Here is a 131,502-nt window from a genome sequence, read left to right as displayed (position 1 = left end):
GTGTCAAACACCGTCCATTCAACGGCGGAGACGGGCTGGGAGAGGGGAAAAGAATAGAAGCCTTTGACGTTCGGGGATCAGTCAGACTCTAGAATCCAAATTAACCGTTGGTTTGGAATCTCCAGCGGCAGCCCCGCGCGTTCCGCAGTGAGGGCTCGTGGACAGGTCCGCGCGCCTCCTCCTCCTCCTCTCCTGTCCTCCTCCTCCTCGCGCCGCTCGCGGATTTCTTGAAGACTGAAGGGGGGATTCCGTCACAAATAACATCAAAACGCACACGCACACACATATATATTTATATATATATATATTAATATAATATATCCACACTCGCACAATGTCTCTCTCTCTCCCCCTTTTCTCACCCTGCTTCTCCCTCACGCGCTCTCCGAACGAGCACCGCACTCCAAAGCAAACAACACCCTAAACAATTCGGAACAAGTTCAAACGGGTCGAGTTATTTTTGTAGCGTTCTACGCTGCACGACAGAGGTGACGCTCCGGCAGCCCACCGAGCGCCCGGGCGGAGTGAAATAATAAGGAAATATTCTCCGGCAGTCTCTTTACCCCGCAGCCCGCCCGCCCACGCCTCGCTGGCTGAAGGTACTTACACATCAGCCTAGTTAATTAAACATATGGGCAACGGAGCTGGATGAGAGAATGATGGCGTGGTGAAGGGGAGAGAGAGGGGGAGGGTGGGGGTGGGGGGGGGCGACTTGGGTGACTTCATCTTCCCATTATAAAATATCAAAAAGATATGTGGCGAGTCAAGAGGGCGCGCGCTTGGGACATTTCGCCATGTCTAGCCCCTTCAAAAAAAAAAAGCGACTCCAACTTCACTGTTCGTTAAAACTGATATGTCTCCTCATTGTCTGTCTCTCTCAGGGTTTTTCTCTCTCTGCGCGTCGCTTGTCCTCTCGTCCCTTCTCCCAAAAAGGAAGTCGCAAGAAAAGGTAAGGCGCACACCAGTCGTCGTTTATGGCCTTACCTGGTGCCGCTTATAGCCAAAAGAAACCGCGTGCGCGCGTTTGTGCAGCGTCTCTTTCTCCGCCTGTGTGCGTCTGTGTGTGTGTGTGTGTGTGTGTGTGTGTGTGTATGCGTGTAGTGCTGTGACGATTGTCTCGGCGTCAAGCAAGTCACCGCGTAGCGCCTCCGCTCCTCGGAGCATCCACTGCGCACAGATAACACATTTCAATATCCGCTGAAGTGTTCTAACTCAATCTAGTGGTCCCCGTCCCCGAATTGAAAATACCGCTTCCTTCACAATTACTGCACCGAAAACGTTTATTGCTGATGATGTGTCATGTCCTCTCATCAGCGCCAGGGTTTGTAAAAGGCTACGGGTAAGATAAGGGAAAAATAGAGCCAACGCTGAATTACACAGCCTCAATTAAACATAATTAGCAGATCAAAACTGCAGCACAGGGGGGTCCTCGGGGAGCGCTGTCAACCCCCCGCCCCCTCCCCATCTCCCTCCATGCCTCTCTCTGCATCTCCCTCTGAGTGTTCCCATGAAGTCCCATTGCAGACAGATGGTGCATGGGGTCATGTAAGCAGGCCGGGGAATCTACCAGGGCTGACTGTAATAAGCTGAGTTACACTTTGAGGCCAAACACAGTGCAGCGTATAAGCAGACCGGAGGGCTTATTATTAAGGAACACTTCACTTCCCTCCTCTTCCTCCTCCACCTCCTCCTCCTCCTCTATCCCTAGAATAAAAATCTCCACCTGTTGAGGTCCTCTATCCTCCTCCGTCAGAGCCTGAGCCTCCAAGGCTTGGAATAAAAGAAACAGACGATTGCGTAACGTGGACATAAAAGAGAGGGAGACAGACCACACAAGGAGTGGATGGTGGTCTACTTCTCTTGTGAGGAAAGATTCCTGGGGTTCCAAATGAAAGAGCACTGCCTTTCTTTCATACCATCCCATCCACGACCACCTCCTCCTCCTATTCACCAATTAGAGGCGTCTTGCTGGGACGGGCCGGACCCATGCAGAACACCCCCCTGGGAACTGTAGAAAATGTTGCGCAATGCCATTAACAGTTACATTTTCGTCTGTTAACCAACAATTAGTTTCGATAGAGTATGGCTAAGCTCGTCTTATTCTATATTTAAACATTTAGCTGTTTCCAAGGAAATAAAATCATACATTCCTCCGGGCCACCATAAATAAGCTTTTACAAGCAGTCCGTCCTATTAAATATAATCTCATTCAAGGTTATGCATGCCTGCAGACCTCCCTATAGTAATTTCCGGGACATGACCCTTTACAGGATTCTGGTGGCGCATAAACTTGAGGATCTGTCTCTCTCTCTCTCTCCTTTAGTACACATTCATCCGCTGCACACCAGCACAACACTTGGACAATAGTGAGTCAGCTCTGCTCTGTTTGTAGACAGTTGTGTGTGTTGGAAATTATCTCAACATGTGTCCCCATTATTAATCTCTTGGCTCGGTCGTCGTGCACCTTTCATGGGCCAAACGACACATTGAACAGAAGTTACCCAGGCATGTCGTGATGCAGAGACGATGCCGGACACACTCAAGCTCAGGTTCAAATCTGGCTCCCCGCGTCCGAACAGCTCAGTGAGCCATATAACCGTATCTCTTCATTTCTACTGAATGTTTTTAATTTCACAAGGTGTGTGATTATGAAGTATTTGAAAAACAAATTAGACCCATTATCAAAGTGTGGCGCGTCAACAATGTGCTAAGTATTTTTGTTATTACTCTGTATAATTACTGAAGACAAAAGCTCATTCCACTAATGTTGTTTGGCTAATAGTGAAAGCCCAGTACTCCAATATTTCGAATGAATCAGAGGAAAGGAAAAAGAAGTCCAATTAAAGCAGCTCCAACTATGAAACCAGCAGGCAGGCTCCCAAACAAACTGATAAATAAATAATTAACAAATTAATGAATAAATAAATAAATAAATAGAAGGGAAGAGAAAACTATTACACAAGGCCTCTGACAAAAATGATGTGGGCAATTTTTGTATCCATGGTAACTGACTTTTTCAAGAGTGTCACCACTTTTGTTTTGGCAGAGGCGCAACCCAGATACATGTGGTGTTTTTTTGTTTTTTTTGCACGAGTTCTCCCGGACTATACACAGGGTCCCCCCATTCATAAACACCTGTAGCCACGCTTACTGCCGCGGGATGGCCGGCCCCGCTCATTCCCAGGCTGACGGTGCAGCGGCCCCGCCGATCAACACCGACAGCACACGCAGCCCCGCTGCAGCCGGCTCTCACTGCTGATGCAACCAACATGGAGATCTTTTCAAAGCACACACACCGCTAATTAGCCGCACAGCCAACAGAAGCAGCACAGTCCACAAAAGCCTGTAACTGTCGACTTTACTTAAAAATCTTCTTCGTAAGAGGCGCATTGTTTCCATGACAACAAGGCCTGATGGCACACTTTTTTTTACGGTTGTATTTTTACTATCAATTTGTATGTGTTTTTAAGAACAGCATTGTGGGTTTTATGCTTTTTGTTACATTTTGAGCCAGTTAACACAAAGTCTCTAATCCCGATTGCCCGTACCAGCACACACTTGGGCTTATCCGACAATCATCCGTCAATTTGATTGACAGGCAAACACAATAGAAATCCACAAGAATGATTCACTGTAATGTTTCTATGCAACTGGAAGTAAGCTGGTTGGTGAAGAAAGTAAGTGGGCTGATGATAAACCCACAAGATAGATTTCTGTCTTTTATACAATGATCTTGACTCTTGGTTTTTTTTTTTTTTTTTCTCCGACTGAGGCACTGCCACAGCGAAGACATTGCATTGTAGCTACAGTACATGGCTTTATATAGACTCAGGAAATGAATCACTCCGTCAATAAATGGCATCAAAATAAACAGAAATGTATTCAAGGCTCTCTATCTGAAACAGAGCGGTGTGATAGCTGGCATTTACCAAGTTATACATGTTCCTTCTATCTAGTCTGTCTTTTTACTTTGTCTCCCTCCCTCTATTGCACTCTCCACCTTCTCTCACTCTCGCCCACAGAGAGTGGGTGACCTGGAATGAGCTCTCCTACAGACGGCACTGCTTCCTACAGCCAGATAGGGGCAGTATGTAGTGCTTCGATCTCAGGCGAGCTTTAGTCTACGTGTCTATACCTTAACGATATCATCACCCCGGTCAAATGTACAGGCACCTTTTTAAAAAAACATTCATCTCAAAAATTGATAGGGGATTACTTCCTATCACAGTGAAAAGTTCACGAGTGCAGCCGCCAAATCAATTTGCACGGAGTGATGCACTGCTGTGTCTTTTTCACTTGGCCACACCAGCAATTATCCTGAGCTTGAAAAGGTCAGTCAATATTTTAATAATTAATTGCGGGAAAGGATTTCAAAAGTTTTGAATCTTTAGTGAGACCTCTCTTTGGGAAAATAGTCCGTCCTCATTTTAACAACAAAAAACATAACCCTTTTTGGTTGAAATAGGTGAACTAAATATGCATAAATGGGAGAATCTCAAAAAAAATTTGGCTACAACATTCTGATTTTTTTTATAAATTAAGTGTACTTTTAGGTCATCCGCACAGGCAAGCTCAGAGATTTGAATAATTCATATTTTCAGTAACTTTAGGGTCGAATAAAATATATATTACAAGAACTGGACTTAGTTAACTTGACATTCCAAATGTATGCATGCAACATGTCTATCTTTACAAAGGGCTCAGCTTGAGGTGGTTATCATATAATAAATGAGAATAGCATGTAAAGACAAGACATAATTTGAAAGTTCGGGACATATGCTTGTTTGCTTTTTGAAGCTACAGCCAGCGGCTGAGAGTAAAAGTGGACTGAAAAAGTGGAAACAGCTAAAAAGAAGCCTCCGAGCACTTCTGAAGCAAATATATATATATATATAAATATATATATATATAAAAAAACACTGTTTCTTTCAATGAAGATAACATTAAATTAATCAGAAATACACTCTATACATTGTTAATGTGGTTAATGACTATTCTAGGTGGAAACGTCTGGTTTTTAATGAAATATCTACATAGGTGTATAGAGGCCCATTTCCAGCAACTATCACTCCAGTGTTCTAATGGTACATTGTGTTTGCTAATCGCCTTAGAAGACTAATTGATTAGAAAACCCTTGTGCAAATATGTTAGCACAGCTGAAAACAGTTATAAGCTATAAAACTGGCCTTCCTTTGAGCTAGTTGAGTATCTGGAGCATCACATTTGTGGGTTCGATTATACTCTCAACATGGCCAGAAAAAGAGAACTTTCATGTGAAACTCGCCAGTCTATTCTTGTTCTTAGAAATGAAGGCTATTCCGTGCGAGAAATTGCGAAGAAACTGAAAATTGACACAAAATGATCTGGGTGACCCCAAACTTTTGAACGGTAGTGTACATATATACATATATATGTATATATATATACATATATATATATATATATATATATATATATATACATATATATATACATATATATATTACAAAAATCAAAGTGTAAAAACTCACTTGTTGTTGTGTTTCGGGGTATTATGTACCCGACTATTTCTTCCTGACTTGGTGACTCTGTGATGTTGCCAGGCAACCAACCAGTGGAGACTCAAAGTAGTTACCGCACCTGGCCAGAAGGGTGAGAGGATGAACAGGTGAAGAACATAGTCTGGCGCATAACTCCCTGTAAAACCAAAAAAATTGATAAAAATAAACAAGTTATAACTAAGTACATTTTACAAAGGTACTGTACTTAAGTCAAGTTTTGAGATACTTTTAACTTACTCGTGTATTTCCATAAAATGCTGCTTTCTAATTCAACTCAGAGGAAAATATTGTGATTTTTATTCTATTATCATTCATTTGACAACATTTGCAGATACTTTGCAGATGTTTTTAAATATAAAGATAATAAATTATGATATATTAACCAATCATATATCAATAAATAAAATTAGCTCCACCTCCGGCCATTCTGCATAATGAGCACTTTTACTATTGGTACTTTAAGTATAATTTGATGATAATACTTTTCTAATTTTACTTAATTAATCTTCTTATCTTATTTTCGATGCAGGACTGGAAATGGTATCGATCCCCTCGTCTAACCCTCGGCACAAAATCGGGTAAGCATCGCATCCAAATGGTCAAACTATTCCATTGACACTAAAGAACTAACCTCCAGGTTTCATGATGTCTTATCTCCAACTTGGGTACCACAACAGTCATATGGAGGTCACAGACCTTCAGGCCTGGGGATTGCACACAGAGAAGCAGACGCCGGCTCCTCGATATGACCCACCTTGAGTAGCAACCTGCAACACACACACACACAAAATATGCAAAAATGATATCATCCAGTTGATGTGGGGAAGTACACATTTAGACATTGTCTGTTAATTTGCACTTAAAGCACCAGGGCACACTGGTACCCAATATGACAGCTCGGAAATCCACAGTGCTACAGTGCTTTTCTGTATTGAGGGTGTTAAATTATTGGGGTGCTCAGAGGTTACAGTATGTTGGGTACTTTGGGCTCTGTGGCTACAGTGTTGGTGCAATAGTCCTTTTCAGTGTTGGAGGCTGTAGCCAAATCAAACTAATTGGCCCAGTCCACAGAACAATTTAAAATAGCTCATCTTGAGGCTGTAACTCTTTCTGGCCTTTCTATTATCAGCATAGCCAGAGGCTGCATTAAATATCTTACTGGCAATAAACAAAAACCTGACTGAGATTGACGCATTTCTTATTTTCAGATGAGATCTCACAGCATGACCTCTAACTACAAGATTTACTGGAACGTTTAAAGGATTGTCAGAACATATTAGCTGCTTAGGTTGTAAAAACTGGGAGCTGGGATGTCTGTTTTTCAGTGTCGATGAGGCTGTTTGTCGACATAGCGCACAGGATCAACACCAGAGAGATGCTCGATGGAAGTGGGATTGAAAATGTGAACCTGATTATGACATGCCAATGATGAATTTTTAGGTCTCCCCTTGAGCTTCTAAAAGCCACAAGTACACTTGTGTCCCTTGTTTTTCCATTAACATGAACTAATCGAAAACTGAAAAAAACAAAAAGTACTGATTTCAATCAGTGGAGTAGCTTAAACATTTAGTGTTGTTGATTAAACATAGATTAGACCAGAATGGACTTTATCTGGGGATAATGCCCGATTATGGGGGTGAATCCAATAATCAGACAATAGCACGATGTCCCACCTTGGCTATCGGCCAACTGCTGATTGAGTCTTTCTCCTGGTGGTAGGGTAGGGAAGGCTGTGGTTTTAGATGCTGGCATCAGCATATTGGGTTAATAAAGAGCACAATGATCCGTTATTGACTCCTCTGTGGGTAAGAAAAGAACAAGAGGGACTAGCCTCTTGTATGAAATATTAGACGGAGCAAATATTGAAAGAATAAAAATAAAGAATGGAGAATTAAGTAGACTATGAACTTGAGGCAAAGGGATGGATTGTACATTCAGTTAACTCTGAAATACTCTGAAAATACTGTCATTGTGTGCCACGGTACACATAAATTGATTAAGCAATTCATTGACGAATCAACATGCATTTAAAAATCAACTAGTTTCCTTTAATTTATCAGTTTAAACCTATGCTAATAATGAATCAATGATTTGACAATCAAAACAATAAACTGTTAAATTTACACTAAAATAAATAACGTAATAAAATAATAAATACTGTAACGTAGGTGGTTTTTATCTGGAGACAGAATCTATGATAGAAATATGTTTCCATGAGTAGATAACTATGAGTGTGTTGATGCATGTGTGTCTGCATGAATACATGAATACAGATAATTCTGTGTGTGGATCAATCTGTAGATGTTGGGAAGATACACATCTGTATTTTATGTTTATTAGTATTTTCTTGCCTATAGCTGGTGGGGGGTTGGGGTAAGTGGAGATTGTGATGTGAAGGCTCAGAGAAATGATCTACAGTTGTGTTTAATAAAGTATGAAGTGATGTTGTCCTTCAACATATGCTTGTGTGGCATATTCAAGTTAACTGTTACATGAATATATTCATTCTAAAACATTATACAGAAATAATAGATAAAAATGATAATAAAAGAAAATAAATGTAAATGTAAAAAACATAATAATGCCACAATGCAGAAATGTATATTTGTTACACATGACAAACTATCAATTGAAGTGTGTATTCATCAAGTCAGTGTAGATATATTTATTAAAAAATAAAAAGAAATTGGCCAATATATATGTTCTTGATTATATATAATAATCATATATTTTGTTCGATTATTTTATCTATTGACTTGCTCATTATTATCTGAATGAATTATCAATGATTTGTCAACTAATTTCTTAGTGAATGAATTCAATGATTGATTCTCTGAAATGGGCCCTCATACTGAACGTGTTGGTGTGCATCTGTTCGTGTGCTAGTATGTCTTAGCCTGAGACTATGTTTGGTCATTTTATAATCTCATGCAGTCTGGTTTTTGGGACATTTTTCTCCTGAATGGCAAACTCTGCAAGGATATTGTCCATCTGCTGCATCTCCTCAAGGACCACCGATGGAGAGAGTTGGGTGGCTGCATCATGCTGTGTTATACGCAGACTGACAGAAAAACACACAGTGTAAGGGGACACTGTAGCATTTTCTTTGCACATATGGTCCGGTCAATGTGATCAGTAAAGGCCACATAAACATGGTTACACAGGGACTATTTGTCGTTAATGGAAAGCAGCATCTTTGCCACCTGCTGTGTAATCTTCTGTGACACTTTGTACTCCGATGCCCACTGGCCAATATTATCCTCGTTACACCACACTCGGGAGAACAGCACAAACAGGCTATTATAGACTGTCACATTGTTAGTGTCATTCTCGCTCCAATATCTTATGAAACACTGACAAAAAGTGTAGTGATTTGACTGGTTATGATGGATAACAGTGGAGAATGAAAACTAAAGATACTGTTTGTATGAAAAAATGTGTGGTGCAATTGTTTATGTGGAGTTGTGAACTATACTGACGTGCTGTGACTTCAATCGCATCCTTGTTCCCTCATTCACTAATCCTTATATAATAGACACTCAATAGTTTACTCACCTGTGAGCAGTTAATTGAGATTGAAGCAACTGAATGCAGTGTAAATACTAAAATAATGATTTAACTATCGCAAGTTTTGTTTGAGCGAAATCTATAGTAAAAGCAATGGCGAAAAATAGCATATTTTAATGTCATCCATCCATTATCCGTAACCGCTTATCCTTTCCAGGTTCGGGGGGGCATGTTACATAAAGAGACAGACAACCATTCACGCTCACATCCACACCTACGGGTAATTTAGAGTCATCAGTTAACCTAAGCTGCATGTCTTTGGACGGTGGGAGGAAGCAGGAAAATCCGTAGGGAACCCATGCTGACACGGGGACAAGGCAGCCAGGGAATCGAACCCGGGCTGACTAATTCTAAGTCAAAAAGCTTCACATTTTCTTGCTGGAGGACCCCACAAACCCATTATCTCCTAGTGTCTTCGGAATGATTGCTGCTACCGGCCAATACACAAGCCAACATGTGGATAAAGGCAGTACTGGCATTTATTTTTTTTCCACTTCAAGCACTGATAAGAAGCCAATTTTCTGCCCCAGTTTGCTCACAAGATTAACAATATGGAATTTAAATGTAAATTTCTCATCAAGCCAGATGCCAAGATATTTATACTTCATAACTCTCTCAATATTAGATCCACTCACAGCTGTTTTATGCCGATTGTTGTAATCTAACGTGATCTCATCCCTACTCATATTTGTCCACTTGGACAGAAGTCCTTTTTAAATGGTATCTTGTCGCGATTAGGGTCTAGGCAACACAACCACTTGTTAATGGTGAGAAAAAAGTTCACTGTTTCGAACGAAACCTCATCTGACTCAGTGACAAAGCTCCACGTGTCAGTCGGAGCTGATTTTCTTGTACCTCCGTTGCGCTGAGACTCCAATGGGTTTACATCAGAGTTAACTGAAAACCCGGTGAGTTTTACACAGACTCTAAAGGGAGCCTTGTGCGTCGGTATCAAGACGCCGAGGCCCACTGCTCAAGCGTTGTTATTTGACACTTTGTTAGTGGGACCAAGCTGTGTGATCTCTGGCTCTGGAAAACAGCATGAATTTTGTCATGTTTCTGTTAAGTATAAATGAAGTCTAATAAGTGCATCTTGTAGAGCATTAAAGGAGAGTTGTACAGAGTCAGCAATACACAATTGTGTAATCAGCATAAAGATGGCCTTGACAGTCACTCAATGAAGAAAGATTATATCATTATTATAAATGGTAAAAGAACAGGACCCAAAATTGACCAATGCGGAACACCTTTTGTTACTAGCAAGAACCCAGACTGGACACTCCCTGACTTCCTACTGTCTCTCCAACAAATACTTCTGAAACCAGTTACAAGCATTACCATCTTAGCTAACAGTACATAATTGTCTCAGAAGCAAAAAATGATCAACTGTATCAAATGCTTTTGACAAGTCTATGAAAAGGGCAGCACGATGGGCCTCGTTCTTTTATATGTCCGTAGGAAATGTACTTACTTTGGAATTATGTTGGAGGTCTATCATGGAGAGAGTGATGAAGATGCATAGCCCTTAAAGAAAAGAAGAGGAAAAACTACAGAAGAAATGTGACAATAGTGTACGAGGTGGAAGGCAGAAAAGACACACTTCGCCAAAGTGTTTCCATGGGAGTGACAATGATATTAAAAAAAGAGGCTTGGGCTGCAAGGCAGTGAATATTGTGTCCCCTGAGATACAGACTGTGGCTCAGGTAAAAAAAAAAAAGTTTGATACTTGGTCATGTGATAAAAATAATAACAGACTAGAAGAAAAATAAGGAAACAGGTGGAGGAGGAGGACGAGGACCAACTGATTCGTCAGCCCGAGATGAGAGACTTGCTGCAATTATCGGACAAACATCCATAAGTGGAGTATGTCCAACAAATGAGGTTGAGTGATGATATTCAGCAAGGACTTTCACCCAAAGGTGATTTATTTCATAATTGCATTAGGGCTATACGGCATAGTTTAAAGCTTCATTTAATGTAATGTATTAACTGCTGCTGTCTAGCAGCAATCTAACAACCACCATAAATTGCATTTGTATAACCACAATGACATCAAATGGTGTGATGGCCTCATAAAGTATGATGACAGACATTGAAAGCTATTCAAACACTTTAATAGGAGCTTCAAAATATATAATATATTTTAATTGTGACAATAATTGATGAGGATTAATGGGTGTCAATTTCATAGTTATTGAATACCTTTTGCCAATGCATTAGTGAACTAACATGTTTAAAATGCGTTATAATATGAGATGCATTTCGTGAAAAGGTGTGTGTTTGCATTAAGACAGCCGGCCGAGCCTTCATCATTTATGCATAATCGTGGTCTACAGTGGCAGTTCTGAATTTGTTTGCATAATAATGTTTTCTTCATTATCTATAAAAGAAACTACAATATTTGTAACTAAAGAATTTGCTAAAAATAGTCCTGTGATTAGTTATAAATCCAGATTGGTGCAGAGATAATAAGGAATGATCTGAGTTAGTTATTTGCCAGAGATTCCAGTATTTTCACTGAACAAAAAAAAATGTTTGAGGGCACTTTTATCTCCACCTGAACTATCATGAGACATCATCCAGGCACTGGGAACTATTACTGTTAAAGCAGAAATATATATGCTATTTATTGTACAATAAATGGAGCGGCTAGCCTGGGAAAGAAAAGGGGTCCAGTTCACCCTCTCCAGTGGTTTTCCTGGAATCAATGCCTCAAAAACAACACTAGGCAAGAAAAGCTGGAAGGTAAACTGAGGAATGTGGCACATGGAGTAATCGTCAACATCAGCAAGAAGTGAATATGTCTTTTTCAAATTCTCAACATCAAACAGGTGGCCAGCTGCAACAAAATGCTCATCAAAGGCCAAATAAACCTTGTCTTGCTCAGATACTAAACATTCTTCAAATGTAACATGAGTGGGTAGACAGACAGTGTCTGAGTTTTTTTTTAGTAAATAGAATAACAGCTAGAAATTAAATCTAGATTAAAAAAAACTAGAGCATCTGGCGATGGTATCACACAAGCAGTGATGCCAAATTGGGCCAGGGGGCATAAAAATGGCTCCTTCCCCACTTCCTACCCCCGTACTTCCGGCACCGTTGCTCGGACCACACCCAGAGTCGGCCTTCCCTTTGATCTAAACTACACACCTGTAAAGTTGTGTGACTGCATCTTGCACAGTTGTGACGCTATCGCGGTGAAAAAGAATCTGTTCACAGATTTTTAGAGATTGGCAACATCTTGTAAAAGTACTCAAAACAGCTTCTGTGGGGGTTCCCTCTACAGTTGGTGTCCCCAGCACCACATATTCCATTATGACACACACAAAGAATCTGTTGCGACTGACAATCAGATTTGGCCGTCCTCACAGAGTATGTGCAATTAGTCCCAAATTGTCTAAAATTGAGCCAATGAGATGGATCCCGAGAGCTCTCGTCCGAGCTAGGCTTTGTTTCTTTCCATAAAAAGATCTGATAGTTCAGATGAAACACCAAGGTTTGATCTGTCTCTTCTTATGTTTTCCTATGAGGTTCATGCTTGTTAACTTGGATGAAGGTCTTTATTAAATGTTCCAAAGATAATTCTACACCCAGGACTTCAGAAGTGTAATGAATATCACAGTGAAGAAGGTCATACAAAAAAAGTCAAAGTTATATAAAGGCAGAGCAGATGTTAAATCTTTAACAGAGAAATGCTGTCACTGGGGTCCTGCTCTCACTGCTGGTAAACACTCCCGTTAAACATGCTGATATACACACAAAATATACACAGCGATTCAGTCATTAGTCTGGTTGGATTCACACATGAAACAGCAACATGTGCAGAACTGTGTGTTTGTGAGTGCGTGACCAAGTGAATGTGTCACACCTAAATGAGGTGTACTCACTCCAGCTGTGTCTTGACTTTATCCCTGACTTTCTGCAGCTGCTCCTGGCTACACAACTACTGTAATCCTTTACTCTTCCCACAGAGGGGAGGGGAAGAGACAGAGAAAATGTGTGAAAGTCTAAACTGCTTTCACAAAATGTTAGTGCTAATCAATCATGCGCCAAATTCAGTGTGCTACATGTAAAATGTGATGAAGAAATACATGTGATGGCTCCCTCTTCTCTGCATCCTGATTGCTGTTGCCTGTACATTTCTGCCTCCGGCAACAACACTCAGAGGCGTAGGTGGACTGACCATCATGAGTGGCCAACTGGGACCTAAAGGCCAGCATTGAGTCTTCCCATAAAGACGAGAGAGACAGAGAGAGTGAAAGAGAGAGAGAGAGAGAGTGGGATGTGGGGGGTGTAGAGTGCACCATTGGTCCATGGTTCTCCCCTTCAAACTATTGTTTAGTTGCTGTAAATAGAAAAGTATATATGACTAATGAATATGATACAACAGCCAACTGAGGAATCAAAGTCAGTCTGTAAAAAACAGAGAAAAAGGGCCATTTCAAAAAGACAATAAAAACTGCCACTAACCAATGTATTTAATAGTCTGCAACAGGTGATCTACTTCATCCGATTAATAATTCACTTTATCGATAATCCTTTTTCGCAACAGACATTTTTGACAAAACTAGCAGCTGTAAAAACACAGGTGTTACTCATAAAATTAACGATGGGTAAGTTCTATTCAAGTGTCTGATTAAGTCATTACGTGCACAATACCGGGACCCAGAAACTGGAGCAGCTCAATGGAATTCAGCCATCGTTCATTTCATTATCGACACCTGTTGTGACGTGCCGAAATCTCGTCCATGAAAAGAAACTATGCATGATGTCATCAAATTCATAATCCGTTAAATCTTTAAGTCTTTTGGACTAACATCACATTCAGCTACATTGAGCTATATTTCCTCAGTTTACACCAAAACGTATCCCAATTTTTGTGTGGACCATGAGACTTTCCAGTCTTTGACCACAACTGTTTTTTGGATTTTTGGCTGCCTGCCTGGTCCCTTGGTTCTGTTTGCCTCCACTGAGTCCCTACCTGTTTCCGACCTGTATCCTGCCTTTTGACTGCTAAAATTCTTCTTTTCTTTTACTCGTCCTACCTACAGATTCTGCTTCTGGGTCTCACGGCAGAATTGAAACACTGTTACCTAAATTCTAAGGCTGCAAAATTTGCCCTAAATAGCGAGAGTAATGAGGTTTAGTCTAGGAATGTACAGTGTATTGATTTTCATCCATCCTCTGCTATTATTTTAGACACTGCCATGATTCCTCTTCCACCCTGTCTACCAGTTGCCCTCAGTGTGTTCCAGCCTTTTCCAGTCACCTGGTCCTCCACCTGTCTGCATTCTCTCCCCTCATTACCTCATCATCCCCAGACTACACACAGACTGCGACACTACATACAGTATTTCTAGTAATTTTCCAGATTGGCTATTGCAGCCTTGTTTCCTTATCTACCTGCTTGTCTGCAAGTGACTCTGTCCACAGATTTGGACAATTGGCTGCCAGCCTAGTCCCTTCTGGTCTTGTTTGCCTCCCCTGACTGCCTATCCGTTGCTGACCTAAATATCCTGCATTTTGACTATAGCCTGCTTTTTGCAGAACTACTCCTACCTGCTGATCTTGCCTCTGGGTCTTAATCCAGATTTGTTAAAGTGATAACCTAAATTCCGAGGCTCCAAAATTAGGATGTTTAGGGACACTGCATGCCAGCGGGAGTTTATCTATGTTCCCTCAGCCCTATGATCCCTCAGATTAGTACCTCCATCGCCAATGAGGTCAGGTTTTGGCCCCTGTCTGTTAGCCCCTGTCTCAAACAGTTATAGACAGATTTTACAAGGCCAAGGCCAAGGCCGAGGATGATAGAGCATAGGGCTTAGGAAACATAGGGTCTAATTTGGATGGGGAAAGAATCATAGGTGCTGAAGGAACATAGGGCTGAGGGAACAAAGGGCAGAAGGAACAAAGGGCTAAAGGAACATAGGGCTAAAGGAGGGCTGAGGGAACATAGGGCCTAATTTGGATGAGGAAAAAATGATAAATGCTGAGAGATCGTAAGGCTGGGGAAACAAAGGGCCTAATTTAGATGGGGAAAAAATCCTAGGTGCTGAGGAAACATAAGGTTGAAGGATAGGTTCTGAGGGAACATAGGGCTGACACCCTTGCCAACAATAGCGAGAGTATTCTGGTTTAGTCTAAGAATATTCCGCTGAGATTTTAGACACTGCCCCCACCTTTTCCAGTCACCTGATCTCAACCTGTCAGATAACCTGAATTTCATTACCCCATCAGCCCCCCATATACACTACCTGCCCATGCAGTAATTCTATTCATTTGCCAGATTGTCTGCTGCAGCCTTGCTTTCCTGTATCTACCTTCTGCCTATTGTAGTGACTTGAACCCAGCAAGTTTTTGGACTTTTGGCTGCCTGCCTGATACCTTCTGGTCTTGTTTGCCTCCGCTGACTGCCTACCTGTTGCTGACCCATATCTTTCTATCTGACTAGTAAAGCCTGCTTTTGTACTACCACTCCTACCTGCTGATCTTGCTTCTGGGTCTCACTCCAGAATTGTTACAGCGATAGCCTGAATTTTGAGGCTCCAAAACGCAGGGGCAGAGAGCACGGAAACCATGCCAACAACGGCAAGAGTAATGTGGTCCAGTTTAGTCTAATGTACTGTTATATGCGATTTTCATCCATCCGTCTGCCCATTTACTGCTTTACTGGGTTCAGGTTGTGGTGACAGTAAGCAAAGTGACCCAGTCAGCTGTCTCCTCAGTCATACACCACAAAATCAATTTGGGTGAAGGGTTCAGTTTGTTTGAGGTATTTTTCCAACCACAATTGTTTGGGCTACCTACGTCTTGTATTTGCAGCTTCTACACAGTGAAGCAGGAGCTTATAAAGAGCACTGGAGGAGAGTATTATATCCTTCTTGTTTTACTGCAGGCTGTTAAGTTTAAATACAAAATAATCCAAACTCAACGAAATGTTAAATTTCACATTAAAATTCATCACCCGTTAAAATGCTACGTTTATTTAAAGCAGTCTGTTTAAATCTATTCAATAGAAAATGCAATTTCTTTGTAGACCATACGGGAGTACTTTGTTTCAATGTTTCCACAGTGTGAATGGCGGAGTATTGGGGTTACTGCAGGTCTGTTTAAGTCCACCGTTCTGAATATAAATGTACAGAAATTGCGAGCTCGCAAAGCATCAGTATGCAGCGAGCGAGAGAAAGCAATTTGATGAATTGCAGCTGTATATCCTCCACATGTCATGTATAATGTGAATAAATGTCTCAAATTGCAGCACAATTAGTCACAAAAAGCAGGTCTGGCAAGTCTGAGGCCACAGGTGTGCCCCCTGCTGCTGCGTCTTTGTGTCTAAATAGGAAAATATCAACTATGAGTGGACTACCCACTTTCCTCTATTTACAAAATGATCTTCAATTGTAACTTGGCTTCATCTAATAGGCTTACGAGATGCATCAGCTTTCAAATAAATTCTATTTCTGTAATTGAGTGCCAACACAGGTGTTATCTCTGTTCCACAGCACCATCTCAACATTAAAGCATGATCTCAGAACCAAGTGGTTGCTGATGATCAAATAATCACCTGCTGTGCAGAAAACAACATGATAATTCCATCTCCGTTGCCCCTTTGCTCTCATACACTCGAGAGTGGAGTAGATCTAAAGCAGCACTAAGCGAACTACTCAGACTGTTGTGTTTTCAAAACACCCTTGAGGAACAGAGATGTTAAATTCTGTAAGCTGTATCATTATGTGTAACAGTCATTTAAAGAAATGCTTTCACAGCTTGGTGGATTTAATGAAATACAACAGATGTTGTACAAATAAAAGCTTCTGAAAACTGTAGAGAATACAAATATTGTCCCTTCAAGTTACTTGCATTTTATCTGTAAATTATAACCAATCAATCAAATATCATAGAATAACATTAATATTAAAGCTTCTGAACATCCCCTACACCTGCTGTACTCTCTGAATATACTGTAGGTTACTGATGCTCAATGACTTCCCTGGTGTGACATTAAAGCCCTATAAAGTTTGCATAAATTTAAAAAAATGGTATTTTGTATCAGCTGATTGTGGTCCTGGTTGTACATTGTAGCTTGTTATTTTTTAAACTGAAAATCTGCTGCATTTGGTGATTATACCCACCATTTATTTTGTATTGTTGTTGTAGCTTTTTCATCTTTACAATTTAGACACGGACAGGAGAAACAATGACAGAGATCGGAATACTGGGATCGAGCCAACAACATGATGGTTATGTGCCTAAATACTTGCAATGTCTCTTAGAATTCCTCCATATAATCGTATTGTGATAAAACTCTTTTGGCTTACAGTCACAATCTAATTAAATGGTGTCAGATGAATTATACCGACAGTTGTCACAGGAGGTTGTTCATTATTTGTACTACAGAAATTAGTTTTTTAAATTGTGAATAGTGTAACCATTTTAATCATAGTGGTGAGCATACATTTTCGATTTGTTATGTGATTTTAGATATTTGAGAGAATATTGTAATAATAAACTAAATGCTGTGACAATTTATCTCTTTTGTCAAATTGAACTGCCTCCCATTAAATGAATACCCACTTTGTTTAACATGATCGTAGCTTCATACTTACGTATTGTTTATGCTCATTACCACATGTTTATAAGGCTGTTTAGTATGTTTTGTGCAGGTATGTCATATATGCAACACCTGGAAATCCAAACCAGACTTCATTCAACATACTTTTATGTTTTGTATATGAAAGGTGACTACTTCACGCTTACTGTTTTATATATGGTAGAGTAGCACTCTGTGTGTACTGTACTGTATGTTCATGACATGTATGTTATTTACTAAATGTATAGTTCATGTGTATGACACAAAACTATTATTGAAGAGTAAAAAATATAGTTTTCCATGGGTCCACACATGGCGATAATGTTTAATTTTTTCCTTTCGTCATGCATGTGATAAACGTAGGTTTTGCTGTCTTTTGTTCATGTTTGGGTTAATGTCCTGCGTTCACTACAGCAGTTTGAAGCTTTGACATTCTCTGATACAAATATTTTACATTTTTGTCCTGCAAGGCTCCTAAAATGCTCTATGCAAGTAAATACGATCTGCTGCTTTATATTCCTTAGACATTCCATCTGATCCACAGACGCAGCTTCTTATCGTATTTAAGGCTATTTGTCATTGTCAACTAACCCATACCGTCTCTCCCCCTCACACACAGACAAACAAACAAACAAACAAACACACGCCCTTACTATATCCATCTTGGACTCTCGTGGGCGTGAGAGTGGATGTGGTGACTGCGGAATCTGCAGGTTGGGTCCATGCACCATTGCTGAGGGGTTCGGTTGGACTGTGGGTAAAAGACAGATGCACAAAAATAAATTTTTTTGTGACTGACAGAAATGCATCACTGCAGTTTGGAGTGCAACAGCACAGGTGTGTCTCTGAACTGGAAGGGTTTGAAAATGTGTCTCAAGGACACTTCAGCAGCAGCAGGGATTTTTTTAAACTGATGGACACACAGCGGGGCTCTCGCTAGTCCAGCAGCCACGCTATCCTCCACTATATCCGGCCTATCCAGGTGGAGCCTGTTAAGTGGATGTGGATGGATATACCCTGCTGCTTTTCTGTCTTTGCAACACTATCTATCTATCTATCTATCTATCTAAGCCTTTTGAATTGTCTCTCCCTCGCTTCTTCAACACACAGAGAAAGACACACATGAGCAGGTCTCTCTGTCCCAGAGGGAGCTTTCCCTCTGACCTGCTGCAGAGACCGGGTGTCTCGGAGCAGCTGTTTCAGCTCCAGACTCCTTCAGGAGGAAAAAATAATGTTGGTGCTCTGCTCACCGATCTGTTGCCTGCCATCCGACCAACGGTGCCTGGTAGTGGGAAAGCTCGCTACTGCATCCATTCCAAACTCGGCAGCAGTAAGCCTGAGCTACTTTTTTACAAGCTAAATGCGTTTTACATTTGAACTCTTCATTCCAATCATATCACCAACATTTCGTTTCTCAAATATTTCTTTACTCAAATAACAATGCAGGTGTAGCTCGACACCTATTGCAACATTTTTCTTGAGGAAACATCACCACCTTCCTGAGACAAGGCTTTGTTTTGATGCACCCCCCCCCCCCCAAAAAAAAAGTAGCTTGTTCCTGCAGGATAAAGCCATTGCTTTCCTTGAATGATTCACAGGGCCTAGAGCTGGACAAGGGGCCCTGGAACATGCCACGCATTACAGATATTTAATGTTTCAGTGCCCAAAGCAAGCTGTTGTCAGGGGGGGACACAATTTCTATCAGCAACTCCTGTTCGCAACACTGTCGTCAAAAAATCCAAATAAATCAGGTAAGGCTTGCTTCCAGAGAGCTTGGCTTCTACCCTGTAGCTCGGTACAATAATTACAGAACCACGGAGAAAGAAGAAGAATGATGGCCTCAGCTGTCATTAATCTCATCCAGTGGTTCTCCATTTTTGGCTTGTCACTCCTTTAAAATTAAATCATGCCTAAGTGCTGCCCCTTGTCACTGGTAGTTCAGCCATTAAAGACAGATTATTTAATTTAAATATTTTTCAGAGTGAATAACTAAAAGTATCCGGTAATTTACATGAGAAAAAACAACAACATGTAAAAGCTTAAGGAGAGTCCTGAGTTTCTGAGCATAAACATGTTGTTTTTTATCTGCTTTCCTTTCCTGTTTATCTTCTCAGAACCCTTTACAGGGATTCTTGACCACCAGACTAGGAAACACTAATTCAGTCGAATTTATGGTGTGACTAAAAGAGAGAGCTTGGGTTATTTGATTGCACATTGGTAGCTGTATTTTCAAGCAGCTGTTTAAGTAGCATAATTGATTATGATGCTGTCAGTCGACAAAAAAATAAAAAGCAGTGACCTGGTTTTGGTTAGAAAACAAGCTGGCAGGTTGGAGAGCTGCCTGCACTGACCAAGACTTTGGCTGCCAGCTGCAGAATGTCAACAGTATATTAAGTGTGTTCACCATAAACATTGCAAATATGTCTATTGGTTGAAGTCAATGTAAATCACTGTTTCAGGCACAGCGCTAAAAATAGCTCAAACGTTGCCAAAGGCTTGTTTTCAAAAAAAAAAAAAACAGCGAGGTCTTGCATCGTGGCTCTCCACAGTTGGTTCAATATCAAAGCCAAAACCTGTTTTGATACCGACAGCCTGCCGGTCATGTGGGGGAGACGGCAAGGTCGTTTAGGTTATATGGAGTGACTGAGATGCAGCAGTTTGTGGCTCTCTGCTGCTTGTTTGTTGGCGGGCGGGTCCATCTGGCGGGCAACAGAAGAATTGTCCACGTGGAGACGACATGTTCTTGTTGTAGCTCGCACCTTCTACCGTAATGAGCCGTTCATGCCTTGAGCCGTCATGACACACTTCCCCCAACGAGAGGGACATGTTAAAAGTCCACAACCCTTATTATTATACACTAATTTACGCCAAACTTCCGGACAACAGTTGGAGGAAACGCCATCTATGTTCAACTTAAGGCTAAATGCTATACTAACATTAGTGTTTTACATTCACCCACCTTGTTGATTTAACTGAACACCAGTGTGCATCACCGTGTATGCCCGACACAGCCCACCCGCGGTGCTCATCAGTTCTCAGCGGAGTGTGTGGAACTCAAGCCCCCGGCCGGTCACCGAAGAATAGCGGTCGTTAAATATTCATCCTCGGTTCCCGGTGGCACACTTCTCCTCTCCACTGACCGACCCCTGCTGCTCTGAGCCCCGTCAGAGTAGCAGCAGAGGTAAGGAGGAACCGTGTGTATGGTTAAAATATAAACGGGACTTGTTGCAATTTTCAGTTTTTGATATTTGTTTTTTTATTTCTTCCCTTTTTACATTTAAGATGATGGGGAAACGCGACTACGGAGCTCCAGTGAGGGTGTTCCGGAGGAGAGGTAGGTTTTTCAGTACACTCACTCCAACTCCCTCCCCCCCTTGCTCCTTTTGCCTGCACACTTTGGTTTACTTCTCTCCTGCAAGATAAATGGTTATCCTGGAGTTAGACTACCTAATGTGTCTCATTTTCACTCATTATAAGACTATATTAAATCATGGAAAAACAATGCACAAAGCTTAGGTAATTGCTTTGTGTTGTGCAAGCCTTACACTCGCTGCAGGCCTGTAAACTTACCTGAACCAACTAACTGCAAACTATTGGAGGTGCTGCAGGTGTAATGCTGGTCCACTAGATAGCAGCAGATTGCTTCATGTGTGTGTGTGTGTGTGTGTGTGTGTGTGTGTGTGTGTGTGTGTGTGTGTGTGTGTGTGTGTGTGTGTGTGTGTGTGTGTGTAAAGTGACAAAGATGGTCTACTGCTCCCCTCAGGACCTGAATGCTTTTGATGAGCCTCATCAAGTCCACTTCTGTCATAAGTCTGCTTTCCTCTCCTGGGCATGTATCCTAGTTTCTCTGTGTTGTCTCTTCTCTACAAATTCTATCAAAAGATGGAGGACCACCTGCCAGCAGCGATTGCTTTGGGAAGATGGAGACTGGCTGCTACTCAGGGCTTTTCACGTTTGATAGGGTCTTTTCATTATGCTTCAAAGGCAGATGTACGGTTAGAGACAAACCGTATAGGAAATCCAGGAAAAAAAATGCTCTTTCATTACGCACTCTGTCTTTTTATGCACATGTGCACCCACTCAAAGACATAACTCTGCTTAAACGCACTGTGCGCACATGCACGCACATACACAACATGTGCTTTTTGCTGCTTGGTATGATCAGATAGACTTACACACCAGGACCAAAAGATCAGGATCTGGCAACCCAACACCTATACCCTGTAACAGGACAGATCTGGCAATCCGACCCCTTCCCCCTGGAAGAGGAATAATTTGGTTGATGGCACTAATAATCACAGCCTTGTTACTGATCCTCCACTGGCTGTGTGTGTGTGTGTGTGTGTGTGTGTGTGTGTGTGTGTGTGTGTGTGTGTGTGTATGTTTGAGAGTCATTCCTCTGTTATTGATACCCAGAGCGAAGACGTCATATACTGTATCTACAATACAAGTGGGTGTTTCTCCTGCCTCTGCTTTTTCTCCTGCTGTTACGTATGTGGAAGTACTGTAGGTTGGTGGCTGCCTACATTTCTCAAATTGATGCTATTTAAACATGTGAATGTTTCTTAGAATGATGCGTCACTTATCTTCGCTCATACACACACACACACACACACACACACACACACCTGACAGTATATGTTACTCTGGAAAAAGAGGAGGAGTTGATTTAATGTCAGATAGCATAAAGGTTGTGTTTATATGACTTCTTTTTTGCATAAGCATAAATGCAACGCATCAATAAAGAAATTACAGGTTGTTAATAGTTGGATAATAGCAGATTTGATGACATCTTACTGCATTCAGTCTTATTTTCTGCAGCCCATGTCTGTCTCTCTTTCTCTCTTTCTCTCTCTCTACCTTTTGTATTATTTATGCCCCGCCCCCTCAGCCGCCCAGAGCTCTCAAGTTTCGCCTGTAGAGCCAGATGACAAATTAAGACTCCTTCTACGACTCGCCACAAGGAACTCCTCAGTTGCACTCAAACACGTACACAAATACGCACATGCAAACGCACACACATACACACAAACAGGCAACCCATCTGCCCTTCTCTCTTTCTTCCTCACACACAAACACACACACACACAGACATACACACACACACACACACACACACACACACATACTCGCACACACATACTCGCACACACACTAGCTGTCACACACTCTGAGGAGGGCAGTGTGAACAGAGTGCTGTGCTGAGTGAGGGAACGTGTTGTAGTGAGCAACAGAGGACGGACTAGGTCAAAGGAAGAAGCTGAGTTTGACCTAAAGACTCTGTCCCAGAGTTTTTTTGCTTCTGTTCTTTTTTTTTTAATCGCTAAAGACGACACCTACTGCAAGAACGCAACAAATTTGAAGACTGCAGAGATTCTGGCGACCAGCACACTTGCTCTTCTGTACTGTTTGTCATTGAATGTGGAGGTGACTATAATGGAAAGCTGTCCTGGTGAATGAGTGTGGTGATGCTGCCACAAGACTGTGTCTTTTACTGCAACTCTACAAGACAAAGACTTGACCATAGAGAGAGAGTAGAGCTTGAGCTGGAGTGACAGATGCATGTTTTGTTTGTGTGGTTTTAATGTCTATATCCAATTTAACAGAAAGCAGAGTTAAAGGGTCATACTGTGTGTATATTTCTAAACCACTGAAAATCACCTTTGTAATGCCTGAATTATACTTCTGCAGCTGTGCACCTTTGCATTCTGTGCGGCCTGGTGTGTGCACCTCTTGTGAGTGCCAGGCATATACTGTAGAGTGCTCCGGCGTATTAAGAGTGGCATTTGATTTTTATTTGTACCTGCCTTTTTCCAAATCCTTTGTTGGGCTGTGTATGATTTGTTTGATAGACGTGATTCAATAGTTCCATAATAGTTTGGCCCAAGACAACTGCATGACTGGAAAGAAATTATGGAGTTGGGTGGTGAGGAGGAGCTGCTGTGCATCAAATTGATAAGGTTGTTGTCGTATTCCACCTGCTTGCTCTGATGTCCAATTAATACTTATGCAAACCATCCATGTGGCTCTGCGGAAGCTCTTTGCAAGCTTTTCCACAGAGGTATAAATTAGACATTAGAGTTAGTAGTGAGGTAACACTACATAATACAGTTAATGCGATTCATACATAAGCAGATTTAGATTTAGATTCAGACATAGATTTCAAGAATGTGTTTAGAGTTGAAACCCATTGAACACTTTGATTGCAAACCCTATATTAGAGCTGAACATTTATGGGTAGAGATTGCAATCTCTTGATAGTGGTCGTCAAACTCTATGCAAGAGTCAGAGCTCTCTCAGACTAGAGATTTCAGGGTAGTGTGCACAAATAACAAGATAAAGCTTAGAGAGATTGTAGTGAAGGAACTCTGAGCAGGTGTTGGGGATTCAGAGCAGGGTTTAATCAAGAGTTTGGGATCCCTAGGCAGTTTGAAACACCACTGAAGTATATACAACAGTTTGTGGTGCTAAGATATAAGCACTGACTTAATAATGTATCATTTTAACACCGTTCCTGAATGGGGAGGTGATATAAAGACCAAAGTTTACTTAACTACTTGGTTTCATTGTGTCAATGCTAGAGTTTGTGTTTACATGTCTATGTATGTAGTTTGTGTTTACATGTCTTTACGTGTCTATGTGTGTGTATGTGAGAAAGATCACTGACATTTAGCTCTACGTCTGGACAGGAGCCTTCATGGGGACCAGATTTAGGCAGTGTGGAACTGCTTTGGCCAGGTGGACCGGTCCTCAATCAGAACCTGCATATAGTGCTTGCGCAAAGTCAACTAGGCATATCTAAACCAAGGAATATTTTAAAGGTCAGGCTCCTATTTTCTTAACACATCATCATTTCTTTATTTTAAATCTAGAATACAGTGTTGCCTTCTGTACAGTGTGCAGGTAATAATTGTGTTTGTGTGTTTGAAGGTTTACAGCATCCTAAAGAGAGGGCATGGTGTGCTCCTAGCCACTTGTGAAAATGCCCAAGAAAGACCCCAAGAAGGATGCAAAGAAGGGTGGAAAACCTGAACCAGAGAAGAAGAAAGAGGAGGAAACGAAAGGGAAGGATGACAAAAAGGGAGGGAAAGACAACAAGAAACCTAGCAAAGATGATAAGAAAGGTGGAAAGGATGATAAGAAGGGGGGCAAGAAGGGAAAGGAGGAGCCACCCAAGGGGAAAGATGATGGAAAGAAAGGAAAAGACAAAGGAAAAAGTAAGAAAGTGGAGTCCGAGGATGAGGAGCTCCTGAGTGATGAAGAAGAGGACGAAGAGTTCAGTGAAGATGAGTATGATGAAGAGGAAGACTCAGAGGATGACAGGAGAGGGAAGGGGCGAGGAGGCAAGGGGGGCAAGGGGGGCAAGGGGGCCAAGGGAAAGAAAGGGGGAAAGTCTAGACGTGGGGATTCAGAAGAGGATGACGAGGAGGATGAGGATGAAGAAGAGGATGACTACGAAGAAGAGGATTCCGGCAAAAAGAAATCGAAGGATGGCCGCCACCATAAAGGTGGGAAATCAGATGCTGATGCAAAGAAGAAGAAAGGCACGAAGAAAGAAGAAGCTCCACAGCTTCCGAAAAAGGAAATCCCAAAGAAAGGTCTGAAGAACATGTCCAGGATGTTCATGAAGTTTTCTGGCTTCAAGAAACGCAGGAACAGCAGGAAGAAGCTGAAAAGTACATCACGTTTGTTCCTGGGGTTGGGGAAGAGAAAAACCCGCATCGCTAAGAAGAAACGTCGTAAGTCCATGCTGAAGAATACCTCTCGATTCATGATGAGGTTTAAGGCCAGCAAAAAAAGGAAAAAGGAGAAGGATGACAAAGCGAAGGAAAACAATGGGAAGAAGCCAACTTATATGCTGCTTCGTCTGGGAGGGAATGATTCAAATCAGAAGAAGGGGGGCTTCTTCAAAAACTTATTTGGGAAAAAGAATGGTGAAGGGCCTCCTGACGACTTCAAGAACAGTAGTGTGTTGCTGGGTAAGGTTGCAGGAGCAACCAACTGGCTGACCAAACGCTTCCTGTCCACTAAAATGCGAGGAAATGCAGGACGCCATGGACAAAGCCGATATGCCAGCTCAGAAGGTCATCTTCATGGTTACCAAAACAATGGTTACGAGCATGAGGAGGAGGCTTATGAATATGACCGTCGACATTCAGTCCGCCAGAAAGGTTATGGAGGCTATGATGATGGTTATAATGGTTATGGAGACGAGGCAACTGCAGCATATGGAAGTCAGGGTGACTTTGGTTACTTTGACAACGGAGCAGGGGTGGCAGACTATCAAGACCTGGGTTACTATGAGGAAGAAGGACTCTATAATCCAAATGCAGAATATTATGAAGGTGGTCTTTATGATGATGGCATGGGGGACTACTATGACCCTTATGCTTCCGCTCAAGGCTACTATAATATACAGGAAGGTAATTATCATGGTAACCAGCAACAACAGGCAATGGCAATGTATGGTGACGAGGGTGTGGACTACTATGCACTAATGGGTGAGGACCGTGTGTATGGTGGAGATGTAGATGGTTTCCTTGACCCTCAAGCTCAGGGTTATTACGATGAAAATGGTCAAGGATTTTACTACGGGGATGGGCAGGCAGGTTACTATGAGGACCCTTATGCAGCAACTATGGGAATACAAGGGGGATTTCCACCAGACTATCAACTCAGTTATAATGATGCGGGCATACCCTACCAAGACTTCAGCTCCCAGCAGGCAATGGGGCTCCCACTAGGGGGCCAGCAGTTCTCTGGCTTTCGAGGGCAAGGGATGGATCAGGTACAGGGCCTGTATGGGGACCAGTATGCAGACCAGTATGATCAATATGGGGATGATACTGGTGGAGTTCAGGGAGGAGAGATGACATTTAGAGTTCCTAGGCCTCAAGTGCGCCTGTTTGGGAAAGAGCGTCTAGATGTGCCCCTGCACCCTCCACCTACTTTGCCACCTGACCCAGAATTTGAAGACATGTCAGAAATCCAGTATGAAGACCAGTATCCTCTGGCACCAGGTCAGCTTGGTGACATGATGTCAATACAGCAGCAAATGGGAATGTCACCACAACAACAGATGATGATGATGTCTCCGCAAGAACAAATGATGTTTTCTCAACAACAAACCATGTTGTCCCCTCAAGACCAAATGATGATGCCCCCACAGATAATGTCACCACAGCAACAGATGATGTCCCACCAGCAGCAGATGATGTCCCCACAGCAACAGATGATGTCACCACAGCAGCAGATGATGTTACAACAAGAACAAAGTATGTCCGCCCAAATGATGCCATCACAGACTCTGATGCCACAGCAACAAATGATGTTACCACAGCAACAGATGATGCCCCAGCAAATGATGTCACCACATCAGCAGATGATTCCACAACAAATGATGTCACCACAAGAGCAGATGATGTTGCCACAGCAACAAATGATGTCTCCGCAAATGATTTCACCACAGGTAATTCTAGCTCTGTTGTGTCATTGATTTTGTGCAACCATACTCTTTAACGCAACCTTGTCGACTTTCAACCTGATTTCTGTATATAATCTGGGATGACCATGTGAAAACGCAATCCTACTTTAGAGGGAGAGCCAAAGCATATCTAACAACTTAGATAATGTTCCACAATTGTTTGCTTTAGGAAGTGAAATCTAAAAATATAGCACAAGACAATGAGTGAAAGTAATACTGGAATGAATAAAAAAACACATTTCTATGATATATTAAAGTAGGAATATTTGTGACTAGCCAACAGCCAATGAAACAATGAACATCTCGATTACATTCTTGTCATGAGCAGCAAATATTAGGCTTGCTCTTTTTCCTAACAGCTTAATTACGACAAGTGACATATTATTCCATGTCTTGTCATGAAAAATGGTTTAAGAAACACAGTAGTAGTCTAACTCTTGTTTGCACTCGATATTTCTATTGATTTATTTTTGACACAAACACCACTGACATTTGCTTGTGAGTCTCAGATTGCTTTCTCAGGCCAGTACCTTGGGAGTGTGGTTGTGTGCCAAAAGGGTGCTTGAAACTTTTGGTTGGTACCTATTTCAGTTATACTGGTTTTTGCATGAACTGACAATTAGGAATATCCAGATCAAGTTATTTTGCCCCTGATCCCGATCGGATACTTATATTTTCCTTGATAATACGGCTGCACAGTTCAGACTTCAAGTAGGCCACATTTTAGATATTAAAATCAATCCCATGTATATGCAGGAATAACTCTACATTGCATAAAGAAAAAAAACCCTGCCTCTCAACTGTTCCTTAATGTTTTTTTTAATTCTATTCTTTTACAAAACAACAAAGTATTAAATAAAAAAAAACACTCAATATTTCTGGCCTTGTTTTGTCAGGAATTTCTCTGTACCTTCATAAGTGACCTTCAGTCTTTCTTGCACATGCGTTCTTGATATGTGGTCCACAAAATAATTTCATTGTAGAGCAGATGTGCCAGTTTACATAACTTATTTTCAAAAAGATGGGCGGTTGTATTTAAGTTGTTATACCGTACATTTTCACGACAATGTTAATACTATATTCAGCACTGCTACCCCATTTTCACAAAATGTATGCTCTCTTAGCATTTTTGGTTCTCAATTTAATTGTACACATCATTTTTGTTGTGTTTTTATGACAGCAGATGATGACAGACCCAATGATGATGTCACAGCAACAGGGTTATGGCTCAGTGATCCCTACTCCAACTGCCATGATTATTAAGCAAGCAAATATGTCCCCCGGTCCTGCGCGGCGCCTGCAACTCTCTCCGACTCCATCCCGCCGCTCTGTCATTATGCCCTCCGCACTGATGCAGCGCCATCCTTCTGCCATGGCCTCCCCAGTACCCTCCCCTATGCTTCCACAGAGACGCAGCCCCTCCCCACAACCATCCATAAGGAGTGGGTTCATAAATGCCCAAAGACCTCCCTCTGTTATGTCGAGACAAATCTCAACTCCTACTTCCCCCATGGCCTCACACCACACCCGTCATAGAATGCAACCTCAGAGATCACCATCCCCTATGGCTCGAGGACCCTCCCCCCCTCACTCTCCCCGTACCTCCATGATCCGGCGAAGTCCTCCACCCTCACCAAGAGCATCAATGAGACGGCGTTCTCCACCTTCCTCACCCCGTGCTTCCATGAGGAGGCGAAGTCCTCCAGCCTCACCCACTCCAGCCCGCAGCCCATATGGGGGGAGGAAGATGCATGGTCCACCCTCCCCTTCCTTCTCCCCTGGTCATGCATCTCCCCCTCACTCTCCACAGCTCAGTAGAAGACCATCTCCCTCTCCCTCCCTATCTCGTCGCAGTTTGTCCCCTGCAGGACCGCGGCCCGCCCCATCATCTCCTACCCTGTCTCGTCGGTCAACTCGCCTGATCAGGGACCCCACACCATTGGTCCGGCCCAGGATGGGGGGAAATGTTCCTTTAGGTACCGTCAGACCTTCACCTATGGGTCTCCGAGGGCGCCCAATGCCCCCACCCACCCAGAATGTGCGTCCATTCCGTGCTTCCTCCATACGAAGCAATAGGTCTTCTGTTCTCACTGTGGACTCCTCCTTCTCCTCCCCTTTTCACTCCCCTCACATGGTACACCGGGCTCCCCAAAGGAGGAGAGAATCTGTTCGATTTCCTCCTCGCCCTATGGCTCGAGGACATCCTCTCAGGGCCCAGCAGTCTATAAGAAGGATGCCTCCTGCCTCTCCACAGCCCTCCCTTAAACACATGCCACAGCCTGCATCCCCACGCTTCTCTCCTCGACTTTCTCGTCAGTCCTCCCCCCTTCTGCCCCCTCGATCTGCCCATCCACCCACTTATGCACCAGAAATGTATGTGTCTGACCCATATGTTGATCCTTATACTGAGCCATCGTATCAGTTTCTTGCCCCCTCTTCTCCCATATTATCTGGTGCTTTGCAGAACCAGGCTATCAGACAAGCGTCTTTCGCTTCCCCCTTCGGCCCAGAGCCAGCCCAGATGGTAGACATGGGTGGGATGGTTACAGAATATGTAGAACCTTATGCTCCCTTATCCCCTACGCTGTCTGGTGCAATGCAAAACCAGGTAATTCGGGATGCGTCCTTTGTTTCCTCACTGCAGACACCAATGTCCCCTTATGAGCAGCCTATGGCCCCTTCATCTGCTATGCTGTCTCATGCTCTGCAGAATCAAGCTATACTGGATGCATCTTATGTTTCACCTTTACAAAGGCCAATGTCCCTTTATGAACAGCCTATGCCCCCTTCTTCTCCAATGCTGTCTGGAGCTTTGCAAAACCAGGCAGTGAGAGAAGCCTCCTATGTGTCTCCACTTCAAAGGCCTCAGTCCCCATATGCCTCATCTATACCTTCCACTCCAATGCTGTCTGGAGCCATGAGACATGGTCAGGCACTAAGAGGTATGGCTTCTTATCAGACTCCACAGATCCGTTCACCATATGGACCAACTCTTGTTACTCCATATGATTACATCACTGAGCCTGGCCCATCACCACTTCTTCATGATGCCCTACAGAACCGTTCTCATTTGCAGAATGTCTCATCTTTAAGATCCCCTATGATGCAACGCCGTAACCCTTATGCACCAGCTGGGCCTCAGCTCCATAATGCTCTTCAACAGAACCCAAACTTACGCCAAGCATCTTATCGGACACCTGTGCAACTTAGACGGTCCCCATATGGACCCCCACCTCCCTCTTCACCAATGTTAGGAAGTGCCCTGCAAAACCAACAGTTAATGCAGGCATCGTACCGGCTGCCAGATGGAACCTTGGTGTCACCGTATGCGGCTTCACCTTCCTCCCCGTTGCTCGGCAATGCCTTGCAAAACCAACAAGTCCGTGGAGCCTCGTACACCTTGGCCGATGGATCAGTTATCAGGGTAGGTATAGGAGGAACATGTCAAAATGACTATACAACCTACCATGTATGTTTGTCTACACTTGGAGTAACAACAATTGATTTATTACAGTTTTACTCTCCTGCATTACTCTCCCCTTCCACCCACACAGGACCCACGTATCCCCCAGAAGCCCATGTCTCCTAACCTTTCAAGAGCACTTCAGAACCAGAATGTCAGGACGGCTACATATACTCTCCCCGATGGCACCATTATAGACCCGAGACAGCAAGTAATGTTGTGTTCCTTTCTTTTCCCTCCCTAATATTGTTAACCATGTATCAGTTAAAGCTGATGAATATTTTTCTTTCTCTGCTATGTCTGCTCACTCAGCAACCCATTTCCCCAAACCTGGCTAAAGCACTAAGCAACCCAGCTTTGCGCGAAGCCTCCTATACTCTCCCCGATGGTACCATTGTGATTGACTCCAAGAAACCGAAGTCTCCGAACCTTTCAGCAGCACTTCAGAACCCTTACCTGAAAATTGCATCTTACACCTTGCCCGATGGTACAATCATCATTGATCCACGGAAACCTGTCTCTCCAAACCTCTCCGGTGCCCTTCAAAACTCTGCTCTGCGGAACACTTCCTTCACACTACCGGAAGGGGTCCATGACCCCAACAGACCCATTTCACCCAACCTGGCTAAGGTTAGCTATGGTTTCAGACTCTTTGGTTTTGTATGTTTTCTCTTCACACTACCTGGCACTTTGTGTGTGTGTGTTGATCTGTTAGCCTTTCCTCCCTTCTCATTTATAGTGGGACTTGAAATAGTTCCCACAAATCTTTGTAGACCTTGTTTTGGTAATAGTAATTGGTCGTCAAATATACTAAGCTGCTGCTTTTTGATTAATGGAATTGCACTTGTTTAACATTAGGCCCTCAGTAACCCAGCCTTGAAAGGAGCTGCATACACCCTCCCAGATGGAACTATTATAGTGGACCCGAGGAAACCAAAGAGCCCCAACCTGGCTGCCGCCCTGCAGAATCCTTATCTTAAGGGTGTGTCCTTAACCCTGCCTGATGGAACCATCATCATTGACCCACGAAAACCAGTTGGCCCGAACCTGTCTAGAGTGCGTACCTGTTAAATGTCACTTAATATAACTTTGCTGCAGCACCTGTTTATTTTATTGTCTCTTTTTTCACTAACCCAGGGAAAATCAAACATAGCATTCTAACGTTACAGACTTTAGAATTATTCAGGGAATTGTGATTATAACCTTGAATAACTAGCTCTCTCTCTCTTGCTCTGTAGGCTCTTATGAATGATAACCTTCGTAGTGCATCATACCAGCTCCCTGATGGCTCCCTGGTTATCCCTGGCCAGAAGCCCTCCACTCCCAACCTTTCAGCCGCGCTGAGGCAAAACCAGGCACTTCGGTCTGCAGGTCTCTATCATCTCACAGATAACTCTGTACTGTCAGCCTCACCCAAACCCAAAACTCCCAATCTTGCCTCTGCGCTGCGGAATGACGAACTCCGTGATGTCAAATACAGGTAGGGAGCTACACTAAAAATAGAAACTAATGATCAGATAGGCTTGTACAAGTGTGGGACAGTATTACCTGTTGAGAAATTGAGCCTCAAGCTCGGCATTAACATTTTACCAATTGAGAATTAAATATTAGCACACTAAACTAAACACTAAAAGTTTTTGAATTCTTGTTGCTGCATCTGAAGAACCGTGAGGATTAATACGACTGATGATGTATTTCATTTTTCTTGTTAAGTCATTCTGTTCTCTCATCACTGTTCTCTCTTTGGCTCCCTACCTCCCTCAACCGCAGCTTCCTCAGTCTCTCGTTCGCTCCTGCTCTTGGGGCTTCACACTTTATCTCTTTATCATGCTCTTTTTTTTATAAAAAATGAGATGGAACAACAACGTTTAATGTGGTTTTAATATTAGTAAACATCAAGAAATATACTCATTCTTCATCCTAATATCAGTACAAGAGTTTTAACAGTCCTTGTTTTATGAATGAAGCAGTACACAAGTGGTACACAAGTTCAAGAGGAGTTTCTCTTTTTACCAATCAGTGACATTCGGCTTTATAAAGTCTCTGAATCATCATAAAGTACTGTACCCAGAGCAGGGACTTCTTTTACACCTTTAACTATGTACAGGAACAAAATGTAGTCCCTGATTCCTCCGGTCGAAAAATGTATTTACTTCCTGACTTCCTCAAAAGGTTCTTGGTTTCCTTGGAAAGTTCCTGTGGTGGAAGCGCCCCGTGTGTAGAAATGTATTCATTTATATCACAGTTACAAAATTACACAAAGCAGTTTAAAAGTTTCATTATTGTCAATGCTGTACAACCTTGTGTTACATGTTCTTAATTAAAGTGATTCATTCCTTCTTCCACAGGCTGCCTGATGGCTCTTTTCTCACACGCCAGTTCCACATCCCGAGACTGTCTGAAGCCGTCCAAAACCAGCAGCTTCGCTATGCCTCATACAGGGTGCCAACAGGCCTGCAGGGTGAGGATAATCGCTATGCTGTGGTTCCACCCTATGGGCCAAGCTCAGGACATTGGGCCAGAAATGCCCGAGATGGAGGGCAAGGAGGGGAAGATGTTTGGGCAGCTGAGAGGGTTTTACCACATGGGACGGTCCAGAATCTGTCAAAGTGGTCCATGTACAGAGAAGACGGGGTATTAGAGGGATATTCGCCCTCACCTCGACTGGTGGACGGACAGATCCAGGACACAAACTGGACTCCTGACAGAGAGAGAGTACCTGGTCAAAGCTGGTATGACAAGGTAGCTAACTTTATGATTTTTTTTAATGAAAGTTGATTTCATTGTTAGTGAAACGTTGACATTATTCTAGCAATAACTGTGAAGCAGACAGCATAGAAGCTGGATGGCCCACAAAATCATTACAAAACAGAATATTAGATTTTCTGCATATTTAATATAATTTCTGCATCGACTGATCACAATATCCCTCAGGCTTTGACAAAGTTGCATGCCAGTGTTGGACTAATTGCATACCATTCTGTGTGTGTGTGTGTGTGTCTAGATCTACTCCATCCTAAGCATGCCCACAACAGGCCACAGGGCGAAAAGCTGGGCGGAGGGAATGGAGGACATGACACAGCTGCCGTAAGCAGAATCCAGTTTTAACACAAACAGCCTCACAATCATTCCTGTCACACACTTACAAGCATTTTGTTGCTCCAGCAAAGAGCAGCACAGCTCATTTCAATGCATGTCATTTCAGTTTCTTCTAGCAACTATTCACAGCGCGTGTATTTGTGTGCCTGTAGGCTTTGAAAATCCTTGAAAACTTTTTGAGTTCAGAAATAAATCCCTAGCATTGAGTATTTTATTAACATGCAGCACCCAAAAACATCCCTTCACATCCGGAGGACTCCCCTGCACGAGATAGCTGTATCATTAAAACAGCAGTTTGAGAGAAATTATTCCACAATTATGTCCTGCCAAGAAGAAACTCTCTCTGATTTTGACGTCTTAAATGTCATTGAAAGTAATTAATATTGGATGACAAGCGAGTGTGGGCATCCTGCCGCAGTGTGACAATATGTGCTCTGTACGTGTGTTTCAGTGAGCTGAATGAGACCACAGTCCTGATGAACCTGAAGAAGCGCTTCGACCAGGAACTTGCATATGTATGCTTAATTTCTAATATGCAAATTATATAACTAATATCATCAAATGTCATGGACGTCGCCTACTACATCCACTCATCCGCTCTCCTTCATGTCCTTTTCTGTCTCTCTTTTTCCTTCCACACAGACCTACATAGGCAGCATCCTCGTATCTGTGAATCCCTACAAGTTGCTCAACATTTATGGCACAGACATGGTGCTTCAATACGAAGGTCGTGGCCTGAGTGAAAACCCTCCGTAAGATCCGGGAGTGTGTGTGTGTGTGTGTGCGTGTGTGTGTGTGTGTGTTAGACCTGGGAAATTAGCATATGTTTGCAGTCTGATTAGTCTGTTTTTGTGTTGTTTAGCAGGAAACCTTAATATGTGTTTGCACACAACAAATAAGGGATTTATTTTGTATTTTTTAGAATACTTTCCAATAAGACTTATTTCAATATTTTCCATATACCACATCTACCCATGATTGCCTATCACTCTGTGTATTTTAAAACATATCTAGGTCCAACATTTTCTCTTTAATTAACACATTTAGCTCTCTGAGGGCTTTTCTTGTTTTGAACTAAATACACCAACAAAACTCTCCTTTAACTGTGACCTTTGAGTCTGTGAGTCCCTGTGTGTGATTGTATACTACATCTGTCTACATGTCTTAAGCTGTGCTCTGAGATGCAGTATGACGGTAAATAGAGGTGTAAATGCCAGCACTCTCAGGTGTTACCAAGAGGCTCATATTACACTGCTGTTGGTTGGTTGCCAAGGGAGAGTTTGGTTATAGAGTTCACTACCACTTCACATCTCACACACACACACACACACACACACACACACACACACACACGCACAAACACAGCCACGCACATACATATTTTTCATAAAAAAATGTTTTGTTGTGTTGCAGTCATCTTTTTGCCATTGCTAGTCTCTCATATACCACCATGATGGATGCCAAAAAGGACCAGTGTATTGTGATCAGGTATGAAAAGCTGTCAGGGTTTTTGTATTTTGAATTTGCGCTTCATTTCAACCAGCAACACTTGGATAAATCATTAAAACTTGAAGCTGTCTTATAAACAGTGAAATGCGATATGCTCAGGTTGAATTGCTTCGACAACGCACATTGTCTGACTAGTTTTATCACTGTGTTCACAATGTGTAAGTTCCTCTTTATAGAGGCTCATGTTAACAGTTTTTGCTATTACAGCGGAGAAAGTGGGTCAGGAAAGACTGAAGCTACGAAACTGATCCTGCGATACTTGACAGCCATACATCACAAATGCAACGTCACACAACAGGTAGATATACACAGTATATATCAGGACATGCATGCTAACAGGTACACTCCATACTGTGGTCATTTAAGCTAACACTGTTATCATTCTGTCTTATCCATCTGTCCTTCTCCCATCAGATAGAGGTAAAGTATCCCTCTGCTTGTTTTTGCTCTAATGACAACCGCCATCCCTCATGAAGGTATCAATGGTAACATGTCTGTCTGTGGTGATTGGTCAGATCCTTGAGGCCACGCCCCTTTTGGAGTCTTTTGGGAATGCCAAAACAGTGCGCAATGACAACTCTTCACGCTTTGGCAAATACACACAGATCTACATGGAGGAGTGAGTACTTATACATTTTACCAACGTGATCATGAGAAGAAGAAATGTCAGCGACTGTTTCAAGATTTAAGAAAAGTAGATAATATATAAACAAGGAATTTGATCATATGCTGTATAGAAATACACATTAAAACCAAATCAAGCGTGGTCATCATTAGTACAGCAGGCAGCATCGGATTTTCACCTTTTTTAATCGCACGAAACAAGACTACAATTACAATTAGTTACTGTATGTCATGGCTCAGAATTAAACAATATTTACATTAATATCTGATCTGATATTTGTCTACAACAAGAGTGCAGATTGGCTGTAGCTTCTCCGGGATAAACACGAGCGCTTGTAAAGCTAAAAAGCAGGTCACACATGTCACACACACACACACAGTTGACTTAGTGGAGACCATGCTAACAGGTTGCAGTGACACAGTTAGAGGAGTAGTTGATCTTCTGCTAGACCAGAAAAGATCCGAGGATATTACACATGCATGACCTGTTACTGTGTGTGTGTGTGTATGTGTGTGTGTATGTGTGTCATTTACAAGGGGTGTAATCAGCGGTGCCATAACGTCTCAGTACCTGTTGGAGAAGTCCCGCATCGTCTTTCAGGTGAAAAACACAGACATGGACTCAAACACACACACACACACACACACTCAGCAGGTCAGCTGGAGTCTTCTTACCAATGAGTCATTGTGAGAAAGAGGAGATTGTAGAGGAAGACAGGAAGAGAGGTGTCAAACATGTTCCCCTCCATCTTTACACAGCCCAGTCTGTTCATCAGTCATCCATCCATTTGTCTTTTCTTCAGCATTGTTTCCAATTCAGTAAATCCACCACCACAAATACGTAGAGCTTTTCTCAGTGTGTATGCAAACAAATCCACATGATAGTTGATTCACGTATGTTGTGTGTCTGTGTGTGTGTGGGTGTGTGTGTGTGTGTTTGTGTTTGTGTGTTTTCATCCACAGGCCAAATCGGAGAGGAACTATCACATCTTCTATGAGATGTTGGCAGGTCTTCCTCCTCATGAGAAGCGCTCACTGTATCTGCAGGAAGCTGAGACTTACTACTATCTGAATCAGGTGCTCAGAAAAAAATTAAACACACAGATATAGGGAGTGGTCACTGTAATCAATTTCACAGTCACATTAACAAATGAGATGTCAATTTTCTGAAATTGTCACATTTATTTTACAAAGTGATTAATGGCACAAACATAAAACTCATTGCGGTACCCAAATACAGAGTAAAGAACCTTTTACAGTCTGGAGTCTTTGTATCTGAGATATTTTGAGTAATGAATGTAATTTGCTGATTTCTGTCCAAAGTGCATACGTAACTCGTTACTCTGTGTACCTTCAAGTTGTTATTTTTTAATTATATTTTGACCCCTCAGACAAAGCAACGTCTTCTTGTGACCTCTTCGTCGTGTTGCATGTGTCTCTGAGTTGTGAGTAGTTTAACCATAGAGGGATTTTACCTTCTCAGATTGTTCCGTTTGAGTAATTTTCTGAGGCCCAATGATCTTAAACTATGCAACATTTCACAAACGATGAAATAATGTAAAATAGTGATAAGAATAGATGTAATGTTGTTGCATGTCTCTAGTAATGATTCCCTCAGAGTGAATTGTAATAACTTTGGTGAGCTTCTTGCAGCAAAGTAAAAAAAATAGAATTTTTCCAATACTTTGGTTTTTGACCAAATACTGTACATTCCTAAAAGGCCTCAGCTGTATTTTGTGTTAAGTGATAGTTAGCAAATGTGCTAACACGCTAATCTGTGAAGTTGAACATGCTAAACATCTGCACTTTATAACCATTCTTGTTATGAGTAGGATATAGTTATCAGAACGATAAGAACATTCAGGCTCCCTCGTGTGGCTCAAAGGTCCCTGTTCCTGCACAACTTGTTGCCATCATTGAGCCGGTTTGCTTTGTACCACTTCATGAGATGTGATGAAACACAATGCAACACGTTGCTCATGCCAAAGGATCCTTGACTAATTACGTCGTTATTGGTGGTGGTTACTACCAGCACATGTGGCTCTTTTTTTTGAGTAGTGTAACACCAGACTGAAAAGTAACATTTCACTGCCCTCTGTGGCTGAAAGTGTGTTCAGAAGCGTGCACTATTGCACCAGTTACCACGGCCAGCCGTGATGTCGCAGCGTACTAACACACCCTGGATAATACTTCTACATCACTGCATCAAGGTGAGAAGTTGAATCCCCAGAGGTCTGCGAAAACAAGACTTTCGGCTGCTGATAAGTTTCCTCTTAATTAGAGCAGTGATTAAACAGGCTGAGGCTAAGTATGTCGTTGTTGATAACAAGTGTGTTCGTTTGTGTGATGTGTGTGCATGAGTGCAGGGAGGAGATTGTACCATAGAGGGAAAGGACGACGGGGAGGACTTCAGGCGTCTGCTGAGTGCCATGGACATCCTGTGTTTCACCCCAGAGGAGCAAACTAGCATCTACAGACTGCTGTCCTCTGTCCTTCATCTGGGGAACGTCTACTTCCAGCCACACCAGGTCGCTCTGCCACACACACACACACACACACACACACACACAGGCTTTAAATGCATTTAATTTCACAGCTGAATGATAATGATGATGTTGATAGATGACGGTGATAATGATTGTGTATGCCTCCGTACTTGTGGGCGTGCGTCCCTGCAGGCTGAGGGTCAGGAGGTCGCATCGGTGGTGAGCGCGCAGGAGATCAGGGTGGTCGCTGAGCTGCTGCAGGTCTCACCTGACGGCCTGCAGAAGTCTGTCACCTTCAAACTGACAGTGAGCAGAACGCTAGACTGTGGATTTAGGCAATTATATTATAACAATTAGAGAGGTGTTGTCAGATAACAGATGTGTTTGCTCCCTCAGGATACAGTAAGGGAGAAGATCTTCACTCCGCTCACAGTGGAGAGTGCTGTGGATGCCAGGTGAGTGATTCTGAATATAGTATCTGTTAAATTAAACACAACCTACTTCTGCATGGAGTGACCTGAAAAAAAAAGCGTATCTGACAGTCTTATGTGAGGCTTTTTAATGTCCTCATTTAAACAAAAAAAAAAACATACCAGGAGACTACTGAGAGGGAATGAGGCGCCTTTGATATTCTCTTCCAATCTTTGGTAGAGGCATGCGAGGACAAAGGACGTCAGGGCTGGGGGAGAGATTTTTCAGATGTCCTCTGTTTCCATAGGAACCGGGTTTTCTGTTTCCATAGAAACCTTATTGTGTGTTTTTCATAGAGATGCCATTGCCAAGATCCTCTACTCGCTGCTGTTTAGTTGGCTGACAGAGCGCATCAACGGACGGGTCTACCCTCGCAACGAAGCCCTCTCCGTCTCCATATTGGACATCTATGGATTCGAGGTCAAGCTGAAAAATGAGTCTCGCTCTATAATGTCACAGCGCTGATGCGTCTGAGTTGACCCGTGTTGACTCAACTCCCCCGCTCCCCCATTGTCTCCTCTCTTTACCCTCCAGGAGCTACAGGTGAACAGTTTTGAGCAGCTGTGCATCAACTACGCCAATGAAACTTTGCAGTTCTTCTTTAACAGGGTCATCTTCCAGGAGGAGCAGGTCAGGGAAACTACAAGTCCATATTTCCATACATATATTTCGTATTCTCCCAGTGAGGATGGATTTGCAAATGTGCGTTTCAAAAGACATCTTGTTTAGTCTGAATGTGGTTGAAAAGTATGAAAGAAAAGTTTAAAAGACATCTCGGTATAATCATGAGGTCCTAGCTGCACATTGCAATATAGGCATTCAGTGTGTTCACATGCATTTTAGTCATTGAGTTACAGTCCGCCTTCTACAGTAACCTGATTTCTTAAACTCTATGTTTACAAGAAAGCAAGAGGTAAGGGAAGAGAGACACCTGATTTCACAGGATAGATGTCTCCTGGGGAAAGCCATTTCTTGGCCATATATTCACGTTATCACGTTTTAAAAGGAAAGATAGTTAAAAGTAACGATGCATCAGTGCATTCAAAACCAATTTTATTGAAACTATGAGAAAAGTAGCCTGCAGTGGTGTCAGGTAGTTACGACGGGCCCAGTGCACTTTAGTTACTAGTAATAAAGCACGCACACACACACACACACACACACACACACACATACACACACACACACATACACACACACACCATCGTCTCAACTCGTCACAGGATCAAATAGAGACTTGACATTGGACAACATCATATCATACATATAACTCATCATTGCATATATGTACATGACAAAAATAAGAAAATATTCAAATAAAACAAGAAAATATTCATTCAGGCCTTGTCCACACGTACACAGGTATTTTTGTAAAAGTAGTTTTTTCATGCATTTTGGGCTTTTGTCCGCACCATATTGGCATTTTAGGTCACTGAAAAAAGAGCTTGTGTAAAACTTTGGTCGGAGTGAACATTTTCAGAGTGTGCACCGTTATTTCCATTGAGAGGCGTCACCAAAGATGAGGCAGAAATACATCTATTAATGGCGGATGTGGTCAAATAACCACTATATGCCTGTATGAACAGGATTTTATTTTGAAAAAGAAGAAGGAGAAAAACGCAGTTTACAAAACACCTGTGTACGTGTGCTGTAGGCCTTAATTGAAACGTTTTTTCATAGTTTACTTTTAGTTTCTATAGTTTCTGTAGAATAAACATATTATTTTTAGGAAAAGGAAAAACATGATGTGGCTGGGTTTGCCTTTTTGAGGGCAAATATACAAAATGACACCACTTGTGTGTTGATCATATTTGAACACAAGCAAATACCAATCTGAATCACTCGCTATAACCCGGCCTCTGCCCGATGAATTGTTAGTGGGCCTGTCCACTCTATGTGCTCCCCAAGGGATATATATATATATATATATATATATATATATATATATATATCAGTGTATTGTAAGATGTCTTAAATAATATTGGGAATAGGGAAGAAATCTGATTACTGACCAACTGCATGTGCAGTTACTAAAGTTCATGTAAATCTGATTTCTAACTTTCTTTAGTAACTTTGTTTGCTGCGTCCCTATACAGTAAACTTTGTGATTATGATGCAGTTAAAAACTTCTCAATCAAATTTAGTATTGTTTTAACCAAAATGTCGATATCTTTTGGCCTGCAAAACACCAAATGAATGCTTACTAGTTTAATAAATATACACCTAAAGCCATAAATCTAGATCTGAACCTAACACCTCTTTTGTTTTTAGTAAAAAACTGTTCATGAAGAGCTCAAACATTATTGTACAAACAGCCTTGTTTGTAACGTGACTCACCTCAGAAAAGCTTTCATAAACCCACAAGGTCACTAACTCTCACAAACTATAGTGGACACAGCAAAACTTCAGCTGAAGATAAAAGAGGAAACAGTTAGAAGAGTTTGATACTCACCAACCTGATGAACTCTTGTGCTTGTGTAGGAGGAGTACATGCGGGAGCAGATCAAGTGGCAGCAGCAGCCCTTCAGCCACAACCAGGCCTGCCTCGACCTCATCGCTGCTAAGCCTCATGGGATACTGCGCATACTGGACGACCAGTGCGCTTTCCCTCAGGTACATCCACGCTTGTCGAACTAAACTCATTTCCAAAGTTATTGGAAATCATTTCTACTGAAAATGAAGTTAGATTAGATCTCAACAAACTTTTAAAACCTTACATTATTTCGGTGTACTGTGAAAAAGAGCTGACGTGATTCAAATATTTCAGACCTCGGTTTTTGAAAAGAAAATTGAGTTAAAAAGAAAACACCTCACTTTGGATTTCTCACAAACCAGGAGTCTGAGTCTATCGTAGCCGGTTCAGATCAATAAAAAAACGATCCCACATGCTCGTCTAATTGCCTACCTGCTGTTATCATTGTTCCCGGGGCTCGTAATGTGAGAAACGGACTCTCGAGATAAACTTATTATGAAACGTCTCTGATGCTCAGAGTGAAATATGAACACGCTGCTACACGAGTAACTGACCGAGGCAATCCGCTGAACACGCGCAGGCGGCATTGTGTTGGTGCTGTAGACGTTTAGTTTCCATGGCTCAACAACCGTTAAACCGTCTACAATCATCGCTAGGCAACGGACCACACCTTCCTTCAGAAGTGCCACTATCACCATGGAAACAACCCGCTGTATGCCAGGCCAAAGATGCCACTGCCAGAGTTCACCCTGAAACACTTTGCTGGGAACGTCTCGTACCAGGTACACTTCTTTATTTATGTCCTTCTTTCTTCATCTAATTGTCTTTTCTTTTTTCAAAAACTGTCTTTTTCTCAGTTGTTTCACCAAAGAATACTAAAAACAATCATCTGCACAGAGGACCAAGTAGCATATACATTTACTCTACTGTCTTATGTAATTGTAGGATTTGTGGTGGTATGAGGTGCTTATATCCATAGTCAGTTGAAGAAACAGACAGGTGTAGCAGCACCGCAGCAAAGCAATGTGTTGCTGTAGAAACATATTTTAGCCACCGAAAAGAAAGGCCCACTTTAAAAAAATCAATATCACTTTAATGTACGTTATATCTAGAACATTTTCACAGCTTTACGATGTCGTCAGAGAGCCCATTCCGATGGGACACTGAAACAGTTATCTATGCTGCCTTCAAAGCCACCAGACTCCTTTGAAATAAAAAAATATTGGGAGTAGCTGGTTTACTGCTGCCTCAATTGTTTAGTTTGTGTTATTGTGTGACAATAAAGAGTAAGTTCAGATTTACCGAACTCAAAGGAGCCTTGTGGCTTTTTATTCTCCACCTCGGCTTTATGTGCACAGGGCTGTTAAATGTTCATTTGTCTGTTGTTGAATCGGACATCACAAGGTCCTGGTGTGAATTTGGTTCTCATGTTTTACTGTTGATTTGTGGTGCAGGTGCACAAATTCTTGGATAAGAACTTCGACATGGTCCGCCAGGATGTTTTAGACCTCTTCATCCAGAGCAAGAACAGAGTGAGATATTCAAACACACTTTTACAGTATTCTCCAGTCTTTGCCACAAGTCATCTTTAATCACATCTTTAATATCATGAGTGTTACTCATCATCCTGTGTTGTGGTGGTCCGGCACAATATTATTTGTACTTTTCTCTTAAGAAATATCCAACAACCTCTTTAGTAATTATTGTTTTGTGTTGGGAATACATTTTTAGTTTACATTAAGTTGAATTAGTGCTAAATACTTTTCTCATCTCCTGTTTGAAATTCATTTCATATTCAAACATAGCTACTACAAATTCTACCCACCTATTACATGACATGATACTCAGGATTGACTGTTCAGGCTTTGGTTTACCTCTGTCTTCTGCATTGTGTGTGTGTGTGTGTGTGTGTGTGTGTGTGTGTGTGTGTTTACAGATGGTATCCAGCCTCTTTTTAAGGCATTCAGAGTCTGCGTCTAACGTGCGGCGCAGCAGCGCGGCTCGCCGTCATCAGGCCAACACGGTCAGCGCAAAGTTCCAGAGCAGCCTGCAGGAGCTTCTGGAGAAGATGGAAAGGTTTGAGTAAAACAATTAACCTTCAGGACAAACCTCTGACACACCTTCATAACATCAGGGGAACAAAGTGTATTGTGTTAGAAAGCGCTCCCTATTTGCCACTGATTAGTGCTGTAATTGCCTTCCTTCGACTCATTTACGTGTCCAAATGTTAAGTGTAAAATGTATCTGGTGCCCTCACACATTCCCACATTAACTGTACGCTTTGCTCCTAAGAAGACAGAGGGACATTGCAGGCAGTGGCGTCGGTAGGATTCTGTTTCATAGTACACACAAGAACCGCCCGCTTACAGGCCGCCTTTCACGTCCTTCAAGCTTAAATACGCAGTCCTCTTAGCGTGCAAGAGAGAGAGAGACATTGATTCATGTTTTTTTGTGTTACAAATACAACGTATTTCCAAGACCAAGAGCCAACATGCCTGGAAAACAACACCAGCCAAGCTAAATAATAGGCGACTGTGTTGTCAGAAGCACCTTCAGGCCCTGGGGCTAACCATGTTTTGAAAGCCTTTCCCTCCCTTCACAATACGCCACGGCAACTTTAATTCAGCACCCCCCGTCATTGGACAGCGACAAATACTAAACGGAGTGCCCTCTTCATCACTAAGCACAATATGAAACTCATCATCATGAGACAAAACGTAGAACTGTACCTAAAGTCTGACGCTTCATTCATTTGAATAGATTTTTTATTTTTATTTCGATCTTTTTTAGCGCTACATTATATATATATTATATTATATTTTACATTATAAACATTTAAGTATACAATCATTTTTATATATATATATATATTTATATACATTTATAGGCACACACACATTAATATCTAAATAAACATTCGACATTGACATGTCTATTTATTGTGTTATTAATTCTAAAAGTCAAACCTTATTGAAAAAAGATGTATGTAATCATTTTCCAAAATTCACAATGTCTTTATCTAACAACATTTCACTGCTGGGGCCTCGGAACTGTCGGCGTTAAGCCCAAAAGCAACAGACTCTCTCATTATGCAGCATCATAATAACAGTTCGGCGGTTACAACAAAATGCGTACGGGATTACGGCTGCAGGCGCCACTGATTGCACCCGTCAGACACTGCGAGGTACTGCAGGATGTATAGAGTGTGTATGATGTGGGAAGTAGTGAAAGAGAGAGTGACACGTACTTAAGGCCTTGTACCTAAATAGACAATGAGGACTGAAAAATGTAGACTGGAGTGATTAGAATTCTGGCATCGTATAAGCCTCAGTGCGTGTCCGTGTTTGTAGGAGCCGTCTATCTCGGGAAGATGAATTTTATTTGCCTGATTTGAGCTTAGTCACGTCTCTTATAGATGGAAAAAAACCGAGGCCTCAGGGGATCTGTTAATATGTAGCTTCAACTGTAAAACCATGCCATGCTCCACCGATTTCCCTACTTAGTTGCTTTTCCTCTCAGTTGGAAAAGTTGGAAAGCGCTGGACTAATGTATGAAGCCTTTCTCAAATCATACATTCATTTATCCATCCGTTCGTTCTCATCTATCTGTGACAGGTGTAACCCTTATTTTGTGCGATGCATCAAGCCAAACCATCATAAGGTATATTTGCAAGTTGGATGCAGGTTTGCAGTGTTTTGCATTTGTATTGATCTGTAACATACAGCTCATGTGTATTCATGTGTATGTGTATGTACGTGCGTAGGAGCCAGGAGTGTTTGACATGGAGCTGATCAACACTCAGCTGCATTACTCTGGCATCATGGAGACCATCCTCATCAGGAAGGAGGGTTATCCAATCAGAATGCACTTTCACCGCTTCCTAACAAGGTCGGTTACTTCCCAATCTTTACATTGAGGAGAAACGTGCACTCTAATTGAACCATGTAAGCTTAAATACCGTACAGACAGTCTTCCTTTCCTAAAAATAATATTTTCTGCTCCTGCTACCGCTCACAACCTTTCAAATAATTGACAAGATTGCTTGAATTATTGCCTTTTTATGGTGTGGGTGAAATTCACACACCAATTTCTTCTTGCTGAAACATCCATCTGGCACCTGCCGGCTCCTGCAGTAGGAGAGCAATTGATCTCATCGCACCTCTGACATCTGGCTGCAGTTTGAGAGTCCAGCATTCGCAGTCAATTAGTTTCACACCAAAACTACAAATACCTAAAGGGTAACTTACGTTTTGTGCCCAATTGACACATTTTTTGAAATTGGTGCGGTATTGAGCGAGAACGCTGGTGACGGCAGCCATTATTAGGCCTGCAGTGATTACATTTTGGAGTCCGTTTAGTGTTTAGCCTTCTGCAACGTTTTCCCTCAACACTGGACCATTTTCAAAAATTGTTGTCGCTATTAGTCACTTAGACATGAAAACATAGGAAAGTAATATCGGATTTATCATTTAACTACCACAACTCAAAATCCCTAACAGCCTCACACTTGGTAGATTCTCAGTCTATAATGAGTTTCACTTTCACACAGTCAGTTACAGTAAAACACATGTTGCAACTTTGGATTTCACTGATTCTCGTTCACATTTACTCCAGAATTCCTATTGGATTGTAATTTTGAATGTGTGGGAACGCACAGGTACAAAGCCCTGCTCTGCCTGAAGGATCCTCCACCTGCAGACGGAGAAAACTGTGTCATCATGCTCCACAAGCTCGGTCCGGTCAAGAACGGCTCATATCAGCTGGGAGTCAGTAAGGTGAGCTCTCTCCGTAACATACACATGAGGTCAAATTAATCATACATAAGAAATAAATACTGTGATACTAAGATTTGTGTGTGTGTGTGTTAGATTTTCCTGAAAGAGGAGCTGTATCAGTTGTTGGAGGGGAAGCGCGACCGCTTGCTGAACATCGCCGCCATGACACTGCAGAGATACACCCGAGCATGTTTTGTCCAAAAGAATTTTTCCAAGATGCGGCAGTGTATGATCAGGTTCGAAACTCGCTGCAGAGGCTACCTGGCCAGGTAATGTTCCCCTGAAGTCAACGTCAACTTACATTTAAAACTAAAGGGATGGCCCCCTCATATTGTACATACAGGCCGCACAGATCGGTGAGCTGCTCCACTAAAGCAGGATTTTTACTATCAGGTTGTTTTTTTCTATTATCATTGCACACTTACAAACTGGGAATTATTCTGTTTTACCCATTAAATGTAGAAAATAGAGGAAAAAAAACCTATTTTTAAATCATCCTTGGTTCCAGAGCTCAGGTTGAAAGCCACAAGTGTCATTAGTCTCTTTCTGCAAGTTGACCCTTTAAAACTTAAGCTTTCTTTAATAGGCAGCGCCATGTCGTGCTTGAGTCTGGGGTTTCAGTCTTCAGCTTGGCAATTTAGACTATAGTGTTTGGTTTCAGAAAGGCAAAGCTTATCACAGACAACCTGCTTATTTGTGTCCTTCAGCTGAGCAGACAGGGTTAGAGGACTCAGGGCTTGCTCGTCCATCCAAGGTGATAGATTTCTCACTCACTGCCTGTCTGACAATTTCTTTGAATGGGTAAAAATGCACCGAATCGCTTAAAGAGGACACTAAAATTGCAATAAACGCAAGGTCAGACATTTAGAGTCTGTAATGATACTTCAGAGATCGCTGGTCACGCTTTGATGAAACACATCATGCATGTAAACTAAACTATAAGTGGCATTAATACAAAGTTGCTTCACAAATGGTGCCGTCTGTTGTAATTGAAGTGATTGATGTTATAGTAGAAGACGTCTTTATCTGGCTCTGTATGAATAATTCATCTTCCGTTGTTAACGCTTTTCCTGAACAGAAAGCAGTTCGCTCTGAGGAGGAAGTACCTCATCAGGCTCCGCTCCGTCGTGCTGCTCATCGTCAACCGCCAGCGTTACATGAGGGTATGCACACTGCGGCTGTGTCCATTGCAGTATTTGTGTCTGGAAAATGAAGTAAAAAAAAAAAAAAATGAACAAATGTGTGAAGTGTGATGCTGTTGTCTTTCTGTCAGGCAGTGGTGGAGCCTGCAAGGAAGGCAGAGGAGGTGAGTGAGGGGGTGAAATGAGGTGAACGTGTCCGAGATGGAGCAGACGCACACTTTGAGAAAGAGATGAAGACGTAGCGTCAGTGTGTAATATATATATGTTGAATGTGTGTGTTTGCAATGTGTGTAGGATCGCATCAACAGAGAGGTGGTGAATGTGACAACGCTGCTTATCCCTGCTGAGCTGGCAGTTCTGCTGCAGGCGGCCTCAGGTGCATACACACACACACACACACACACACACACACACACACACACACACATTAGTTTCATGCATGTCTGCGTGCATAATGTAAGCACTTATGCATGCAGCAGAAGCGTGCTGTTTTATGTCAGCCTTTCCACCGTGCGTGACCCAAAGTGTCCTCTTGCAGCATTTTCAATGCCGGGTACTTTACCAAGGAAGGAGAAAGCCTCCTGGAGCTCTTTAGAAAACGTTAGTGTACTTACAGGTCCTGTAAGCAACAGCCTTCACAACGACACATTGATTGATTGACCCGTGTACAGACAAATCAGTGTTGAATTCAACATTGTTTTTGTTTTTATATTGTGTAAAGTAATAAGTCGGACAGAAGATGATAAATATCTATGTAAGCGCTGATAATAAGTATAATATTATGAGTTTTATTTATATATATGTATATGAACACTGATCTACAATCGGTTGGTGTCAAGAATTTATCTATTTATTCAGTTTGCAGTTGGGTTAAATAATATTTAACTCCATCTTTCTGTGGTGACATACGGCCTGCTGTGTGTGTGTGTGTGTGTGTGTGTGTGTGTGTGTGTGTGTGTGTGTGTGTGTGTGTGTGTGTGCAGGTGGTGAAGAGCTGCATTCTGACTGCTTGGCGGTGGTCCAGGCTCCAAAGGTTCAGGTTGATCCCCAGCTGACCCTGCCCCTGGATATCAACAACTACCTCATGACACACTACATCCGGGCCATATTTAGGGTAAACACACACACTTACACACACACACACACACATAAAATACTCACACATCTACATGTGAATAAAACATAAATTGACCTTCGTAAACTTGATTGGACCGTGTTGATGCAGAGCTCCATCCATGTAACTATGTTTACAGTCACTGTGTATATTCAATTGTAAGCACTGTGTGTGTTTGTTTCTGTGTGTGTGTGTGTGTGTGTGTGTGTGTGTGTGTGTGTGTTTGTGTGTTTGTTTCTGTGTATGTGTGTGTGTTGTAGGAGCCAATGTTTGGGATGCTGACAGCCCCGCTGGAGAGTTCACTGATTCGAATGGATGAGGAGCTAAAGCAAGGAGCTCTGAACGTTTTCATTCTGGTACATGTTGCATTCACATGCTACTGGGAAACTCCAGCATCCAGGACTTTTGAGTCAGCTGCTCGTCAGCGTTATGTCAGGAAATCAAACAGACAAATAAACATGTCCTGTAGCTTAAACTCAGCATTCTAGAAAAAGGATTAGTCATTTGGGACAGTCTGTCTTTATACCAACATGTAACAAACTTCTACTAAAACTAGCTGTGCAGAAGTATTTTCTTACCATTTAAAACTTTTTTTACCACCATTTTCTATTAGTCTAAAACTCTTAGAAACTTTGGTAGAATAATTTTGGAAAGCCTTCGTGTGAAATGTACAAATCGTAACCTTGTGTACAGTTCATACCGTTTATACAAACACATACAAAAGTCAATGATTCCGACTATTCTCTCTGTTAGATATATCCATATATTTTAAACAGCAAGGGCCTCTGGGAAAGCTTTGTCACCTTTGTATGTTTCGTTTGACTTGTAAGGTTACAGTGTGTGTTGTAAATGCCCTTGCTTTTGATAGATACTAAGATTCATGGGTGACCCAAACTTGAATGGGGCTCAGGAGAATCTGTTTGGGAACTACATCATCCAGAGAGGACTTGCCAATCCCAGCCTCCGAGATGAGATCATGGCTCAGGTAGCCAATCAGGTGAGGCCCATCTCGTTCTACCACTCGGTGGGGTAGAAATAAGAGCCCCAAATAAGACAGAATCTTTCACAATTGTTGCACATTGTCACTTCACTGTCTCCTGTCCTCCATCAGGTGTGGAGGAATCCTAACATGTTGAATTCAGAGCGTGGTTGGCTCCTTCTGTCCTCCTGTCTCTCTGCCTTCCTGCCCTCTCAAAGGCTGGCCAAGTACTTGCTGAAGTAGGAAACACAGTCAAACAGTGAAATATGTTTACTGTACAAAGAAATGGCTATGCGATAATTATGCAGTATATTTATTACCTGCTTTTCTGTGCACGCCTGTGATCTTTGTACGTGATTTCAGTGCCTGTTTGCCAGTTTTCATCTCTCTTTGTGCTCGTCGTTGTTGTTGTTGTAGGTTTGTGTCTGACTACGGGCCGGAGGGCTACGACTGTGTGTGTCAGCACCGTCTGCTTCAAGCTCTGCAGCGGCTGAACGTCGGGCCAGAGTATGTCCGGACGTACCCGCCCTGTCTACTAGAGTGGACCGCCAATCGCAAGAGAGCTCACACCGTTCTGCACATACACTGTTTAGATGGTGAGAACACGCTCGCAACACGTGTAGCCACGTGGGGATTTTAACTGATTTCATATTCAGATCTAGTTGCAACATTTTGGATGGAGGAGATCTCTTTATGCATTTGCAGTGAAGTGCCCTTGACCACCATCTGCATCCCCATTAAAAAAAAAAGGTTAAACAGAATTGTAAATGTGTTGCTCACTCTGAAACCCAATGCTTGTGTGTAACTTCCTGCTCTCCTGCAACAGAGAGAGAACTGTGCTTTATTTGAATATGATTTTTCATTGCATTTGTCTAAAGAAATGTTTTTTTCTTTAATTAAATCACGCTTAAATATGCAGATAACATTATAAACAGACCAACAATACACGTCAATGTCAAAGTAATGTGTATTGTGAATCTATTGATTTGAACTCCGTCTTGTTCACCCAACCTCACCTTTCTGTTTTATTTCTTTTATTTTTCTCACATGAGCTCAGTCAGGGTGTGCACTATCCAGCACGGAAGAGTTATCTGTCTCTCATTTCCTCCTCTCATCCAGCTAATCTGTCCTCTGGCCTTTTGGCAAGCCTACTGAGGATTAGACGACACCTGATAGCCACTCTGGTTCTCTGGCTTTCTTTGTGTCTGTTTGTTGATGCGGGTGTCTGTGTAAATCTTCATAGGCAGAAATGGGAGACTGCTACCAACTTTGTTTAAATGATACTGTAGAGGAACTATTTCATAACCTGATTGAAACGGCTCTTAATGGGATAGTTCTGCCTGCTGTAGATTGCGGTCGTCACGCCCCCCCAGGTTGGCGAAAACAGACAGAAGTACGAGCACGAGAGCAAAACAATGTACTGCTGTGGATGGGGTGCAGCAGCAAAACCCATTTAAGCCACCTAACAGAAGGCCCGCCTAAAACAATCAATATCAGTTTAAGTGTACGCTATATTTAGAGCGTTCTCACAGCTTTACCTTGTTGTCAGACACCCCTTTCCTACGGGGAACTGAAGCTGTAATCTAAGCTTTCTTCAAAGCCACAAGACTCCTTTGATAAAAAACAGCAATTATACCTTTCCGATACAGGAGTTGCTGGGCTACTGCTGCCTTGATCAGTTAGTTTGTTTGTGTCATTGTGTGGCTTTGGTGTTTTTAAGCGTTCGTCAAAGTCACAAAATATCACAAACAAACTAACCGATCAAGGCAGCGGCAGAACGGCAACTTCCGTGTTCTGCAAGGTGAAATTGCTGTTTGGAGTCCAGTGGCTTTGAAGAAAGCGTAGATGGATATAACAGCTTGTTCTATTCAGTTCCCCTTCGGAAAGGGCCGTCTGACAGCAAGGTAAAAGCAGTGAAAATATTCTAAATACTGCATATACTTAAATGGATGTTGACTTTTTTACGTGTCTAAAATACGTTTTGCTGCTGCCCTCGTCCACAGCAGTACATTTATTTGCTCCTGTGCTTTTTACTCTTGTCTGTTTCTCCAAACTGTGGCAGAGCCGACCACCATCTACTGAGGTAATACTCTTACTATGGATAAGTCCCTCGTACGACCCCGCTTCTAAACATCCAAACTATCCCTTCAATGAATCATAAGATGAGAAAAATCAAAAGTGGTGTGTTTTCTTGAGTCACTGCTGTATATTAAAGACTATTTGTCTCTCTAAAGCGTTGTCTTTTCTCCTCCAGGTGTATCCTTCTTGTGTCCTCTACACTCCTGGACAACAGGAGAAGAAATGGCCAAAGACATCTTACAACACAGGTATCGTCTTACTGTAAAACATAGGCACTAAATGTATAGATTTGATTACATAGAAAAGTGAAAAATAGGAAACTAAAGGTAATGTTTAGATGGAGAATGTTTTTGTGAATTATTGTGTGTAGGGGCATGGTGGATGGTCGTCGAGGCTGGTCGGTGCTGCTGAAGGAGCCGGCTCAGTGGGTGGAGCTGGAGGGCTCAGACTACGTTCTGGACTTGATGTCGGACCTGGAGCTTCCTGCGGACTTCCCCAAACACAGCAGCTACTTCATCATCTCTGCACAGGAACCAACCAGAGTGCGGCCCAATGCCAGCATGTGAGACACACATTTACTGAATGCGTAGCTGTGCTGTACTTTTAAGTACAATTGTTGTACTTCGTCCATTTTATGTTACTTTATAAATAGGGATTTATTCAACTTTTTACTCAACTACATTTATATGACGGCTGTAGCTACTACTTACTTTTTTGATGAAGATGTTACATTAGAAACACATGATACGCTTATAAAAAACATAACAAATCACCTTAGTAAGGAGATTTGTTATGTTTATGTTTACCAAAAGATGAGATGTTAGCAGCTCCTCCAAGGAGACGTTTCCCTTCTAAACTTCTCAGTTGGTTTTATGTGAAAAAAACGTTTGAATCCCAAAGAGGGAAGATTATCCAGTATTTCACAAAAAGCAAAACAAGAAAATAAATGAATACAAATTGTTGTTGCAGAACTTTGAATTTCTTCTTTCCTATAATCTTGAGACTCTTTCGATGGGAAGTGACCACTGGACTAAACTACCTATCTTTATATAAAGTAGTTCAAACTATCTCCACCTCAACCAGCCACAAGTTAAATGTTACTTATATATTAATATGAACCATCTAATAATTTAATATATTTAATAATTCATCAGACAAAGGAGCCAAGTGCTTTTATTTTTGATACTTTATTTACATTTTGAAGATCATATTTATGAATTTTATTTAATTAAAGTTTTGAGTATTTCTTCCACCTCTGTTAGGTTTAAGTACTGATGAAGAGGTTGTAATAATGTGTTGTTCTTGTTTTATAGAAGCCTGTTGGGTGGTGGGTTTGACATGAAGGATGATTTCATGTCTTCATTCTTACCTGGCTCTGATGGACAAGGTAACCATTGAACCATTATGAGCACCAACACACATTGATTTTGATTACAGTAGACGTTAAAGTGCTTTCGTCTCGGCCTCGCAGACTTGGAGCCTCAGAGAGGGATGGATCGTTATCTCGACAGCCTGTTTGACCCTGTACTGTCTGAGGGACCTGGAGTAAGTTACCTTAACTCACGCTGTCACACATCCTCTGGCAACTGTTTACAGTTTGTCTGTATTGTCTGTTTCTACTGATCAGGCCCAGATTTTATATAATAAGAAATGTGTCTTGTAATAGTTTGCAGCCATTATTTTTAATAAGGTGCTTTGTCTGTAATCCAGAGTCAGTCTCAATGTTCATTTCCAGGCACCAGTGCAGTAAATTACGTAGTAAAAGTGTCCCTGGTCATGTGTTTTTTAGTAGTACAGACAAAAACACTGGTTGCACATGTAAACACAAGCAGTATAAACTATATGACTTCTCTTTAATGCTGTGGGTTCCTCATTAGATTAATACACCTGTCAGCTCCTTTATGATTCACTACCCACAAATGTCACTCGTCAGCCCTGTTATTAAAACTACAGTTACATCGAGTTAAATCCGTATGTGTTCGGTCGGTAATGGTGCAGTGGATGCTGGCTATGTTGGATCTATCAGTCTTCAGCTGGGACGTGGCGAATGTTAGCCGCGCTATCGGATGTGGCTGACAGGAATTAGCATGTATCAGATGTGTTCTACAGACCTCTCCCGCCCAGCCACCTATTACGTTACCCAGTTACCGTAACTGTCACAGCGACTAGATCGCCACGGTGGTTTCCCACCCAGGCAACGCTGGGATCTGCTTACGAGGAACTGACACTCTGGCAAATGAAGGTCTTACTATTTAATGAGACATGGCCCACGAAGCGCACACACTCCTGTGGATTTATGGGTCAGCGGCTGATTCCTGATGGAAGCAGCTGCTCACATAAGAGGGGGAATCCTCTGATACGACGGTCAAAAAGTGCTGTGATTGCACAAGCATCTCTCTGTTGTATGCTTTTTAGCACTCCCATTGATATCCACACTGACAAATGCAGCGGTTAAAGGAATATCTATCTTTTAGTATCAATCACTTCACCTGTTGGCTTAAAAGGCATCTGTGAAAGGTTTGTAGATTGCTCATTTACAGACGACAGCTGGTCAATGGGAAACCAGAGTCACTGTAAAAATATATGCATATATATAATGCTCTACTTCCATGATGTGTTACCGCCTCCTCATAGGCCCAAACCTCCACTGAACATAGTGTTTTTTAGTGATTTGTAAGTGAAGTCCTTTGGAGCATTCTGAACACACAGATCAGCTGTAGAGAAGTGATTTGGCCTAAAGGGACAACTATACACCTGTCATAAGTAGGGCTGGGTGTCATATGACAATACTTTTTTGAATATCTTCCATTCAGGGTTGAAAACAACCCTGAATGGAATATTCACTCTTATCAGCCATCATATACGTCAATGCTGATATATCAGTCAATATACTCATTTATCGGTTTGATACCAGCCCCGTTCAGAGTATTTGATACTCGTTTTTGGTTCAGTTCTAAAGTTTGTCCGTCTGTCCTCACAGGAAGTGGAATCAGCCGCAGGACTGTCCAGCAGGATGAAGGGGGCTGGGGGAGTCGGAGGGGGGTGGCAACAGCAAGGGCAGTCAACCGGGCCCCCACCTCCACCTGGGGGTCAGTCAAAAACACAGGCTCGGTCCAAAATCACTCCCTTCTTCACTCGTTGACCATTTCCTTTTTCATAGAATGCTGCAGGGATGGAGTCATTTGGACAGATTCCTAGTCGCATATACTGTCACACACTGGAAGAACCTCAATATCTCAATGAATCATAAGCATGTGTAATAAAGCAAACAGACTTCAGATCTGAAATTTGCTGTGTGTTTGTGTGTCCACAGCTGTGAGAGTCCTTCCCGTGGGAGGCGTGATGTCACCTCCTGTTGGTGCCGTGGCACCTGTAACACCTGGTTCGTATCAAGTGTGAAGAGAAATATGAGAAAAAAAAGAAGAAAGAAAAACACCTCATCAAATAAAATTGTCATCGCTCCTTCCTGTTTGCTGTGTTTTCTCCTCCTCTCTCCTCCAGATGCCCAGCAGGCTGTTTTGGCGCAGCAGCAGCAGGCGATCGTGAACCAGCAGGCCGTCATCATGGTAAACCCTCCGTCTGGATCCGCGTCTGTTTATTTGTTCCAGTGCTCTTTCTTTGGAAGTAACGCGTCATCGTCTTGTTTCTCAGGCCCAGCAGATGACCATGCAGGCCATGGCCATCATCAGCAGCCCAATGACGAGCCCCCCCACCTCCCCGATCATGAGCCCTCCCATGAGCCCCCGGCTCCACCACCCTCCCAGCCCGTACGCCCCCGACAGCCCCTACGCTGTCATGCCCCCGAGTCCGTACGCCAACATCCCACCCAGCCCCTACGCCAACTTCACTCCCACTCCCTACGCTGCAGCAGACATCCCACCCAGGCACCCCTATCCTCCCCCTGCTCGACCGGAACAAACTCCATCGCAGCTTCAAGCTCAGCCTCCCGCGGAGCCCCGGACTCAGCCCGCAGCTCGGCCTCACCCTCAGTCGAGCTACACCAAAACTAACAAAACTGAGCCAGCGCAGCCTCAAGCGAACGCTGCTGCACGGGTCAGTAACTCTGAGACTTGTGAGGTAACAGTCCAAAGTGACATATTACGTTGCATAATCAGTACTTTTTTAAATTCATGAAAGATGTTATAGTTGTTGTAATCTCAAACAACAACAAGGAACGCTTCCTCAGGAAAAATTGCAATCCACAAAAATGAGATGCAGTTTCATTTTATGAAATGAGTGAGTGGTTTGTTTGCAGTAAGATTAAGAACTGTGTAGTCAGGATGATGAGCAAAAGCATACCTACAACCTTTATTCAATCATTGAGATCAAGATCTATTTTGCCAGAAAGACCTGAGGAAAGAAAAAGAAACAAAACCAGACAAAACAACTGCACTAACAGCATCAGTGACAATCACGTCACTGAATGAGAGTTTAGGTTTAATATTAAATTTGATTTCATATTTTTCAGTCACACTATTATTCTAGTTTTGAACATTAGAGTGCAGTTCAAAGCAACATCAAATTAATTTGTCCACACAGGAACATTTAAAACAACACAACAACCTGATTCACAAAGCATGTTGAAAAAAATAAAAAAACAACTATGTCGAATTGCAGATTACACATTTCTACTATCTGTAGCAAAGGAAATGTGCTGCAATCAAACAGTCCAGTATAATGTTCCTTTTTTGATGTCTGCAAAGCCTTGATGCAAACTCTCTGTCCTCTCTGTGTGGCTTGTTCAGGTTCAGTCAGGTAAGGACAGCGTCCCTCGGAGGAAGGCTCCGGGCGTCCCCATAAACAAGGACACACCAGTCAGAAAGTTTGGTAAGAGAGAGAGAGAACATGAGAGAGAGAGAGAGAACATGAGAGAGAGAGAACATGAGAGAGAGAGAGAGAGAGAACATGAGAGAGAGAGAGAACATGAGAGAGAGAGCAACAGAGAGAGAGAGTCCCTTCAGCCCCTTTAACTAAAAGTCATCTTTAAGAGAGCTTTAGACAAGCGAGCAGCTCTTATCAGCTTGAAGTGTTCATTCATTTTTTTTTTGTTGTGTGTGTGTGTGTGTGTGTGTGTGTGTGTGTGTGTGTGTGCGTGTCTGTGTGTTTGCTTGCTTTAGCCCCAGTGGTGACGTCTCCTCCGCCCCCTGCTGGAGAGGTGGTGAAGTACTCGGGTCGGACTTCAGATTACATCGTCCCCAGCCAAGATATACAAGGCATCTGAATTTAAACTCTTAGAAAATGTTGATGCTGCAGGTTTATACAGCAAAACTGAATCATAGATGATCATGTAGTCAATACATTTCTTTATTTCTTGGTTGGTATTTGTATTTGAAACCATGACAGATATATGTAAAGAGTAATCTACGCAATTCTCACATGGTTTGTATTGTTTTTTTAAAGACATCATCAAAAGGTACAACTCTCCACCTCCACCGGGAGACCTGCTGCTCCGTGAGAAGAGGTGAGGTCTCATAAACACACACAAACACGCATTTTAGCTTGTAAATACAGGACAGCAGTTAATGCTATTTCCAGTCACATACTGTAAAGCCCAGGCCACAACAAACTACCAACAGATAGCTGGCCTGGATGTTATTGCTTGCAGTAAGCACACAGCACCAGAGTGATTGTATTCACACGCAATAAGCACAAACACACAGATATAACAGTGCGCTGCATTTGTTCTTGAAAAATCCTGCAAACTGTATTTAGGAGACTAGAGGGGAAGTTTAGGACGAAGCAAACCCCTCGTGATGAAGCTTTACAGATCCTCAAACCGCAGATGGACAACCCTCCTGCTCCACAGGTACACACACACACACACACTTATACACACACACACACAAAAGTGCAAGAATACACAGAACGCAAGCAGAGAGATAAACGCTTGTAATGAGTCATGCAGGGTAAAGTTTTTGTGTTTGTTCAGCCTAAACGTCCTGCTGTCCCACCACCATCTGCGTCTGCAATGAAGGAGGCGGGATTTAAACCCACCAAGAGCCCAAAGACAAAAGCTCCTGATCGTCCTCTCCCTTTACCTCCTCGAGGTACTCACATTCACTCAAAGTTTACACTCATCCACATATTCTAATGCATCACTTTACAGAGATGATGGTATCTCATGGCGCTTCATTAAACCTCAGTGTGTTACCTCAGTATTTTCTACCTCATGAGACATTGGGGCTGCCAAAATTGGCCAGAAATTACGCTTGAATATTCCTTTTAAAAAACACATGTTTGAACTGTTGGAATATTCATTTTTTTCTCTCTCTGCGGCTGAGTTCTCTGCCATCATTACGGTTGTACATTTTATTTAAATGCAATGAAAGTGATGTTTGACTCCCATCATGCATTGCATTCAGTGCGGCCCATGCTTGTGCTGCTTTTTCATTTCCCAATTGAATAATTCAAATATATATTCAAATTTAGAATATGTATTGACAGCCCTATGAAACATTTTCAAAGCAATTTTTGTTTTTAAATTTTGTTTAAATCAGCTTGCAGTCTTTTCTTTATTAAGTCTTTTAGATCCAATGCAGCTCAGGTTAAGCACTCGCTAGTTCAGGGGTTACCAACCATTAACCAAGGAGAGCCAAGCACAGCATCAAAACTCCACTCACTGTGGCCACTTGAACTTAAAGCATTTGGATTTCTTTAAAATACTGTTTTGTTGGAATAAGGAAGGACATTGAATAAAGTAAAACTGAAGCCTAACGAGACATATTTGTTGCAGTTTCTCGAGAGCTTCCTGTAGAGACTGAAACCATCCAGACACAGCTTCATCAGAGAACCAATGAGGAGCACTACACCTACACCAATGTTCCCTGGAGATTGTACCTCAGGAAGGAGGTGAGTACTTACACGAAAACACAAACGCAAACACCGCGATCCACTGTCATAATGTTTGCATTCTTTTCTCTTGTGAGTATTTTTCTTGCTTTTGCAGGTTTTTTATCCCAAAGACAGCTTCAACAATCCTCTGGTGCTAGAACTCATTTTCAAACAGGTAACTTAAGAGATAGTTGAATTAATGCAGGATTGATGGATGCAGCATCTGCAGATAAACGCATGTGTTTTAATCTACATTTAATCCAATGTTTCTCTTAATTTGTTCAATTTGTTTTTTTACCTCTCGCCAATTGTGCTCCATATCTTTGCCTGACAGCAGAAAAAAAAAAATCATTGACAGATCAAACTAAATTATTTCCAACATCACCTCCCCGCTCCTCTGTTGTCTCCTGCAGATCGTGAACGACACTCTGTCAGAGGCGTGTGTTCGCATCACCCGGGATGAAAGGCAGAAAATGAAGGCTCTTTTGGGTAGCCTGTCTGTTCTTCCCGCAGATATTTCCTCAGATCGTATGCTCTAATAATCCAAACACGTCTCGTTGACACTCATGAGTTAATGTGTCTGTTTGTGTGAATGACAGCTAAACACGGGGTTGAACAGAATATGGACCCGGTGGAGGAGCATGTGAAGAAAACAATTGTGTCGGCTGCCAGAGAAACCTGGGAAATATACTTCTCCCGTCTGTTCCCTGCATCGGTGAGGGCTTTAAATCCTGAGAGGATAATAATAATTATTGAGTGGGATATTTTCATTTGTATTAAACTTCTTTGTGTGTGTGTGTGTGTGTGTGCAGGGTAGTGTAGGAACAGGTGTGCAGGTGTTGTCGGTGTCCCACAGCGGTATAAAGCTGTTAAAGACCGTAAAAAGCAGCGCCGCAGCTCCAGACTACTTCAGAGTCCTTCGACCCTACACGTATGTGCAGTTTTTTATGTCTTTGTTTGCAAATTCTTTTTTTACATTACTTTTATCTTGTTTGGAGTTTTCAGATATTATGTGTGTTTTACAATTCAGAGTCAGTGTCAGGTGAGTTGTGAACCACAGACAAATATATCAAATTGTCTGGACTTTCCTCTTCTATTCAGGAGAAGATTGACTCGCCAATACTGGATTTTCAAGATTCTGTTTTGCAATATCTATGTACCTATCAGCCAGCATAAACACTGATAGCGCTGTATCTGAGAGAAGATAATGTCAAGCAAATTTATCAGTCAAAGAGCAGTTTTTGTTCAAGCCTGTGGCTCAAAACATAAACATAAGAACTATGTCCTCACCAGTCAAAAGATAAGATCACCATTTATATCGGATCAAAATATGGAGGAAAAAAAACAGCTTCTCTAATAAAATGGCATCTTTGCAAAAAGGGAAAGAATGGATTGTTAATAGAAATTGCATACATTTACCATGTAGGTAGTATTGTATTTCTATTCTCAAATACTGTATTTATTCATTATAGTATTTCAACATTATTCATATTTGTGAACTGACTTTCTTTCTTTAATTTCTGTAGCTTTGTTTCATACATCAGTTGGGATCTTTTGCGTTGTATTTTTTTTTTTTCAGCTACGCAGACATCCTGTTTGTAACCATCCCGTCTGAAAACATGCTGGAGTTCAATCTGACCAACGAGAAACTGATCCTGTTCTCAGCCAAGGCACCGCAAGTCAAACATCTCATAGACACCTTCATCAATGAGATCAAAAAGGTACAGCACACACACACACACACACACACACACACAGCTAACACGGCAAAGGACTTTAGTAGCCTGTGGTGTTGTTGAAGTTATGATTTTACTTGAATGACCGGCTTAGAACCACGACAAATACCATAAATAGGAGGTGACACAAGGACTTACAGCACAAAAAAACATTAACGTTATGAGGTGTGGCAGTCAGTGAGACAGTAGGAATAGTGTGTATCTATTCAGGAATGAAAGATGAGTGAGTGGAGTGTTGTGTGATAAAAAAAAAAGGACGGGAATGGGGGAGTGTAGGGAGCACAGTTTCCTCTTTCTGTCTCCACCATGAAACATGTGGGTGCGTTCTTAACAGATGACCCAACCACACGTACTGCCATCTGCAACACAAAACACAGACTATTTCTCTTACTACCTTCATCTGCACACACTCTATGTAAAAAAACGAACTAAAAACATGACAGTAACACTGTGAGAGTATCCACTTGTTTTTTGTTTGTTTTTCTCTTCCTTGCAGGACTCAGATTATGTGATAGCAGAGCGAAACTTTGTGACAGACGACCGCTCGATGCTCAATTTCCACAAAGGCGACATCATCAGGCTGCAGGTTATGGACGGGCTGGAGAAGGGTGAGACACAACGGTACATGTAATAGAAAACATGTCATCTAAAAAGTGAATCTTTGATCTGACTGGGTGTGTGTGTGTGTGTGTGTGTGTGTGTGTGTGTGTGTGTGTGTGTGTGTGTGTGTGTGTGTCTGTGTGTGTCTCCTCCAGGTTACAGCTACGGTTGTGTGGTGAGAAAAAAGGTGGTGTTTTTGGAGGATCTGAAAAGAGACACTCAAGACTTTGGTGAGTGTTCATTCAAATTTTTAACTTAAGCTAAATGAGATCTATAAACTTGTTTTACGTGGTAACCAGATGTTAGCACCATGGGCAAGGTCAATTCAGACGGACAGCTTTGAGAGATTTGCTAACCTGAACCGTGTCCGTGTCCCCCGGAGTATCACTAGGCCGGGTAGAAATAGGTGCTGTGATGTTGACGGTGCCCCCAGCTTTTTTTTAAATACAATATTGAATCAGAAAATTATTTTTCAGATGGAAGATGGCGATGCAATTTGAAAAATATTGATTCATTGATTCTTTTCTTGAGGACGCAAAAGATGATCACAGATGAGGAGAAGTCCCGTCATTTCGTTGCTTAACAGATAAAAGAAAAGACGAACTCGGCGTGTGCTTCCACACACATTGTTTTAATTTACCTTTGACACATTTATTGTTTTCTTTGGCCTCTGACATTTGGACTTCAAAAAACCCTTCTTAAATGAGCCTCACACAGCACACTATGGCCAGGTTTTCCGAATTTGGATTCATCCTCCACCGTACACTTCACTGAGATCTGTCATCATGTTTACATGTGAATGTAAGATCTGAGCTGCATTACACATTTGATTTTTCGTCAAGTATTAAAACCTCAGGGTGTGTGTGAGGAGGACAGCTTGTGATTGTGGATACTTACTGTAAGTCACATTGTGAGGACAAACAGCTGGTCCCCACTTAAGGCGAGACACTGCAGGCAAAAACATTTTTCATGCACAAAATAGACATTTAGATATTTAGATTAGACGAGAAGGAAGAAAACATCCAAAATACACATTTATGTGTTTATTTTACTACACTGTCTATTTGCATCTGTAGATTTCTCCTGAATTCACCTTAAGTTAGCATTAAATAATGCATCCTTCAGAAAATGCAAAAAGAGAATTGTCATAATGTAAACGTAAATACTGTAAATACAGCACTGACAGGCAGCACCCTGTGAGCTTATCAGACCCTTTTTCATGGTAAACAGTTGCGTGCTACTGCTGGAAATGAAGTTGATGAAAAAGGTGAACGTGAAGCCTAAACAGTAAAGCTGTGGGCCGGGAGACACTAAAGGCTGCGAGGAACTGGTGCAGTCAGGTGCTAATTCTCTGTGGATTCATCCCTAGTGGCCCCTTACACACTCATTTCATGCATTGTTGCGGTGTTGTTGTAGTGGTTATGGCAAAGGTTAGGGTAACCCTGCAGGGAGTTGATGTAAGTCAATACGAGTGACAGAAGTACCCATGTGTATAGTATCTATAATTAGACCAAAGGCTGCAGTTTGTGCCAGGTTATCAGCGTTGCAGCGGGCGGGAGTTAAGTCTTATAAATGAGAGAGAAAAGCATGCAGATACAGATCTGACTTGAGTAAATGAAAAGCTGACCTGCTGTTTCGAGGAAAGGCAGATAGTGATCAGGACTTACAGCAGAGAGGCGGGTTGTTTAGAGGCACAAAGCATCCAGGTGTGTGTCTGTGTGTTGGGTGTTGTAATCCCTCTGATCTGTGTGTGTCAGGTTGGAAGTTTGGTGCAGTGTTTGGCCGCTCCGGTGGGTTCCCGGCCGACTGCGTCCATCCCGTCGCTCCTCCCGACTTCCTGTCGCTGCCACTGGACCGCAAGGCCGAGCCTCGAGGAGGAGCGGGACAGTTCGCCGTGTCATCAGCCATCGCTGTGGCCGTGGCGTCCACCATGGCTGCGCATGAGATAGATCAAACGATTGAGGTACACAGGCACACATTCTCACATGCGTTTTTTTTTTTTTGTGTCTGGTTGTTTTTTTACTGACAATCTTTGATTTCCAGAAGGTTTCTCTTGACGGCTTTGCTGAAGGAGATCTGGATGAGAGGGCCCTGCAGGACAGTCAGTATGACATGTTGGAGTTCGCCAAGAAGTTCTTCAGACAGGGAACCAACGGGAAGGGGTGAGACACGGAAATCACCACAAACACACAGAAAAACCACACTGACCATTTCAAATCCAGTGATGGAAAGTGACTAAATACATTTACTCAAGTACTTAACTTTTATACTACAATTCTGATTTGTCTGTTCTGTATGATACTTTATATTTACTATACCACTACATTTGTGAGTGACACATTGTAGCTTTTGTTCCACTACATTCATTTAACAGCTATAATCACTAGTTACTTTTTTTAATACATACAAAGCATTTCATTAGTTTATAGAATACGAAACCGCATGTAAAGTAATTAAAATCAGCTCAACCTGAACCAGTTGCAATATTAAAGTAGTTTTACATCAGTAATAATAATTGAATAAGAAAATATTAAACATTGACAAACCAATCTGCATAATGAGTATATGTAAATACATGTTGTCACTAATACTATTGTACCGTTATTGAATTAAATTTTGAATGCAGGACTTTTACTTATAATGGATTATTTTTATTGCAGCTTTTAGTGGAGTAAATTATCTCTGTACTTCTTCCAACACTGTTTCAATTTAAATGCTGCACTTTGTGACTGATTTGTGTTCTCAGAGATTCATTGAAAAACAAAAGCAAGAACAGAGACTCCAGAGAGCCCACTGAAATGATCAAGTTCTCCAAGGTGCCTTTCTACTCGCTAAAGCTTCAAATACTCTCATAAAATACATCTTCTGTACGTCACGTTGGGGTGTATTGAATTGTTTGTATGACACCTTTTCTTCTTCGCAGACTCCTCTGACTGAGTCTCTGATAGAGTTCACGGATCCAGCCATGAACAGAGTGGCAGCTGATCTCTTCCTGTGTAAGTTCTCACCTTCTCTCATCTCTCCTCTAATTACATCATCTTATTACATTACTCTTATTACATTACTCTTATTACACCTGGGCTTAACCGATTCATCCTCGGTCAAAATAAGACGTGTATCAGATTTTAGGTTCTCAAGTGTTGGATGTCTCTACAAAATATGTTACTAGATACTTCAATTATTGTTGACCTGCGTGAGTGTGTGTGTTTTGTGTCCTTGTTGTGTACTTTGTATAGCGATGATGCGTTTCATGGGTGACTCTCCATCAAGGGGATTGACGGAGCAGGAAGTGGTCAACACTGTCCTCAAGGTAAATGCACTGTTTTTTTCTCTCTAAGGCTACTATTTTCTCTTTGACAGTTTTCTGATGTGTGTGTGTATGTGTGTGTGTGTGTGTATGTGTGTGTGTGTGTGTGTGTGTGTGTGTGTGTGTGTGTGTGTGTGTGTGTGTGTGTGTGTGTCCTCCCCTCAGCTCATAGGAGAGTTCACCTTGATGAGGGATGAGGCTTACTGCCAACTTCTCAAACAGCTTACGGCTAACACCAGCTCCAAACCGTAAGTCCGCTTTTCCACATAAACAACGTACCCACAACAAACCAACCCACACTGTGCTCCTCTTTCTGTAATCCTCTGTGTGTGTCTGTGTGTGTGTGTGTCTGTGCGCTCTTGTGTCGTACAGTGATAGTTGCCAGCGAGGCTGGAGGCTGCTGTACATCCTGACCGCTTTCCATCGCTGCTCTGAAGTCCTCAAGCCCTTCCTGCTGAAGAACCTGCAGCAGGCTTCTCGCAGCGCCGGGGCGCAGTATCAGGGTACTAAAACAGACACAATCACCAATTGTAGGTCTGCTGTGCACATTAGCAGCGCCACCAGCATGTAATGTTCCATCAATGTGCTAGGCATCGCTAAAGCGTGTGAGCAGAACCTGAAGAAGACGTTCCAGTATGGCGGCCGCATTGTTCCACCCAACAGCATGGAGCTGAAGGCTGTGGTGGTCAGTGCTTCATTTGATCTATCTGCAGAGGGGGAGGAAGTATTCAGATCCTTTACTTTAATAACAATAAAGTGTAAAGATACTCCATAACTGATAAATGTCTGCCTCGATCCAAGTAGCAATAGTATTGGCAGCAAAAAGAAAAGCTACTCATTATGCAGAATAGCCACATTTACGCCCATGTTATACAATATTGATATAAGCTGCACATTAATCTGGTAGGACAAGAACAATGATATTCTATTTCTCATCAAAATATTTATAAAAATATAAATATATTGCCTGTGTTTCTAAAGCTTATTCCTCTGTGCCACAGAGCTCCATTGTTGTCCAAAAAACTATTAAAAACACATTAAGGAGACACATTGTGTGTCGTTTTCCTTCATTACAATGACCGTGGGCACTGTAGCCTGAAAATAGCCCCCAAAAATACACTATTAAAGTCGTTTTGTAAGATTTTTTTAGGAACCACTGGGCTTTTGGATGACATTCTCAGAGTAGGGAAGTCAAAATGTGATAAGAGACAACTATAGAACATCCCCATCCTTATCCTTCAACTACTTTATGGTTTTATGTGTAGTTTAGTTTACAATGTGATGAATCATATCTTCTAAACTGATGCTCTATTTTGTATGTAAAATCTTAAGGTGAAGCACAACATAGCCTGAAATGTCCAGTGTATATCCAGTATGTACTATATGAGTGTTTATACTTCCTCAGGCGGGACGTAGTTCCAAACGTCAGCTGTTTCTGTTTCCTGGAGGCATCGAACGTCATGTGAAAATCAAAACGTGCTCCGTAAGTGTTCAGTGAGCAGTTCAGCACCTCTGGTGTCTACAAGGAGACGGCTGGGATGTTTCTTGCACGTGTGTTGATATTGTTGTGTCTTTCAGGTTGCCCTGGAGGTGATTGAGGAGCTGTGTTATGAGATGGGTTTGCACAAATTGGAGGCCATGGAAGAATATGCCATATTTTTAGTCACCAATAGAGGTGTGCTCGTCTTCTGCTTCTCTCTCTCTCTGTCTCTCTCTCTCTCACACACGAACACACACGAAACATTGCATTAGTGCACAAAGTCAGTCTTCTCATCAGGGTCAGTGAAGCAGATCCACTCACAGATCACATATCAGACTGTTCTCTGGTTTCTAGCTGTGGGAGAAAGTCACACATGAGTCCACGAGTCCTTATTGGACCGCCGAGGCAAAATAACGACAGACGGCTTGATGTCAGCTTTTCATAGCCGATGACGATGTCGCCACACAGAGTCATCTTTCCTCTTCGTTAGATGTTAATGTGCCATTCATTTGCACACTGTGTAATTATATTGATGTATTTAAAATCATGATGAACAAATTGTCAAACACTTACATCGTTAGTGGATAAATACAATGGCCATAATCTGTTTCAAAGGCAACTTGCTTGTTTTTTTTAATGTGGTTTTCCTGATTAAATGCAGAAGCAGCTTCTGTTCTGGTTCTTGTTGCTGTGCACATCTTTGTCATATTCCTTTGCACACTGCTCCTGCTGCTTCGGTCTTAATACGTTTTCAGTGCTGAAAGCTCCAACATTGATTTTGTCCCCTGAAGCATTGACACAGAACTCTTTGCATTCTGTTGTTGATTCCTCTCTTCCCGTAGCATTAAATATCTCCACATGACAACAGCTGGCAGCTGCTGTTGCTCGTGTGCTATTCAAAAGCACAGCAGGTCACACAACATGTGTCTACACAAGTATTAGCATGACTTTTCAGGGTGTTTATGTCCGTAGTTTGTATTGGATTTAAACGAGTGTTTGCGAGAACTTGTCAGATTCTGATTGAACAAACAAATCCTTCATAATGACAAATATTTCAATGCGTGGTTTTAACTTCATCTTTAGATGATTATGCAAATCTCTGGGTGATAAAGTGAATGTGTATGTGGGTGTGTTCAGGTCAGAATGTGCGTCCTCTGAACAAACACGAGTACATCCTGGATGTCGCGACAGAGGCCGAGGTAGTCGACACCAACTACAGCTTCTGGTTCAGACGAGTCGTCTGGACTCAACCGCTCAAGTTTGAGAATGAGCTCTGTGTCGCCATGCACTATAACCAGGTAAGACGGGCGGTGTTTCACATACGCAGTGTGTGTTATCGACATGTGTGCACGTGGTATGTGACTGTGTTTGTGTGTGTGTATTTAGATCCTGCCGGACTACCGTAAAGGCCTGCTTAATGTCCTTACACATGGAAAAGTGAGCGATCAACAGTTCCACCAGATCTCCAAACTGGCAGCTTTGCAGCACAGAGCCAAAGACATCATCTTCATCCCCAGCATGTGAGAACACAAACAATGTTTGCAATACAGCTTCTAGTTTCATTGATCAACTTTATTTAGTTCATCACTTTATCAATCATATCATTTTTGTTTTGCCACTGACAGGCTCAGATTGATAATATAAGTGTCTGACAACATTATGGAAAGGGCCCTGCAGAGAATTATAACCTTTTTCTTTACATTTTGCTTAATTGGGTCCGTCCGTTCACTCGGAGGAGTCTCGTTTTGAGATATCGCGTCACATCTACATCGTCAATATTCAGCCATGAGATTGAAATAATATTAAGCTACGCTTTCTGTACTCCAGCACAACAAGCTCTGCTCCGACGCTCACTCAGGTTTCCACCATTGTTGTCCTGTAACAAGTCACATGACACAATAAGAGACAGACATGATCAAGCGAAAGGTAAAGAAAAATGTTTTATTTCTCTCTAGGGTCCTTGCCATAATGTTGACACTTAAAAATCTGAGGCTGTCAGTCGCAAAAGAAAAGCGCTTTTAGTGGACGTACATTCACGGTGAGGAATTGCCCGACGTAATTACATTACACATTGTTTAGCAGCTGCCGTCTGCAGTGTTCTCGTTCAAAACTGAACCAATTACAAAAATTGGTGTCTACATTAGTCATTTAGACACAAAACATGGGAAATAAAGGTTGAAAAATACCAAAGTTTCCCTTCTAATATGGAGAGTTATGTACATATATATACAAACATCCACACACCATAATTCATCCATTCCTTCAAAGGTTTCCACAACACAGCCATGTGGCCCACCTTGTTTTAATACACTCAACACAACCGCTGTGCTTTTAATTGGCTCCAGAAGTTCTCCAGATTCTTGTTATGGCAATTAGAGCGATTAAATTATGTTTATCCATTATTTCAGGGTGCATTTAACCTTCCCTGTTTCCCTATTAACACCAATCCAAGTTAATTTTAACGTTGAACATGACCAAAATATAAAAGTGAAATTAGCATAGATTTCCCAATAAATATTCATTTTAACTGCAGGTTAATTATTTTAGGTAAATCAACCTTAAACAGAGCTTCCGTCTCAGCACATTGACTGGAGATGCACATTAGATTAATGGGCATATGTTTTTCTTGTTGTTAAATAGTGTATACTTTATTATTTATGTGTAATGTGGACAACATAAATAGTTGTGACAGTACAGCAACACTAAAGCTGCAATCGATGCGTTTCTACATTTTCCCTTCAGCAAACATCCGCACAGGAAGAAAATCAATGTTGAACACAGAATGCAGTCAATGTTTTTTGTGTTTATGGTGTGTGACACCTTATTTTTCTCAACTGAAAAAAAAAATTGTCCTTTAGTGCTCTTACTATTGTTATCAGTGTCTCTCTCTCCACACACACACACACACACACACACACACACACACAGACACACACACACACAGAGCCGACAGCAGAACCGAAACAGCTCACTGAGTAAAATCATCCTGAGAAATGTTAAGAAATCACTGAGTGAAGCAGACTCCTGTTTATCTTCCTCTCTCCTCCAGACATGAACTATCAGAGTACATCGCCGCACCCCTGTTCAAGAAGCAGCCCCCCCAGCAGTGGGTTACCATGGTCACGCAGCACATGCAGCAAGTGCAGACCCTGAACCCGCACCAGGCCAGAGCACAGTTTATGGGTAAGATGTCCTGTGATCAGTCATTTTTTACTAAACTAGTCAGTTTTTACCTTCTACGACTGGACTTCTCTCCCGCTATATGTGTAATACGCTCCAACTTAACCTTAAGTTGAGATAGTTTTGTCAAGTGTTGCTTCCAGAGTCAACAATGAACTGTGGAGTGCAATCGATCATTGGATTAATCTTCATGTTGACAGGAACAGTCATCTGCATTTAGATGTGAAGAAGAAATGCTGCAACGTTCATGTGTAAATTTGCCCTTTTTTAAGGATATTGTCATAACACAAAAAGTATTTGTGTCTTAAAGAGATGCTAGTGATTTAGTTTTTCTCTTACATAATGTTGAGAGACAGATTAAACACACTCGAAGCAGCAGAGGCCCATATTCGTTAACTTTTAGTCTCTATTGGTAGAATCCTCAAAACACTAGAATCCTATATTTCCTATCATGCAACTCAACCTATGATAGCGATAACATCACCAGGGCCATTTTGACAAATCCCCTCAAGAGCCACAGAAGACATTTACAACTTTGTTCTCAAGCAGAGTCAGACTCCTCATGATGAATAAAGAGAAATCAATGTGTAAAATCTGTGAAGTGACCCTTTAAAAATGTAATTTTTGTCCAGTGTCCTTGAATAAATTCTGTGTCTTTGTGCGTGCAGGGCTGATCAGTGCATTCCCCATGTTCGGCTCCTCGTTCTTCTACGTCCAAAGCAGCAGCTCCACCACCTTCTACGCCCCCTGCATCATTGCTGTCAACCAACATGGCCTCCACTTCCTGCACAAGAATACACATGTGAGAGTAGAGTCACGTAGCAGTTTCAGTGTACAGTTTCATTTTTTTATACACGTCTATAATGCTTGGTCTCTTTTGGTGCAGGAGCTGATGGCAGTGGTCCCCCTAGTGGAGGTGCAGTCCAGCCGCACCCAGAGGCCCACTGCTGGAACGAGTTACCCGTATGTAGACCTGACCCTGGGGGACATGAACACACAGCGGCTCATTCAGCTACAGCTGGAGCAGGTATTACGCAAACACAGACAAGGACACTCTTCAGAGGCCACACATGATCATTTGCAGCGAGTTGCTACGGTCGTGTGCTCATGTTGGCGGTGTTTGTCCACAGGGCCTGGAGTTGTGTCGAGTCATCGCCATGCAGGTGGAAAACATGATGTCCGTGCGGGAGAGGCGACTCACCCTGCCACCCAGCGAAATCACCATGTTATAGCACATGCTTCATTGTACGCACACACAGTCGTATATACACACTAGATGGAACCCTTATAAATAGCCTACCTCTTCTTGCCTTCAGGCGTTCTAATATTATATGTAAATGCATAAGTGTACCCTGAAGTCAGTCTATTATACTGCATTAACTGAACAGCATACTGAAGATAGTGAAAAGTAAATATTAGTTCATGTTTTTTTTCAGGTTGATGTCTTTATAATTGCACTTACTGCTGTAGTTGTATTTGATTAAACATTAGAGATGTTTTTAAATGTACAGACTGTTAATGAACAGTGAGGAGCTTCACAGGCCTGTGCCCTGTCACAAGGTTTTATAACTGATATGCAACATGTTTTTTTATTTTTTTTATTTATACTGTTTATTATACAACTTGATGTTAGTTAAACAGTTGTTGCAATGTTAATGCATCACATTTCTTGTTTTGTAAAGAATATTTTATCTAAATAAAATCAGCTCTTTTAAAGAGAGAGATATGAGCACTTCTGCTGTCTTTTGTTTAAATTATTAAATAAGTATCCAAATAAGCCTATAAAATATTTATTTTAATGAAGAGTGTCCCAGGCAAGGCTACAATTAACTATTTTTTCATGATTGATTATTTTTAACAACAAAATGCCAGAAAATTGTGAAACATGGTGGAGTGTACACAGAGCCCAAGGCAATGTCTTCAAATTGCTTGATTGCCTGACAAACAGTCAGAAAAAGTATTCAATATATGATACGAAACAAAGGAATTATGATAAATTACTTAAAATTGATATATTTTGAAACTTGTTGCAGAATAGTTGTTGAATTTATCCTTTTGGATCTAAATCGTAAATAAATTCAATATGCATAAACATATTTTAAAAATACATCATGTTCCAGTGTAACGTTACAGCACTTAGGTCTAATACTGGGTGAGTTATGGACATAAAATAGCCGTGTTTTAAAAGATTTACAAATCTAAATAAGGTGTCTGTGACGATATGTATCTACTACAGGATGAAACGTTTACTTTAAACATTAGTTTTGTACTTCAGATATCCAGCAGGGAATTTGAGCACAGAAATGAATAGTTTTCTATTAGTTATGCACAAATATTCAGGTATAAGTTGCACACATTTCTCTTCACAGATTGAATTAAGTATATACATGAAGTTTATTATTATTATAATATATATCAACACAATAAATAACACTATAATAAATGACAGCCTTAAATAAACATTGCTAACTTTATGGAATTAAAAAAGAGCTCAGTGGGACCAAATTAGCAATCGCTTTGCGCGTGCCCCTCTCAGCTCCAAAAATGGATTTACGCGTTTGCCCATCAGGACACTCCCTCCCCAAAGTGTCAGGTCAACACTGAGCATGCGCAGATCTCTGGCAGGTTACACGAGTTTATTTTCAGCCTTTTTTTTTTTTGCTGGGGACGGGTTACGATGGTGTGAAGTGACCGTGGTCAAAGCCTTGTTGCGAATATATAACAATGTTTTTCTTAAACTCTCGGAGTCAACCCGAGAGCGGAAACGTCTCCGGAGCACCGGGGTTTGGAATTTAACGGTGACATGTGAAATGTCGCTGCGTGGTTTGTCGGTATTTCCAGGCGGCAACGGACAGACCAAGCCAGGCTAGTTGTAAGCTAACGTTAGCTAGCTCGTAGCCAAGCAACTCGGGTAGCGCTCGTTAGCCCTCTCCGTTGGCTGAGCGCGTGTTGTAAGTGTCGACGCAGTGTTTGTCAAAGCTCTGCTTTGTTTGCACGCGCCTGGTGATATCATATACGGATTGACACGTTTCACACCAGACTGCTGTTTTAGTGCGAAGCAACTTGGCGAATGTTAGCTACATGTGTGTGCTGGAGCGAGCGGTCCCCTAAACTAGCGACGTCCACCATCAAAGACTCCCTTTGACATCTAAGCTAGTCTGCTCACATTAAACTGTCCGTTAAAACAGTGCTGAAAATGCGACGCTGATACATGCTAACCGTTAGCTTTAGTGGGTCACGTCGCACTTCACCGGTCATATTGTTTTTGGCTGACATGGCATCCAGCGGATACTCTGACCTGAGGGAGAAGCTCAAATCCATGACTCCACACAGAGACGAGGTAAAAAATAAATACGCGGACGTGGAGAGTAACGGCAGCGGAAAGGAGCGAAAGCGCAAGATCCGAGAGTCCGACGACGACGACTACGAGCACAGCGATGACAGCGTGGAGAGCCGGGAGCAGGAGGCCGGCCGGGTTAAGAGCAGCATCCTGCAGGAGAACATCTTCACACCGGAGGAGTGTGCCCTCATCGAGGAGAAGATCGACGACGTGGTTATCAAAGGGGAGGCTGGACTTTACCGCGAGCACACGGTGGACAGGGCGCCCCTCCGCAACAAGTACTTCTTCGGGGAGGGGTACACGTACGGATCCCAGCTGGAGAAGCGTGGACCGGGCCAGGAGAGGCTGTACCGCAAAGGGGAAGTGGACGAGATCCCGAGCTGGGTGGACGAGTTGGTGATCAAGCGTCTGGTGTCCAGTGGCGTGGTCCCGGAAGGGTTTGTCAACAGTGCGGTCATCAATGATTATCAACCGGGTGGCTGCATTGTGTCACACGTGGATCCTCTGCACATCTTTGCACGTCCCATCATCTCGGTGTCCTTCTTCAGTGACAGCGCGCTCTGCTTCGGCTGTCGCTTCCAGTTCAAACCGATCCGGGTGTCGGAGCCGGTGTTCGTCCTGCCCGTGAGGAGAGGGAGTGTCACAGTACTCAGGTGACTATGGCTGTGTTTGTCGCTGTCCTGCATTGATTGCGTTACTGTTCAAAGTGTGGCTGAGGGCTGACAGCATCTTTCTCTCTCAGTGGCTACGCCGCTGATGACATCACCCACTGCATCCGCCCACAAGACATCAAGGCACGTCGTGCAGTGATCATCCTTAGAAAGTGAGTCAACGTACTATATCTTAAAAAGTTATTCTGTTTGTGGGAAATTTCTCTCTCTCTCTGATCCGTGTGTGTGATCTGGTGCCCCCTTCTCTGTTTGCCAGGACCCGACCAGATGCTCCTCGAGTGGACTCTGAAAGCCCTTTTCCTGTCGAGAGACCTGCTCCCCTGAAAGCCAGACCTGCTCCCCTGAAAGCCAAACGCTCTCATCGTCGCAGAGCAGATCCAGATGCTGCTCACAGGTATACAGACACGCATACTGACACGGCAAATGTTTTCATGGGTCCAATCAAAACAGACCCGTGGAAAACCTACTATATTTGCATGGACTAACAGCTAAAGAGATGGTCCTGATCTGAAGGGGGCGTTAGGACAGTCAGTGGGTCAGTCAATCTGAAAAGCAGACCAGAGGATAGTTACACCTCATATTAAGGGCCACTTAGCAAACGTCAGAGGAAAGATGATATTGGCCTTATTTAGCTTCAGGGAACATACCACCAATACTGTCAGCAACATGATGCACAACTGCTTAACGAGCAGTCGTGGTCGAAAAGAATAACAAAAAAACGTCCCCAGGTTTTTCCGGCATAAAGTTGAACCAGGCTCAACATTTGCAGGAATGCAATGCCGCTTTATCTGACAAGGCGCCGCATCGGCCAATCAAATATATTCAAGCGCATGTTCGTTCCTGGTTGATTGTTTTGCGACGCCCTATTTCTACTGCTTGCCTCAAGATCGTTGCATCAAAAGACGAGCAGTAAAATGTAGAGCACTGGAGTCCTTTCTCATTACATCATAATCACTGTGAAGTGTTTTGACATCCGACACGCCTTCAAACTCGTAGATCTGTTTCTATAATTGTATTTGCATAATCATATTTCCTCCTCTCACTGGGACCTGAAACTAACCCAACAACACATAAACAGCCCTGGACATGTTGCTAATGTAGGGCTGCTTTCAGTCCGCTCACTGAGATGTATCGACATACTGACCCCAGACCCAGTTAGACTGAATATAATTTGGACACAGCCCAAATCAGATCATAGATCGTCGGGTCTTGGTTATTAGGAACCATGATGACCTTTTTTAAAGTCCCTTTATTTGAAGGGATCCTACAAGGTTGGACATGGAAGCACTTCTGTATCACTGACGACAAGACACAAGTCTGAAAGGAATGCTTCAGATTAACACAAAGACTGCAGCACAAAGTAAAACATGTGCGTCTTGTTTCGCCTTCTAAGTTAACAGTCATAGATTCATTCTCAGTCGTCAGATCTTATGCACAAAATCAATTGAATAAACTATGACGGAGCCTATTTTAAACTAATTCAAACTATGCGGTGCGACCGGTTCAAATGTTCAACCACAGTATTAATCACACCAACATTCTCTCCTCGTGTTTTTCATTCATACTATGTGACTGAAGTAATAAATACCTAAACATGCAACATATGAGCGAATCCCAATTTAACATCCTGACATTCAATGCTTGTGCACTGTCGCTCTGTAATAACGTTAAATGATGAGATTAATGAGAGACTGTATCCGTGGATTCACTGTGAGAAGCGGGGGCGAGCGTCTCTCGTGCCCACAATGGTCATTAATTAAGACTTCAAAGGCAAAATAATTTAAAACCCATCAGTGATGCAGCTTCTTTCTGGCTATCATAACATTTCTCTCTCTCACTCTCTCTCACACACACACACACACACACACACACACACACACAAGTAAATGTGCTTTCATATCTGAATGAAGCCATGAGGAACATTAACTTAACAGTCACCAGTGTTTGTTTGAATGACAAAAAGCCATCACAGATCGATGACGCCAGTAATGTTACATAATGTTGTACATCTGAAAAGAGCACAAGACATACTTCTGCACTGACAGCTGAGGCTCTCACAGCGTTCTAATGTGTTCCTGTTGAACAGGCGTCATGTAATGTTTATTAATGAAGATCCACACCTGACTTGGCCTCTTAATGTTTGTCCTCCGCCAGGCCGCGGGTGCTCGAGATGGACAAAGAGGAGAACAGACGTCCGTCAGACTCCCATCACCGTCGTCACAGCATCAGCTCCGAGAACTACTGGAGACGCGGTCAAGACTCCGACAAACACCGGGAGAGTTCAGGACGCAAAGTCAAAATGAGACGCCACTGAGCACTTCCCCGTCACACATGTATACATATAAATATATCTTTTATGTATTTCAATATTGTAACATTCTTTGATCAGTTGTCATTTTTCTCGCTCCTGTTTTAGTCCGCCACAAGGAGCATCATGTTGTCTGCGTTTTGGTTTGAGTCTGGATGAGTTTGAGTGCGTTATTTGTTTTCCGGCAGACGAAGCTGCTACAAAGGTCCGAACCTCAACTTACTAACTCCAGTTAAATTACCTTTAATTGAACATTTCTTGTTTCTATGTCCATAGATACTTCAGAATGGCATGTATTTTTTGTAACCAAGATGTACAGACCACAAGAGCTAAAAAAGAAATACCCCATGTATGTATGGATTTGTACAAAAGAAAACCGAACTGTAATCTAACTTGTTATATCGTACAACACTTTTGTATAGTCTTTGATTGGGGGAACTTTTCTGCAGGAAGAAACATTTGCTTTTCTTGGCACCCACATTTCTGCTCCTTACCTTTCCTGTGCCATCCCAGATCTTAGTTCACTTTGGCCTCCCTGTCGCAGTTTAAGTTGAAACAACTGGCAGATGTGCAGAAATGCGTTCTGTGTTATGATTTGATTCTGCTGTACGGCTCATCTTGGTGGAGGTTACAATGTGGTGCATCAACTAAACTGATGTTTTATGGAGTGATTAAAAACCTCAGGCCTTGTTTTACACTCCTGTTTCAGTTTGAAGTTGCTTACCTTGTAAAGTGACAGAGGCCATGTTATTGCTGATCTGTATTAAATCTAATTTTTCCTCATTTACATTGGTGATGTTTGGATCAGACAGAACAACACCAACCCTATAATGTCTTGTTGAATGTGTGTCTAAACACGTGGCGGAGAAGAAACTCAATATCCGTATCTGTCCTTGAGATTAGCTGTGTAAACACGTTTGTTTTCTCCCAGTCAGCCGTATTTGGCTGAGGCACTTATTAGCTCGCTGGTAGTTTAGTCTGGAGTTACACATGAACACAAATAAAACTTGGTTCAAAGGAGAAATTACTTTCTAAAAGCAGGGTGGAGTTTTGACCATGGTTTTCTGAAGCTCTGCTACAGTCGTGAACTTCAATATGATCCCAAAAGTTATAGTCTGCTGGAGGCAAATACTGCGGCTCTTCAGACAGAGAGTGGGACACAGTGGTGGCTTCATGGGTGTCACTGGTCAGGTGGAGGAACAACAGTGTGTCTCATGTTTAAATGATCAAGCAAGTAACTGGCCATAGCATTGACGTAGTGCTCAGGACAACTTTGTGAAGGTTTGGTCTCGAGATCGATTGCAATTTTACCCGGTCTCGGAGGAATTAGGATTTTATTTCTAGATCACAACGGCGGAGGTATCGCTAAACTCTCTGTGGATTGTTAATTGTTAATATAATTACTGTGATTGCTTATAGAAAACAAAGTTCACACAATTCTCCTCTGCCATGTCTTTTAATAAGTTTATCAAGACATTTCTCATGTTCACTTATACATCCACACACACACAGTATGTCCGGCAAAAAAAGAGGTGAATGAAGTTTAATCTTCATGTGAGTTCTGTGTTGTTTTTTTATGGGAATATGAATCCTTCCGGTGAATTTGAGGAGTGCCTGTGTGGTTTGCATGTTTTACGTTCTAGCTGAGGTGTGTGATGCATTGTGGGACTTGCGCTGGTCTTGGTCTTGACTCGGTCTCAACCCCTTAAAAGTCTTGGTCTCGATACACTCTGGTGTTGTTCAAGACTTCTCAATTAGAATATAATTTCTATATAAAAACAGTACAGTAGATACTGTATGTTATTCCAGGCATGTTCTAGGTTTTCTGTCCACCTTGGTGAATGTTTGGTCGTTCTTGTGGGCCACTTTGAGCAGGAAGGTACACTGTTAGTAGAGAAGTCATGCTGTCATCCTCATTAAAATCTAACAGTTTTTTTTTGCTTTGGAATATTTGTTTTATTGATTAATGTTAATTTGCATTTGATCATATTAATGAAGTGGTGTTTTTCACTGAAGGTGAGAAGTCAAAGGGAAAACAAGTTTGTACCTTTGCGATTCAATTTCTGTATTTCCCCAATAATTCCTGAATCTGTATATAAGTTTGTATATTATGCATCCTCGATATTTCCAGAAAATTATTTATAATTCAATAAATAAAATCTGTAAAATCGATCAGCTTTTGCATGTTTTGAATTGTACAATCAAAGGTAACATGAACTCTTAAAGCCTCACGTTCATTTATTTTTCCTTTTTCAAATGTAATAAGATCAAGTCATAAAGAGAGTTTTTGACTTCAAACGAAGAATGATTGGCAATCAAATCAATCGACAGCATGTTTGGAAAAGAGTTTCTGAGATAAGAGGTTTGAAGTTCATTCTTGACCTTAGAAAAGCTGTTTTAGTTTGTCCAAATGTTTACGTGTGGAAGACAAAGTGATATGATCCAAAGCACTGAAACTGTTACTAAATGACATTATTCAAACCATTTACTGAAGTAAAAGTAGCAATACCACACTATTAAAATACTCCACTACAAGTAAAGTGCATTCAAAATTGAAGCTAGGTAAATGTACAGAGATATAAAAGTAAAAGTACTCATAGTGGCAGCTGTCAGTGTTGTACTATTACATTATTGAGTCTATAATTGATGTATGAATATGTAAGTTGTGCTTTAATGTTGCCTTTTTATAGTAATTTTAAATACTCTATATATACTTTCGGTATTTTAATCTGTAACAATGGATCATATTTTATGAACTTGTTTTGTTTGCAAAACCTTAATTTGAAAAGTAGTTTACAGCTCTCTTAAATAAATGTAGGGAAGTGAAAAAGTACAATATTTTATAGTTTAAGTATCACAACATGGAAATAACAAGTAAAACACAAGTATCACAAGTAACACACACATCTTGAAATTTGAGTAAAAGCATTTAGTAACTTTTCATGCTACATAGAACTTATTTTCGAGTTCCTGATGTAATAAATCGGTGTTGGGTGTTCCTTCTTCTTCTGGGGTGCCGCTGCTCCCTACCGCAATTACAAAGGAGAAGAAGAAGACAGCAGCTGTTAGCTAGCTAGCTGGTTGAGCTATGTTTACTTTATGTCCGTGAACAATAGAAAGTAACTTCACGCGTTGTTGTTGAAGAACATTGAAATACGTATTTGATCAAAACACTAATGGTGTGGAGTCGGACTGTTGTATATATCTCCGCACTGAGTGGTAAGTGTACTTAAAGAGTAGTGAAGGAGACAGCTGGCTGTCACTGACTGCTAATGTACGCTAGCTAGCTAACCTAGCTGGCTAGCTTTACTAATGGACGTCAGCTGCCCCCAGGAGTTGACAGCAGTTTGTCCGTTTGCTGTTTATCTCCGTGCTCCTAAACTTAGTCAGTCGATTGATCGTGTATGTTAGCTAGATGGACATGTGTCGTGTTACGTTAACAGCTGTCGTGTTGCTAATATCTGGCGTTAACGTTAGCTACACCTATAGGCTGTATTAAAACACTGGAGAGGATGCTAGGACGTGAATAATAAACTCAACATGCAGTTAAACTGCAAGATACGTTTTAGAAATCATTTGTTAAAGGTCTGTGTAGGAGAAGCCAGAATGCTCTGCAGTGTTCTAATGCATGTTACTAACTCACCTTTGTTGTATAGCAGTGCTGCCACCCTTGGTCAGCACAGTACACCACAAACACAAAAGAAAACTTTACAAACTAAGTATTTTCATCTTTACGATTACTTTGTTTCTACCCTCTATAGAGAGACTGCCTGTCCCATCACTTACAGTAGCAACCTGGGGGTTTATGATGTTGCTCATGCTACAAATCTGCCACCGTATTACTAAAATATAAGGTATATTTCAAGCTGAAATTGCTGAATAGACTCTGTTGGACTGTGGTTATGGTACAGCACCCTTGCGCTGACGGGAAACAGCAAAAAAGCATGTTGAGTAATAGCATTATTTACTGATTATGTGTTTTTCAGTTGCTCCATTTTGTTTGCAGCTATAATCAGCCCAACCAGAACCTGTTAACATCAGGAATTCTTTGGTTGACGGTGATGTAGCTAACATCAAACAGAAAGCGTTGAAAGTGTCCCCTCAGGGCTGAACGTGCTGCAGACACTTGTTGAGCTGTACCATGACGAGGAAGGCTGTTACATGTTTGACCCAGCTGCTCTGACTCCTGCCTGTATTGGCTCTATAAATAGAGCATGTCTCCATTCTTGGGCTCCTGTACCTCTGGCAAAAAAAAGAGAGGCAACGCAGTCCTTGGAAATAGTTTAGAGTCATGCCCTGTGGCTATTTCTGGATATCAGGTGTCTGGAGCTAAATATGATAAGCACACTGCGTGCGTTAAAAACATTTTCAAACTGAAAGTATATTTATATCATGGTCCCGTGTCTGTTTCTACAGGTTATTGGTCAATTTCCCCACCCCCATTATTAACAACCTCAAACATTGCTTTAGCTGTGAGAAACGTTGCACTTGATCTCAGGCCTTATAGTCAGACAGGCAGCTGTTCTACTAATAAAGAAATGTCACGGAAAACATTTTGACGTGTCAATGGTGCCGGCATTCTGTGTGGCTCCCTGGAAATGCTCAACGAGACACCACAACGGAGCTGAACCATTGTTAATGTTATCAATTACAGTTGTGATATTCCTACTAAATCAAAATGTCTCCTTCTCTGGCACAGAAGCAGCCACGAGAAATGAACCAACAGCTCGGTTCAGTCTCTTTTTATTAGTAGAATGCATGAATGGAAAGGTTGTACTAATTAGTCGTTACTTTTATTTCCATAGCCCAATATCACTAATGTGTCTCAAGGGGATTTACAATCCTTACAGCATAAAATAACATTTTAGAAACGATAATAGATAAATCGTCTTCATGTAAACTGCATAACTTAATACATCAGGGACTTTATTAAAACTACACTTAAAATCATCTAATTTGTTTCTATGACGGGAGCACGATGTGTCCACAGGAAGCTGTTTGGCTTCTCTATGAGTCAATAACAAGTTATAACTGTGTTTATTAAAGTCTTTCACTAGTTTTTTGACAGAAAGGGATGTTGTTCTCAGGAAGATTACAACATGATTGTTGATCATGATTAATACTCTGTGGATCCACTGATGTAAATGAAAACTACAGACATACAGAGGGGGCAAATTAAAGAAAAGAGTGAAATAAAGGAAGGTTTTTCTGCCACCGTAAGTCTACAGAGGAGCTTCTCTACTTTGGGATAGATTCTCTAAGAGAAGCTGCTTCCTCCAAAAGGTATTCCATCATTTGGTGTTTTGAAGAGGGGAGAGTGCTTTCTCTAACACGTTGGTTCAAAACCTTTTTAAGTGTTCACTTGAGTTGAGATCTGATCACTCTGAATTCTATGATTTACGGGTTTTGTGCCAGTTATTAAGGTGTTTGCATTTGTTTTTTTCTCCGCTTATTCATCCAGATTTTTACTCCCTGTACTTTTTCACCTGTCGGTACATCTTGAAACATTGTTCTGCTGCACATCCTGTCAGTTTGTCTCCCGGGTTATTCTGACTTCTTGACATTCATGTGGATGTGCAGCTCCATCCCATGATTTCTAGAGATCCAGACTGCTGCAGGTGGAGCTCATTTTCCCTCTTCCTGACAGCTATGTCTCGTTCCTCTCTGCCCACTTGAATTAATGTTACGCGTTCTCCTCTCCCAAGGCTAACCGCACAACGAGGAGGCGATGAACTTCCAGGGCAGTCGGAGGCGAGGAGAGGATGGCATCGCCGTGGTGATTGATTTCCTGCTGTCTAATGCCCAGCTGGTTCTGGGAGTCGGGGGAGCGGCCGTGCTTGGAATCGCTACACTGGCAGTGAAGCGGGTGAGTGGTTTGTCAGGTTGCTGGTACCACATCGGTGCGTCATTAATAGAAACTCTTCAATCATTACTGCAAAGATATCGACCTGGGCAAAAAAAGTGCTGTAAAGCCCTGGATTCTCCATGAATCTTTAATGCACCAGCGCTATGCTGGCACTCAGAAAACTAGTATGTCCATTGAGTTGTATTGGATAAATTATCAGTACATCCTCCAGCTGTTTCTTTACCTGAAGCATGATTTGTCCACGCAGACTATAAAACTAAAACTACTCATTCAGAATTGTAGATGAATCAGGATATTGTGTGTTAAATTGATTGCTGTTTTTTTTAAGTTAAAGTGTTGTGAATTAATGTAAATCTTCTGCCTGAGTGACAGGAAATTAATCACAAATGCATTTGGAAAATGGTAATTTATAGCTAATGAAAAAAAAAAACCCTCTGCCCTGTCTGAGGTTTGCACGAGGCTGAGGTTGTCTTTGCGCCTCCTCAATCTAACTTGGCTTCCCTGCGGGTTATGGCCGTGTTTGTTTTGCACTCTGCGCCATCAGTCATGCAGTGCAGCCTGGCTGTGATGATGAGTGTTTGTGTTTAGCTGATAGAGCGCGCGGGCCGTGCCGCTGACGATGATGAAAAGGTGAAGCAGAAGATGGCCGAGAGCTGGGAGGAGTTGAGTTTGGTGTCTGCCTCCCCCACGATGATCAAGAAGGGCATAGAGGGCGTGGTGATGAAACATGTCGCCAAGGCAGTCAGACAGCAGAAAGGTATGCGCTGCATCCCAGCAACCGAACGCAAAGGAGACACACAGAAACACAGAATGCTCTCATCATCGTTGTGGCCCTCTGATATTACTTGACGGCCGTTTTGATCTCTTCCTCAATCAGCTGACCTTTCACAACAGCCTCAGACGTCCTCTCCGGAGGTGCCGGCTAAACCCGAGTCCAAGTCCAAGAGACTCCAGCCGTGCGTCCTCAGTTTGCAGGTACGCTCTGACATGTTCGCCTCTGAGCTCTTTGAAGGCCTAGATTATGTATTCAGTCTTAGCAGCTGCTGTAGAAGCTCTGCTCGGTGTTGGCTCATTCATTCATGTAACATGTTTTTTAAAGCGCAGTGCTGAGGGGATACGCATTGTTATGCACTGGTTAGGCTGCACAGAGCCCCGGGAGCCCTGCACAATCACAGCACTGCGTGTGTGCGCTTGTGCACTGGCTGTATATAGGAAGTCAAACAAGCATGAAAGCAGCTTTGAGTTAGTGTGCAGAACGCCCACATAAGCAGAACTGTTCTGTATGAGCTACATGAAACAATTTGTTCAGTAAATGTTAGCAGAGCAGATGCGAACGCATGACTGGACATAAGAGGGGATTTGAAGCAATGGGATTTGCCTTTTTAAAGAAAGCTTATGCAAATTGTATCCTTTTATGAATAGTTGCACATCTTAATTTTCTATTCTGCATCCCAGGAACAATGCTTTTTACAATGAATACTGGGAAGGTAAAAGCCAATATTTGTAATTTAAATGACTTGTTTCTGAAAAGGTACCACAATAGAACCAGCGGTGCGTTTTTCTATGGCAGCGTCCATTTTTTTAGAAGCTTCTTGGGTCCAGTTTAGCCGTATTAAAGGCCTATATCCAGGCCTTTAATATGCTTTAAGCTGTTAATGCTATAACTACACTTGTTTTACCTTTTTAAATGCTTCTTTAACAGCAGTAACAATACAGACAGCGCTGCTGTTTGCTACTTTTCTTCATCGCAGCAACTTAACTGGCAAAGCATCCTCCTGTCAGAGTTCATAAACACTGAAAAATGTCTTTTTAACCCTTTCAGATCACATCCTGGTCATATTGTGCACATATATATGTATGCAAAATATCAAAATCCAATCATATTTTCTTCCTGTTAAACAAAATATGAGGTGTGCTTACGTAAGCTTGGACCAATCAATTTCAACCAACAATAGTATGACGGCCATCCATCAATCGTTCAGCAGCTTTTAGGACAATGGAGGTGTGTGTGTGGAGCCACAGTCTGATGTAGCTCCTCTTATAGCCGTCCAATCAAATGCCACGGATTTGATTTAAACCCCTCTGATAACTGTACACCGCTCAAACGTTCTGTTTCACTTGGGAACACACCCCAGCACAGAAGCTAAAGACGCTCTAACTTTAAGTACGCTGAGAGGCACAAAACAACCGTAAATATTCTATTACTCAAGAGACCGCTGTGTGTTTTCCCAGTGGAAGTGTAAAAACATCAAAACTGTTTTTGTTACCATCGTGTTTCGAGTTGTTATCACGGTGTTTGTTCCTCTCTGAAGGATGCACACACGCGGACATAGTACAGTAGTTTTCTGTCTGAGCTCTGTGTCGTTAGTAAACTGTATATGAAATGTGTGTAGGAGCGACTGCAGCAGTACTATCACACGAGGGCGGCTCTAGCGCCAGATGAGGTCCGGAGGGCTCAGTCTCTAGCTGTGGACATCTGCACTGAGATCCAGGCTTTTTTGCACAGCCGCCTTCCTGACATGCCCCTCGGAGAAATGAGCCTCGGAGGTTCTCTACTGGATGACCTGCAGGTACACGCACTGTATACCTAATTTTTTTTCCCTTTGTGTTGTTGTATAGCAAGGTGTGAGATGAATAATACCACCTGTGTTTATCTCCGTGTGTGTGTGTGTAGGTGGTCAGTGCGGACCATGCCTGTCTGCTGGTGCCTCTACAGCTGGAAGCCTCTCTGTGGCGCCTCATCCCGGGAGAGGAAACGCTGCTCACACACCCGCTGCACTGGATGGTCCGACGGGTCAATCTGGAATATTTTCCCAGAGGACTCAGCTACTGGGACAGGTACACTGATAACCCAAAATACACTGATAACCCAAATATTTAGAATTCGTCAAGCAGCCTGCACTTTTCAGGTGTTTCTTTCTATTTAAATAGAGCAGGGCTGTTTGTGTAACTAGTAGATTTGTACTGCTCATTTGCAACAATTGTGTTGTTTTTTTTACTACAAATAATGCAAAGTGATTGTCAGGAAAAATGATTGTATTGCATCTCTTTCTTAACCAGAACTAGACCCGCAACTAACTATTATTGTCCTTATCAGGGCAGAAGGTGACGTCTTTCAAATGTTTAGTTCTGTTTGAAATAAAAGTCCCAAAATATTCAAGTTGTATTTAACATTTACACAACATACATTCACAGACAGGATATTTAAAAAAGCCGTAATAAATACATTGAATCAGATGTAATATAAGAGGTCACTGATTTTCGACAAACATAGATTCAGTGTAAAATGAGACGCTGTCTTTTTGAATCAGCCTTTGTAACTTATATTGAAACATGACTGTAAGATTGAGCCCTTCAGTAAAGCAGTCTGTCTCTGTGTCTTGTAGGTACCTGGTGGGTGGTTACCTGTCTGCAGAAGCGGTTGTGAACATGTTTAGTAAAGCTGTCATGGAGACTATAAACTGGCTGTCCATCAGCAGCACTCTGGACTGTCTCGTCAGACCTGTACAGGGAGGACCAGACCTGAGACTGGAGATTCGGTGTGTGTGTCCGTCCTTTTATCGTTGTTTTTTTTCTGTGCTCGGTTTTATTAGTTAACTCGGCTGTTTGGTGTTTAGAAGGCAGTAATGACACAATTATTTGATAGTTGCCGATGCAGTGATGCAGTTTCCAAACAAACTTAAACCTGGTAAAGTTTCAGCCGTGAGCTGCTGTTCACTCGTAAAGAACAATGCTGTAGATTCACACGTTATCGAGTTATCTGTCGCTGAAATGTCTCCCTAATGCGCAACAGCCTTCCCACAGTCTTACATGTTTAAGTGTCAAGAAGGCAACGAAATAGAAGTCGGGAAATGAACGGGATGCTAAAAGAAAAAGGTTCTATATGAAAAATGGCTCAAATCACTGTGTAATGTGAACAGAGGTTTGCCTTCAGGGCTTTCTGCCAGAACTCTCCCTCGGATTAGGCAACAAGCCTACATAATTAGGTTTAGGACAATATCATGTTTTGGGTTTAAATAAACTTTTGGCAGAAAGCCCAGAAGGCAAACTTTTCCCGTGTGTGAACCGTCCCAAAGAGTTATCTCCCAACCCTGCGCTTCCCTACAGCGAGAAGGAGCTTTTTAGTGTCTTTCAGCTCATTGTTTGGGTTTTGCTGGCCACAACTTAAGAGTTTTGGTTCACTCTCACCGTTTTAATGAAAAGGCTTTGATAACCCCCCCTTGTACACACACAAGTGTGACGTTTGTGTGTGTGTTAAACCTAATGTGCTCTCCCTGATGGACTTTTGTCCTGTTGTGATCCTTCAGGCCTGGGAATGAGGAAGGGGCAGAGAGCAGTGATCCGCCGCTGTTCATCTCCATGCTGCCTCTGCTGAGGGAGGAGGACGTGGTTCTGACTGCCCAGCCGGAGCTCACCTCTCCCTGGGTCAATGCCTGGCACCTGTCTCTCTACCCGTGGGAGAACCGCCGACTGACTCGGCTCGACACCGCCGACGACGGATACCGCCGGCACGCGCTTAAAATCCTCAAAGCGGTGTGCAGACTGAACCCGTCCCTGCGGCCGCTCGGTGCCGCCCCGCTGACCAATCTCATCCTGCGCCTCAGTGACAGTGAAAGCGACTGGTCCGAGGTCAGCCTGCATGTGAGATTCCAGCAGTGTATCGCAGAGCTGATTGGCTACCTGGAACAAGGAACGTTGCACAGTTACTTCAAGCCAGCTGTCAATCTGCTGAGCGGCTTGTCAGAGGACCAGGTGGACCAGATGGGTTTCATGCTGTACTGCGCTGTGTCAGAGCCTGAAATACTGCTTATATAACTGTCAGCACACACGGCATCTTTCTAGCTCTGACACACACACACACACACACACACACACACACACACACACACACACACACACACACACACACACACACACACACACACACACACACACACACACACACACACACACACACACACACACACACACACACACACACACACACACACACACAGATCAAATGAATAATCTGTTATCAGTCACAATGTTTGGTTCAAGGCGAAGACGTCGTGTTCTTCCCACCTCGTACTGACGTTGTTTGGCTCCTCCGTCCTGCTTTTGATGCAAGAATACAGAATGACAGCATGCACCATGCTGGAGGAGGAGATGCGCAGAGAGACGACATGTGAAAGTGATAATCGGGCGGAACAAACCACTCGGAGGAAAGGACACGTGCCAAGGAAAGGAGCTGAGGAGAGTGTTTATCACCATGTTTGACATGATGCTTCAGGATGTGCCTGATCCAGAACACCACAGCCACCAAAGTCTGCATTTAAGTTTGAATGATTGTTTCAGTTCAGTATTTGAATCACCAGCAGAGGGCAGTTTATTGCTTCTAACTGATAGCGTGTCCTAAAATCTCCTTTAATATAATCTAACTATGCAGAAAACGAATGACCTGCTTAATACCAACGGGTTTAATGTACTTATAAAAGCATTCGGTCTGTCTTAACTTATTTAACACAAAGGTTATATTTTATCATACTGGGGGTTAAAGTGTGCAGTATTTTGTTTGTCTTGTTTGGTGTTCAGTCTGTTGCCAATCTTATTTGGGTTAACTAACCCTTTAAAATCATGATTAAAGTTGCCTAATAATTGTATGCTGTTGCTTTTAAATACCGTATGAATGTTGTGGCCATTTCTTGCGTTCTTGCTGAGTGATGGGAAAATTGATTTTCTGTGATTGAACTGTCAAACTGCAAATAATAATTAAAGCATTTGTTTATATTCTTGCTCAGTTGCCCTGAAATGTTTCTGTTCTAACTTTCAAAATCGACTGTCGCAAAGATAAGTGTCAGTGCTTCATGTGAAACCTTTTCATGCACCTTTGTTTACCAGCGTCGGTGGCTAACAGCTACTGCCATGAGCTGAAGAGAGTCGATGCACTCTGTGCATTTAAATACAGCAGAAGTTAAAAAGGCTTCTAGAGTTGCTGTGTTTTTAGTGTAGATTTCTCTCACTGTGTTTACCTGCTGAGCTGGTAAACTGTCATATTTACACAGAATAAGGACTGTGGATTTGCAATCGCATAGACAAGGGATCCCTTCAGGGCCAAAGGAGGCGAGATGACGGTGACCAATCAATTGTTTGCCAGATATCAGATAATAATCGACTACCTGTATGTAATCATGAGTTCATTACTTTAGTGTAGGCGGTGCATGTTTTTCACTGTTGACGCCCGTTTCAGTGCAGCAACAGAGACCCCGAGAACTCCATCACTGTAGAAATGAGGAAAGGCCCCTCGGACAAGGAGTCCACCTTTCAACATGAATTGTGAGTAACGGACTCATCTTTCTTCATCACTGGCCTCATGCTGTCGCAACGAGAGGGAAAACATTTAGTTTTTCATGCAAGCTTTTGTATATCTTCTTTTGCTCTGAATGAAATAAACAGCAGGGTGAGATGAAGACTGTCCAAAGCGACGTGCTGTCTCTGCTTTTACAGTTGTGTGAAATGTGCCACCATGATATTAACCATTATGTTGGATGTATATGATTTATTATTAATTATTTCATGTGGACGCGCGAATGTGACTCTGTGGTGTGACCTCTGCAAAGGCAAATACATTTCACCTTTGCGAAATTGAGGAAAATACATTCTGTAATTTAAAGAGTAACACCAGGGAAGGAGAGACCACGAGAATAGAGAGGCAGGGAAGGGAACAGGAAATGAACTGAGTGGGAAACTGCTGTTAACCATAACAGGACAATCATCTTCAATGCCCCATCCTGCCACACCTCAAACCTCCCCAAATGACTTTTTTTCTGATGATACATCAAGAGTTCTGCACTGGTCAAGTTTTGCAAACCTGCTCCCGCGAAAGGTCAGTACCGGAAACTGACACATAAGCAGAGGAAGAGTGAAGATATTTTCAGACTTGTATTTTTGGATTGGACTTTTTATGGGTTTTAATTTCAAAAGTTTTTATATATATACTTTTAAATTATAATAAAACGGACGATTTTTTCAATATGTTAGACGATTGTTGTAAATAACAAACAAAGTAATAACTTGGAAAGAGTGTATTATGTTCCCTTTTGTTTAAAAAACAGCAAAATCATACTTAAATAAAATGAATGAGAAACAAAAAAGAACAACGTGGCTCAGGTGACTCAACTAAAATCATAAAAATGATTTACGGGAGCTGAACTGTAACAGCAAATTACAAATGACATCCTCCAAAATGATCAGTTAAACCAACAACTCTTTACAACGTTATAACATTCATGAATGATGTATTGCACCAAATTGTATTTTATTTTGAAACGGGTGACCGGAAGTCTATCGGTCTTGACTCGAGACCTTCATGAAGCGCCGCTTTCGCAACAGAAGTGAGCGACACCCGGCGCTGCGTCCGACACATGTGGCTAAATATGGGTCTCGAGGCTTCTGTTTTGCCGGTCAACATACGCGACACCGAGGCACCGGTAGTGATAGAGTGAACGTTAGCTCACTGCGGGAAAGAGGAACACAAATCCCGGCTAACCATGTGACTCTCGCCCGCAGGAAAGTTTCGTTTCTCCGTTTTAAGTTTTATCTGATGTCTGTTCCTCAAAACGCCCCTTGTGTACGTGACTGTTGTTCAACGGAAGCGGAGAGTTAAACGTTTTACACTCGTACTGCTTTTTTAGCTTCGTGGTTGGAGTCAAACTGCGCAACAACTTCCGAACTCTCCGGCTGTTGTTGTTGTTGCTGCGTCCCGTGTGAACAGCTGACTCACCGACGGAAGGCCGGGGCCGCACCGGATCACTGCGATGTTGACCCCCCTCATGGTCTGACGATGATCGGGTCACCGGACCTGCTGGCCTTCACCGGCACCGAGGGGTTCGGGGTAGGAGAGGAGGACCAGGAGGAGAGTCTACCTGAAGAACTCTCGGTCCCCCTTCTACCTCCATCCAACCCCTGGACCTCCACCGCCGAGTTCCACAGAGACTTCATACTGGTGGCTGAATTCTCAGAGCAGGTGTGTGTGTGTGTTTAGTTTGGATAAAACATTTAAAAAAAACAGTTCCTGATGTACTACTGGGGTGTTTTGGAAATCATTAAACTGTATACGTCAGGGACTTTCACTTTGGAAATAAGAATAAAATAAAAATAGAGAAATGTAGCACTGCAGCACTTAAAACAGACCAGATAAAGATATCAAAAGGATGCTTAAAGCTACAAACAAATCACTAGACATTAAGTCAAATAAAAATATGCAATAAATCCAAATAAATAGCTCGATACAGAACAATACCAGAGGCCAGTGTACATGCATGTTCTTTATATGCGTTAATGTTGAAAATGTGCAAAACCGTTTCCTCATATTGCTGTGCGAAGTGAAGAATGTAATAATGTATAATAATTATGGGATATAAGGTGTAGAATATATAAAATGGCATAACTTAAAATAAGGCATGTAGTGTCATAGTTCTGTAGTATAACCTTAAATAATAGTAATGATGGACGTTGCTTAATTATTTTGACCGAACGTCATCCACACATGTGAATTACTTGTGTTTCATTAGTTATTTAATTTTAGTAAAGTACTTGAGTTCACAAAAAAGGAAGCTTGGAATATTTTATTAATTAATTATTTTATTAATTTATATATTTAGCTTTTTTTTGTGTGGTTATGTTGCTGCATTTTCTCAACGAAATTAACATTGCAGCTCAGTTTCTGTAATGGTGTCGCAACACACGATGAGTTGATTGTATTTAGGAAGTCTGAATGAGATTAAGATCTCTAATGCAAGAAAGAGCCGAGAACAAACGACATGTTCACAAGATGAGCAGCCATCGTACACGCAAGACACAGGAATTAAAAGAGTTAAAAGTGTTATTTAAAACATCAGTGTTCTCTCAGAGGGATGAGTGTCTCAAAGAAGTCGGGTGCATAATACTGGAGATCAGGTCAGAGTTTTGTTTTAGGAACTTTTAAAACTGTGAAAACACACATATGCTGATGTCTCCTCAATGTCAGTGACAACATCCAACCAGGGCTGCAATGATGATGATGATGGGTGATACAATGCTGAATTAATCACAGAGGGAAACTAGTGGGAAACTAAACCAAAAATAAAAACTAGCACCAAACTTTGAATATATACAACAACAGATCCTGGTAGTATTCTGTACATGCACCACATTTTCGATTTTTTTTTTTAGAAAAATAGCTCATCAAAAAGTCCCCAGAGCCCACGGTGACGTCTTCAAAACCCAAAGATAGTTAAATTATATAAAACAGAGAGTTTCTCATATTTAAGAAACGTAACCCCTCATCTCTGTTTTATTATCGATTAAGTTTCATTCATTGATTAATCGATTTGTCTATAAAAAATGTGCATCATAATTTCCAAGAGTCCGTGGTGAAACTTTCAACGTCTTGTTTCGTCCAATCAACGGTGCAAAAAAAAAAAGATTCAGTTTGTTGATTTGAAATAGTTTGCGTCTAACTACACATCACACTACTTTGTGAGTGCAGTCTGCAGTGATTTTTTCCATATTTTCTGATTTGTAGGTGGGACCCAGACCTGTACTCACAATACCGGACGTCCCCAGCGTCGTCGGATCGTTTGACCTCAACCACTTCTCCGTCCGCATCATGTCGGTGGACTACCAGGCGTCCGGCCCCTGCCAGGCCCCTCCTGCGACCGCCGGGCCCCGCCTCAACTTCAGCGAGGACTCCAAAGTGGTCCTGGGAGATTCGGCGGAGGACGCGTTCGCGTACGTTCACCACGTGACCCTGTACGACCTGGAGGCTCGGGGCATGGTGCGTCCCTTCTGCATGGCGTACGTGTGCTCGGACCAGAACAAGCTGATGGAGAACTTCTCTGAGCTGTCGGCGAGCTTCTCGAAGGCCTCCGACAGCCTCAAGACGGGAAACAGACAAGCGTTTTCTATGGAGCTGCAGAGGAGACTACAGGAGCTCGAGTAAGATTCTGATAATAACAATATACCAATGTATTAGAGCTCCACCACTGGCTACTTGGCTGATATTATCTTCACATTGATATATCCATATTGGCTAATATGTTGCCTGATAAGAGATTGCAGTACAGATCATCCCTATAATATATATATATATATATATATATCAATATCTAAAGATAAAAAAGAAAACTCTCTTCCTAATCTGTGGGACAAATGACACCTTTTGTGATGTGTATGTGTTCGGGCCGACCAATAGAAACACTGCACTGCATTTGGAAATGTAGAAACTATTATTCCAGCTTCATATTTAGCGCATTGTCAGACTGTGAAATGCAGCGTCGGTCTCGTACACTGCAGGATGGAAACATAATGTGACACAGTAACTTTAGCAGAGGTCTCATTAGCCCGATGAAGTGAAAGCACCTGTGCTATTTTGGGAAAATGTTGAGGTCACCGGACTCCATGTACCAATTAGAATGCTAAATACCTTGTTTGTCCCGCCCCAACAGATGCAACAAAGCTAGACGAGTGAGAGTTACGGCAATAAAGTTTAGTCTCATCTGTACACACCTACACAGCTCTGAGAACAAAGATGGCCACAGTAAGGGACACATGTTTTTTTTACATACAGCAGTGTTTGTTTGCGTGTGCAGACATGTTGCGGTCGGATCTTGTAGGTGCATGCGGTCCATGCAGTCACACACTTTGGGTAAGCTGTTAATTACTTTTCAGATGTATTGAAAGTCACAGTGGACATTTAGACATGTCACAGTAAGAAAAGCACAGGTGTATTCAATAACATTATTGATAGCTGCATTTCATTCACTGGAATATTTCACCGGGACACTTAATGGGCCTGAGCCACTGTTAAAATTATCAATTTCACATGAGCTTTTCCTACGAAGTCAAAATGTCTGATTGGAAAAGGCCCAATAGCCCAAGAAGACATCTGGCTTTGTCTCAACAACAGTCTAAAAACCAACGATGTATTTACGTTGAGAAGCAGTCGGTCTTTACTCGTGTAAATGGCACAAACAGTCCATGCAGTCAATCATTTTGGACGTCTGCGTGGACCTTTGTAGAGATGTGCAGGTGACACAATCCAAGTAGGAGCCTTGCAGCTACGTGGGAAATAAAAATGTATCCTAAAGAGTAACTTAACACACCTTTTAAAGTCCTTTCTGACCTCCAGTGGTTCACCTTCACCTCGCTGCAGTGATGTACAGGTGTACGCTCGGCCCCTGTGACATCACTGTTGGGTGTGGTTGCAGGTGCAACAGAGCAGGCTTGAATGTTTCAAACAAACCTCTCTGCTGACTGAATAAACTCTCTCTCGACTGTTTCAGGTACACACGGTTGACTCTGCTACAGGAGGCAGAACTTCCGATGGCGACCAATGGGTCCACAGAGGAGGGAGATGAAGCAGATGAGCTTGAAGCTGTGGAGCGTCAAATCTCACATCATAGAGACCTCCTCCGCCAGGTCACTTCCTACCCAAACAGGAAGATGAAACAGCCTGACTTCCTGCCTTACGACCCAGCCGACTCCCTCACTGATCCGACTGCGTTACTGCCTCCCGAGCGTTGCCCCCCCCCCTTCCGCCTCCCGCAGGTCTTCTGAGCGCCGCCTGAAGCCTCTGGAGGAGCTTTGCAACGACTACTTCCTGACGCTGATGAAGGAGCAGCTCGCTGACACGGAGCGCCGCCTACGTGGCGACAGGAGTGTGCTGCGAACTGCTCGGGTCACGCGGTCGTTGTCCCGGAGGATCACGCTCACCAACTTCCTGTTTGACTTGTGGAGCCCAGAGGACGGAGACGATGAGGAGGAGAGAGAGAGCGCTGAGGCGGAGCTGCAGAGGGCGACGTCGAGCAGGAGCGGCGTGGAGGCGTTTCAATCAGAGCCGATGAGCCTGGAGTCATTCTGCTCCTGCGTGGAGGAGATCCCCATCAAACTGGAGGCAGGAGAAGCCGGGACAGTCACCCCTGACCCCAATGATATGACAGGAAGTGTGAGCAGCGGCGACAGCATTGAAGTGCTCGGGACGGAGAAGTCCTACCGGACGCAGCACGTCGGCGCTGGATCTGACAGCAGAGGTACGAAGAGCAACTAGTTGGTTATTTAAATAGTTTTATTAGAATGATGGGGGCAATTTATATATTTCACCTTAAACTCTGGGATATGGTGTCTTTTTTTAGCACATGTTTTGCAGTTGATCAGTTAATGACACGGTTCTCTCTTCAACAGAAACACCAGTAGTAATGACGGACACCTCTTACAGGCGAGCCGCAGTAGATTCAGGCTTCAAAAGCGCGCGAACGTACGCCAAGCGAGCCAACAGCGAGGACAGCATCGAGGTGCTGAGTACCACCGAGTCCATCTTTCCCGACGACCTCACCGCCATCACGGAGGAAGAAGCAGAGCACCAACCTCTGAGTAACGGCTCTGAGATTGAGGAGGAGACACGGACGGGGTGCACAGCTGACAATGTCCTCAAAGAGGAGAAGACACCGAATGCAACTACCTCATTAAATGAGGATGAAAACAAAGAGCCTGCTCAGGAAGGTGACGGTCGTGTTGACAGAGGAGAGGCCTTAAAGCAAATAACTGTTGGTGGTGAGGTTGTAGTGAAAGAGAAGGAGGGCTTTAAATGTTTGAAGAGCAATCAAGTCCATGAAGACAAGATGTCCAAACTACTGCAAGGTAAAACATCTGCTTCAACACTCATGTCTAAAGCCCCGTTAAAACAAGATTTAAGACAATGTAAACACTGTTTAAATCAGATTAAAAGCATGTTTATTTGTCACATTCACAGTCACAGACAGTAATGTACATTTGGTGAAATTTTGTTAGAATAAAATAATATTTAATAGAGAACTGCAAGCAGTCAGTGAACAGAACGGAGGTTGTTGCTGGTTTCCAAAGTGGAAAAACATGGTGGCCCGGGTCAGAATTGATCTCTTATTTCCCTTTAATAAAGGAAGCAATGAATAAAATGAAATCAGCGATTCAGCTACTGAACCTTGATTTGAAAACCTCAAGAGACTAGTAAATAGTAATAGTAAATAACTCATTACTTTGGTAATTTCAGATACAAGATCTGCAGTTATATTTTATCAAATGATAACTCGGGTTTATTAAGTCTCTATTTTTTTGTATTTTTGGCCATTATTTCTAGTACTTGCTGACTCATGTTTCTTTCCCCTTTGGACTGTTGCCGCATGTTGCAGAATCTCGCCAATAACTTGATGATAAAATGTTATTATTACTTATAGGAATGAGGGACAAAACTACTGCAAATATATTCTTTAACGTGCAGAGAAACTGTTTTATTAGTTGAAGAAGCAGTGGAGTCGACGTCTCAGTGGTCTGAAGTCCATCCGGCTGTGCGGCCGCTGCCTGACCTTCATGTCCACTTCACGGCTGACCGGTGGTCTCCGCCCAGCGCTCCTCTCAGGCTGCTGAGCATCGACGAGGGGTCCGACTGCACCAGCATCACCGGCTCCTCAGACCCGCTCTCTCTCACCCAAACCGTCCACAGCAGCACCCGCTTAGATCAGAGGAGGAGGAGGAGGAAGGCGGGACTCAGAGCCCTCCGGTTCCTCAAACAGAACTCGTTCTCCCAGCATGCCGTGTTTTGTCTCCTGAGCGGTCGGCCGCTGGTCGTCATCGGCGGAGACGAGAGTTCGGTCAGAAAGCTGGTGGACGCTCTGAGCCTCTTCCTGCCGGCTCCTGGTCCTGATGGGAACGCTGTGATGCAGTGTTTGACCTCGCCGCTCCAGCTGAGCGACCTGCTCACCTGGAGACTAATAGGACTACACAGGTACTCCATGAGACACATTAACCTGCATTGACATTTACCAAAAATGCATTTTGAACTCCACCAGACTGCGGGGCCAAAGTACTTTCACAACAAACACTTATTTTCTACATTCACTGTACTAACGCTGCCCTTAAATCAGTATTTTTATACTGACAATGGATGAAATCATTATGTGTAAGGTGTCGCTCTACGAAGCATTTTAGTGTCTTTTTAAGCTCATTTTTTGTTTTTGTTTTCTAGCCAGCAACTGCTTTGGTTCACTCTCGCTGCTCTGATCATCATATGCGACCTGCTCACCACTAAACCGACAGTTAGCAACTAGCTGGTGAACTTAGTTGAGAGTTTGGCAGCTAAAATTCTCCACTCCACAAACTCTTGCTCACTCGGCAGTTGGCGGAGAGCAAAATCTGGGCTGAACTCATGCTTAGCAGTAACACAACTCCAAATGAATGCTAACGCTTGTGTCTGATTTCGAAGTGTAAATAAGCAACCATTTGCCAACACGTTCGCCGCATTAACTTTCTAAGGTGACAAAATGTTTACATCTTCTGTTTGCTGCCCCCAAGTGGCAAAAACAATCAGTTCTGTTACATCCTCTCCTGTTCTTTCTTGTCCAGATCATCCTCCAGCTCTTCGGCCAGCATTCTTCACTCTCTGACTCGCTTCAGTCGTTATTTGGCGCTGTTGGATCTGGACCAGAGGACGCTGCGCTGTCCATCGTACTCCGGCTCCCTCATCGGCAGACTGGCCGATCCTCACACCGGCATCAGCCGAGGCATCACCTACCTGCTGCACCTGGAGAGCTGCCTGACTGCACTGGCCAACCAGGCTCTGCTGTACACGTGTAATCCTGATTCGCATCGTCCAAACACTGCTGCAGGCAACAATGGCGCAGGAGAAAAGGACTTCCCGTCCACGCGAGTATGTTGCAGCAGTGAGTACGATTTGAGAGTGATGCATTTCCTTAGTGACCTCATCAAACAGCGCCACGCAGGACGTGGACCACCGGTTTTAAGAATCTCTTACAACTCGATGCACCTGCACAGAAATACATATGCAGCGTAACACTGGATGGACAAACGACATCATAAAGATGGTCTATAATAATACCTACAACCAAATGCAATGAGTTGTGTCGTCTGGAACTGAGAAATCACGCTTGTGTTTTTATCTGCAGTGTGTTTGCATGACTTTTACTGATTTATGTTTTTATTCCGTGGGTCATGTCTCTTTGGATTACTGTAAACAAGTGCACTAGTGCCTCACTGGCACCAAATCATTTTTTCCATGCTGGCTCAATCAATGAAGTACTTCTTTTATTGGAGTGTGTTTTTAAAATGAAGGCTTATTACAGAATCACACGTGAACTCTTTGTAATTTAAGATAATTGAGCCATATGCAAAAAGAAACTGTGACCGATGTGAGATTACTGTTCAGCCAGCATATAGTTGTTGCTTGTAGTTTGCGGATCTTGGTGGTACTGCGTGGACTGGTAATTATTCACTTTTTATAAACAGCCTTGACTGTAACTTGCGCTGTTATTGTAACGTTTCACTTTAGCTGTATTAGATTAAGAGACTGGTTCTCTCAGGTTTATGCCAGCTGTACTTTTATCATGACTGGTCTCTTAAAACAAGCACAGTTCAGCTGAATTGCCAATTTCTAAACGCCAGGTTGTAAACAAGAAACCTTTTTTGAGTAATTTCACCAGTTAATGTGGAAATTAAAATATCAATTAGAATAGACTACAAATGAAATCTGTCTCCCTTCAGTCCATTCATGTCTGTACGGTAACAATGAAGCTAAAGCCAGCAGCAGGCTAACTTAGCTTAGCACAAAGACTAGAAATACAGATCCAATGGTAACAAAAACCGAAAGACAAATTGCCATTTTACAGAGAGGTTATGTGCCATTTCCCAAACTGTCTAACTTTTCCTTGAGGTTTGTCTGAAAAAGGAGCTTCTATCTCATTTTAAAAATCAATTTGGACTTAAAATGAGCTACATATTACATTTAGCTTGGCATAGTAACCCACATATGATTTATGTATTATATATGTTTTTAAACATAATTGGAGCAGCAGAACATTTAGTTTAAACCCTTTTACTGCACAAACCTTGTGTACTGCATGTTTTAGCTGACTCTGAATACGGGAAAGGTTTACACATACGAGACCTTAGTTTGGTTAAAGATAAAATGATTTCAATGCTTTGGAACAAGATCGGGAGCGGAGCATGATTTTTTCAAAATGAATCCCTAAATGAACTCGGAGTCAGTGTTATGAGGCTAATCCAGAGTCATTTCAGCAAATAGCTGTTGGAAGTCTGGCAGTGGAGGTTTGAACAAGCTGGAGGCAGTTTATTGAAGAGTGGGACATGTAAGATGAAAGAACATTATCGCTTCATTAGACCGTGTGATTTGTTCACCGATTTAGAAACTTGGCTTAAATTCTAAACTGCAGCTAATAACAGGACAACGGCTTCCTTCTGTTTAACACTTTACTGTTATTTTAGTAGATTGATTGATGCAAATATGAGCCAAGTTTAGCATGTGTGTATTTACTCTGAATTCTAAATTGAGCAACATAAGCAATAAAAACGGCGTCAAAGCATGAAAACGGTCACTTCTTCCTTTTATTTGCCAACGTTACATGATTGCCTCATAAGCACCACACAATTAAAGCAACCACCAGAAGGACAACAAATATGATTTCAGCATGCATCAGCTGTTGATTATAAAGAGGCTTTATATCAAATGTACATCAGAGAAGCTACACTTAGTTTGGTTGTTTTATGTGTAATGGGAGAGAGGATCAGTCCTACGTGGATAAGCCAATTAATCAATTAGTTCACTCACTAAAAATGAACCGAGAACATATAGGATTGATCGACTAACTGTTATTTGTTAAGATGAGAAGCCACAGTGTGGTTTCATAAACCTTCAAGAGCAATATAATTTAAAGGTTATAGTAAAGTGTCTTAAGTCATAAAATAGTCATAGCGTTGTATGTCATAAAAGAAAAATCATAAAAACACCGTAGTATATAATACAAATTAATTTTTTAAAAAGGTCATAGTATAGTATGTCTCAAAGTCATAATGTAGGATTTCATAAAGAAGCCATAACAAATTATAGTATAGTTTGTCTTTAAAGTCATTGTGTAATATATCATAAAACGTGTCATACAAATTAGAAAAAAAACATGGTATGTCAAACAAAAGTAGAAAAAATGTATAGTATATTACATCATGAAAAGTAAAAAAGTCATAGTATAGTATGTCAAATAAGGTCATACTGTAATATGTCAGAGTATAGTATGTCATGAAAAGTTTAAAAAGTCACAACATACATTATAAAAAGTTTAAAAAAAGTCATTAGTATCATACAAATTAGAAGAAAACTCAGCATGCTATGTCAAACAGTTAGTCAAACAAAGTCATAATATATGTCATCAAAAGTAAAATAAAAAGTCATCGTATATTATGTCATAAAGAGTCATAGAGTATGTCATGAGACATCAAAAAAGCCATCATATTGTAAGTCGTTGAAAGTAGAACAAATTCAAAGTATGGTAAGTCAAATTGAAAGCCCTTCAAAATCTCATTCATGAGCTCACTTCAAATCTCATTCATGAGATAATTTGTCTAATTTCAGATTAGATTTTAGAGGAAATGGTGCACAGTTACAAAATCATTTCACAACAGGCTAATAGCAGACCATCTCAAGGTGTCACTAAGAGAGAACCAGGACATTCTGATGTAGCATTTCAAAATTAAAGCCCTTCAAAGTGTCATTCATGAGCCTAATCCCCACCACACTCCATATTCAGATTACATTTAAAAGGAAATGTTCGATAGTTAAATAATATTTTCACAACAGGTTAATAGCAGACCAACTCAAAGTGTCACCCAGAGAGAACTCAGGACATTCTGCTGTAGGATTTCAAAATTAAAGCCCTTTACAATCTCATTCATGAGCTAACTTCCTTGTAATTTCAGATTAAATTTAAAAGGGAACGGTCCATAGTTCTGTGTTCTGCATTTTGAATGTATAATTAGTTTCATGAAGGCATTTTCAGTTTTTTTAAATAATTATTTTAATTCAAAACAGGGTTGGGTAGAGTACAATGTCTCTAAGTAGTGTCAAAATAAATGAAATAGAAATAAAACAACTTAACACTAAGATATCTTTTTGAGTTGCAAAATAGATGAATAAATAAATGAAATAAATAAGTAAATGAAACACAAATTAAAAAAACATTTACATAACACAATAAGATTACTTTTTTGAGTGCAAAAGACTGTATTTGGAGGAAATGAAGGCAGACTGGGGCAGTCTAATAATGTCTCCCATAACAGAGAATTTAAAATGATTGAGCTTCTCCTACAAAATCAAAATGTCTGATTGGAAAAGGTCCAATAGCCCAAGAAGACATCTTCAAAATTGCTGGCTTTGTCTCAACAACAGTCTAAAACCCAACAATATTGAGTTTAGGTCGACATGAAACAGAAGAGCAGCCGGTCTTTACTCGTGTAAACGGCACAAACAGTCCATGCAGTCAATCATTTCGGACGTCTGCGTGGACCTTTGTAGAGATGTACAGGTGACACAATCCAAGTAGGAGCCTTGCAGCTACGTGAGAAGTCAAAATGTATCTTAAAGAGTAACTTAACACACAGAAAATCCATGACAATTAAGAGACTTTGTAGAGTATGTGAAATAAAAATCAAAGTATATTTTGTAAAAAATGTTTTAAAAAAAGTCTACAGTATACCGTCATAAAAAGTAAAAAAGAATCATAGTATAGTCTGTGAAAAGTTATATTATAGTATGTCATGAAGAGAAAAGGTCATAATATATCATTAGAAAATTCATATAGTAAGTTATAAAAAGTAAAAAGAAATCATATTATAGTATGTCATCAAACGTTTAAAAAAGTAATTAGTCAATATGTCAAGTGTCATAGTACAGTAAGAAAATAACGTCACTACAGTATGTCAAATAAATAGTTTAGTATACATTTATTCATTCTGAAAATAAAATCTTATATTTTACATTACCATTCTAAACTAAGCAACATAAGCAAAAACAGTTGTTTTTTTTTACTAACATCACATGATTGCATCTTATGAGCATTTGTAACAAAAGATAACACCCAAAAGCATTTTCACAAGTTCATCAACAGAACATAAAAAATAAAAAAAAACAGTGCAGAACTTGACTTTAGATCGTCATCATAATGAACCGATCACGTCATCAAAGGATGAAGCAACATAAAGTGTCTCTATGACGTTATGAAAGAAGAACAATGAGGAAGTCTCTCCATCTGTCCAGTTCCATTCTGACGTCTGAATCAAACATTTCAGACGTTATTTTGTGGCTCCTCCAGCTCTCCACTGTTCTCCATCAGTCTGGAATCAGGCCCAGCTGCAACAACTGAAAGGACAAAAACACACATTATACTTCAGCATGCATGATCAGCTGTTGAGTTAAAAAGGAGGCTTTGTATCAAATACAAAACTGAGAAGAAACACTTACAGTTTGATTGTTTCAGAGAGATTCATGACATGCACATGGTTTAGAAAGGTGCAATGTGTAGCACATGCTACAGCAGCATTTCACCTCCACTACTCGGTCCACACAAACTACATCAGTCATTCACAAATAGCCAATCACTATCCAACAGCAGCGCAAGAATACGAGGTCAAAATAACACTGCGAGGTCAAAATAACACTGCTATCTTTTAATCTAGTGTTTACCGTGTTACTGACCCGGGAGCTGTACGGTTTGTGAGAGTTTACTGGATTAAAGCAGCTCTACTTCTTGGTCCTCTCATGGAGGACTGAGGGCAGACTGGACGCTACACCGACTCACTATCAAGTGGTGTTACAGGACAGGGCAGGCTGGGGCTAACTGGTTAGCATGCACATATCAGTAGATATCTCTGCAACATACACATACACGTCTTTGACTCAACGTCAACACTGTACCCTCTCCCATGCGGTTGATAATAATAGTTCATTGTTACTAAAAGATTAAGATTCTAGCCATATCTTACACATTGTAGCTTTAACAGCTGGTGGTGGTAATGGGCCGGGAAAGACGACGACTATTATCTGATTTAACATTGCAGGATTTACAGTTTGCTCTCAAAAAGAAAATATTTTACAACTAAAGAGAAAAAAAGACACTTCAGACTTTATTCTTTATAAAAGGTGCATTATTAAATAACAAAATAAAAACAAAAAGGACCCAGAGGAGTAAACAGCTGATGAGAGCTGTGGTGACTTACAGCCGACGCTGTGACGGGGCCTTCACTCAGGACGAGTAGCGTTTACCCGCTACTGGACTGTCTACATGAGGAGGAGACACAAAGGGTTAACTCAACACCACAACACTGAAGACGCATTGTGAAGGATCACCACATGTGACAGAGCGACTTACAGTAGGTGCTGATCACCACCACATCAGGAGAGGTCAAGTAAAGCAAGGCAACAGATCAGATCCACAGCCTTTTAGTGACTTTTATACTCCAGCGTAAAAGGAAAATAGAAAACGGTCACATAAGGGTTCTGGTGCTCTTGTTATGAATTAAATCTCACTCACTGGTCCCAGTTCTATTGAAGAAGACTGTGCGGATACAATGGCGTGAAGAAAGGGTAATAATGTATCCCCATCTGACAGAGAAACAAAGACATGCTGTGTGTCGTGGCTGTGAACGCTATTTGCAAGACTTTAACTCCTAATTGACCCGTCGCCAAGACCCGCTGCTTCTATGTAAATATTACTTAATTATTTTGGTGAATAAAAAAAGCAATTTCAGAGCGAAGCAGACAGACAGGATCTACAATATGTGTTTGAAGCATATATCCAGCATGTCAAACTGATTCATCAGTGAAAACAGGTTAAAAAGATAAAGCTGGCAGCTGAAGCTACAGATCAGTGTGTGAAAGTGAACCACGTCACCTAAAAAGCAAAAGCAGCATGTTTACATTCAGTGTACCATCAGTAGCTAGCGTAGCATAGACATGCAAATGCTAGGTGTTGATGTGCTGAAGTACTCTGTTAATGCGAGCTCCAGATCTTTTTATGTAGAAATGTAACGTTTTATAAATGTAGATCTCCTTCCAACCTCTCAGGGTGAAGAGTACCACTGTTACACGTTAACACTATTTAACCACATGAGTCTGTGGAGCAGAGCCGGTTAATAATCGGAAGCTTAATTGATAATGAAAATAATTGTTAGTTGCAGCTCCGATATCATTCAAAAGCAGAGCTTGAGAGAAGGGATGTCCTGACCAACTGGTTTTTTGCCCCCTAACCCAATCAACCGATACCAAGTCTGATATACTTACATTTACCTAAATGTTGATAAAGTATGTACCTGACTAATTGTAATATCAACTGTAGCCCGCTTAATCTCACACGTCTTATTTTCCACGAGAAGCTGAAACTATTAACACAAGTAGAAGATGAACTCCTGACGTTGACGTTACACGATCTTTACCGAGGTCTTCAGGAAGTGCTGCTGTGCCACAGACCTGTGAGGAGTTGGTGCAGTTCCTTCATGTTACCACCAGGTGTCTCCAGTGAGTGCAAATAACTTATTTGCTCTTAAATATATATATCTCTAAGAGTACTGATCATTTTTTACCTATTTGTGACAACCCCCACAGAAGCATGTTGAGCGTTCAGTGCATTGATCCATTATTATGAGAAGCGCACACACACACACACACACACACACACACACACACACACACACACACACACACACACACACACACACACACACACACACACACACACACACACACACACACACACCTGTCGTGTTCTCCGCCTCCTGTGAGATCTCCTGTAAGAAGGATCTGAGCCGTTCTGGGCTGGAGGACAAACTGTTCCACAGCCACCCGAGAGCCCACATGTTATCCTGAGAGACGGAGAAATGTTACTGGGTGAAATGTTTGGCTCTTCGTTTCATCTTCATGGGGATAAGGAACATGGGTAACCGTTCAGCTCTTTGGAATAAATGTCTGCAAACAGGAGGTTACCTTAAACGTGTTGAGCACAGGGAGGGCCGGACTCAGAGCAGTGCTAACGATTCTCGAACCTAAAGCCCCCGTTACCAACAGCAGCAAAGCCTGATCTGGGTACACCTGTAAACACACACTAACAGTTTAGTACCCGCTGGTAACCACCTGTACACGTGTAGATCACAGCGCGCTCACCTCCTGAAAGGAACGTGGGATCTGTATGTTTGACCCGTGCTGGTCGAGCAGTATCGATTCCACAACAGCCTTCGCTTCCTAAAGTCCGGACACGAGAGACAGAATGTCAAACAACTACTGCTGGGAACAAATGGAAAATGATTACAAATAAAAACGGAAAATACATACGTGTAGAAACTGTGGGCTTGGTTCTGGGACAGCGGTGAGTGTGTTGACGACTTTGAGTAAACTGGTCCAACACTGAGACTGGATATCAGATATCAAAAAGGTATCAGACGTACAATCACAAGCAAGTCTAACTTTATTCATATAGCACGTTCATTCACATGAGGTCACTAAAAGTCACAAAAATAAAAGGCCCGGTTAGTTCCTAGCATGTCCTACGCCTACTGTGACTGAAAAGTCACAAAACCAGACTATTTAATGCTTAAAAAAACTTTTACAAAAATCCATAAAACATTAGATTATGATTTTCTTTCAAAGAACTATAATTATAGATGTAAAATAAGTATTTACATATCTGAGAAAATATGATCCTATACTGTGTATGTAGGCCTTAATAGTCAACAATGTATTATCTATTTACAACTATGTATTTATTCATCCAAAACTATTCATGAATCAGTATGTATTTACAAGAACGAATAGTTTGTATATCATATTATATTATATTAACTCACTCTCCTGCTGTGTTGGCAGAAGAGCCGGTCACTGCGATTACTCCAAGCAGCATGAGAAAGAATTAAAATATGAATCACTGGAACATGTTTTTTGCGTTTTCACCGTCTGAATAAGTCGCAAAATTTGTCGCGGGTTGCCTTTTTAGAAATAAAGTCACTTAGAGGGTCTGAAAAGTCGCAAAATCTAGCTTTAAAATTGCCAAGTTGGCAAAACAGAGTGTGGAAGTGACGATAGTTCCTCACTGACTGTGCAGCGCATGGGTCAGCACAGATTAGACTATATATCGGAGATTGACCGGCCATTCAGTAGAAAGAAATCTGAAAATGGATCAGTGACCTGAAACATCAAATTCCTGCAAAAATATATGAATAAAACAAATCGCAATAATCTCTTACGGAGGTCTAAATGCCAGTATGGTACGTGAAACGCTTCACTGAAGTGGAAAGTCACAACAGTTTGACGAGCGTTGCGGACTTACGTCAGTGAAGACGGCGGAGCAGCATCTCTGAACCCGGAGAGCAAACCTCACCAGCACAACGTGTGGAAGCGGCACCGCATCTAGAGAGAGAAGACACTTTGACTTCTTTTTGTTTTTTTAAAAAAAGGCAAGAAAGTTAAAAAAATCTACAATCTATCCACAGCATGTCTGACCTTTGATTGGCTGCCACGCCGCCGCATCAGAGAAGCAGAGCTGTGCCGGCTGACTGACCACCAGCTGTGGCGCTGTCGCCGTTTCAAAGAGGCGGAGGTAAAAGAGGAAGAGGTGTGGAGTGAAGCGCGAGGCGGGAGCGTTCACCGAGGGGAACAAACTGTGCAGACCGCCCGTTAAGGTCCCATCCATGCACATGAAGAACGGGATGAGGTCTCGTACCTGCTGGAGACTACCGGAGAAACAGAACAAAGCACCGGTCATGTCTCAATGACGTAGAAATCTAGGCAAGAGATTATGTTCCGTTACGGGTTACAGTTATAATATCATTATAAAATATAAGAAAATGAGGATCCCTAGAAGAATATTTGCAAAATCAATTACAGCATGTTTTAATACAATTTAAATTTGTCTCCGAGGGAATCATTTTAATTGGACATTATGATATTATTATGTGCGTCTGCTCAACCGCCTCTCTCAGGGCATGAAAATCAAAAAGGGTTGGCCAGCATGGGATGCATAATTTATCAGATCATATAGAATATATCCTCAAATGTAATGAAAGTACATGTATGGACAATTCTAGTAAAGTTTTTTTTTTTTTATGGATGATCAGACAGATGGTGAAACTATCGCTGCAGATGGCGAGCTGGACGTGAATTAAAGAGCCGAAGAGAAAGCAGTCAAATGAGTGCAACGCGTCACCTGAACGGCCTTTATAGAGACCGGCGACGAGTCCGTGGACCCTTCATTCATGTTTAGTCAATCGCCCGGGATGTCGAATCTGTTCAATTGCTGTGGTTTAACGTCACAAGAGTTGACGGAAATATAACCTCATACTTCAATCTAAACCACTGGAATATTTGGGACTATTTGAACACTCACCGTTGGGAATCATCGCTCTCGATGACTCGTAGGTAGCGACACAATTCTCTGTGCCTGCAGACGGCAAGAACACAGCCAGCTTTGGTTTTATTAGCAGTTGTGAAAGGCAAAAGTGTGTGTGTGTGTGTGTGTCTGTTTCGTACCTGTGCTGCCGCTGTAGTAGTTCTGTTCTCAATAGAACTACAGAAATCTGTTCATTCAGGAGGTCCTTCTTGCCTTTGTCTTTGCGGATCCCCGTCACGTTCTGTCCCTTCAGCACCGACACCAGCAGCACGTCATCCCACGGACGCACACACAGGCTGAAGCACACACACACACACACACACACAAAGTTACAGTAACGCACAAAAAGGCTTTTATGTGTAACCTTGGGAATTAAACACACACAAGCGTTTATGAACTGCTGCCTCAGAGACATGTTTGAAGACACACACACACACACACCTGTTCTTCACGCTCTTCAGCTCAGCGGGGAAGTTGAACCTCTTGTAAAAATCCTGCAATTTGTGGATGAACTCCGGGCTTAAATCAGTCATCACCATCTGTCTCTGCACGGACGCTAATACCCTGGAAAACCCAAACAAGTTAAATATCCAAATGAATTAGTTTCAGACAGGACACAGCATGGGTTCTCTCTCTGTGTGTGTGTGTGTGTGTGTGTGTGTGTGTGTGTGTGTGTGTGTGTGTGTGTGTGTGTGTGTGTGTGTGTGTGTGTGTGTGTGTGTGTGTGTGTGTACCTCTGCAGTAACACCAGTCTGGCTTCAAAAGCATTAGCAAGGGGAGACTGTGAGATATAAGTCCTGTAGAGAATCATATCAACAACAAAAAATTACTACACAGAGCAAAAAAGCTGTTAAGATAACATTTAATCTAGAACAGGAAATGCTATTCATGCTGTGTGTGTGTGTGTGTGTGTGTGTGTGTGTGTGTGTGCGCGCACACACCCTGAGACTTGAAAATGGTGAACGAAGTCCTCAGCGGCTCCCAGCCTCATGATGGCAGCAGCTCTGCCGTCCTGTTTATCTGCTTTGTTCAGGAACGATGACACAAACTCGTACACAGGTGTGTAGCTGCAAAACAGAACAGAACACAAAATTGAATTAAAAAAATGTCACTTTTGTTAATAATATCAGAGACGACGTAAAGTAAGACTGGTGAAACAGCCACAGTTGATGTATTTGAAGCCATCATCTTAATTTTTAACTGCATGTGGATGTCTCTGTCAAAATACGTTTGTGTATTTTTTTAGTCTGGACTGTTTCTGATGGTTTGGGCAAAGCTCCAAATCTTTAAAGGGCACTCCAACGATTTATTATTGCATTTGCATAAAGTTATATGGAAGTCATAAATATTAAAAAAATATGTAAGAATTGTCAATTTTTTGGCATTTTGGGGGTTTTGGAATGACAATGTTCAACAATTATTTATGGGTTTAATGTTTGCGTGTCCGCATACTTTCGACCTCATGGTCCTGGATGTTCATTTGGTGCAGACGTTAATGGATGAGGATGACTCCTAATGACTTTCATGTATTACAGATCCCTGATTCATAAATGGTGCGAGATCATCTGGATGGATTTCAGTGTCCTCTCCACATCATAGACCGCTCTGCTCCGTCACTCACTCGAAGACGAGGCCGTGCTGGTTCGATTGGTCCAGACCGCATCGCTCCAAAGTCTGTCCCTTCATGAAGGACGAGAACTTTGCCGAGAGCCCTTGTCTGAAGCTCTGCAGCATCGTGTCTGGACAAGAGGAAGACAAACCCAGTGACGGTGAAGTGTGATAACAATCACAGCAAGTGGCTCAGTCTGAGGATTCTTATTTTTAAGTACCTGCATGTCGGAGGTGAGAATCTATTTCAGACAAAGTCAGGTTGAAAGTCTGAAGTCCTCCCAGCAGCGAGCTGTTTCTCAGGTTGTTCCAGAAGTCGCTCCTCTTGTGGCTGTTGCAGTGACACACACCGCTGAAACACCACATTAGACACTGAACACACACACAAACACACACACACACACATTAAAACACATTCAGGGAGTTTTGATGTCTGTGTTCTTGCTGGGTATATAGTTTAAAGACTACGTCGACACATACCGATGACGCCAGCTTGTCGCAGATGTAGCAGAAGCACTGATCACACATCAGATGGTTACCGGTCGCAGGAGCACCGATCTCACACTCTGTAGCCCTGAGCAGCACAGCGGAGAGGAGGGTGTGATCATCTCTCATGGAGGTCAGTAGATCACAAAATGCGTGTTGCAATTCACTCACGTGAAAGCATGCAAGGGACAGTCGTAGCGTGCATGAGGCAGGACCTCAGCACGGCGGGAGAAGGTGATGACCAGGTCTTCATCCAGAGCACTGGGAGATACAACACAGTCTGAAACACAAGAAGAAGAAAGCAGCTGATGACCATTCGCAACATGAACAACCTTCACATGCTGCTGGTGTGGACAGTAAACACAGGTGTTACCACTCTTCTTCACGTCCGCCACCTCCACGATGAGAACCGACTGATCACTGCACGATATGTCCTCTTCACAGTCTTCATCATCATCACTGAGGATGATGATGATTTCTCCAGTGGCCACAGATGTAGCCATCAGAAAGGTCTGGCAGGGAAAAGAAAAGGCAATCCCACAATGTGTCCTGTAAGATGGCTCTTCTTCTTCTGAGCGAGTCTCACATGAAACCTTCACGAGTTGCTGGTTTGTCAGTATTTTTGTGAAGGGACCGGATTCATGTCAGTAAAATATACCGGACACATCATCTAGATGAGACGTTACCGCGTCTTTGTTTTCAGACCAGAACAAATAAACATTATCCTACTTTTAAGAAGCTCGTTAGCTTTCCGCGAGACAGGAAACAGAAAGTTAAATGCGTGTAAAAACTTTCGCAGATTGTGTCAACATTAACAATGTACTTCTTTACTACAAAATACGTTTATGTTGTTGTTTTAGTTTTGTTAGCTACAGCTGTCTTACCTTTGTTGTTCAAAATTAAAGAAGTTGGGTTTTTTTTTGGCGCCCTGGCGTTCTCCAAACTCACCGTGACCGGATGTGACTTTTCATTTTCTTCTTTGTTGTCTCAATTGTTGGTTAGCAAACCAGCTTGTTGTATTACCGCCATCTACTGGAGCAGTAGATGAATGCATAAAGTAGAGAAATGAACGGATGAATTAATATTATTTAATAAAGCAGAGTTAGTTTCTCTATTTAAAATAAATAAATAAATACTAGATTGTTTGTCATCCGAGTTTCTCTGGAGTAACTTGATGAACAGGTGTAACTCCCTGATGCAGGATTGTCTTCTTATTGACCAATTATTGATTGGATTGTTATTTTATTTAAAATGGATCACTTGAGCGATCCTCAAAGCCAAAGTCCTAACTGCCTCTTACCTTTTAAAAAGTAAACTTGTTTTGATCAATCTGTCACTGAAAGATAAACCCATATTACATTCTTACACATTTCCTAACACTTCTTTTCAAATAACACATCCACATTTACTGTTTGAAAAGATTCAACTTCCAAATGCAGCAAAGATGGATAAGGAACGAATAGTCGTTCATTAAATACATTTTTGGTCAAAGAAACTCAGTTCTAAGAATTTGTCTTTTTTAAACCTGATCTGAAAGATCTCATCACCCAGTGAACTTGTAATTCTATAAGCCAAACTGTAATATGTGTCCTCTTATGATGCACTTCACATGGATTAAAATATAAATAAAGACCTCTACACGATGTGCATCTTGCATGCGATTGTGCATTTCTACACTAATTGCAAATAACACGTCAAGTCCATCGATTACTCAGCAAATAACCCTAAAATTGTGGTTTCAAAATAAAACATAACGCAATAGAAAACTAAGACGAGATTTAGGTTTCAAACTTGAATTTTCACTTTAATTGGAATATAAATTACAATAATTTCGATCAGTAGAGAAAAATGCATCTGCAATAAGTTAACTGAAGGGAGGTCCATGAGCCACAACCGTAATCTGAAGTCCATCAGCTGAATGCAAACAGACCAACAGAGGATCAAGTAGAGAGAGGAAGGAGTGCTGTTAGAGAGCAGAGCTGCTTCTCTTGTCCTTCTTGTGAGGCTTATATCTCCTCGCTGCTGCTCTCTGGTTTCTTTGGGTCGCTGTGAGTCCATCTGCAGCTTCTGTGTTCAGCTCTTCAGTGTCCGTCTCAGACTGCAGCTCCGCCTGATCGTCCTCAGCGCTCTGAGCCGGCATGTCTCTCAGCCACTGCTGGTAGAAACCACGAAAACCATCGATTTGGAGCAGGTAGTTGTTTCTGGACTTGTACTGGGATTGATGGAAGGGAGGAAGGATAAGTAATACATAAAATATGAATGAATCAACACAACATTTATGTAAAGTATGACTTTAATCATAGTCGGATGATGTTTTTGGCCACTTGGGTGCAGAGGAATAAGCTCAAAACACAAAATTGCTATTTACACATCCAGTAAGATACAGAGCATCATTTAGAGTCGTGTTTCTGGACACCTGGCAAGTCAGATATGAATTCAGATTTTTCATGGTCTCCTTTAACTCCTGAAATATCTGGCTCTTTAGCAACTAAATGCTCCATTATATTCACCACCCTGTATAACTGCGTTGTGTTTATCAGAGCTTTATTCGCTGAAAACAACTGCCTGCTGGGGCTGAAAACAGGGCTAATGAGAGTGGAGTCTGACAGCCTGAAAAACAAAACAAAGCGCTGAAAGATGCTAAAACCCTCTGCAGAGCGTAGATATGATCTACTTTGGTGGAGAGGCGATACCCCTGGTGAGAAGAGTCTTTATGTTCTTTGGCTGTGATCAGAATCTGCACCTACACATCCACACAGACGTGTTTTCATGCTCAGGTTTGTACCGACTAGTCGTACGTATGCTTACCTGGTTATAGTTGGGAGGGTACTGAGAGGCAAACTCCAGCTGTCTGATGATGACCTCATTAGGCCACACACTCATGCTGCTCATGCTTTTCAGCATTGTTTTTAGGTAAACGAAATCCAGTCTTCGAGTTGCTCGGCCAATCAGAGCAGAGAACACCTTGACGTTAGGCCTAAGTCCCGCCTCCTGCAATAAAACGCATGTAAAGATGAAACAAAATAAGTCAAAATATTGGTCTTCTACTAGTACTACGATGACTCTTAATACGATTACTGCTGACATTAGTACTTCATATGATTATGTTACAGTTCATCTCTTAGTGCAAGTAATAATCAGCACTTTTATTTTGTTGAACTGTTTATGTTCTCTGTGTTTACATCAACATATAACAAATGGAAAAAGGAAACAAGCAGCTGTGAGAGAACAGCGGATTTCTTTCTGTCCTTGAATCTACAAATACAACGCGAGTCCTCAATTTAACATCTCTTCTGACTGTTAGGATGAGAGCTTCATCACCTCCATGTCTTTCAGCAGCTGCAGCCCGTCCTGCTGCCGCTCACAGCCCAACGCCAGACTCCCAAATGTCTGCACGCTCACGTTCACGTGGCGCTGTCGCATCACACTCAACACAGCCTGGACAGAGAAAGACGTGCATCAAAAATATGCACTCACACTTTACAAACGTCGGAAGTAAAAAGTCCAATATTTCTCACAGAAAATTAGAAGTGGAAATCCTAAATTAAAGTAAAAGTACTGTGTGTGTGTGTGTGTACCTTTGCCCCCTCCAGGTCACCCGCTCTGGCTGCTCTGCGAATCGCAGTGTTGAAGAACGCGACGTCGAGCTTCACTTTGTGCAGCTTGGAGACCTTCAGCAGCGTCTGCAGAGACTGGTATCCCGGCTCCATCGCGTCGGCCAGCAGGGTCACAGTTCTGAGGTCCGGACTGAGTCCGTTAGCTGCCATCTTGTCCAGGAATCCTCCAGCTCCTCCGATGAGGGCGAGCCTATCTGACGCTCCATCCACGGTGCCGAGGGAGACCACGCCCCCCTTCTTGCCCTCAAAAAGGTCCAGCAGGTTAGGGGCTGTAGAATCACCGGCCACGTCAACGGGCAGCGAGGCGGTTTCTATTTGTCTGACTGGCACCAAATGGGCTGAGTCTTTAATGGAGGACTCCTCCTCACTGCCTCTGCTGTCCCGCTGACTGTCGTTGTGCGGGTCAGGTTGGATAAACAACTGCCTCTCCAGGAGGTCAATGTCTATTACATCTCTGCGTCCAGACTCTGACTTTACACGGGACACGCGTTCCCTCCCGTACTTCCGGTCGGGCATCAGCAGCACGCCCGTGGCCAGGGCGGGATCGCCAATCCCACAATCTCTGGCAGTTCGCAAGAGCAGGTTATAGTTCTTTGAGTCTGGAAGAATCCCGGACCTCAGCATCTGGCGCCACACCTGAAACAAAAAACAGAGAGGTACGGTGCATATTGAGAAGTGGAGTCCAACACATCTGTACACCAAAAAGCTCAAAACAGGAGCAGAGAGAGAGATTGTGAATTTGGTTTCACAGTGAAAAGAGGAAACACGGAGAGAAAACTCTGCAAAGTGAGTTAAGCATGTTTCTCTCACAGAAGATCTCAGAGAAAATCGTCCTTTTCCTCTCAAACGTATTAGGTACCGATGTGAGGTGGCTCTAAATCACGTCTCTACCTGTAAAGCCAGTCTGAATCCAGTTTGTTTGTCATTCAAACAGCCCATCAGCAGGTAGTGAAACGTCTCCTGAGTTACAGCATGGCCGTTCTGCATCATCTCCTGCAAACATACATAGACTCATAAAGAAATCCGACAATTCGGTGAGCAAACCCTCCCACACGCACACATGTCGGCCCACGTCGTACCCTGAGCGTGTGAATACAGGCCTGCAGGTGGTTGGTGATGGCGTGCGCCTTGAGGAGGGCGTGGTACGTGATGGTGCTGAGTTGGTAGTTTTTGCGACGGAGCTCTTGCTCCAACTTCAACGCTTGCTGGAGACCGGCTTGTTTGGAGGGCGACTCGGCGCAGGCGTTGAACAGCGCGGTGTAGGTGGCATCTGTGGCCTCTAGACCTCGCTTCTTCATCTGGGAAGACACGCACACATTGTTACCTGACTGGACTGTGTTTGTGTCCAGGAATGTGCATCTTCTATTATTATATTTTACAGCACTTTGGTCTACTTAGGTTGTTTTTAAGATGTGCTTTATCAATAAACTTGATTTCAGTAACCTGTCAAATGATCCAATCAAAGATGTAAACATGAAAACAGCGTATGAATAAAATGTCCATACATCATTGTAGAGTCTCAAGGCCTTCTTCAGGTCTCCAGCTCGACCACAGCCTCCGATCAGCACAGTGAAGTTGAACTCCTCCGGCTGCAGCCTCTCTCCCTCCAGCATGTCTCTGGTGAACACGTCCAAAGCCTCCTGCAACTGTGAGAGGACACATCATGTTTATGTACACAGAAGGAGGTGAGAGGACAGAGAGAGACAGCTCTAATGGACTCACCTTGTTCTCTTTGATCAGCTTCTTGCACCGTAAGAAGTACCAGTACGGTGTGTTGCTCATCCCGGGCCTCCTGCGAGGTTTCACCGGGTCCTCATCCTCGTCTCGGTGCCGCAGGTCCTGGAAGTATGGGCTGGTTTTCCTGAACGTCCTCCTGGAGGACATGTCGGTGGAAAAGGAACCGAAGTTCTCCCGGTCTGGTGGGTCGACTCCGCCTGGCGCTGAAGGGGAGCCCAGAGGGTCTGCATCCCCACGGGAAGCAGCCGATAGGGACACAGATCTGGCGGATAGCAGCTGCCAGGGAGTCGGTGTGAGGACGAGCCCGGAGGAGCGGTGTCGGGACACATCTTGAGTCAGATTCAGGGTCCCGGTTGAGTTCTTAACCGTTGAAAACAGGGACAATTTAGCTACAGAGACTTTCCTGCCGTTTCGTGCGCACAAACAGAGGACGGACGTTAACATATTTAACTATTTTAATCTAACGTTAAACTAACTACAAAGCTAATCAAATTTACAACAATAGTTTCAGGGTAGCTGTGTAGCTTCTGTCATGTTGCGCGCACGATGTTTCAATGACAAAACAACTACACAAGACCTGAATAGTAGATATCGAACAAGAACTTTAAAGCGGCCTGTTTGGCGCTTTAGTCCTTGAAATGAATCCCCACTGACATTAATTGAGTTCAAACATATCACTGTTTATTTCTGAGGTATATCACTTGTTGATAAAGCGTAATATACTCTTAATAGGACGTCCCACTCCGATCGACTTTATCGGGGATAGATTCGTAGGCCTGTGCCGTTGACTTCACCACCCTGCAAGTAAAGCTAAGCCACTCCCCCCGAAGCTGGTCACAAAGTTCACTTTTGCGTCTCTTCCTGGGTTACAATGAGGTGAAGACGGTGAACTAGACTAAATAAGATTATTTAAAGGCCGGTTTGATTAATTTTAGAAAGAGACACAGTGGTCAGGGTGGACACAGGCTTCAGGGTGGACACAGGCTTCCTGGATACATTTTAATTCGCTTTACAGCAGTGGAAGAGAGACACGCAGCTGCTTCCTCAGCGTCCATGGTAAAATAAATTGTTTCATAACAAGTGTCCGCACACATTTTAATATGCGACTCATTACACACTAATAATATTCAGAAATTTTGGTTCATGATCTGTGGACATCTTTATTTCTTCATCAGTTGAGTTAGTCATATATGTTTGAGGCTGTAAAGGAATAACTTTATTGTTGTAAATACTGGAATAATATTCAAATATTAAATCCTGAGATGCTCAGGGCTCCTTTATACAGTTGGATTTTGAGTCAGTAACTGTTTTCGGCAAAAAGCGGAGTTCAACAAAAATAGAATTAAGGGAGCAATATAAAAATATTGATGTTGCTACAAGCTGAATTTCAGTGCAGGAGAAGAACACATATTTCCTCATACAAATCCTGCAAGTACTATTTGTATCTTAACTTAACAGCAGTTAAGTTACTGATCATACTGACCACCTCAAACCCTGTAGGATAGATCAATTCAATACTTTAGTGAAACTATTCATGGCAGTTTGAGGTTGAAGTTTTGTTGGAGTCACATGATGTTTCATATGAGTACTTTGAGAGTGTATAAAAACCTTGAGCGTGTATAAAAATACACAACCTTCTCACAGTTTTTACTGGGATTAGAGATAAATGGATGAGGACAAATTGTTTTTGACAATTTTCTGTATTCTACCAGAGTATTGGAGAGCAAAAATAATACTAATACTTATTTATACAGGAAATCTCTGTACAAGATCAGCAAGTTCCTTCCTGTCCTGTGTCTAACACCCCGCCTGCTCCAGGTACACAGCACACCCACTATACAAATGTACCAGCAGCACACATGGCCGAACTGTGTTCCATAAAAAACATGTTATTGTTTCATCCATATCATTTATCAAATTCCAACAAAATCATATAATAGTTTGATCTCATCATGTTCTGTTGTCCAGATTAATGGTTTTAGCAAGCTACAATAAAATAAGCTCATAGCACAAGTACATTTATTATACGAGTGATTATGTAGAAATCTTCCATATTATTTAATTCATTGGTGTTGGAAAATATTCATAATAGTGTGTTGATGATTTTAGCTCTACATATTAACACCTTCTGTGTTTTGAAGACACTTTTCCTCAGAGATAATGTACTTCTAAAGCAGCATTTATAAAATGAGACTGAATTTGTTGTGTGTGTGTGTGTGTGTGTGTGTGTGTGTGTGTGTGTGTGTGTGTGTGTGTGTGTGTGTGTGTGTGTGTGTGTGTGTGTGTGTGTGTGTGTGTGTGTGTGTGTGTGTGTTGTGAGGCAGACGATTCGCTGAGAGATGAACCTCAGACCAGAGCAGACTTCATAAAATGTGAGTCTTTTTTTATCTAAAAAAACAGACCGCCAAACAAACAGATAACTGCCGTGGAAATAGGTTACTCTTTAGGATGTGTATTGAACATGCAGCTGGGCTCAGAAGCCAAGAATGGTCCTGGTTGCACTCATTTTAGAATGAAATGGACATATATGACATATATATATATATATAGTTTCCAGTCTTCCAATCTGGCTTCATATGTATAGGACAAACAAGGAAAGACTCATCAGTGTTTTGTTCATCTTCCTCTCCTCTCCCAGATTACTGTCACCTCACCCTGGACCCAAACACAGCGTACAGAGAGATGGTTCTGTCTGAGGGGAACAGAAAGGTGGAGCTCACAGATCTAGTCCAGGACTACCCTGAACACCCGGACAGGTTCTCTCACCTCTACCAGGTGCTGTGTAAAGAGGGTCTGTCTGGACGCTGCTACTGGGAGGTGGAGTTCGAAGGGTCTGTTGAAATAGCGGTGGCGTACAAAGATCTCGGCAGATCGGACTATTTTGCCGAGTGTGCGTTCGGCTGCAACGACAAATCCTGGAGTTTAGACATAAACGGAAACAACAAGTGTTTCAGACACAAGGATGAGGAGACTGCGGTGCCGGAGCCTCGGTCCTCCAGAGTCGGCGTGTACCTCGATCATGAGGCCGGTAGTCTGACCTACTACTGCGTCTGTGACGACATGACGCTGCAGCTGCTGCACCGAGAAGAATCCACTTTCACAAAGCCGCTCTACCCCGGGCTGTGGGTCATAGGCTCCGCCCAGCTGTGTGACCTGGACTAGAGGTCCAGCTAAAACGCGTCATGTGATGCAGGGCCAATCGAGTGTGGATAAAACGCGACGCAGCCCGACGTGCTGGTGCCCTTTTTGTTTTTCCGACCTCTGCCCTTGACAGTCCGAGTCCGCCACTGCACGTTAGCAACGTTGGGTCCACCGGTGATTGTGTTAATTTAAACAAATCACAATAATAATGTGTCTTTAAAGAATGATTTTCATTTTACATTTTCAGTGCTATGCTAGCGGCAGGGCTCCAATGTCAGTGCCAATGCACCAGCAACAACAATGTTGTGATAATTAAAAATAATTACATAAAACAGGCAAATGGTACACGGACAACACTTACGAATCATTTCAATGGAGTTTATTACAACATCATTTGATTCAGATCTTCTGTACAAATCATCTGAACAAATACATCCCTTCATTTATATTTTTGGCACTTATTTTCAAAGTAAGAGACCGGTGTAGTAATGGACATTATTTATGACTGAGAGGCCTAAATTGAGGCCCCCCCCCAACGGCAACAAATGTGATAAGTCCCAGAACAATCAACTCCAACAGATTACCCTTTGAAGACCATCATTACTTTGTCATGTAAATGAAAACAATCATGGATGATGATGATGATGATGATGATGATGATGATGATGATGATGATGATGATGATGGTGGTTGTAGAGCAGCCTGAAACCGTTGTTGGTGAAATCTCTGTGCAGATGACATTCAGTCTTTCAATAAGTGAATTTTATTTCCTGCAGAATAAAAATCGGTCTGAGCACCTCTGAGCAGCTGTTGAGCGACAATCACACCGACGCTTTCTGGCGACGTCACAATGGCGATAGATGTGGTGGTTGGGCCACGTGGCTCTGGAACAAAGTAATCCTGTCCAGCAGTGTTAGTGGGATGTCTCTGATGACTGAGGGCAGGTCTTCATGCTGTAGTGGATAGATGACCACGCTCAGAGCCGAGCGATCGATTGAAAATCTAATGGAGAGAGGGAACACAAGAAAAGGTGAATGTGAGACTTCTTTAGCCATTTAATGAGATAGTTCCTGAAACATAGTCAGTAGATGGCGGTCGGCACGCCCCCAGTTTGTAGAAACAGACCGGAGTACAATAAAATAATGTGCCTCTGTGGACGGGGCAGCAGCAAAACTAATTTTAGCCCCCGTCCACAGCAGGACATTGCTTTGCCTCTGTGCCATAACTCTGTTTCTACAAACCGACATCTACTGTGGGCTCTACGCTGGCTGTGGATAAGTACCTCGTACGACTCTATCACTTAAATGTTTGAGGATTTGTAGTCACACACAAAAAAAAAAAAAAGCACCGACCTGTCCAGCAGAACTTTCTGCAGTGTGCGACAAGCCACTAAGGTGCCACCCATGAACATGTGGCACATGATGACGTGGCAGCATCGCTCCATGAAGGTTTCTGCGGCCGACGGGTCAAAGGTACCGCTGCGTGAGATAAGGCAGAGACGCTGCAGACGGGAGCAGCAGGACAGAGCCTCAAAGAATGACTCGCTGGCATTCAGGTAGGGCTGCTCTAACCTGAAACACACACACACACACACACACACACACACACACACACAATGTTCAATATATATAAAAACAGCACGTTGAGCAAACGTGTGAACTCTTTCCATTAAATGTATGGAGACTAACTGATGTACTGCCCTGTGTTTTGTAGTGAATGGAAGGAACAACCTTAGATGAAAACAAACAACTCCTAATTATCTGGAAAAATACAATCTGCTAATTCTAAAGTTTTTTTAATTTAATTAGATTTATAGCAAAAAGAAACCTGCTAAGAGATGATGTTTTGATTCTTCTTGTTTTTACAAAGTAAGCCAATCGTTTAGGTTGTTCTGAATCTACTTAACACCTCACTGAGGAAACAGTTATTAGTCCAAATAATAAATTAAATATGAGAATTGATTCAATTATTTTACTGGAAAGATGGACAATCCTTTAACTAAAGGGACGTATAATAATAATAGCAATGAGTGTACTGATGGTTAGTGTTTAGTAGTGCAGTAAAAGAAGGGTACACAAAGACATCTTCTAACCTGAGTTCCCGTAGCTGCGTGCACTGTTTAAGTGTGTCCAGCAAGGCAGGGGTGTAGTTCATGGTTTTTAGTGATCCCATGTTGGCAAGGGACAATACCTGTAGGTCTCTGCACTGCCTGGTCAGCTGTACCAGCCCTGTCCCCCTGAGGACCCCAGGGAGCCCAGCCAGAGTCAGAAGATGTAATCGAGGCAAAGCCTCAAGTGCCGCCAGGTGTGCGTCGCCAACCCCTCGTGCCCACGCGCACATACCGCGGGGCTCCACACTGGCGCGAGTGCAAGGCTCAAGCCGAGGCAGCGCGGAGACAAAACCTGGACCGATGAGCTCTAAGGTCTCTAAAAAAGGGCAGCCAGCCAAGAGCAGAGCGAGCCCTGAAGTGCTGTCCCCCGACAGAGAAGACTCGGAATCGGGCTTGTAATTCTGGATCCCCAGACGTGGAGGCTTCTTTAGCCCCAGGAACAACGGAGAGGGAGACGTGTTGTTTGTAGTGATTTGATGTGTGTTTAAGCCGTCAGACAGAGCGCAGGCAGGCAGAGTGAGGGAGCGCAGGTGTGCCAGTTTGGCCAAGCTGGCACACAGGTGTGTTTCTCCACACAGCCCAGGTGAGCTTTCATGATGATAGTGCGTGTGCATGAGGTTCAGTTGTTTAATGTTGGAACAGCCGACTGCCAACCGGCTCATTGTCGCAGGGATCAGCTGATCCTCCACACTCCTGCACTCCGAGTACAGGACCTTGTTGATCCCGCTGAGGTTCAGGCTAGTCAGCTGTGTGGTGTCTCTGACTCCTCCCTCCAGCAACGACTGGAACACCTGCGGCCACAGCGCTGGGCAGCGGCTGAAGCTCAGGTGCTTCGGACTGTTTCCCTCCAGGGCTCGCTTTAGGGACAAGGAATCCAGCCAGGACCGAGGGAGCTGCAGGGCCTCCAGGTCCCCACGTTGACCCAGGCTCTGGGCCAGTGAGGGAGCAGCGGGCCAGTGAGCGGGGTTTGGGCCAGGAATCGACACCAGGAAAACCCTGAGACGCTTTGGCACATGAACGCTGAACACTGCCAGGTAGAGGAGGAGCAAGGTCTGGTTTACCTAAGGACATGAACACACAGATACACGTATTACAAACTACACAGTATTGAAGTGTGTACTGGTATATATAAGAACATAGTACGTGCACATGAAAACACAAACGAACTCACCTCTCCCGGAGCCAGCCTGGCAGTGAACTCCTCCAGCTGTTGGTAATGCGGCACGCTGCTCTGACCCATCATTAACTGACAGCAAACACCGATACCCTCTCTGGTCACATCTGAGATGTCAAACTGCAGCATCAGCCTGCAGGGAACAAACGCAGACACACAGTCAACAATGTAGCAGTGAAATAGTAACACAAAGTGCGACCAGAATGTGAATGCCAGTTCCATTAGCGTAGTGTCGCTACATTCAACCAATGGACCAAATACTGACATCACCAGACCAGAAGTATGCTCTGAAGTGACAAGTAAATGGAAATTGGAAACAACTAACTTCAAGGTTTGATTGTGACACAAAGCAGAAGCAGGTGAAGCATTGCACTTATGCATTTTAGCCATGCTAGCTAGGGATGGCTGTGTCGGTCAGTCCACCACTTTGGTCCAGAGATTGAAATATCTCAACAACTACTGGATGGATTTAAATGAAATGTGTCCAAAGCTATTGTATTGATTGCCATGAAATTGGGGACAGACATTCATGTTCAGCTCAGGATGAATTGTGATCTTGTTGGCGATCCCTTTACTTTTCATCTGGCACTAAAACCTTCATTTCTCATGTGAAATCTCAGTAATCTGACAGATTCTTACTTGCGGAGTTGGGCGCAACATGGCACCACACCATAACTCGGTGTCAACAGCGTCTGTCTGAGCTCCGACAGGCGGCTCAGTGAATCCACCGCCTCTGAACTGAGCTGAGCAGAGTTGAAGCCTGGCGTCACATCAAAAGCGAGTGATCTGAGCAGAGAGAGGGAGGAGAGGAGACGGGAGAGACGCAGGGAAGTGAGGCGACAGCCGGTGACATCGAGGTGCGTCACTCCTCTGCAGCGAGCAAGGAGCTCCATTGTAGAGCCGGCCAGCCAGTAGCAACCATTCAGGCTGAGAGACTGCACGTGATTGGCCAACCGCTTTAATATGTGCCGAACCAATAGATCGTCAGCCTGGAGGAAACAAAGAACTCATTTTATTAAATCCATCTGCTACAACGCAACAAATACTCCACTGTGTGGATAAAGTAATGTTATTAAAATATACAGAAAGAGCCACACACGTGCATTAGTTTGAAGATTGAAGAAAACGGTGATAGAAATCTTCACTAAAACAATCTTGAAACATGCCTCATCAGTTCAAAAGATGATAACCCTTTACCAGATACTCCTCCGACAGGCTGACGCTGGTGAGCAGGGTCTTGTCGTGGCACAGTGTGTGTAACTTGTGGCAGACGTTTGCCACGTTCCGCACCAGGTCACACACGGGAACATGGCGGAGGATGCACAGCAGGATCTCATCGGACAAATCGGACATTCCCACCGAGGTAGAGGACATTGTGTCCTCGTCGAATACAGCCTGAGACAGACGGCAAACAGTGTCACGGTAAAGACCTTTTAGACCCTCCGTGTATTCAGTCAACCTCTGGGAAGAATCACAATAACGGCCAAGATGCTGCAAATCCTTGTGGTATCGATTACCAATTCTTGGTGTTTTGTAGTTGACGTCCAACAAAGAGACCGAAGCTGTTATTAAGACAATTTATGGCAATTTATCATTCATATTGTGGTAGCTCTCTATTTAATGTCTGGTTGCATTAAGCTACTGTAGACAATGCTGCAAATCAATTAGTGGGACTGCTTTATGACAACACTGTTTTTTTTTAAATATAATTTGTCGTCACTATTAGTTATTTGGGAGTTTTGAATTCGCTGGATTTGCCAAAATCAGACATTCCTATCTGGTTATCTGGTTTTACCTCAACTGACGTTTGGTTAATAATTTAAAATACGACAAAGATATGGATATTACAACATACAATGACTTATGATGTATTAATAGTGCTCTGTCTTATGCAGTTACACGTATTAACTAGTGTTATAGTTGAAGTATCAATAAGAGTATAGATATAGTTATATAAATAGATATATATAAATATGGTAGGATTTTGGATTAAAAGGTGATGTCATTACCAGCGACAAGACACAATGTAGCAATATGGTCCAAAGCGTTCATATCAGTCTCAGCCAACACGTCTTTGTGCTACACCGTCTCAGCGTATTAACCCAACTTGGTTGAACAACTTAGCAGGGATTTGTGTAGACCCTGGTTAGCTAACGTTAACGCTAAGTTAGGTCATCCCAGCGGTACCGTTAACTATTCATGGCTTCTCGAGGTTTTTGTCGGTTTACCCACCTGTACAATTTGTCGGTCCATGTCCTCTGAAATACCTTTCACGGTCCCGCTCATGATCACCGGGATTTTTTATTTTATATTGTAGATGTTCATCCAGCCGCCCAGCGCTTCATTTCCCGATGGACCACAGGCGGTGTTACCGGGTGTAACATCCATCCGCTGACAGGGCGGATTACGTTCACTGCTGCACAATGACGGAAGTCTGTCAGTGACGGACACACTTCCTGTCGGTCCGAAAGAAAAAACTTGCTGTCAGGCCAATCAGAATTTAAAGAAATTATTAACATTGATTTCATTTAAAATTAGATTACCAGAGAATACCAGGAATACATAATAGATGATAAAACGTAGTAGAACGAACATATCATTTAAAAAAGAGGTATTTATAATACCTCAGGGTAAAATTACTCCACAACAAGTTAACTTTTTAACTTTTTAAAGTATTAGCAGCAAAATATATCTAAAGTAAAATAATTCATTAGGCAGCAGAAGGACCCCTGTCAGTGTGATATTAAATTATTGGATTATTGTGCATTTCTGCATAAGCAGCATTTATTGTTATAGCTGTTCACAATTAAGATTACTTCTTTGTATCTTGTTGGATAGTTTAATCTATAAAAACTAATCTATAATGCACCATACTTAATAAAATGAGTATGTGTTATACTATGTAGAACCTTGATCTTCAAAGTGACCAGTAAATATAGCTGTGTGTGGTGTAAAAAGTAAAATGTTTGCTTCTGAAATACAGGTGAGTAGAAGTATAAAGTAATATGAAATGGAAATACTCGAATACTTGAGTAAATGTTCATTTCCACCACTGGATTCAATATATAATAGTTTTACTTTCTCTGTGGATAAACAGAAATACCTACTTTTTTTTCATAATAAAATATTGCAAAGATTTGGGTTTATTTTGTGAACGTAAGTACTGTTCTTTAATTCTGACAGAGAAATGAGGAACTACAGACTAGTTATATATTCCTGTAATACTTTTATTCGCTATTATTATCCAAAGTGTTCCAACTAATATAAAAATGAATTAGCAGTTTGTTAAAAAAGTGTCTGTCAACAGTTAATAATCAGTAAATACGGCTCAAACCATGAAATTATGTTTTAATAAAATAGTTATATTACAACCACATATGACTTGTTAGCAGTCCATTCCACACAGTTGGATAACAATGAATATATCTGATGTATAATTACTTATCATTAATTTAGATGTCCACATGATGGCACTATAACAAAAAGTTTCATTGTGAAGTGATACCGAGAGGTGTTCTACGCTTTTATGGGAACAGTGTGTAATATTTAGGGGGATTAATTGGCAGCAATGGAATACAATATCCTCTGGTTGCAAAATGAAGTCAGGTTGTATGGAAGTCTATAAGAAAATGTATTTACCTCAGTTAACATTGTAAACACGAGTTTATGGTCTCAATCGCTAGTTTCAAGTCTTCCTCAACACAGTATTATGTTCATTTAGTAAATGGTCCATTTATAGTAAAACAAACCATAAAGTATGCTTTAGGGCGGGCTTACTGTGATTGACAGGTCGCTGTCGCTACCAGAGCTGTATCCAGTCACGTCACTCCTCTGCATTCCAAAATTAGTCATTTCCAGTCATTGGTTGCAAAAGAGAACATGGCCGTATTCCAAGATGGCGACGGCGTTTCGCCGAAACAAATGCTTCATAACGGGAGTCCACAAACCAATGGGTGACGTCACGATGACTACGCACACTTATATATAGTCTACGCTTTACATGTTGCTCTATAAACAATATTTAGATGTATTTCAAATATAAATTCTAAATCAGTTCTAACATTTTTAAAAGCAATTATTTTGACATGTATTAAAGTATTGATAAGCGTAGCTCCTAATTGTACTAAAATCCTGAAGGCCATTGTAGTTCAACATGCTTGGAGGGGGAGTGAGCAGAACAATCTGCTACACACTACTAGATGGCACCAAATCTTACACTGAGCCTTTAAGAACAACCTGCTTGAGTTAAGTCACTAAACGGTTTCCAATGTGGACAAGCTTTAATTAAGGCTGGGCCAAAAGACTTTATCGTTTGTAACTATTAACAGATTGTTGCTGCGGTTTACTTTCTTCCTGATGCAAATTCCTAGAAGCACTTCGGTTCCCTTTTGTTGTAAATGGGCAACTGCATGTCGTTGTGCAGCCTTGTGTTGTCTAATGACAAGTCCTTAAATCCTTTGAGACAATGAAGTGTGTAAATTTAGTCAGAGAGAGCCTTTTGCCATAGTAATTAAATTAGACTTCTAATTAAGCCTTAGCAAAGAACTATCACAGCAGATTTGACTGTTTCAGTAGTAAAAAAGTTTTACCAACAGTAATAATGGCTCTCTTCTATTCAGTGTCCTAGTGAGCCATGACAGTGTGACAATACCAGGACCTTGAAACTGAAGAAACTATATGGAATTCAGCAGTCGTTTGAACCTTTATTAACTTAAAGTGTGTGATTGATACAATGTCATTTCTGAGCTGAGCAAAATGAAAGAAACCCATGTAGACAGACTGGAATCTCAGACATGTGCGCTTTATTGAGTTGTGTACATAAGAGGCTTGAAGCCCCATGCACAATCCTTCCTACACCCCCATACAAGGTAGAAGCTTTGTCTTTTGCATAATGACAAACAAACTGGACCAAGTATTGTTTAAGGCTGAAAGTACAAAAACAAAAGACTACATAATTTACATAAGCAATACTACAGGTCTGTTGGGCAGTGGGCCCACCAGAGAAAAACCTTCATAGAGGCAAATAAGGTGGTGAACAAACACATCTGGAATGACCTACACAAACACGACAATGGACATCATGTTCCTCTCACAGTCACACCGCCTGGGACGCTCTGTACTTCCTGCAGAGTTTCTCCCCCATCAGGGGGCATGGTGCCATAGCCATAGTGATGGGGGAAAAATGGGAAGTGGTGTTGCGGGCTCAGCATATACACCGGTGTGTTGGTGTAGGCATGTATGCAGAGCCAGTCGTTTGGGTTTGTAGCAGTGTGTGTTTCGGGGGAGTGGACTGACAAGTCTGTTTAGAAGCACTTCCTGTGGACAATGCTGGGGCCGGACTCATCGTACTCCTGCTTGCTGATCCACATCTGCTGGAAGGTGGACAGGGAAGCCAGGATGGAGCCACCGATCCATACAGAGTACTTCCTCTCTGGGGGAGCAATGATCTGCAGGGAGCAAGATGAAAAACAAGGCGTCAAATCAATCCACACTGACATCCTGCAAGTATTTCATTTACAGTTAAATTCAGGAGAAGAGAGCTGAATTAACCACGTTTCGGCAGTAGAGTTAAAGAGCCTTCTAGAACATTTATTTTCTGCCTGAAGAGGAGGAGTTATACCTTGATCTTCATGGTGGTGGGTGCCAGGGCAGTGATTTCCTTCTGCATACGGTCAGCGATGCCAGGGTACATGGTGGTACCTCCAGACATTACGGTGTTGGCATACAGGTCCTTACGGATGTCCACGTCGCACTTCATGATGCTGTTGAAGGTGGTTTCATGGATACCGCAAGACTCCATACCTACGAGAGGTTGTAAAGAAGAAAGTAAGTTTTTGTTCCGCACACTTAAAAACTACAACCCCCTATGCTTCCCAACAGTTTAACTCCTTCTATGTATTGGTTATCAAACTCAGTCCGTTAGTATATTTCAGCCAGTGCCCTGATTGAAATCTATTTCTGCCTTAAAAATAAGTTTTGAATTAACCTACCAAGGAAAGAGGGCTGGAAGAGAGCCTCGGGGCAACGGAACCTCTCATTTCCAATGGTGATGACCTGTCCGTCAGGCAGCTCGTAGCTCTTCTCCAGGGATGAAGAGGAGGCAGCAGTGCCCATTTCTTGCTCAAAGTCCAGTGCAACGTAACACAACTTCTCCTTAATGTCACGCACAATCTCACGCTCAGCTGTAAGACAAGAAAAGACATTTTAGAGTCAGTCCCAGGTTTTTTTTAGTCCCCCTCTGTCAGTTTTCCCCTTGCTTCAAAGATTAGTTTGTTTTGAAATCTGTGCCAACCTGTGGTGGTGAAGCTGTAACCCCTCTCGGTCAGGATCTTCATGAGGTAGTCCGTGAGGTCTCTGCCAGCCAAGTCCAACCTGAGGATGGCGTGGGGCAGGGCGTAGCCTTCATAGATGGGCACTGTGTGGGTCACACCATCACCAGAGTCCATGACAATACCAGTGGTACGACCGGAGGCGTACAGGGACAGCACAGCCTGGATGGCCACATACATGGCAGGAGTGTTGAAGGTCTCGAACATGATCTGGAGTAGAGAGAGAGGAGACGAGAGATGAATCAGTGAGTCAACGTTACCTGAAGTAAGCTAGTATTGGTTAGTACAGAAAAGCACAGCACACGGGCCTGTTTGGAGTATAAACACCATATGAAAACCAGTCGTTACAATAACTTATAGTTTAGTCATATTGACTGTACCAGATGAGTGCAGCAACCTGCTCTGTCATCTGGTGGATCATGCAGACACCAGTGTAGTTAGATCCTCGTCATCTACTTTAGTAGGTTTAAATGAGTCTAATTTGAAGACAGTAGTGACCATGCCCGCAACAAAGTCATTCCTGATGCATCACAGTGCAGAGAGATAGAAACCTGAAGCATCCGCAGAGATGAAAAGATCAGCACAGGACAAAAGAAACCTGGAGATTGAAGGAGCAGGAGGAAGTGGACAGATTGAGCAGAAGCTGAAATGCCTGAGCGGCAACACATTTTCTTGTTGCGGGGCCCTGCAGGTGAGTCAAGAGTGTTTCCTGTGTGAGGGGATACGTCAGTGTGTCAGCCCTTGTTACCTGGGTCATCTTTTCCCTGTTGGCCTTGGGGTTCAGGGGAGCCTCTGTGAGCAGGACCGGGTGCTCCTCAGGGGCAACTCTCAGCTCGTTGTAGAAGGTGTGATGCCAGATCTTCTCCATGTCATCCCAGTTGGTGACGATACCATGCTCAATGGGGTACTTCAGGGTCAGGATTCCCCTTTTGCTCTGTGCCTCGTCACCAACATAGCTGTCTTTCTGGCCCATACCGACCATCACACCCTAGTAAAGTAAAAATCAGAAGAAAAAAAAGTTAAAAATCAGGACAAAAAAAATAAGAATTTATGATGTTTTTAACAAGCTTTGTTATTTATAATTCATGATTTAAACAATATGTAGAAACTGTACCTGATGTCTGGGACGTCCAACAATGGAGGGGAACACAGCACGTGGAGCATCATCTCCTGCAAAGCCAGCTTTGCACATACCAGATCCATTGTCAACAACGAGGGCGGCGATTTCGTCTTCCATTGTCTGGGCAGAAGAGGAGAGACACAAAAGGCAGAGAATGTTGAACACTGATGCTCTGTGTGCGACAGTTGTGCGTTACATCTGGCACACAATCAACTCAGTCAAAGCCTTGTCGTTATGGAGACTGGACGCTGGATGTCGCAGTGGCGCAAGTCCCATTCCTAATCCAGCAGCTCAGAAACAAAAGGCTCAGTTTGTCTCTCGGTCTGGCTATGGCCATATAAGGCAAAAGTGAGAGCAGCCGAGAGAGAGAGAGAGAGAGACTGCCGTAGCCCGGCCCGTGTGTCGTTAAACCTCAAAATGACACCGACAAGCACGGCCACTCCCTTCGCCGGAACCACCACAAACTGTCCACGGTAAAAAGGTCCACACACCGGTTACGCACGCTTCAACACGGACGTTTTTAACAGTTAAGGTGAATGAACTTCCACCCATCCGTCATGTCAGTCATCAGGTGTACGTCTATGTCGTGACCGCCACTGTTAAAAGCTCATGTGAAAAGAAGAAAACGACAACTTCTCGCTTTACTGTCAAAGCAGCCATTTGGCATTTCTACGCGCATATCTGCAATTCCTGTTAGTATTTTAGAGTCAATCCATCTAAATGTGCGACCATCCCGTCTGTGTGTGAAACTAGACCCAGAGACCGTGTCAAAGCCAAAGCAGATGCTTACATGTAAGCGAGAAGGTCAGGCTCCCTTTTCTTTTTACGCAGTCTGATTTGTGAAACGGATGAAGTGATGACAGCATGGGTAGCCGGGTTATTTCACACCATCCGTTAGATATAAACGACAGTATGCCAACACATAGCTGCACTTAACTCGCCGTTAGTGGAGACCTCCCCTCAAACATTTAATGAATGACCGAAATTAAAAGTTAGCTGTTCCAACTGTTGTCTGCGTAAAGTCACGCAGACAACCTCGTATCTTTAACCCGCCGGCTAAAATATTACGCACACACACACACACATATGTTGAAGAACTGCATTTAAAACATGACAAAACTTCCATCTCCGTCTTACCTGTTTGAGGGAGGGTTATCGGCTTAGGAGGGCTGTGACTGCGCGCTACACTCCGGTAGGATTTAGTGTCTGAACCTGACTGCAATGGAGGCCAACAAATTGCAGGGTTTTATCAGAGCTCTCGCTGCAGCCCCTCTCCATATAAGGAGAACTTTCCGCTCAGCGCTCTGTGATTGGTCCTGCCGCATCCACTGGGTGTGGCGCATGCAGATAACGCTCCTGCGCTCTGACAATACCGAGGAGGCAAGCAACATGGAAACTAACCTATATTCTATCAACTATTATTCTGGGGTCTTTCAGTGTTTAATAAAACATACTTTATATCCTTCTTCATCATTATTTATTATAACGGACGCTATGGGAATGAAACACCCGCGAGCAACAAATCACTGCTGCAAAACACACAGCAGACTCCCTTAATAAAAGAAGTTGAAATATTTGCTTTTATGTTATTGTCTATTAAGCTGATTAGCACATTTTTTATCAAATTCAGTTATAGTTTCAATCCCTGGCTTCATCCAGGTTGAGAAGGGGCCTGCATATTTTCTCTCAACCGCATTTGATTCATCTACTTGTGTTGCTATCTTCTGTTTTATATTTGTGCATTGGAGCAAAAGTGCAGAACACAAACAAGAAGATTCACGATTCATCTCCTTTAATGCGGGAATGAGACAGAACGAGATTGAACTGAAGACTGTGCTGGTCCATTTGCAAATTCATGGCAGATACTCGTGCTTGGTAGTGCCAGGACGTGGGGTGGTTCCAGTCTCAGTGTCACTGACAGCACTGTTAACACCCTAATTAACACGTCTACCCTCACATACCAGTGTCTCTCTGTCTCTCTCTCTCTCTCACACTCACACACACACACATGCAGAGTAAGGCGATAGTGATACATGTGGTCAAGCTTAGCTGAGGTATGTTTACAGCAAACACTCAGGAGGCTGTAGATCACTTATCTCTTGTCACTTGTACAGTTTCAGTGATAAGAGGGTGTGTGTGTGTGTGTGTGTGGGGGCATGTCAACCTTGCTTGCCTCAATGAGATGAGTAATAGACAGGTGTGTATTTTCCGGAAGATTCCTACATGTGGTTTTGAAATGAAAACAGTGAGGCCTATTATGAAACTATTACTGAGGAATGTGACTTTGATATGTACGTACACACCTGCTCATGCACACAACAATATGTGCATATGGCTTGCACGTCTCTAACCTGAAGTACTCATTTATATTCATTATTAAGATAACACACTTGGACGTTGCCATGCAAAGCTCATCGTATTGACCAGAGACTTAAGTGGGTGGGTAGGGTTGCTGTTTTAACTCAATAAGGGCACCGGACAAAGACACATACACTTATGGTAGGAATTCTCATTGGCTCTTTGTGTTCCTAATAAGGGTATATGGTAGCCGGCTGGCCAAAGGAGACAGGAAGTGGGTTTCACAGTGCTTCACTCCTGCAGATGCACACAGGAAGTGGCCGCACAGATCCCACAAACACACACAAACGCCCATATGTCACCAGGTACGGAGCAGCTAAGCATAACATAGAAGGGAGAGGGAGAGTGAATGATCTAATCAGGGAATTGGCTTTTCAGAGTGGCATTATCCTTTTCTAGACAGACACTAAACACACACACACGCACACACACACACACACACGCACACACACACACACACACACCAAGTATAGACCCAGGGCAGGACAACCATCCCTTTAAGAGTTCCTTTGGATGACATCCATATAAGGAGATATTGGAGCTAGTCACATGGGGGGGAAGAATGCACTGCTCAGGTCATGTGACCAGTCTGAGGAAATGAATGAATCTCCCTTTTTAAGGATGTGCATGTATATACGTGAGTGTGGGTGAAAGTGCATGTTGCTTTAGGTTGGATTTCTGTATCCTTCACCAGCACCCAGAGATTAATATGTAGAAAGGGATATATGTATACAAATAAAAATAAAAATTGTTTTTAAACTTTGTACTCACTAACTCCTCCCTGACAGATATTTCTCAATGTTTCCTCTCATATCTTTCTTCAAGCCATTTCATAATTTGGTGGCGTGCGTGTCTCATGCATGCATTACATCACACACACACACACACACACACACACACACACACACACACACACACACACATGCACACACACGTAGACACTCCCTGCATTGCTCACTCACACAGTCAGAGAAATTCACAGGCCTGGCTCTTGGCTCTGACTAAGACCGTATATGGAAGAAGCTAGCAGGTAGCTTCTGTCCACTTTTCAGTCATCCCCTATCTCTAGCGCTCTCTCTCTTCCTTAAACGCACATTCACTCTCTTCCTTTATTTGCCACATTTCCTCTCTCCCCGAACCAATCGCTCCCTGATTCCTCGTCCCATGACGGGGACAGTTACAGGATGCAGTGTGCGTATTTGCCAGTTTCACTCTGCAACAGTCTTCCCCAGTCATTTATGGCATCACATTCCAGCTAAGGTTCAGAAGCAGTATTGAGTGGAGGTGTGGCTTGTGTGTGTGTGTGTGTGTGTGTGTGTGTGTGTGTGTGTGTGTGTGTGTGTGCTCGAGTAAGACAGAGAGAGGAAGACAGTATGTGAAATACTCTTTGAAATGTAATATTAGAAGATACAGATTTCTCAACAGAAATTCCCCCCCCAAAAAACTCCAACCTGACAAAAACAGGTGAACACATCTCACCAAATCTCAGGTCTCTGCACGGGCTGACCATCAGTGTCATTAAACAGAGTTAAATTTACTGCTACTTTACTCTGATTTCGGCCCAAATACACTTCTGAATGTCTTTAACCATATTAACCCTCGCTACCTCTCAGGTAAGCAGTTGTCTGTTAACCATTTCCAAATAGTCCAAATAGAGAAGCAACCTTTAGTTACTATGCACCACAGAGCTTGAACCATGATGCCCTGATTAGGCAGAACACTTGTGTTTGGGTTCCTAACCCTCTATGGCATGGAGTTGCCATATGGTTTATGTAGATTTGACTAAAAGACAGTTCTACAAAATCCACATTTTACTGTTTTGTTGTGAAACATGGGGTCTTCTACTTTGATATGACCAATAATTGATCACATCATATGAGCAGGAAATCCTGTTTGCGCTTCCTTTTTTCATGGACACATGACACTAGAAGGTCATGATCTGAGGACTGACTAATTGTTTAACAGTTTTGTTTCTCGCAAAATTCCTTAAAAAACTAAAAAAGACATTATCTGGGGCAAGTGAACTAAAAGCAGTCTAGAAGCGATACGTTTTTTGTAAAATGAATTTGATGTCATATGTTATCATACGTGTATATGTATTGTGTTCATTCAACCTATTGGACTGTTTCATAAGACTAAGCTACACTGAGACCATGTTAACAACTTATTACATTTAAAAAGGGAAAGAAAATATACATTTTGTAATTCCAGACATTTTGTAACTGTACCGTTTATCTGGATTATACATTACACTAGAGGTGTCCTGGGGGAAAAGTAAAAAGGTTGCCACAGCCTTGTGCCACCTGATCCGGTAAGTCTACACATTCAGGTGCTCCAAGTGGGCCATGTTCCTTTGATTCTTCAACTTCCACAAGAGGTGAAAGTGGGTCAGAATGGAGAATGTAACGTGACCTTCTTAATGTGGATTTTTCATATATTTCCATGTAATAAGTCATGCAATAGAGGGCTAATAAATTCTTAAAACTAGATTTTGACTTGGGTCCTTCTATCAGAGATTAGATACAGTATTAATGGGGGAAACACCTTTTATCTGTTTGTGTTTTAATGGTTTATGTTGTGCGTTCTGTAAAATGTTTTAATGCATTATACAAAGCATTTGAACAGCCTTTGTGTGAAAATGTGTATTTGTGCTCCACAACTTTCTAAGCGATGACCTCAGAGTGCAAAGCTCAGTATGATTAAAAAGGACTCACATTTTTAATTGCCAAAACCAAATGCATTTATTTTTGCCCTGAGTAAGATTTATGTTTATTAAAGCATGATATTAGACTCTGCACCATTTAGACACACTCTTTTGTTCTTCTTTCTTTACAGTATATCCTACATCTCATCAGAGGGATCAGAAACAGAACATGTAGCA

At 42.3% G+C, this 131,502-nt stretch overlaps 10 protein-coding genes across 11 annotated transcripts in view; 5 read left to right on the top strand and 5 right to left on the bottom strand.

Annotated features, from left to right (window-relative positions):
* Positions 1-24,679: 24,679 nt before the first annotated feature.
* Positions 24,680-69,761, top strand: myo15ab (myosin XVAb; the record flags this gene model as incomplete). The annotated part of the gene is made up of 74 exons (XM_079160333.1): positions 24,680-27,166; positions 28,365-29,789; positions 29,892-30,605; positions 30,736-30,855; positions 30,957-31,274; positions 31,503-31,700; positions 31,883-32,124; positions 32,993-33,386; positions 33,649-33,731; positions 34,195-34,258; positions 34,386-34,495; positions 35,157-35,231; positions 35,460-35,550; positions 35,768-35,871; positions 36,414-36,477; positions 36,840-36,953; positions 38,243-38,404; positions 38,555-38,668; positions 38,759-38,817; positions 39,130-39,253; positions 39,368-39,463; positions 41,315-41,446; positions 41,963-42,088; positions 42,761-42,838; positions 43,243-43,382; positions 44,921-44,966; positions 45,070-45,194; positions 45,964-46,081; positions 46,175-46,350; positions 47,160-47,244; positions 47,355-47,387; positions 47,518-47,599; positions 48,207-48,337; positions 48,598-48,693; positions 49,206-49,334; positions 49,449-49,555; positions 49,734-49,912; positions 51,571-51,643; positions 51,766-51,957; positions 52,709-52,782; positions 52,867-52,940; positions 54,376-54,484; positions 54,709-54,777; positions 54,897-54,961; positions 55,047-55,448; positions 56,141-56,222; positions 56,513-56,608; positions 56,796-56,856; positions 57,108-57,201; positions 57,325-57,442; positions 58,129-58,244; positions 58,342-58,401; positions 58,640-58,715; positions 58,826-58,941; positions 59,039-59,157; positions 59,806-59,947; positions 60,459-60,570; positions 60,718-60,792; positions 62,320-62,525; positions 62,606-62,724; positions 63,309-63,378; positions 63,486-63,558; positions 63,799-63,872; positions 64,035-64,117; positions 64,242-64,372; positions 64,460-64,554; positions 65,275-65,352; positions 65,448-65,544; positions 66,487-66,647; positions 66,736-66,869; positions 68,399-68,532; positions 69,198-69,331; positions 69,416-69,556; positions 69,660-69,761. 74 exons carry the CDS (start codon positions 24,680-24,682, stop codon positions 69,759-69,761), a joined length of 13,098 nt encoding a protein of 4,365 aa, XP_079016459.1.
* Positions 69,762-71,201: 1,440 nt separating this feature from the next.
* On the top strand, positions 71,202-75,631 carry alkbh5 (alkB homolog 5, RNA demethylase). Its single transcript, XM_079159827.1, has 4 exons — positions 71,202-72,522; positions 72,612-72,692; positions 72,797-72,934; positions 74,695-75,631. Exons 1-4 carry the CDS (start codon positions 71,741-71,743, stop codon positions 74,852-74,854), a joined length of 1,161 nt encoding a protein of 386 aa, XP_079015953.1. The 5' UTR covers positions 71,202-71,740; the 3' UTR covers positions 74,855-75,631.
* Positions 75,632-77,899: 2,268 nt separating this feature from the next.
* Positions 77,900-86,489, top strand: mief2 (mitochondrial elongation factor 2). Its single transcript, XM_079160048.1, has 8 exons — positions 77,900-78,067; positions 80,554-80,714; positions 81,303-81,471; positions 81,592-81,689; positions 83,108-83,284; positions 83,389-83,552; positions 84,101-84,253; positions 85,022-86,489. Exons 2-8 carry the CDS (start codon positions 80,577-80,579, stop codon positions 85,527-85,529), a joined length of 1,407 nt encoding a protein of 468 aa, XP_079016174.1. The 5' UTR covers positions 77,900-78,067; positions 80,554-80,576; the 3' UTR covers positions 85,530-86,489.
* Positions 86,490-88,139: 1,650 nt separating this feature from the next.
* smcr8b (Smith-Magenis syndrome chromosome region, candidate 8b) lies at positions 88,140-97,096 on the top strand. Its single transcript, XM_079159056.1, is given in 7 exon segments — positions 88,140-88,719; positions 90,259-90,671; positions 92,018-92,263; positions 92,265-92,764; positions 92,916-93,371; positions 94,005-94,491; positions 95,109-97,096. Coding segments are annotated over 7 exon segments (2,733 nt in total). The 5' UTR covers positions 88,140-88,536; the 3' UTR covers positions 95,557-97,096.
* A 1,514-nt stretch (positions 97,097-98,610) lies between these two features.
* Positions 98,611-108,001, bottom strand: LOC306695705 (uncharacterized protein). Of its 2 annotated transcripts, none has more exons than XM_079159012.1 (19): positions 107,920-108,001; positions 107,409-107,547; positions 107,207-107,315; positions 107,030-107,123; positions 106,771-106,921; positions 106,563-106,680; positions 105,883-106,008; positions 105,676-105,738; positions 105,383-105,505; positions 105,082-105,237; positions 104,939-104,992; positions 104,056-104,285; positions 103,883-103,962; positions 102,892-102,969; positions 102,724-102,801; positions 102,547-102,651; positions 102,320-102,425; positions 100,785-100,845; positions 98,611-99,927 (listed from the first exon to the last, which is right to left on the bottom strand). In XM_079159012.1, the coding sequence occupies exons 2-18, from the start codon at positions 107,536-107,538 to the stop codon at positions 100,811-100,813; spliced, it is 1,836 nt and encodes a 611-aa protein (XP_079015138.1). In that variant the 5' UTR covers positions 107,539-107,547; positions 107,920-108,001; the 3' UTR covers positions 98,611-99,927; positions 100,785-100,810. The 2 variants fall into 2 exon arrangements, with proteins under 2 accessions (XP_079015138.1, XP_079015137.1); XM_079159011.1 differs by having other exon boundaries at positions 98,611-99,918.
* An 873-nt stretch (positions 108,002-108,874) lies between these two features.
* Positions 108,875-112,912, bottom strand: ptcd1 (pentatricopeptide repeat domain 1). Its single transcript, XM_079159840.1, has 8 exons — positions 112,375-112,912; positions 112,158-112,298; positions 111,732-111,950; positions 111,544-111,645; positions 110,614-111,288; positions 110,357-110,473; positions 109,844-110,026; positions 108,875-109,247 (listed from the first exon to the last, which is right to left on the bottom strand). The coding sequence occupies exons 1-8, from the start codon at positions 112,831-112,833 to the stop codon at positions 109,002-109,004; spliced, it is 2,142 nt and encodes a 713-aa protein (XP_079015966.1). The 5' UTR covers positions 112,834-112,912; the 3' UTR covers positions 108,875-109,001.
* A 331-nt stretch (positions 112,913-113,243) lies between these two features.
* On the top strand, positions 113,244-116,344 carry LOC306696705 (stonustoxin subunit beta-like). Its single transcript, XM_079160380.1, has 4 exons — positions 113,244-113,445; positions 114,144-114,207; positions 114,714-114,761; positions 115,028-116,344. The coding sequence occupies exons 1-4, from the start codon at positions 113,443-113,445 to the stop codon at positions 115,549-115,551; spliced, it is 639 nt and encodes a 212-aa protein (XP_079016506.1). The 5' UTR covers positions 113,244-113,442; the 3' UTR covers positions 115,552-116,344.
* Positions 116,345-116,375: 31 nt separating this feature from the next.
* On the bottom strand, positions 116,376-121,107 carry fbxl18 (F-box and leucine-rich repeat protein 18; the record flags this gene model as incomplete). The annotated part of the gene is made up of 7 exons (XM_079160379.1): positions 121,047-121,107; positions 120,012-120,209; positions 119,454-119,803; positions 118,812-118,947; positions 117,623-118,701; positions 116,883-117,101; positions 116,376-116,532 (listed from the first exon to the last, which is right to left on the bottom strand). The coding sequence occupies exons 1-7, from the start codon at positions 121,098-121,100 to the stop codon at positions 116,376-116,378; spliced, it is 2,193 nt and encodes a 730-aa protein (XP_079016505.1). The 5' UTR covers positions 121,101-121,107.
* A 2,487-nt stretch (positions 121,108-123,594) lies between these two features.
* On the bottom strand, positions 123,595-127,499 carry actb1 (actin, beta 1). The gene is made up of 7 exons (XM_079158886.1): positions 127,401-127,499; positions 126,258-126,383; positions 125,892-126,131; positions 125,107-125,353; positions 124,805-124,996; positions 124,435-124,616; positions 123,595-124,261 (listed from the first exon to the last, which is right to left on the bottom strand). Exons 2-7 carry the CDS (start codon positions 126,378-126,380, stop codon positions 124,118-124,120), a joined length of 1,128 nt encoding a protein of 375 aa, XP_079015012.1. The 5' UTR covers positions 126,381-126,383; positions 127,401-127,499; the 3' UTR covers positions 123,595-124,117.
* Positions 127,500-131,363: 3,864 nt separating this feature from the next.
* The window catches only part of LOC306696339 (uncharacterized protein), a gene marked incomplete at its 5' end in the record, with an annotated part of 9,496 nt that continues 9,357 nt past the window's right edge, over positions 131,364-131,502 (bottom strand). Inside the window, one exon of the mRNA XM_079159924.1 lies at positions 131,364-131,502. This exon is cut by the window's right edge and continues 211 nt beyond it.

The sequence above is a fragment of the Pholis gunnellus genome (genome assembly GCF_910591455.1).
Source record: "Pholis gunnellus genome assembly, chromosome: 5".
NCBI classification, from domain to species: Eukaryota; Metazoa; Chordata; class Actinopteri; order Perciformes; family Pholidae; genus Pholis; species Pholis gunnellus.
This window is presented reverse-complemented; position numbering and strand designations above follow the sequence as displayed.

Bases quoted from the DNA above. Each gene is read 5' to 3' on its own strand.
- alkbh5 (XM_079159827.1), top strand. From the start codon at position 71,741: ATGCTAACCGTTAGCTTTAGTGGGTCACGTCGCACTTCACCGGTCATA. The intron at 72,693-72,796 runs GTGAGTCAACGT...TCTGTTTGCCAG, and splicing joins GCAGTGATCATCCTTAGAAA to GACCCGACCAGATGCTCCTC. The intron at 72,935-74,694 runs GTATACAGACAC...GTCCTCCGCCAG, and splicing joins GATCCAGATGCTGCTCACAG to GCCGCGGGTGCTCGAGATGG.
- LOC306696705 (XM_079160380.1), top strand. The intron at 114,208-114,713 runs GTACACAGCACA...GTTGTGAGGCAG, and splicing joins TAACACCCCGCCTGCTCCAG to ACGATTCGCTGAGAGATGAA. The intron at 114,762-115,027 runs GTGAGTCTTTTT...CTCCTCTCCCAG, and splicing joins CAGAGCAGACTTCATAAAAT to ATTACTGTCACCTCACCCTG.
- LOC306695705 (XM_079159012.1), bottom strand. From the start codon at position 107,538: ATGGCTACATCTGTGGCCACTGGAGAAATCATCATCATCCTCAGTGAT. The intron at 103,963-104,055 runs GTCAGACATGCT...TTCTCTCTCTAG, and splicing joins GGCGTGGCAGCCAATCAAAG to ATGCGGTGCCGCTTCCACAC. The intron at 102,652-102,723 runs GTGAGCGCGCTG...GTGTGTTTACAG, and splicing joins TCCCACGTTCCTTTCAGGAG to GTGTACCCAGATCAGGCTTT.
- ptcd1 (XM_079159840.1), bottom strand. From the start codon at position 112,833: ATGTTAACGTCCGTCCTCTGTTTGTGCGCACGAAACGGCAGGAAAGTC. The intron at 110,027-110,356 runs GTGATGAAGCTC...GTTTTATTGCAG, and splicing joins AGCTGCTGAAAGACATGGAG to GAGGCGGGACTTAGGCCTAA. The intron at 109,248-109,843 runs GTAAGCATACGT...CATCAATCCCAG, and splicing joins ACCCTCCCAACTATAACCAG to TACAAGTCCAGAAACAACTA.
- mief2 (XM_079160048.1), top strand. From the start codon at position 80,577: ATGAACTTCCAGGGCAGTCGGAGGCGAGGAGAGGATGGCATCGCCGTG. The intron at 81,472-81,591 runs GTATGCGCTGCA...TTCCTCAATCAG, and splicing joins GGCAGTCAGACAGCAGAAAG to CTGACCTTTCACAACAGCCT. The intron at 84,254-85,021 runs GTGTGTGTGTCC...GTGATCCTTCAG, and splicing joins GACCTGAGACTGGAGATTCG to GCCTGGGAATGAGGAAGGGG.
- actb1 (XM_079158886.1), bottom strand. From the start codon at position 126,380: ATGGAAGACGAAATCGCCGCCCTCGTTGTTGACAATGGATCTGGTATG. The intron at 124,997-125,106 runs GTTGGCACAGAT...CTTGTCTTACAG, and splicing joins TTACAGCTTCACCACCACAG to CTGAGCGTGAGATTGTGCGT. The intron at 124,262-124,434 runs GTATAACTCCTC...TGCTCCCTGCAG, and splicing joins CCACCACCATGAAGATCAAG to ATCATTGCTCCCCCAGAGAG.